At 23.6% G+C, this 121,896-nt stretch overlaps 1 protein-coding gene across 1 annotated transcript; it reads right to left on the bottom strand.

Annotated features, from left to right (window-relative positions):
* Positions 1 to 204: 204 nt before the first annotated feature.
* On the bottom strand, positions 205 to 88,039 carry LOC129614743 (nuclear hormone receptor FTZ-F1-like). Its single transcript, XM_055529592.1, has 8 exons — positions 86,320 to 88,039; positions 20,958 to 21,181; positions 19,936 to 20,165; positions 19,776 to 19,832; positions 19,506 to 19,704; positions 1,681 to 1,939; positions 1,493 to 1,593; positions 205 to 1,176 (listed from the first exon to the last, which is right to left on the bottom strand). The coding sequence occupies exons 1-8, from the start codon at positions 87,653 to 87,655 to the stop codon at positions 1,027 to 1,029; spliced, it is 2,556 nt and encodes an 851-aa protein (XP_055385567.1). The 5' UTR covers positions 87,656 to 88,039; the 3' UTR covers positions 205 to 1,026.
* Positions 88,040 to 121,896: the final 33,857 nt, after the last annotated feature.

Here is a 121,896-nt window from a genome sequence, read left to right as displayed (position 1 = left end):
AAAAATAAAATTAAAAAACACACAAAATTTTTAATGAAATTTTTTTTTAAATACTACTTAATTTAATTTACATAAATTTTTATTTTATACAAATTTTTTTATATTTTATACAATCATTATAAATTATTATATACAGATATATGAATAACTAATTATAAATATTTTATAATAATTATAAAACAGAATTTCTGTTTTATTTAATTTTATTTTTTTAATTTTTAATATTTATAAAAATAAAATATTTATCTTGATTAATTCTTTTTGTTTTTTTTTTTTAATAATTTTAATTTATTTTTAAATACATATATGAACATTAATTACAAATTTATTCTGTTTCTTTTTAATATTATTTAACATTTCTCCACTTAAAATTAAAATTTTTTAATTATTCAAGAAACAAGAAAGAAAAAGAAAAAATAAAATTAAAATTAAAATATATAAGAACTAAATTAATGCGTGCTCTTTCAGCCATAGTTTTTTTTTTATTATTATTTATTTATTTTATTAATGGTAGTTTTGAAGCTTTTCTTTTTCTTTTAATTTATTTTTTTTTATTATACAATAAATTATTTTGTTTTTAATTTCATTTATGTAATATTTTTACATTTTAATTTTTTTTTTGATATTATTTACGTTGGTTTTTTTTTCTTCATCTTTTTCTATAATTTTAATCTATAATTCTATTTCTTTAATTCTTTTGTTGTATATTTTTTTTGTTGTTCTTGTTTCTCTTCTCCTTCATTCATTTTGCATTTTTCTTTAAAAAATGTTTTGCTGTTTCCTTATTATTCTTATATTTTCTTAATTAATATATCACTAAAATTTTATTCTTATTTTATATATAGAACATTTATATAAAAACTTTCTCATCTATATTGTGTTATTGTGGTTTCCTTATGATTTTGATTTGTATTTTCATTTATTTGTTTGCTCTCCATTTATATGTAAATCGGAAACTGGATTTTGATTGAAAATCATGCCTTTGATGTTATATGAGATGTTTGTTTTTTTTTGTAATGCAAATCTTTAAATTTTTCTTTTAGCATGTAACATTTCCATAAGTAACGTTTGCGTTGGTGCACTACCGGCACAATGTTTAGCATATAAATGTTCTTCACCTCTGGTGGCCATTGCATGTATTTCAGGTAAAATGCTTAATAAACGACTAAATTTGTCCTGTATTTTTTTTGTTGATTAGTTGAAATTATATGAAATTATAAAATTCATAAAAAAAATTTTTTATTAGATTTTTTAAATAAAATAATAGAATAAAAATATAATGAAGAAAATAAAATTTCTGAGGCACCATTTTTCTCATTAAAAATCTTTTTTTTTTTTTGTTAATATTTTAATGAGTGAGTAATATTTTTTGAGGGATAAAATTAGTTTAAAAATTTAGAAAAAAAATTATTTCTGGAATCTTCTTTATCAAAGAAATTCAAGCTTTTTTTTCCTTTTCATATTTTTATTCTATATATATTTTAAATATTACCGTTACTGTTGGATAACAAGTAAGTGTATAATCCAAGAGGGCAGCTTGAACATTTTCATGTCCTTCTAATACCGTTCTCTTATTAACAATTCCTCGGACATCTAAAATATAACACATATAAAATTAATTTATGAAAATAATAGTAAGTATATATTATTATTAATTATAGGAAATATATTTATACATACTTGGATTAAGTAATATTAAAAATTTCATGCAAACATAATCTCCCATGTCAAATTTTAATTCTGTTAATTTATTTTGTAATTCATTAAAATAATCAGCTAATTGAGGAACTCCAAGTAATCCCAAACCTAATAAATTAAATACTTGACCATTATTTAATTGTGTTTCATCTGGCAAGCCATTATGTATTCTTTGATGTAAATGATCTAATACTAACATATCAGACCATGAATGTTGAAGTAATTTCATTTGATCATCAACCTAAAATAGAAAATAAATTAATTGAAATAATATTTATAAAAATAAAAATAAAGGAATTTTAGTTTATTTATCTTAAAATATTGAAATTTTTGGAGGTTGTCTAATAATTTATATTATGGCTCCAGTTTAATCCCCTCCTATATATGAGTTTTAAATTTTATAGTAAATGCCTATATTAATTTATTAATATTACAATTTCATAATTTTTTAATTACCTATAATCTAAATGTAATCCTTACGCACTTACAAACAAGAATTATATGAGTGTGCATACAAAATATGCATAATTTATAAAATAACAAGTAAATAGCATTTTCCTACAAAATTCTATAAATATTCTTATGATATAATACCATTAACGCTATTCAAAATTTTTCATATATTTGTATACATACTGACATGCATGCATATTTTTTCCTAAATGCATATTATAAAATTAAAACTTTTAAACGAAGAAATGAAAATAGGTTAAAATTAAAATGGAACTTTTTATTGTAGCATTTTTAAAAAACAAAAACTGCATTAATACATCAATGTATATGCGTATGTATTTATGCATATTGCCTGTATTATTCACGTATACAGAATAATTTTATATACCATTTTTAGTCCTTTATATGTTCTGCTTTTATTCTTTATAGGTAATGTTCTTATTTTTGCTTTTCGAAAAAAAAAAACGGTGTCAACAATTTTGCGTATTCTCCTAAATAATAAAACCGTAGACAAAATAAAAATAATGGAGAAACAAAATAAAAATCAAACACAAGGCAATAGAGATTTAAAAACAAAACAAAAAATTTTTAAACTTTTAAAAGTGTAGCCGTAGCACACTAAGGTATGCGTGTAAACGCTGTGCTATCAATCATTTAATTAGCATTTTAAAAGCAGAACAAAACAAAAACAGCAATAATTTTGCAAGAATAGAAAAAAAAACCAATGAAATTCTGAAGTTTTTCTCATTTTGTTTACATAACATAACTGTACAATAACAAAATATCAAACATATCTATGTATGCACTCATTTATGAATAAAAGCATGTGTGTGTGTATGTATTATATAAAAATTACCTAAAGGCCGGTAGTATAAAAAGTTTTATGACGGAAGAAAGTTAATAATAAACATTTTATTTTTTAGGTTAACAAGAAATTCTAATTTTTTTTTTACATTTCATAATAGGATGCATTTTTTCTGTAGTATTATTTTTATGTATAACTATGAACATGTACCTATACATAGTATTATGTAAATATATTATGTAATACATATTACTATAGATAGATTTTTACTTTCTATTACTTCTAGAGAAGTAAAAATTGGCATTTATTCGAAAATTTCAAATGAAAATGTTCGAATATACAAATTAATGTCTTATTATATGCGATCATACAACTAATTAGGTCACTAAGTTAATATAATATTGATTTTCATAAACGCAATACTGGAAATACAATAACTGCAAAACGCAATACTGCAAAAACAATAACTGCGAAACGCAGTTCTGTAAATATGCAGCATTATGTGTTTTTAACTATATTACTACGGGAGATATATGATGGCAGCGGGTAGTTAGAGTCAATTTAATAAGCATCATATTTTTCCAAATTTTATTGGGAATGTACGTGCTAACCTACAAAACTAAGAATTTTTTCAAACTATTTTATTGCATAATTATTATAATTATTTATATAATTCAAATTTAATCTAAAATAACTCAATTAATGCTGCTGGACAGGGGATCTTATGTTTAAAAATTATTTGTGAAAATATTTTATCATCTCTTCTTGTAATTTTGAAAATTTCAAGCGATGCTTAGATTGTACCATAGTTTTTAATCTATAAAATTAATGTATTATCAGCTGTCATTCGAATAAGTTTGCAGATAATAATGTCATTCGTGGCAGCTTCGTTATTTCCGATGCACATAAGAGTGTAAACAAACATTGGGCTTTTTTCCTATTTATAGTCAAGTAGGAGTAGAAGGCAAATTTATTTTGTAAATGATGCGGTTTCATTTTTGATGTTTTTAATTTTTTAATATTCTTTACTTTGAGTTTATTGATTGCAGAATATTTTTCAGGTTTTTCCTTTATTTTATTTTATGGCTATATATAATAATTATTAAGTTGAAAGAATCAAAAGGAAAGTAGAGAAAAAGAAAACTAATGAAAATCAAATGAACATGCATAAAAAAACCAGAAAGAAAAACAAGAAAAAATAGAAAGAAAGAAAGGAAAACAACAAACGCCATGTGAGCATTTTTTTTTTAATTTTATGTTTTATGTTATCTATGTGTTGTATATGTGTGTGTATATTATGTGTATTATGCATTGTAAATTTGTTGTTATGCATGTACTTGACATAAATCATGGCAAAGACCTAGTTAATTATGTAATCGTGCGATTTTCCTTTCGTTTTTTTTTTACAGTTTTTGCTATCAATTAGTGAAGCAATTTTCTATTTTGCTTTTTTGCTATTTTATATGTTTGTGTGTGTTCATTTTTCATTTATTTTGCAGTTTTTCCTCTTTTTTTTGAAACTATATTATTATTTTTTCTGTTTTAGTTTAAATCTCTTGGATTTAGACATGGTTGGATGATGTTAACGATGCTGATGAAAATATGTATGTAATTGGAAGTTAAGCGGAATAAATATGTGAAATATTTTTCAATTTTGTTTTTCAACTTCATTTTCAATACACCGGTTTTTGAATTCTTCTTTTGAATATTGTTAGTTTTTTATAAAATTGGAAAATAAAAGAAATTATATTTATAAGTATGTATAACTTTAAATGCTAATTATTATGTAAGAAGTAGTTATATTGTGTGTATTATAAATTAAAAGTAGAACAAGTGAACTGATTTTTGTAAACTTATTATACAATAAAATAATTAATATATTTTTGAGGTTTTTGAGCAGGAATAGAAGAAATTAAATAAAACATGATTCCATATTAAAATTAATTAATTAGAAATTAATAATAGAGGAAGAAAAGAGAGGAACAATTAATTAGAAAGCTAAATATACAAACATTGACCAATGTATATCGACAAATTCAATAAAAAATTCTTATTTCGCCTAAAAATATGCTTCGAGTAGAAATAAATTTTTCCAGCTTTCAATTTTATTTTCCAATGTTTTCTTTCTTTCATAAATTAAATTGTTGAATTGGAAACAAATATTTATGCATATAAACTAGTAAATGTCCATACTTATATATAAGTTGTAAATATATATACATACAAATTTATGTTCATAAAGTATTATACATCGCATTGCTAGCTATATTTGTCCTTATTTTCTCATTTTATTTTGGAAAATATTTTTTTTTTCCTTTTCCGTTCTAATTTCTCTAAACATTGTAATGTTTATTAATACGTAAATAAATAAGGATGTGTATATATCCTATATATATATATGAGATATATATGTATATATCCTTAAAATATTGAATAATGTTTCATAATATGTTATGTGGATACTTATATATTATATGATGCATATGTATATAGTAAATACTTTTGATAAGAAATGTGAATATTAGTGTCCTAAATTAAAACATCTAAAGAAAAAAAATTGAGTACAATGCGCGTTATATTTTTCATATAAATTAAAATATTATGAATGCATGTGCAAACATTTACATTATATGTAATCTATGTAATACAATTTTCATGTGCATATATGTATGTATATAGGAAAATCAATTTTATATGCTAATTTGTGAATATACAGAATAAAAATTATTTCATATATAATATTAGTGTAAGAGGATTTAATTGTAATAATTAAAAAATTTAAGTCGCCATTTTATGAATCTAATAATAAAAAACCAAATTCTAGCTTTAAAATGTATATACATAGGAATTATGATATATATGAATCTAAAGTTGTTTATGCTCTGCAAAAAAAATAAACCCAAAATGTTGAAATTATTTGAAAACTAAGGTAGCTATTTAAATTTTTTTTACAATTAAATTGGTGGTCCATAACTCATTCAGATTTCTGCTATATTTTTGTTTTCATTTCTGTTTTTGTTTTTTATTTTTCATGTATTTCGAAAAATTTGTGTCACCTTAAAATTATTGAGATCAGAAAATTTATTATGTCCTAAAGAAAAGTAAAAAGGAAAAAAATAATAATAATTTTATTCATTTATTCAGATCATCTCACTCACAATAATCACTCAAGCCTTTATCTACTCATATCACAAAAACCTACTCTGTATTTTTTTACAATTTTCACTCTTTGAATTTGTTTTTTTCTTTTCTCTTTTTCAATTTTGCATATACAATTATAGATTCTAGAGTTACCATTTTAGCGTAAAATAATATGTTATAACTGCATTATATAAAAATTAAGATTTGCACTTAATATACTCGTATCATCGGTACTCTATTGTATGATTTGAACTCAATGTATGATTGTCACTCAATGTATGATTGATACACAATGTGTGATTGGCACTCAATGTATGATCGGTACTCTTTTTCATGATTGGTACCCAATGTATGATTGGTATACGAAATGTATAGTCGGTACACTATTGTATGATTGGTACTCAATGTATGCAATGATGATTGGTATTTAATGTATGATTGGCACTTTATAAGTACTTGTAATTGATAGTTACAAATATTGTAGAATTCAAATGTTAAAATTGTGAACTTCTATATTCTTACTTCTATATTATACTATAGAAGACAAAGTGGTTTTTCTAAATATATAATAATGTTAAAAACAATATAATGTTAATGTTATAAACAGATAAAGCACACATCAATTTTTTTGTTCAATGAAAAAAGTTTTTCCCAGAATACTGGCAACTCTATGTGTTGTTCTTATACATACCCCATTTTTTCTCTCATTCATTTTCATTAACTTACAATAATAATATACATACATCCTTTTTATGAAATTTTTTTTTCCTATACATAGGCCATAATAGAAAATTCTCTGATACTTAAAAAAGAATTTTTCTTTAAAAAAAAAGGGAGAAAAAATTGTGCCGAAAAAATAATAACAAAAAATAAAAAAAGCGCTAGAAAAATAAACATCTTATACTTCACATCTACATGCACACTGACATGTAAATAACATAACATGTATGTATGTATATATGGGGGATATAAGAATAAGAGATGCATAACGGTGCATATAATAATTAAATTGCTAGTACTCTAGATTAAACCGTTATTTTATAAACAAAAAACATAATAATAATAAAAATTCATATATAACGGTATAGTTTTTGTTATTGTAGATGATTTTTTTTTTGTTTTTTCAATTTTTAATAAGGGATATGTGCATCATAAAAAAAATATAGTTGAATTTTGGTCTCACTCCCACGTTATATAACAAATATTATTTTATTTGAGCGGCGCATATACCGCATTTTCAGTATATGATATTTACATACACACACACACACACAATTTTTCTGCATATATATTCATTCCATTTCTATTTAATATATTTATATATTATGCTTCAAGTTTAGAAAGCGACTACTTGCACTACATTTTAATATTATTATAGAGAAAACTATGAAAAATATATTGTGATATACAGAGTGCTTTTTAGTATTATGTATGCATGTGTGTGTGTATGTAATTTTTTGGATATGAATTTTCCTTTCATTCTAGAATGAGGCTGTGGCCCATTAACCTAGTTTTTTTGTTTTCATTTTTTTGTTTTCATTTTTTTTTCATTTATATTTGTGCATATGGTGCGGTTTTTAAATATTCTTTTACTTTATATATTTTTTTCTCTTTTTTTATTCATGTATGTATTTTAAATTTAACAAAAACAGCAATAACAGTAAAAAGTAGTGCAGTAGCATAGTATTATAAAAAGTAGTAGTTGAGTTCTATTTTTAATTTTGAATCCAAATAAAAATATGTATACAAAAAATTATGATAACAAAAAGTATATAAGAAACGTAAAAACACAAAATGAATAATAAAAAAAAAATTCTTTTCGAAATATGATGATTATGATGATGATGACGACGGTGATGATGATGATGATATTGATGATAATCATCACAATAATATGTTCTTATTTTCTGTTTCTTTTTTTTTTGTTCTTTCTTTTATTTTCAAATATTATTTTCAATATACGATATTGCATAACTGATATGAATAAATAAAGTAAACATACTTACATATGTACACATATACATGAATATATAGGAATGTGTATGCATGTGTATGCATAAATTTGTAATGTGCTTTTTTTTTAATAAATGAATGTACATTGAAAATATTTACAAATACAAATATAATTTTATACGAAATAAAAATTAAAATATTTTGAATTTATTTAGCTATTATTAAATTGAAATTAATCAGCAAGAAATGCTACGGTAATTGTATACAATAAAAAAATTATGCAAAGCAATTTTGTCTTGGAGAGTTTATTGCAGAAATTTTTCTTTTATTTCACTATTTTAGGGGTATGGCATAACCTAAACAAAAAGCTTGTATAATAGAGTACTTAGTAATGCATATTTATTCCGCCAGATGACTAAGAATTTTATATAAAAATTAAACATCAGCTCTCCACTATTTAAAAAGGATCAAAATTCAAGTTGGTTAGCTTTAACTTTTGCAAACAATTTGGAGTTCAACATAATGTTATACCTAAAATTAGACCTAAAGCTTTTAATTGCATATTATTGATGATATTGTCGAATAATTTGTTTGCCTATATGATTAATTTTTATTAATAATTGAATTGTTTTCCTCATTGTCGTTGTTTGTTTTATGTTTTCATATTATTGTAAATTTCATATACATAAGTGTGAAGATATGTATATGCAAAAACGGTATATTTTTATGACAGAATTCTTTAATATTTGCATTTATTTACTTTCATATATGAAAAATTAAGTGAAAATGAGATTTCTTACCTACCTCAATATTTCAAAATTTTTAACTCTATTTTTATATCATATTTTGTTTATTTCTTGTTGCTATTTAATTTGGGTTAAAATTATGCAGTTATATGTTAATATTGTTTAATATGTAGTATGTATACGTATGTATATATCATATAATTATGTATTATGTATGTGAATAATAAATGTGAAATAATCAGAAAAAGAAATAACAATCAAAATTATGATATATTAATGTTAAAGTTTATTGTATTATATGGTATACGGAATGTATGTAGTATAACAGTGGGCAATGAGTACGACAAAATAAAATAATTTATAATAATTTTTATTTATTTGTCTTATATAAAATTATTTTACTCTTTTTTGTTTAATATTTTGTGTTTTGATTTATATATATATGTGACATATTGACAATATCTCCAAATGTCAGAAACTGACATTGTTATTTTGTTGTGTATTGTGTTTGTATGTATATATTATGTGGAGCACATTTATTTTCATAAATCATCTATAAAGTATAATACAATTTAAGTTTTTTCAATATTTTTTGTTTTTGGTTTTTTTACTTGTATCAACATGGAATATCATCATATTGAAAAAAATTTGGGTTACATAAGTATGTACGTACAAAGTGTATGTGTATGTAAAGAAAATTGATTGCTTTATTTTTATGAAAGAAATGAACTCATATATTGTGCTTTTGAATGTATTTGAGTGCATTTGATGAATTATTGATTTTTTTTTATATGTTAGTCACAAATGCCCATGCAAGATGTTGGTTTAATTTTTTTTTCATCCGTAGTCGTAAAAATTAAATTAGTCTTATTTTTGATTTTGATTTTCCTGATTCCTGCCCTCATAATAGAAAACATAGGCTAAAAATTGTTTTAGCTAACTCATATACTTTAAAAGTTGAACACTGAAAAATAAGTCAAAAATCAACAATTGACACAAATTTAAACGGCTAGAGAGAGCCGTTGAATGTGTTATATGTGTACACATAATGTACTTATGCCTATATGTGTATACATAATGCACATACGCCCAACAACCTGGTTAAGTAAAATTTGAAAAGAAATTTCGGCATAAAATTGTGAATTAAACGGCACACTCAAGGTATACTTGCAAACTTTCAAGCTGCGTACAGAATATAAATTTTTTTTATATTAAATTTAACCTTAAAGGCTTAATTTTTTTCGTTATATGCAAACTAAAAATTAAAAATATTTTTATTAATTTTTAAGCAAGGTAATCTATAAATATGTTTTATATTCAACACTAATTTTAATATTTTGTAGAAAACGCGTATTGTGTGTATAACTTTGGATGAATATAAATGTAAAAAAGTAACTTTGACAGAGGCAAAAGTACAATCATAATTTGTATGTTTGTGTAGATTGTGTAAAATTATGAAAATATTTTATAATATAGAAGTACAAGATGTGCGAACGATAAGTTGCTAATGTTTATCTATACATATTTATATATGTAAAACAAGACCCTTGAAAAATACATACCTAAATTGCGCAAGGTCTTTTTACTTTTTAAAATTCGTAAATATTGCGTCATTTTTTTTTTTGGCTTACCAAAATTTTCCACTTTTTTATTCAAGTTTTTATAAAAATAAATTTAAAATATATTTAGGTAAAAATATTTCATATGTATAAGTGTATGTAGGTATTCTCTTTTCTTATATTTTTTAATCCTTCAATTCACCACTTCGTACACCATTGAAATAGTCAAATGTAGAAGGAATTTTTTGAGCAGCGTACCACAATATTTGCGAAAATTGTACTTAATTATTACTTATAATTCACATAAGAGTTTGTGTTCACAACACCTTGAGCTATCCTGAAAGTGGAGAGTAGTTAGGAGCATTTTGTCAATTACACGCTCTTTAATATGAATTTTTAATTTTCAATTAAAAAAATAATAAGTCATCTACCGGAGAAGTGTGTATTAACTACTATGCAAGTCTATTTAAACTTTCGTAAGTTAGGAAATATTATACACCTATAGTGTATTATACAATGTCGTAGATAAATTCATTGTAAAACACGATAATCAAAATTATTTTTAATAGTTTTGTAAGATAAGCTATAGTATTAACTTTTCAAATTTAAATAAAGATTATCATCCAACTTTTATGTGAGTGTCAACATGTTTTAAAATAAAAAAATCTAGATTCCTTCTCATTATATTGGGAATTATAACATTCGGTGCTAAACTTGCTTTATAAAAATTAGAAAGAGTAACAAAACGATAGTTAACACAAAAACTCAAGGAAATTCAAAACCAATGGCATTCTCTTTTTATTATGAGCGACTCTTTTGTACCAAAATAAAATAGGTTTACTAAATCTGATACAAGCCATTCCTTTTTTATTCGTCTATAATAACGACACCCCGTACTTTATTATTTTATATATTTTTTTTGCCTATTCCAATTTACAGCGGTTCATTGTTAATATTGTTTGGAAACATTTTTTAAAAAATTTTATTTTAATTTTTTTGGCTGTTAATCAAAAATCAGAGAAGGAAAAAAATAAAGTGGGTACATACAAAATTATTTCGAAATTACTATAGTGGTATTATGGTTGTGATATCGAATTTAATAGTTAAAAAATAAATTATTTTTGTATTCAAATCATTTACTACAGCTGTAAATTACTAGTATTAAGCTTTTTTTTTATGGTAGGCCTTTTTTTTATAAACGCGTTTTTTAGAAAAAAAATTGCACAATAAACGTTGTTGAAACCAAGGTTAGATTAAAAAAGTTTACTATTGCTTTTGATTTTTTTTTCTGTTTTCTTTATACTGAATAAATTTCTTAATCATCACCATTATCATTAACGCCATAATAAAGTAAAAAAATATAAGTAGGTAATTCTACTACTATACAGGGGGATTTAAAATTGTACACACACACACATGTGTATATATGGAAGTTATATAACACATAATATTCATGTACTAAAATATTTCAAAGCCTTACTTTATGATATGCAAATGTTAAAAGTATTTTCATTAAGGTCAAAATTATTTACGAAAAGTTTTAGCTTTTGACCCGAAATAGTACAACATTATTCATTATGAAGAAGCAGCGCTCCTTAGCTTAGTAATTTAATTTTCATATGAACGGCAACACAAAAAGTGTTGATTTTGTAAAAGATAGATTATCGATTGTAAATTACTGAAGAGAGATGTGTTCGAAGGAATATTGCTCCTTCAACCACTGCAACCAGTCATGGCTCATTGTAACTTATTATATTCCCCCCCCCCCCCCTCATAACCCAGTACATTAGTTCCGAGTTACGTTAGATATCACTCAGTGAGATGAATATGAGCTCCCAAACACTGAGAGAACTCCGCTCAAACCACCTGCGCTTGGCCGTCCAATCATTTTTCCAGCAGAATTTACACAAAAGGTTTATGCAGATGATATTTCAACGAACAGTGTTTAATGAAGAAACCAATAGTGTCACGAACTCCATTTCGATGCATTAATGAGTGTGGTGGGCCAATCTGTGTTAGCCGAGCTTTCCGCGTAATGTAGAGGCACCGGAGGCAGTTCAACGAATGCCTTCAAAACAGCCGTGGGAGCCATCTGCATCGCTCTAGTCACTCCCAGTGAAGCCAGTTTGTGAAGTTGCCCTAGATTAACCTGAGCCCTCGAAGAAGGTAAATTTATAAATTGTGATAAATATTTCTGTATACATGTTTTTACGTATGTACTTTATCTTTTTAATCAGTTCTATTATTACACATAATACTTTTAATCAAAAGGTCAAAATATGAATAAATCGAATTTAAACGATTACTTTTGTACTTTTCAAGTATACTAAAAAATGAGTTGTATTTGTAATTGTAAAAAAACTCAAAACAAAGCTATTTCAAAAATATACACCAAAAAAAAAGAAAAACAGAACAAAAAAAAGAGATAGAAAAGGAAAAAAAAATACAGTCAAAATTGACATGGAATAGAAGTAGAAATCGGCCTATATATTTTTTTTTGTTCGTACTTGCAAATGCAGGCCAAGGACGTTTTAGGCTTTTAAATTATAAACACAATATTTACAACAAAATATATAAGAAAAATAAAAAGCTTAATTGAATATAAGTAAATTCCTTTTATATTCAAGTATTTTGTATTTAAACTAATTTCTTGGCTCCGAATAACTATTTGAAAACCATTATTTCATTTAATGAATTTTATTAAATTAACTTATAACAATTAATTTTCATGCGTATACGCCAGTCAGACGAAAATGACATTTAAGGATAAAAATTATTGCAAATAAAAATTGGGTGCATGTTTAAAAATTTGCATATTAAAAATATTGTGTAAGAAGAAACGTCAAGCTGTTTGAAAGTTGATTGAAAGAGGTTTTTAATAGAATTAAAATGCGTACTTCAAAAGTAAAGAACAAGATCGTCCACCAAGATGCAGATCTTACGTCAACTTGATTTTGTCAGCTGCAAATTAATAAATTTTTTCATAAAATAAATTTTCATAAAAATGTTCGAATAATCAAAAAGCAATTTCTCTGTAACTAAGAGGGTAGCGACTATGGTTGGTATGCTGGGATAAAGCTTGGAAAATGGACAACACATTTTAGTGGAAAATTTGAAAAGCTGCAATATTACATAAAAACGAAGAATACAGTTATTAAATTATATTATATAAAATACACTTATTATGTTATATAAAAGTACAAAGAATGAGAAAAAAATGTTGCCCTTTTAAAGCTTTTACCAGCTGTGAGAAAAACTTTCTGTGAATCAATTTTTTTCCTTACACATGAAGAGGTGGTATATGTCAATCAACTACTGTGTCAAACACCGTGTCCAACATACAAAATTTTATACACAAGCATTTATTTGACAATAATAATAAATTGAATGGTAGAATAAAAGTGACGTTTTTAATTATTTTGAAGTTTAATCGTTTGACGCTTATTCTGTCATAAATTTGTAAAAATTAATTTAATTGCATATAATCAAAAATACACAGTAATGGAAATTAATTTATATGTATTTGATTTCCCAACGAAAAATTCAATTTAGTTTTTTCATTGCTTACGTTCATTAGTTCATAAGTGTGTGTGTGTACATAGACAATACAATTCATACGTACTATAGGTACATGTACTTTTACTTTTCTTTTTTCCTTTTTCAATTTTTAATAATCACTTATAGTTTCAGATTTAATTTTTTTTTTCGTTTTATTAATATTGTATAATAAGAAATAATAAAAAGATCAGAATAATAAAGAAATAAAATTTATAAAAGATACTTTAAAACGACGACGCGCGATTATCGATAGTGTAAGTATTTTTTTTTTCAATTTGATAATGTTGAACGTGTGTTCATTATAAAATAAATAAAATATCTAAGTATGTATATTTATACCACATATAAATACAACGTCATATACACAAACAATACAATAAAATATAAGAAATAAATTAAAAATAACGCTAAACGATGAATTTTGATAAACCAAATAAGCGACCTAAAAAACAATTCATATAAGCATAAATGTTTGTGTGTATGTAAGTGTGTACATTAAAAAAAATATCAAAAAAAATAAATGAAATAAGTAAAGTAAAAATAATAAAAGTAAAAATGAAAAAAAATTTAAAGAAAACTGTGCCAAGGTCGAATACTATATTTAAAAAACGCGTTTCTGAATAATTTTCCATTCGAAACTGTACGAGACTAGTAAGCAAAACGTAAATTCATATATAAAGTACGATGCATATATACACAACACAACGTACAAGCATATAATAAGTTAGTAATAATAATAAATAATAAAAATAAGAATACAAAAATCATAACATTATATGAAAAAAAAGAAAGAGAGAAAGAAATGAACACAAAATAGTTTTTGTTATTGCGTTTATACGACGGGAGCTATGCGATATGCGAAAATGATAACAGCAGTGCGTTAAATATGCACGACGTTTTTTTAATTATTTCGTAAATTATTTTTTTTGCCATTTTTGTTTTTACTTTTTTTATATTTTTTTGCAATTTTCGTAATTTTCTAAAAGAGTTAAGAAGTGAACAAGGTGAGTCAAAATTAAATCGACTCTTCAATTATGAAGGGTGAATGGATATTTTCTGCACCCTTGTTCAATAGATCAAATGGTTCTAATCAGATCTTGTTACCGGCTTATCTTAACAAAGTCATCATGGAAATGACCGAAAAACGTCATCTGTCAGTTTGAGTGTGCTTCATAAGTAAGATGAATGGCTTAAGGAAGAAATTGATAAAGAGTTTTATAAATTTATAAATCAGTAACAAAAATTGAAGAGCGTTGCACGCTAGTTCACTAATTATAAGAAATGTGTCACAAATCAAAAGAAAGAAATCTGATTTTGACAAACTGCAATTTTATTATCATGAATGTTAACTCAAGATAAATTAAAGAAAAAATTAAAATACAAATTCGAAAATAATTTTCGCTTTTTTCCCCAGCTTTTAATTGATTTTGAAATATAATCGATTTAAAATGACCATTCGCTAACAAATACTTCAAGAATAAACCTTGAACATTAATCATTATAAACTTCCACTGCCAATTGTCTCAATTATGCTTTCGTTTCCACTTTGTTTTTTGCTTTAATTTTTAAATAAATTCGCAATTACAACTTATAATAATTGTAATACTACAATGGAATTTTTACAATATAGTAATTTTATACAAGTACAAGAACGCAAATTTTTCAAGTATGAAGCTGCAATCGAACATAGTGCCCGCAGCTGTTTAGCAAATATTCAGCTGTTTTAGGATTCATAAATTTCAAAACGTTGTGATGGTTTTTATTCAAGAGTTTATTTTTTAGAATGTTTCGGTAAGACAATGTTTACGGTAAGACAATGTTTACGGTAAGACAGCCATTTACATACATATGTAATTTTCTTTGTGTTATAAATTCATTAAAAGAAAAATATATAAATACAAATATTTATGTATATAAGTACATGAGTATATCTTTCAAAAATAAAAATAGCTTTGAGATATTTAAGTAAAATTATTATTTATGAAGATTAAATCTAATCAGATTTTTAAATAGAACTTGTCATAAGCTTTTCATAAATAAATTTCTATTTGTATTCGAAAGTTTTTGCAATTTTTTATGTCACTTTTATTTTCGAAAAATCAGTTGGCCTAGTTGAACCATCAGATTCAATCCAACTTTAGAATAAACTTGGCTAGGTCAATTGTATATTGCTCTGTTTAATTTATAATATTTTTTTTTTCGGTATACTTGCATTAAAAATTTTTACAATAATTAAAATAAAAGAAAAAATTTCCTTTTCTATAGCAAAAAATCAGGTCATGAATGCACAAATAAAATATGTACATGCATATGTATAGTTGCATATGCACAGTATGTGTGGGTATGTGTATGCAAAAATAAATTATGTTGCAAGAAAACCGAAGTATATACATTAAAAAAATCCGCAATCAAAATATTGTACAAATTTTAATATACTATATTGTACAGTATAACAATATCAGATAAAGGATTTCTACTCAAATGCATATACCCATATGTATATGTATATGTATATACATATAAAATGCTTAATGCATCGCGTATGTATATTGAACAATTTAATTGCATGCATTCGGGTAACCAACATTACTTTTTTTTCAAAAATTTTCGTAAATAAGAGTATGTTTTTTAGATAAAAGGATCAGTGAAAAATTCTTGCTTTAAAAATTAGACGGAGCTCATAGTATCAAAAAAATTGGAAATCAAAAATATTCAGAAGAAATCGGAATTAAAGACCAAAGGAATTTCGTTTTGGTATTACAAAACATTTATCAGAGTTGCCGTACAGGAGAAAAATTACACCGAAAATAAACAAAAACTGGTTTTGAGATAGCAAATAATTTGGGATAATTTAACAACTTGATTAGTTTGCTTATGTTTATATTTTTGAATTATTTCTGCCAATAAATACTTTACTTTTTGCAGAAAAAAATATAAAATCGACCACTCTATTGCAAATATTATAAGGAGAAATTATTAAGGCGGAAAAACTTATTTTTATGATTTAAATAAAAATTTGAAAATGTTCATTTAATATATGAACTGCAATCAAATACAATGGTTATAATAAAAAAACAAGAATCATGATGATGATAATAACAACCATTAAAATAATGCATAATACCATACATATATTGCTAATATGTATATACATATACAATATTATGTATAAGTTAAGATGATGGTAACGAGATTTAAGAAGTGAAAATGAAATCGACAACAAAATAATTATGTCACAACCATATTCGGGTCAAGGTAAAAATGCATTAAATAAGAATCTGGTTTTGATTCTTATTGGCTGATTAATTTAAATGAATTGAGATTGAATTTAATGCCTATTTAATTTAATGGAACGCAATAAATTGAAAATTTTATTTATATATACATATTATTATTTTATTGAAATAATTCCTTAGTAATATATGTATAAAGTTTAAAGGACGAATATACAAATAATTAATATTCATAATAATGTTAAAATTAAGTATTCATATTAAATAGTCGGTTAATGTTTATACGATGATGACACTAACTGTATAGAAATTTAAGTATGTTGTACCTATATATGCATATGTATAATAAATGGTAATTGCCAAGTTTACCAAGTTAGTAATCAACAATCTAAGTGACAATTGCCAAGTAAACTTCTAAAAAAATATTGTAAGCCGACATATTGAGCAAATATTGAACAAAAATACGTGTAGTAATGAACAAATTTTATGTTTTACATCTTTGCTTTTATCGCCTAGATTATTCATTATGAAACCTCTTTTGAAAATATTGAGCGTCTAGTTTCATCTACTCATAATGAAAATTACTTGTAAATTTGCAGTTCATTTGTGTTTTTCTATGATTGGAAAGACCAAACGCTTGCAACAAAAGTATGTATTGCACATACCAATTTGATAATTAATTTTAAAATCTCTATAAAATGACTAAAAAGATGTCTACTTAAGAGACTCCTGAATTTGTCAAACACACTAAAATTTTTTTTATACACCCTAAAATAAAAACTTAATTACTAAGTCATTTAGGAAATAAAAGCGATTGTTTCAGTTTCAATTTAAATTTTAATTAATTAAACAAATCCCTGCTGCCATGTCCGCAGTTTTTTATTCAATACTTAATTAATTTCTGAAAATAAAGAATTTTTTACTTATTTCATTATTTTTTTTGCTGAGTTTCTTCTTATATTCTAAAATATTTGTTTGATTTCGAAACATTTTGGCACTTTTTGAAATTTTCACATAAATTGTAAAAGATATAGATCTATCCACATACAATTAAAAAAATAAATATTTTATTTCATTCATGTATGTATACGTGTGTTACCATACAAGCCAAGTATAGAGAATGGAGTTTTTGTTTTAAAATTTTAAGTATAAGTGCTAAAAAATGAGTGCATTTTGTATATGTTTTAACGTACGAATGCACGACTAAGATTGATTTTAATTAGAATTCCATTCGATCGAGTAACCAAATTAGGTTACATTATCGAAAACAAATAAATTTTATTGCTGAAAATCAAATAAATTTTCATGACGAAAAAAACAAATACGTTTTTCCCTAATCTTAAGAGATTTTATTTTAACCAAATAATAGTTTGCACTTAAATAAAAGAGTTACCAATTGCATTTGAAGAAAAACAATTCTTTTTCTATAACATAGGAAATGAGAAAATTTTTAAGTCAGAAAAATCGAACTGTAAAAGTGTAAAGTCACTGTATTGGTAACTCAAATTTACATAGAATTTTTAAAACATTTACCTTTGCAGGTTTTGCACTTCATTTAGCAAGCTCTGCAATGAAATTGAAATTTCAAAAGACAAAGGTTTTTAAATTAAAACCACATAATTAGAAGATATTTTTGTTTGGAGTAACGTTACATGGTTTAAAATTTTTTGGGTAAATTTGCTATTTGTTTTAATAATTCGACCATTTGTAGTGTAACATTCATTTTTCGGAGAGCAAAAAAAAATTATACAATGAAATTAAAACACATTTGAGAACAATATGAGAACAAAAAATTTAGAATTAAATTGTTCACTTTTATACCACGTCGCGCTGTTTTTGTATCGCAACACTCAGCATGTTTCATAAAATCAAATGTTGCATGAAACATTGTTTCAGTTTGAATTTTTTTTAATTTGTTGTTATTTATTTTGTTATTATTTGCTCTTTTCTCTCTATGGACACATTATTAATGGTCTCTAGCGGCTATACTATAATATAATTATAACAACGCTATAATACTTATAGTGCTATTAATGTTTTAGAATTATTTGTTTTACTTTTTCTCTTTTGATTTTTATGGGAATTAAAATTTTTTTTGCAGAAAACAAAAAATTGGAAAAAAAGAATTTCAGCATGAATTGAATTTTTTTTAAATTTTGATCAATGAAATTTGCTTTATCATTTTGATCGTAAGTTTTTTTAATATAAACCAAATTAAAGAAATAATTCCGATCTAAACCACTTAAGACAACCCCAAAAACAATGCATATTTTCAAATTTTCATTACTTACTTAAAATTATAAAATTAAGACAAATAAATATAAAATTCAATATAAGTAAATATTAAAAAACAACTTACTTTGAGATCCTTAAAAAATATCGTATTTCTAGCCCAATCAACTTGTGAGAAAAGATTCTGATCTAGTACTTTACACATCAATTCAAAGAGATCTACTTCCACCTGATTATACGACTGTTTTTGTAATAATGCAAATAATTGCGTTTGCCATTCTCTATCATCAATTGATTGGACGAATTCTCTAATCATAGGTGAAACCCTATATAAAGAATTTTAGAAAACAATAATGAATTACTAATAAATTATAAATTTATAGTAAAATAATTATACCTTAATGGCTCTACTGCTGAATCAGCTGTACTTGATGGATTCGTACCAGAATCAAAACTAATATTTTATAAAACAAATGTAAAATGTAAATAAAATATATAATTAATACTATATCGTTATTTAAAAATAAAAAAAAAGAGAAATAAAAACGTATACAGACCATATTTTTGATTCAGATGAATGTTGAAGAGATCCAGAACTTGAATCTTGACCACAACTAGCACTACTTGTACCACCACTATTTGTACCACTAATTGTTGTTGTTGTCGTTGAACCATTACCACCATTACCACTTAATGATGTTGCAATTATTGCTGAAGGATTAACTTGACCAAGAGCAATTGCTATTGGACTCGGTGATGAATCTGGTGATTGCGTTAGTGATGATACCTAAATAATTTCAATTAAAATTTGAAAAAAAAAAATATTTTATTAAATAAATTAAATTTTTGAAAAAATTTTAAATAATATTTATTAAATGTAATTTTCTTTAAAAATTAAATTCAAATAATTACAAATTCTCTTTGGTACATTCTTTCTTATGCTTTCAACAATATCAAATTGACACATTTCATGCTACACACAGACACCTATTGGAAATTAATTACACTACACAAAGGTCATTTTTTTCTTAATGGATTTCTTTAATTTTAATGTTGCCGTTAGTAAAGAACTTCTTATCAAAATTTTTTATATTTTCTTTCATTACAAACAATAATTATTTTTACTAATGTTTTTTTTCATGTTTTTCTCGAATCGTTTTTTAACACCAAAGGTAATAATATATTTTTTGTTAACACTTTTTGAATTTTTAATTTTTTTTGATAATTAATTTTAACTTCTTTGCCTTTATGTTTTTTTTAAATCTATTTAGCAATAAGTGAATTGCATTATCTGGTAAAAATGTGAGTGTCTGTCTTATGAAACTTCATACCTTTATTTTAATGTTAAATTTATTTTTCGATATTATACATATAACCGATTTAATATATAAAAATGATTCGTTTATAATTTCGAAATTTCCATTTGCTTTATAAATAAATGTTTGTTGGTCCCGGTTTCAAAAAAATATGTGCGTACATTTTTTTTGGGACAAATGTTAATTAACGCGGCTTAAGTAATCATATTCATGTTTTTTGGTTACAATTTATTTTAAAATAAGAGTAGTACTCTAAAACTAACCTGTGGTATTTGAATTTCCTGTTTGATACTCATACTTGGATATGATTGTGTATAAGCAGATGGTGATATTTGTCCAGGTTTTATATCCGTTGTACCCATAGATGATCTGATTGCCTGTAATGCCAGTTGTCGTTGTCTCATCATTTGTAATTTTCTCGCTCTATCACGTTTATACATTGGCCCAAATTTATTTCTACCACCGCGCATTCGATCGGCTCTCACAGCTTTAAAAACAAAAGGAAATAGAATTTAGATTTTTTTGTTTGAGATATTTTTGGATAGAATTGTAGGATTTTGCAACAACGATAAGAAAGGGATTATTTTCATTCGATTAGGTTTTTTTTTTTAGAAGTAATTATTCATTCTGTATGTCTGTATTAGCAATAAATTCATAATTGTGCACAATACGTAAACACACATGCATTAAATGACGTACAATGTCAAATTTTACCATATTCAAAATGTATTGGAAGTTTGTAAATGTGAAGTACAAATATTTGTAGACACCAATAACCTTTTACTAATTAATCAGTTAGCGAAATATATCACAAATTAAAAACAACCCCTGGCGTGTATTTATTCAAACTTATTTAAGCAATTCTTAAATAACATATAACAATACTTATTTAATTATTTACAAGTTATGTAGTAATAAAATACTATCCACTTTATACATTTAAATTATAAGCAACGAACTATAATAAAAGTTTCAATTATTCGCCGCCCCTTAATTTAAGTTTTTAAACAATCAAGTAACTTTAAAATTCAGACGAAAAAGACGCGAAACCCCACGTCAAATTACACATAATTATTGTTTTATAAATATGTAGACAGCGCCACACATTGTCCTATATTAATGTTATTACAACAATTGTGTTATGATTTATTATTATGTTGTTATTATAAGTTTAAATCTTAGTAATATTTTCTCACTTTTATAACCTGTAATTTAAGAAAAAAGAAAGAAGGAAAATACTCTACTCGAGTGCACGTTTGTGAAATAGAGAAAAATTTAAAAAGATTTTTCTTACAAAATATTGGGGAACCTTAAAGTTATAACAATTTTTAACATATTATACATATTTCGAATCTAATCTCTTCCGTCATAATTTACTACACAGCCTATGATATATTTGCACTTACATAAATGCTAGTACAATGTATTTTTTGAATCAATGAAAAATAAAAAAAAAAACATTTCCAAATTATGAACACACCTTGTTTCATGCTTTTTTTTCACTTGTTTAGAATAGTGTGATGAAATATAATTACATGCATTTGCCATTTGTTTATAAAATATCATAGATATATTACTGAAATATTTATCTATGTACGTTTTAGCTTTAATAATTTTTTTCTAAAAAATCATAAATTAAGCAGAATTGTGTGCCTTATGTTTATGTACATATGAAATATTATTGATAACATTATCCTATGTTTGCACTGATTTATAAATAATCATACTATTTATAGGGAAAATTTCGGTATATTGTTGTCAAAATAAATTTTATGTCAATCAATTTTTGACATTTTGAATCAGTCTATAACACGTTTCTTAAAACCTCGATTAGAAGACAATATTACGCCATTTTGATTTTAACTTTCAATTTCTCATATAATTAAAAATTTTATTTTCTTTCATTAATACTGAATACTTAAAAATGGGGGTACTTATTTTCTATACTTTTTAAGCATGTTTTGCTGTAGATCTCATTTAGATATCTGTTTGGTTTATTATTTGCTACTGAAACCTAAACGGACCTTCAACTGATTTTACTATTTAATCAATTAAATTTATTTTGAACGATCTTTTAGTGATTTGATTTCACATTTTGGAACTGTTGATTAGCCGTCAATATCATGTGATTCAATGGAGGTACAAGAGTTGCTCAAATTGAACCATCTTAAAAGTAGTTGTGGCTCATAGTTGTGTTTTTCTTTAACTTTTTAACTTTAGTTGTTATTTTCAACATTTGCGTAAAAATTAAAAATACCGAGACGACAAACCCTAAAAAAACTTTAATTTTTTATAATTACAATATTTCATATACATATGCATTCATAATGTTCCCGTATATAATTATGTAATAATTTAACTATATGTAAAATTAAATATGTGTAGGTAATAATCAATTATTAAAGAAATATTAAATCGAAAATAGAACAAAAATCAAATCCAAAACTATCGATATTTCTCAATTTTCAAAGTTTGATTTTTTCTTATTGTCACATTAATAAATTTAATTAATTATTCTTTTGTCAAAAAAGTTGATAAGTGGATTTTTTTTTTATAATTATTCTGTTGACATCGTGGTTTTTGATTTTTGCCTTATTTAATAATCAATCAGTTCAGTTTTTTTTCAAATATTACTATTAACATCAATTAAGTTTGCAATTGTACAAAATTTATTGTTTTTTTTTTTTGTAAAAAGAGTTCAGTTGACGGATAAGTTAAACAACAAATTTTAGCTATGACGTATAAATTTACATATGATTCATACATGCCCATATCTAGGTCAAGATTAAAATAGAATTGCAAATTATTATGTCACAACATAATAATTATTGATTTGAAAAACAATAAAATAAAATTTTCATGTACTTTAATTTTTATATTATTTAAATTAAAAAAAATTTGTATTCCCGTATCATGATAACCTTAACGACATTAAATAAATTAAATAGCTATCCTTTGTTAATTTTTTTTTCTCTTTTGACATATTCTAATTAAAAAATAAAAATATTTGCTATTTTAAATAAATTTAAAAATAAAATTAATCGATTTTTTGTCTCAATTTAAGCATAAAAAATTTTACGGTATAAAACAAACAAAAAAAAACAACTTCCAATTTGTTAAACTCTCCTTTTTTCAATTATTTTCAATTTTTGACACAACATGCAAAGTTGAACAAAAATCATATCAACTCTCAAAATAATATTTCCTAAAAAAAATTACAATAAAACGCAAACTATACAATAAACTAAAAAAAAAGCAAAATGAATTTAACGTATATTTTGTTCAAATAAATTTTAAGGTGTGCAACAGCAGCGATTTCAATAAATAAAACATTAAAATCGAATTACGAAAAATACAGTAAATAGAAGAGAAAAAAGACCAAATTAAAATAAAAAACGGTAAAAAAAAATAATATTACTTTCATTTTATTGAAATACAAGAGTCGCGCTGCGCTGAATAATCGTATGAGGAAAATGCTGATATGTATTTTTTTTTGTAACGCTGCCGCTAAAAAATAATATAACAAAACCACCCATTAGTATGTGAAATTTAACAGTGGCATAATTCCAGTAGTTCATAAAATTCATAAGTTAGACTTGATCCATGTATACAAAGTGTAAATGTATGACTATCCAACTTTGATGTCGTCACACCAATTGTAAAGTCGTACATACATGTTGTATATAGATGTACATACTTATTCACACATAATATCCATGTATATATGCATACAATCAAGAGTATGTATAAGCATAGATTAGTATATTTTGTACAAAAAAAAAATTAAAATACTCATAAAATTTATAAAAAAAAAAAAATTTATAAAAAAAATTATCATAAAAAAAATTAATAAAAAAGCTTTAACTTTAACACCGTTAGACACAATTATTTGATTTATAATAACAAAAAAAGGAAAAAACATAAAACAAACAAAAGTTTTTTTTTAAATGTCTAATGCTTTTATAATTAACGGTTTATTTTGTAATGATTTTATGTTGATAGAGAGAATACAAACTAATATTGCATATAAATGAGGTGATGAGTAACAAATAATATTACCACAATAATTTACATACAAGACATGAAGTATTACCGATATTTAAAGAAATATAAATATGTGCGAGTGTTCAATTTTTGTATTTTATATTTTGATAAAACAAAAAAATCTTGATTGACATTAACACACGAAAGCCTTAGAGTTTCTACAAAAAAGACGGGCACAAAATCTATCTTAGAAAGCTGTCTCCGAAAAATATGCAATATATGGTTCTTAAATTGTGGTATGCTCATTGCATACCACAAGGAAATTATTGTTTCCGTATGAAAATAAATATGACAACCGGACTGAAATACAATTTCTACTGTGTACTCGTATAATAACCACAACAAATAGAAACAATTTCGTTAGGTTTATTGAAGACCGAACTAATACATTTTCTTGCGAAATTGGAACTTAAGAACTAATCTTGAACCAAAGCCGCACTATGAACGATTTTTTTTTTTTGAACTTTTATAAATCAGGTTATACTATGTACTGTTTTTGTCTAATTTTATTTTGGTACAGTTTTTGCATAGTAGTATTGTAATATTGTGTATGCAGATGTCCTCACAAAAAATATTTGTTTTCTCTTCGAGATTTTTCGTTTGTCATCTGTCAATTTGGTTATATTTTTAGTTTAATCGAACGATTAATATTTGTAAACGATTTATTTGACATTTATTTTTCAATATAATATGTATAGATTATTTTTTTTTAATAATGATTTTCGATACACAATCGATTACAAAATTTTTTTATTAAAAATATTGATACATTTTGACTTCTATAATTAATTGATTTTTGTTTAGTTTAATTGTGATAAACTGAATTAATTTTTGCAAAAAACAATAACACAGTTATTTAGTAATCAATCATTTAACGTTTTAAATGAGAAAAAAATAAAAATAAATGCAGTTTTTGATTAAAACTTTTATACTACTAATATTGTGTATTAAATCAAATATTCTTTACAAAATGTCATTCATGTCAAAATGTAACCAATTGCAAGGATTCAGATAAATTAGAATACAATAAAAAAATTATAAAATAAGTAAAATTGAAATGAATAGTTAATAGGAATAAGAAAAGAACACCTATAAAAAATAAAACTCATCATAACTTAATAAAAATTCAAACCATTTTTGGTTTATATGCGATGCCTACTAAACTTTTTATTTTATTTTTTGTTTTTATCCACAATACATTTAGTTTATAATGATAAAGTAGAGTAGGTAGTTTGGCTCTATTAAAAAAAACTATTAGTAAAAAATTTAAGAATGTATAAGAATATTGGAGAAACACTGTGCCAACTTATAGTGTTGGAATTTGAGCACATTGCGCGCTCTGAAATGATATATTGAAAACATAATAATATTCATTGAAATGCCGAATCTGAAATAGTAAAAAAATTTTTTTTCTTTTTTTTTTTATAATTTATATTACATTTTTCTTGTTTATTTTTAAATGAAATAAATTAATCGTGATGTAGGAGTAGGTCAGTGATTATGAAATTTCATTGTTATTATGTTTTGGTTTGTTTGTTTGTATATTTTTGTAGATATTTAGATGGCGGTAGTTGTATGTATGTAGATTGTGTACGTACGATATAAAAATTCAAAAAAAAAATGTCTATTTGCGAGTAGATTTCTTCGTTTTTTTTCCGTTTTTAAATTTTATTTCATTTTTTTTTCACTATCCACAGATATTTCGCGGCTTTCATATTATATAGTTGTTTGTTTATTTGTTTATTATACTTTGCTTGTTAAGTTGTAGATGGATGAAATAGATTTGAAATTGTGTACATTTTTATGGTGTTTTTTTTTACTGAGATTTGTGTAATGCCTTATTATACTGTATTTCGTTGGTATATACTATATATATATATGAAAACCAGGGACATAACTTGACATTTATTTACTTTTTGTCGCTCATAAAGGGGATATAGATGTGATTATATAGATATATTGTGATTTCTTTACCTTAAGAATGTTCTTTAGAAAAATTGTTTAGTTTCTACTTTGATGATAAATATAAATTATAAGGCGACATTTTCTATGCTTTTTGATTTTTATATTTTTATTTTTGACATTTGACGCTTGATCCGTTATACATTTGCCAACGTCAAATTGACTCAGTTAAGTTTCGATTTTGGGTTAAGTGCTATCTCTGGCTTATGTAGATTATCTGGCATGGTTTGCAGTTTCTAAAAGCAATATTAAATTGAGTGTGATATAACTAATGGTGGGAATTTGCCAAAAATTGAGTTTTAATTGGACTCTCGGAATGAACCACCAAAAAGGTAACCGTAGTCGAAATTTTGCATTAAATACACATTTGCTGTTTATGATCCATATATACTTAGAAAAACTTTAAACATAAAACAATACTGAAAATCAGAAATTTTTGATTATTTAACATTATAATCAATTTATTGCATAAAAATTCAGTACTTCCCTGCTCTATTTCAAACATGTATATTATATTCAAAAAAAGTAGTGGTGTTCAGAGTAATAGAAAATAAAAATTAAATTAAAATAAAAATTGAAATTCTGTGCATGATTTTAATAACAATAATAATAGTAATAATGGTAATAAGATTTAGTTTAGCTATTAAGGTTAATTTAGCACAAACGTCAATTTGGTAATATTACATTTTTGTTGTTGTGCTTCTTTTTTTTTTATTGTAATTTTGCGGGTTCTATTTTTAAGCATTGTATGAGTAATTCAAATACTATTATTTGAAAATATGCATTCACATTGTTATTAACATATTGTGTTGTTTATATATACTATTCTATATATATATTAGTAACTTAAAATATTATTAAATCTAAATGTATATAAAGCGAAAATGTAATCATTACCCACTCAAGCAAAAATTAAAAAAAAAAAAATTTTGACATCAAAATTTGCACCCTTATAAGAATGTTAAATGCACACGTTACATAGTGATATATATATATATATTTATTGGTAAGGCAAAAAATGCTCATGATGTCTGGTAAATAGTTTTAATTTTTGTTTTTTTGCTGGTTAATGGAGATATTAAGTAAGGATAAAAATAATGTAATCTTTAAAAAATTATTATCTAAAGATCATAGATAATAAATTCAATGAATTTCATTAAATTTTTTTTCAATGAAGTTAAAAATTTGAAATAAAGATTTTTTTTTTAAATTTTAAGATTTTTGATAAATTGTGTTGTAAAATTGAAATTATAAATGTATTAATAACTTAATGTAATATATATGTATGTATGTATTTCAATATAAATATGGTTACAATAAATTAAAACAAATTCTTCTATTTAATTGATTTCAGGTTTGACATATTAATTAATATAAAATATGGGGATATAAAACTATTGACAGACCTGCTAACAAACAATCTGGATGTTATATGTATAACGTGTGTATATTCATTAAATTTATTAAATAAAATGAGCATTTTTTATGTTAATGTCATATTTTAGGTACAAGAACATGGCAATCGCATTAACGAACAGAGTGCAGTCATATTAACATTATTGATGTATGGCGTATGGTGATATATTGGTGTATGGTGATTGATATTTTGCACAATATACGTAAAAATATGTAAATGAAATTCATATTTCAGCTTGGAAAATTTCCAATTAACAAAGAAATTTTTAAGATTTTTAATATTTAGTAAATGTGACATCTACATGTATGTAAAAAATCGAATCAATTGTAGATGCTTCGAAAAATTGTTAATACTGCTATAATTTCCATTAAATATTGATATTTAAATGATTGAGGTATCTGACAAAAAACAAATCAACAAATTTATGAATGCTTTAATTTGATTTAATTATTTCAATTTGTAATAAAAATTATTAGCAATTTTTTGACATTTTAAGTTATTATTATTTGCAATATTTCATGTTTTGTATATTATACATATATATATAAGGTCTTATATGTTAAAAATAATGCAATACTTTTGTATGTATATATATCATTATTTTTAATAACTTGCGATAATATTATTGCCATAATGTAATTTTTAGTAATTGTAAATAATTAAATATATTTGTAACACAGTAGGAAATAATTATATAAAAAATTTCTTGCGATATACCCTAATAATAATAATTACTATTAGTAAAGTCACGTATCTTGTTCATAGTATGATATTAAACTAAAATTACTTGTAAAATCATGCCGAATGTACTGTAAAATCTAAATCCTGTACATTGTATAGGTATATGCAGAGAAAAACTATTTAAACCAATTTTTATTATTTAAAATTAATTCTTATTACATACTTACAATATTATATACCGAAAAATCGTTTCAAAAGAATGAAATCTACTAAAATAATTAAATTTTGTAAAAATATTTTATTATGCTTAATATATTCACGTCCCTAAATATAGAATGAACATTTTTTTTTTGTAATTCAATTAAATATCAAAATTTTGAAATCTATATAAAAAATAATGTCAAAAAAAAATTTTGTAATTTTATATTCTTAATACAAATTCATACATAAATATGTATATTAATATTTATGTATGCCATCTAATTTTAAAATATAAATTATAGTACATAAAACAACTATGTGTACATAGGTATAAATTCTATCTTACATAATATTATTCTTTTTTCATTCAATTCAATTACAACTTGTACCTCTTTTGCAATATTGTAAATCCTGATTACTATCAAATTTAATTCTCAATAGAATTAAAATAAAAAAACGAGAATAATAAGAAAATAAAATTTAAAATTCAAAATTGAAATAAACTTATAAAATGTATACAAGTAAACTTTCATGACGTTATTTTTTAAGATTAACTTTATAGCAACTCAAAGTTTTTTTCCTTCTAATAAATAATGAGCAATAAATTATGAAGATATTTAAGACTTATTTTTAAATTTAACACAAAAAAAACCTAGTTACTATTAGAAGACTGTGTTTAAAATGCTTTTTTTTATACAATAGAAAATTTATTTTATATTTTATTTACAAGTTCTTTTTTGATTTTCCGTTCTTATTATTATTATTTTTTTTTGCATATAAAGTAAGTATTCAAGAATGACAATTTACATTAAAAATCAACAGGAGACTACTCTTTTTATTTTACTTTATTTGTTAATCTTAGAATCTTAGATTTTTGTCAATTTATTTATAAAAGTAATTTTAACAAAATGTGAATAATAACCAAATATGAACAAGAAAAATTAGACATAAGATTATTTACCTATTGTGAACACGCAATTAAATGTCAACTTTTTGCTTTTTGTTTTGTTTTCTTAATCAGCTTGTTTATGTTATGATTATATGTAAGAGTATTTTATGTGAATATGTATGATTAATGAACGTAATGATTGTAACAGAAAAAAATTATGGAAAATGTTCGATATAATTGTTAATTTGTAATGCATACATATGAGATATAAAATTACAACATGCCCTTACAAAGTACACACCATTAAATTAATTATTTTTTAATATTTAAGAGAAAATGTACGGGTACTTCTAATCTATAAGGACTAGAGACTTGCAACAAAAGACATGAGATATAGAGTATTGTGAATTGGGTTCGAAAAATTGATTTCAGTTTATAATAAACCAAAACTTTCAGTTAAAGTTTTGCTTTTAATTCGGTTAACTTTAATAAGTTTAGATTTTTCAATATATAATTTTCCAATTATATCTTATACGCTTATGTAAAATACTTAAGCTGTGTACATCTAAAAATATAAACTGTCATGTTAATTTTAAAAATTTTAATGTCTTAACTATATAGAAAAACTGACTTAATCGCATATTTTACAACTATAATGAAAATTACTATTACAAATTAAAGTTTAAAGTTAATAATTATACTTAAAAATTTGAACTAAAAGTTAATTTTTAATAGTTTTTATTTAGTTCAGTTGAATTGAATTTTTATTAATAAAATGTGAAGTGAACTCTTGTTTAGTTTTTTATGTGATTTTAAGAAAGTGTTTACAAGTTTAAATTACAACACGAATTTATGCTATCAAACCGTTTATATTTTGGAGCAAAAGACACATTAACAGAGATATGCATGTATGTGTACATTATGCATATTAATTTATACAAATTTCGAATTACAACAAAAATTTTATTGAATTATGTCAAAATCCATGAATTTATGGCTTTTTGTAAAATTTATTTTCAGATTTTTTAAATTGATGCTATTAAAAAAATTAATGGATTGAAATAAAATTCTGAAAAACAAAATTATTAAGTATTGTAATTTTAATTATGAAATTTTTATATTAAAAATTAAAATTATAATAATAGAAAAAAAATCATTACGAGTATAAGTGCACTTGCGGAAAATACAAGTTTTTTTCTACAATTTATTACGAATTTTTTTTTCTTCTTTGTTATTTTAAAAAATTTTACACAAAAAAAAATGAGGAAAATAAAAAAAATATATTTTAAACTAGGTCATGGATAATCTGTAACTATGCCATTGTGATGAACATGCATATACATATTATATATGTGTATAATATATAAAGTGCGTATGTAAGATCAGCAGTCAGCACAATATAGGACTTCATAACTCTTTTTTAATGTAAAAATTTAAATTTTTTCTAGAGTACGCAGTAAATTTGTCGTATTTTAATAGATTTCCAATTAAATTGTATTCCAGATAGATGTTTTCTGGAATATTAACTGTTCAATATTTGAGAAAATATATTTAAATTAGATATATAATATTCAAAAGAAAGCCCTGTATAATATTTTGAATCTCCAATATGGAAACAAAAAATTACAAATGGTCCAAATTTAAATTGGCGATTACAGATCAGTGAGCAAGTTAAGAAATATCGAAGAGTCACAAAATAAGGCCATACAAAATTTATTTCCATATAAATTTAGAACATCAACAACATTAATTCAAAAAACTTATAAGATATTACCGATAAATATTCTTGTCAACAATAATTTAATTATTTTAAGCACATCAAATTAATAATAACAATATTAAGAATAATGTGAGACCTTTAATGTATAGAAACATTCATAATTATTTTACCAGAACATAAGTGTAACATCGTCTAGAAGAAGGTTCAATAATTTAGACGTATATATATAGCACACCTTTTAAGAATTATAATTACAAAATAAATTAAAACAAATTACTAAAGTTAATATGAATTTAAAAAATTAATAAATAAATTTTGTAAATCCTTAGCTTTATAATAATTATTATTAAAATATTGGATTAGTTTTGCGTTCACAAATTTCTTGAATGAAAAAAACTAAAATTAAATTCCGTTCCAGACAGACATATTTTAACATATTTTCTCATTCAGCAAATATTTTTTATTCAGCAAACGAATAACTTTGCGCGACAAAGATATTAATAATTTTCTATGTTAAATTAATTTTAATTTTTCAGCACACATGATTTAATTCTCACTTAATATATGTACATAATGTAATATTGAATATAATTATGTATATGTATGCTAAGTACATATTTCTTCCTTAAATATTACTCTTATATGAAAAAGTTAACATACAATTTGTTCCAATGTAATAACTATTCTTTAATAACAGTAAAAAATAAATAAATAAAAAATGTATAATAAATATCAGAATAATATTTCAACAGAATTTTTTTCACATTAATTTTCATAGAATACCGTTAACTATAATAAAATATTTCATTAAAATTAAACAAAAAAAAAATTCAAATAATTTATAACAAAAAACTATTTGAAATAGTTAAAAAAAAAAATAAAATAATAAACTGAGATTAAATTTTTCTACACATTTTTTTTTCTTTCTACCTCTTTTTTAATTTTATAATAGACATTAATCCCCTTAAATAACCACTTATCAAATTACTAACTCTGATTTATTGCCAAAATAATTGGTTGAACTATGCTGAAATTAATTCAATGAGCAAATTGAGAAAATATACATAGGTGCATTTATTTGTGTGTATGTGCATATATGTATATAAGAAACAAATACTTCTATCTCCATGTTCATGTAATAATTCTCTTTTCAATTATAAGTGTGAATAAAATTATTAAATTGTTTTTTTTTTCAATATTATTAAAATAAATAATTTAAAAGCCAACAAGAAAAATAAAAATTGCCAATTTATTAACAAAATACAAGAAAATTTAAAATTTAATTTTTTGTTATATGCCACACGTATTTTATTGTAAATTTAGAAAAAAAAAGGTAGCAATTTAAAAAGGATTACGCCAACAATGAAAAAATATTTTAGAAAAAATAATAAAAAGGAAAAAATTTATGACAAAAATTACAAAGAAGAAAAAAAAAACAGTAATTTTATATCAAAATAATCAGTATATTGCGTTTGTGTTTCAAAATAAGTTTAAAAAAGCAAATCCCTATACCGTGACGTTTTATGACGTTTTTGTATAGGTACATAACGTAGTGCGCCTATGTACAATAAATTTCAAAATAATTTGTTGTGGTAATGATTGACGTTGTCACACATCACTAATTTTAAAGTCCAATAAACACAATAAGTATTGTTAATCACCAACTGGTTGTAGAATTATTACATTATAAGCAAAATTACTAAATATATTTTTTTAAACTTTAGGCCCATATTCAAATGAAATTGTGTTTCAATGATAATTATGGCAACATTTTATTTTACTTGTTCTTAATTTGTCATTAATACTACATTTTATCGTGTATTCATCCGAGATTAAGTATAGCTACAAAAATTCAGAAAAATAATGCGCTGCCAAAAAACTCAATTAAAAATTTTATCCTCCTAAAATTATGCTAAAAATATCAGTTTCTTTTCATATATAATTCAATATTGTACTGTCAAATTACTCTTACTTAAGCTACCTGTAAACTTGAATTTTTTCGCTTTGAAATAACTTAAAAATTCTTTATTATTGCGAAGGCAAGTAGACAATAATTTTTATATGAAAATATCTTCTAATTTGGTCAGAAAATTTTATGTTTTCTTTTACATAAGACTTTTGACCGAAAAAGTAAATTAACATAGTAGTGCATTTTTTGTAGTTTTAATTAAAAAAAACTCACCTTTATTGGTATGAGTTCATACAAACAATGTTTCCAGTACGAATTATTGTGGTGTTAAATGTAATAGTAATTCTTGTATGTTTATATAGTATTAAAATAAGTGTATCAAACATTTTGTATGTGTCTAACAACTAAAACAAATTAAATTGAAAATATTGCAAATTTTAATTAAAATAAAAAAAATATAAACGAAATTAAAAAAAGAGAATGTTGCTAGTGTGAATTAATTTGTGGGTGTATTTACATTTTATGCGAATTTTACAATTACTGGACTAATTTAAAAAGGTAAAGGTTATTTACGAGATTTATTCTTTTAAATGAACAGATTGCATACACTATTTATTGATTTTTAAAGTCCAGAAAATAATATGGTGCTAATAAGTAAAGGGAAAGCTATTCTACACGTTGCTATTCGGATTTCACGCAGAATATGCCGATATTCAAAAACAATTATAGAGTTTTAATAAAATCCATCAAATGTGTAATATTATTTTCAAAATTAAATGTCACATTTCAATATTTTTAGATTAATTTAATTGCCATCGAACTTATTGAACCATATTTCCAACAATTCCTCTTTATTGAATGCATAGAATGGAATTTACTTTGAAATCCCTGCAAAAAACTCTTATACAGTCTATGTCATAACGCCTAATTTTTATGCAATAAAATAAAAAAAAATTTTTTTTAAAGATTATCAAAACAAATATGTTTTTAAATCGAATAAGAAAATTTTATTTGTTATTTTTCTTCACATTAAAAATCCTTATGGACTGTTATCTCTAATAAGGAGGGGGGCCAAAAAAAAAAAAACAAAATTATTTTAAAATCCCTGAATCCATTCATATAAAAACTCATATCGCATATACACAAGTGATTTCAATTGTAATAAAATATTATATTTTTTTTAAATTAAATTTTATTTCAGGGATATCCTAAAAAAAAAAAAAACATTATAATTCGATTGCCTTAGGTTATGGCAATATTTATAATATTTTAATGGAATACAAATTTAAGACTGGGCGAATATAATAAAAAAAAAAATCTGACGTGAACAGCACATTATTTACTGATTGAATTGTATTTCTTTTCCGAAAAATCGGAAATTTTCCGAATAATCCGATTTTTTTTTGAATTAATTATGGTTAGAATTAGAGATTTAAATTGAAAATGTCAAATTTTTACATAAGCAGTTCATTCCAAATTAAGGTACAGAAGTTCACAGACTGACCAATATCTAGTTAGAAATAGTTTTTTCACATTCCCTTATTGTACAGAACGAAGTGATTACAATACCTCCCCTCGCGGCTGTTAAAAACACTTCACATAAGGGAGGAATCTATGTATTTACTTTGAAAAGATTTAAGGGAGACAATTTTATACTAATTTTATAAAATTTTTAAATTGAATCCTTGTTGTTCCTATACCCGGGGAAATTAGCTTAAAAATTTCCATAACATGATTAACTATTTAACCTTTGTTGGCATTGTTGAGCCAATCAATGTATTTTATAAATTTCATTTGTTTTATTTCATTATACTCATTTTATTTGATAAATGAGTACCTGCAAAATAAAACCTCTTTATGTACCTGAACGCTAACAGGGTATTTTTTACGTCTGTACTTCAGGGTTAAAATATTTTATAATCTTAAAATACAAAAAAAAATACACAAACTGCATTAATATTTTTAAAAAATTATAAAGACAAATACATATATTTTTATTACAATTAGCAATTTAGGCCTAAAGGATCAAATTAATTGGTAATGCAGATATTCACTCCAGAATTTATTATGCAGTGTAAGCTATAAATCTTTATAAAAATAAAAAAAGCAATAAATAGTTAAATGGAGACTTCAAAAACAAATTATAAAATTTATTTTTACATTATAAATTTTTTGACAAATTGAAAAATGGCCCTTAAAACTTATATAGATATACATAAAAACATAACCCTAATGTGTTCAACTCATTCATTTCCAAAATAATTTCTAAGAAGAGTAGTAATATTTTTTTTATACCACACATACTTATATTCTTGTGCATATTTTGTGCATATTCCTAGAATTTTCATATTTTTTCCAGATAATTTAATTTATTTTTTTTGTTCCTTTAAGCAACATTAGGCAGCCATTTAGATATTCCTACTTATTCGTGTAAGTATACTCTCTTTAAAAATCTGTTAGAATTGCATATAACAACTATATTTAGACATTTCATAATTCTAAATTCTAAAATACGCACATGAAAATTTTATTCGTGCATTTAATAACAGTCATTTTGTGTTAAATACCGTTATACAATATGTCATTATTTCAATTAAAATCACTTATATGACAATTTTCTTCAATAAAATGACACGCAAATTAAACAACCACGCTTTCAGTTTTGGCATTTGCTGATCTGATAAGCATCTAATGTTCGGTTTACTATATTATTGCCGGTCAGAGTTTGACGAAATGCGTTATAATTGAATTTTTAAAGTTCTTAAATATTAAAAAATATTAAAGGTACTCATTAATTTTCACTTTATTTTCATTATTAGCTAGCTGCTATTGTTTTCGCATTATATAATAAAAATTGAAAAAATAATTTAAACTAGCGCCAATATTAGTTTATTTTTATTGTCAATAATTAATTTGGTTTCTGTAATACATACTTTCTCACATCTTGATTGCATAAATATAGGATGAATATTTTGAATTAATTTCAGATTTTCTCATTAGATGTACTAGTTGTGTTGAGTGTGTTATAGATGTTAAGGACCCAAATTTATAATGAAAAAATTAATATAGGTACTCCTCTATCATCAGACTGATTAGATGGGAAAAAAAGGGTGTGAATAATTTTAAAAAATTTCATAAATTTTGTTATAAAAGGCATACATAATATGAAGATTATGGAGAGCATTTAATAATACGGCGTATATATCCATAAGTAAGAAAGAGATAAAGAATAAGTACCTCTCCAAACAACAAATACCTCTTTTACTTTACAATATGTGTATGTAGGAGAGATGGTTATGTATAGTTCTATCCATACGAATATGTACTTGCCATGAGGGTCAAAAGAAAGTGTGCATTTCAAATTATTTCCTTTCAAATTGAGTAATTTCGGTTGGAGTTAAGTTAATGAGATTGTAGAAAACTTTTGAAATACTTTTCGCGTTCAATAAAAGACGTCCGAGTACTAAATATGATTTAGTAATATAAGGCCAATATTGATTCCCAACCAAATTTAGTTGCAATTAGCCTGAAGATTATTAAAAATACTTTCTTTTAAAAATAAATTTGAAATATCTACTAAGGGTTATTGTACTCCTCCATAACGTTTCAGTAATATAATCTGTTAAATGTTTGACATTTCATATGCATGACATAATATAAGTATGACTTCGTGTTTTGTTTGAAATTAAATATTTCATCGCTGTGTACATTTTCTTTTGAACCTCACTGTATGCATATTTTATATGACCATAATGATATTTGAATACACATAAAAATTTTATAAGAAACACAAAAACAATTATAATAAATGAACAGAAATTATAAACAGCATGAGAATAAAAAGAGAGAGAGAAAAAAAAGAGAAAATAAAAACGCGTTAAATATCAATAAGCATATTTGGACTCCTTCTAAAAATAAAAACAGAAATTGTAATTCTTTTTTTTTCTGCTCCTGTTTTATGTTTTACTTTTGCCTGTTTTCCTTTTTTTTAACGGTAGACATTTCAAGGATATTTTATGATCTTGAAAGATTTCTTTCCAGTGAGAATAAATTATAATATAATTTTTGCTTTTCCTTCTCTCTATTGAAAAATTTCTCAAAATTTGTTTTTCCTGTTATTCTTTCTTTTTTTTCTTCGTTTCTTTTTTGTTTCATTTAAAGGACGATGTGAATTGAAACGACATGAGTACTTTTGTATATTTTTGTTTTGCTTTGTTTGTTTTTGTTTTTTGTAAATTAAAATATTTAACTGACATTGGTTGATACCTGGATCCAAAATAAATATGGGAACAGGAGAAAATTTCACCTTTTTTGTTTGTTTGTTTTTTTTTTTTATACATTTGTTATTTGTTATTGTTTATTGTGTTTGTTGTCTCTTCATTCTCAACTAAAACAATTTAGAAAGAAAAAAAAATGCTCATTCATCTCTTCTTATATCAAATTGGGAATTTAAGACGATTGAAAAATCTGCTGTAGGGAATAAAAGATAAAAAAGCAAAAAGTACAAAATAAAAGAAAACAAAAACATAAAATAATTTAAAAAAAAAAAAAAACAAAAAGAGAAATTAAAATGAATTTTTCTTTATTTTTTTTTCCTTTTTTTTATTTTCACCCTAAATGATTTTGATGGTGATGACGATTATGCTTAATGCCTACTCAATATCTTGTTATAAAAATATTTTGACAAGACGAGGCATAAATAATTTTGTTTTTCAACTTATTTAACTCTGTTGGTGTTTTTCTTTCTTTTTTTTTCAGAGTCATTTTCTTGCGTGAAATAATTTAATTATTTTTTAAATTGATTTAATTTTAGGGTTTTAAACTGTCTGTTTCTCTCCGTTTTTTGTTTTAGTTTTCATATTTATTTTTAATAATTTAAAAGGCATTTGAAATAGAGGAAACTTGAAGAATATTGAGCTGCCTTTTACGGTTTTCAATGACAGCCTAAATGATGGCAAGTCGGAATTTAGAGTAAAATGGTAGAATTTCAAATAATTTGCAAGAAGAGCTCGGAAACATTCGTTTGCTGTAGCATACTTTAAGTTGCAAATTTTGATTAAATGCAAATTAGCAGAAAATTTTGAAAAAACTGAAAATATATTATAAATTTTTGCATTATTGCGAGTGTAAAATAAAAATTCTTGCTCTATCCCATTACACTCGAAACCTTATAGCTCATTAATATTTATTAATTTAATGTTCGCGCCAGTATATTAAAAACCATGTGAAACATAGCAAAAAATTGCATATTTTTAGGTAAGCAGCCTGTTTGTAAATTTTAATTTCACATCTCTCTATCCAAGCGTTAAAAGAATTTCTTCACAACAAAATAAAATTATTTTTGAGATTTATATAGCGTTTGTAATAAAATGTCTCAAAAATTAAAGGGAATTTTTAACTTTTTTTTACAGAAAAAAAAAAATTCAATCATAAAATTTGATGAAAAAATTCTGTGAACCGTAAATAATTTCAATTTTTGTCAAAGAAAAACTCTTCAGTTCTGACATAAACTTCAATCACATTATTAAAAAAAAAGGACCTACAATATATTTATGTATATATGTATGCACTATTAGCATGAGGAAAATTCAAAATTAATATAGTTTTAAAAATTACAAAAGAAAATTATGTTTTTTTTTTGTTTAAAGAGCAGTTAAAAGTAAATTTATTGGTATGAGTGCGAATTATAACAAACAATTATGAAAATAAATTTTGAATTTGTATTCGGAACACGTATGCAGGCAGCAGAGAACATGATTATTTTATTTTTATGGTAACATTATCAACTTTTTTTTATTTCTGTAAAATAAAAATTTTACTTCAAAATTGGAAATTGTACCAAAAGTAGTAATGAAAACTAAAATAAATTGAAATAAAATTAAATTTTCATTTATTATTTTTGGTTATTTTGCAAAAAAGTAAAGGGTTAATAGAAGTTGAACTACTGTTATTATAGAAACGGTAAGATATTATACCGTTATATTTTCGAATTTTATTTTTATTAAAACCTCACCGTTACCAACAATAATGTCTTCTCTTTAGCTCTTCTTTAGAAAAGAAATGGAAAAGAATTAATTTTATTATTTATAAAATACAAAATTTTGCAATAACAAAATAAATTTAAGAATAAATTTAGAATAAAAAAAAACAAAAATTTATTAATTTTATATTTATAAAAACAAATAGACAGAGAAAACATTATAAACGTATTTTTCACATTATTTTTTGTTTCGATTATCTTTTTTTTTTGTTTTCCTTTAAAGTTTTGAAACAAATGACAAAATAAACATGTAAATTTGAATTGAAAAAAAAAAATTATTTTTATTCAAAAAAAAATTTTTTTGTTTACTGCTGCTCTTTTACTTGACAAATTATTTGGAAAAAATTTAATATTATTGTTAAAATGGGTGATATTCAACATATTTCAACAAATTCCCGAAAATAAATTTATTTTGTTAAGATTAGAAGAGAAATTACGAACAAATTTGATCCCGAATTCCTGTACTCTGTCTGTAGATTTCTTCAGAAAACTTCTTCAGAAAACTTCTTCAGAAACTTCAGAAATTTCCAGATTGTTAAATGAAAATTATGTCAACAACCCTTTAATTATTGAATATTGTATACAATAGATAAATTTGTTCTATTTTCTAAGTTAAGAAAATTTAAGTAAGAGAAAAAATTATAATAACTGAGTAAAAAAGAAATGTTCTAAAATTTAAAATTTTTCTTTATTAATTAGAAATCAAAACACGGGATTTGTACGTAAGGGTAATTCACAATTGAGTAATTTCATATGAATTTTAAATTCTCGCAACTCTCACATTCAATTCTCATTTCTCACACAATGTCGAAAGAAATACTTGAGAATGCAAGTTTGAGATTACCCAATTATAAAACAGTATGTATGTAGTTCGAATTTAAAAAAAAGTTCGAGTAAGAGCAATTTAATTGTAGTTGTTTACTATAAATGTAGTTTTCATGCATAATTAAAATTAAGTGTCTATTTAAAATGTTGTCATTTTCAATTGAAATTCTACAATATGTATACGTGTATGTTTACATTTGAATGGTAGTCGCAAAAGTTGATTTGACTTGTCAATTAGCTCGTTTTCGTGAACGGATCTAAACCTAAAAAATATTATTGCTTATTATTGTAAAGTAAATTGTATTTTTCATTTTCAAAATTATTATTTGCACGTACACACACATACATGGATACTAATCCAATATAAATATATTTTTAAATCGATCATTTGTTTTTGATTGAAGGTAAATTTTGTATAATAAAGGTGAATAGAGAGAAAGAGGAAAAGAGAGTAAAATGAAAGGAAAGTAAAATTATATTTTTACCCCAAGTCTCTTCTACTCTACTCTTCGATTCTCGCACCATCTTCTTTGAAAATTTACAATAAGTGAAAAAGATGAAAAACAAAAAACAAAACAAAAAACAGAAAAACAAATTAATTTTTTTTTTTTTCAAAAAAATATCTGTCAAGAAAATTAAAACATAATGTAAAAAAAAAATAACAAATAAAAGAAAAAATTGTAACAAAATTACGAAAAAGCCCAAGAGATTTGCGATGGACTGAACAGTAAAAACAGGAATAAAAATAAAACAAAATGAAAAAGGTCCTATCTCTGCAAGCGGTATTCCAAAAAAAAAAAACAAAAAATAAGAAAAACAAGAAAAATATTTTAATATTTTCATACTTTTCGTATTTTAAGTACCGCTTCTACCTATACATATGTATGTATGTGCGTGTATATATTGAGTTGTTTTTAATAACAAAATCAAATAAATCGCTTTTCTATTATATTTCAATTTTCTAGTCCTTTAGATTTAAAAAAAAAAAATTATAAAGAGCTATTCAAATTTTAAAATTCTATTAAAATTTTGATTTTATAAGAGTTTTGAGCAAATGTGTTATATTTTCTAAAATTTCGTTACAGAGAGCAAATTAAATTGAGCTATTTATGAATTTACTTGAGAATGTCATTTCTTAATTAAAACGTTGATTAACCTATTGTTACTCACTGTGCTCATAATACCGAAAATTTTTGATTTATATCGTAAATTTGACTTTTTAACTGCTCGCTGAAGCAAGTTTGATTCACACAGTTTTAAAATCATCATTAACACATTTTGTGAACAAATATGAAAGGTAATGTTTATTGATGTTCATAGACTTATAATATGAAACAGAGAGACTGGCCATAAGTTCAAAACTCCGTAAGAGTAACCCATGAAAAATAAAAACTAAAAATATTATTAAATTCACATATGATATTGTTGAGTTTTGTTTGATATAATCGCACTTGTAGACTAAGGAGGAATTAATGAAATTTGAATATGAATGAATAATGAATTCCAGGTGCATAAATAAACTCAAGCAACTCTCCCCGTTCTCAAGTCTGCAATATAGAAAGAGAAACTTTCCATTCTACAATTCTATAACAACGTCATTTAAATATTCTAAAATTTTTTGAGAACCACTGATCTTACTTTTAAAAACATATTCGATGTCCACTGTTTCCATATTTTTTTTTGTAATTTTATAAAAATTTTATTATAAAATTTTTTGTCTATAATTATGTTTGGTTTTTTTTTTATATAATTTAAAGGAAAATGTAATTTTTGAAAGTTAAAAGAGAAGAAGGAGTGTAAAAAAAAATTAAAACAAAATATGTAAATCAGTAAGAGCAAAAGGTGCAAAATTTTTTCTATTTAACATGAACAGGACATTAGAGTTTTTATGAACAAAAAATAACAATAACAATAATAATAAAACCAAATAGAAAAATTTTACGCATTTAATATTCAAGGATGTTATTGAATCTTAAAATATACAGGTGGTTCAGGTATATTTCTTTTTTTTTTCTAAAATATGATGATGTTGATGATGATGATGATGATAATAATGATGATGATTTAATATGAAAAAAATTGAATTTGTATTTGGTTTTTTTTATGTAAAACATAACCAAGTAGATTAATGTAAAAATAGAAAAAATATTTAGAGAAAAAACAACATTAAAGTAATGTAGAAATAAAAATAACAGTAATTTTTCAATTTTTTACGGTAAATTGATTTTTAATTATAATTATTTTATTTGGAAAGAAAAATCTTTAAAATTTTTTTATAAAAAATTTTTTTGAGAACGAGAGAAAAATTTTAATAAAATTCTTAATATTTTAAAGTAATAATGAGAAAAATGAATTTGAAGCCTCATTTGAATTTCAATTCGGAAAAATTTTTACGAATTTACTGAAATACAATAATTGAGACAAAGAGTGAATTCTTTGTAATCTCATATATTCTTAACTCAAATATTAGAGATAAAATTTTCATTATAAAAATAAAGAGATTCTGATTCAATTGATTAAATTTAAATGTCAGTATTTCTCATTTTGTATTATTCGTATAATTAATTATATGTCATTAAATTATATATCGTAATATTATATCGTAAGTTTATTCATATCAGTTTTAATTCAATTTAATTATAATTGAATGAAATTGAGTTGTTCAAAATTATATCAAAGAAATAGAAAATTATAGGTAGAAGACCGTATTTTTATTTCCGCCAAAATCAATACCGTATTTTGGTTCAACATTAATTTAAATACAAAAATTACGTATTGCCTAAATTTCCCATATCTACAACATAATTAAGAAATTCTCCACTTTTAAGCAGGTTTAGTATACAAAATTATAATCTCATTCTCCATCTCATTTTTTCGTGCTCAGTCTTCCTTTTAATTTGGAACTCTTATATCTTCAATCAAATTATGTTATTTTTCCAATAATATTACTTATATTACTCATTTCTCAATTTGAACTTTCTCATTTTGTATCTTTTAAAGATTTCAAATATCGATTAAACTTGTCAACTTCCAAAACAAAATTTGACTAAATGCTACTTCTGACCGAATATAGAAATTGGTTTAAAAAAAGAAACATTTCTCTCAAAAATATACCTTCTCCCGTTTGAAGCGTGAGTGAGCAATCAAATTTTCCTTTCACTTGAAATATGAGTGAACACTCAAACATTCTTCTCGCTTGAAATGTACGAGTGATATTTGCTCACTTTTTCCTCAATTGGTGAGTGTTAGAAGGTGAGATACACAATGAAGCCATTAAAACTCTATTTAAAATTTTGATTATAGATCCTTGTTTTTTTTTGTTTTGTAAGATTAATTTATAAGTATGCCATTTTTTAAAAGGAAAATTTTCAATTTTCAATTTACTTTGCATTTTATATTATACATAGAAGTGTGTAGAGTGTATAAAAGTGTAATGGGTTTGATAAATAATAACTTTAAACTTTTTTTTATTTTTATGTTGAAAAAAGGCAAATTATTAAATATTTTTTAAATTATTAATAAATAAACGATTTAGAAAATTCTTATAATAAAGTTTTCCCTTCTTCTTTTCCTTTTCTTGTTTTTGTATGAAATTCAAGGATTTCTGAAAGGAAATCAAAAATTTTCCGATTTATAAAATTTATTTCTCTTTATTTTTCAAGCTCATTAATAAAACATCAGAGCATATCAATTTTATATATTTTTATCAAAAATGAATAAATTTACTCAAATTTTTTTTTTGATTTTGTATTTGAATAATGTGAGTGAAAATTTCTTATTTAAATATTAAGCTACACCACACCGCGCGCTACTCCATGCGTCTTTTAATATTTCCTTTAGGAATAAATCTAGAGAAAAGGAAATCACTTTTTTTTTAAATTTTTCTGTTTCTCTTGTTTTTTTTTTATTACAAATATTATTAATTCAAAACTGTATTAGAGTTTTTTGTATGTTTTTTTAAATAAATAAAGTATTTATATTTAAAATTTTAATTTCCTTCAATTTTTTTATTTTATTTTATTTTTGACCAAAAATTTTTAAATAACCAAAAATTTTTTTTCTAATGAAGTCTATAAAGATTTGATTGTAGAAACTTCATTATGAAGCTAATTTACAAAGAACAATTAAGTATAGGATGTGTTTTTCACAAGAATAAATTTTTTTATTAATTGTACTCAGAATGAGCGAAGAAAAATCAAATTTTTCTATGAATAAATTTATTGTAATCAATGTTGGCGTTTTGCTTAAAAGAATTAAACTATTATAGTTACACTCTGTAATCTTAAAACTCGTTTGCCTGGTTTCAGCACATTAGAGTCACCGACTGCAATATATATTGTTTAGAAACTGTTATACAAAATTCGTTTTGAACACTTCTTTACAATTTTAAGAAAACAAGTAAGTTCTTAGTTAACATGCTTCGAAAATTGTAAATTTTTCTCCCAGTAGAATTTCGTGTTGTGCCATTCGAATCAACTAAAAAGTTCGCCAGTTAATTTCGGTAACAATCAGACCTCAAATATTAAATTCCAAAAAATTTTTCAAGAAAACAAAAGGATCCCGTTTTCGAGGCCTGCCATAGCCGAAAAGTTGACTAATCTGTGACATAGTCGAAAAAAGCTCACAAAAAACATTCTCATAAAAATCGGCTTGTTGTGGGGAGGCTACAATAAGTCAGGAATGGCTGCAGTGGCTCGGGGGGTTACTCCTACCCCACTCGGTTCCCTTGAAATCTACAAATCTACAATCTATTATTACAAACGCTTTTGCTCTTAATTCATTGCTATCAAATATTTTTTGGGGTAAAATATCGCTACAGTTAACAATAATGTTGCCGTCTTCAAAGAACATTTTATAGTAGAGTTTATAATACCCTATATAATATTCAACAAGTTATGAATAATTAAGATATTTTCAGAATTTTTATATTAAAAAAATGTTTAACAGAGTATCTTCGAAATTCTTAATATTCTATTTCGAATTTCGAATCTTGAGGAAAGAAAACAAGAATTATAATGAAATTCACTATATTTTTATTACAAAATGCATAAAATATTCGTACTTTACTCTATAAACATACATTTTTTTATATACATAATATTTGAATTTATATGTACACAAAATATTTATAAAAGTATGTATGTATGTATAACAAAATTAATGCTTATTTATAATATTATAAAACTTTTATATTAAAGTATCACTTACAATAAGTCATCATTATCATTTCATTTAATACACCGTTGGAGGCAAAAAATATTTTTAATAACATATACACAAAAATGTAATGTAATATTAATAAATGTATGTATACTATATTTCAGAAAAAAAAATAATATAAAAATAAATATAAATTATTATTTGTTCTACATATTTATTGCTACATACATGTTATGTAAATATTTATGTATAACTATTTATTAAATAATATACATAATAGTGAGTGAGAATATAAAATTTAATTCAAATGTTCTCATTAGAATTATTTTGATTATGTTTTGTTTCTATTTTAATAATAATAATATAAATATGTATGTAAGTATTTTTCATTGTGATATAAATAGGCATATGGGCTTGTACACTTGTTATACAAGTATTTATATAAGAATATGTATACATTATAATTATCGTTCGTTAAGTATAATGTTTTAGAATTACTCTCTCTATTCATTGTTCTCACGTTCTAATTAAAAGTTTTGTTCTTCTTTTTTTCTGTTACCGTTTTTTCTCTTCTGTGAGCTTTGTGTTCCCTTTAATTTAAAGTTTTATAACAGCTGATGCAAAAAAAAAATTATTTTCGTAAGCATTCTTCATTCTTGAATTTCTTAATATTGTGTTCTATAATTGAAATTTAAACTTGTATAAGAGATTTTATTTTTTGAAAGAAAAGCTTTTTTCAATATTATGCTTTCATATTTTGGTAATAATTACTTATTTGATATTTTGGAGTTTTAATTTTGAGAAAAAGAGAAATTTTAATGGGAAATTTTTGTTTCTTCCTATATTCATCATAACCTAACTGATAATGATATTAGAATGGTGAATTAATATATGTTTGTGTATGTGAAAAAGTATGCAAGAAAGAATTTATTATATTTGAAGAATGTATGTATGTATGTATATATGGAGCAGAAGAACACTTAACTAAACTTAAAGTTACTCTCTTTCTCTGATTAATTTTTTGCATTTTTTGAAATTCTCTATAAGTATGAGAATATTTTTATATTAATTCAAATGGATCGTGAACATTAACATACATACAAACAGACAAACACATAATCGACCGGCATAAAGAAAGAATTTTTTAGTTTTCTTTTTTTTTATGTCAAAAAAAGCTTCTCTTCTTTTATTTTTTAATGATTATTTTTTTCTTTTTTCCTTATGTAATGAAATTTTTTAAAATGCGCTTTTCTTTACCAATAAAATTGCTTTTTGTTAGAAGAAAGATTTTTTTTGTTTTTTTTTTTTCATTTATTTCACAATATTATTGAAGGTTCTCTCTTGAATCTTGATGATATATTTTTTTCTCTCTCTCTCTCTCCTCTTTCATATGATTTTAATACTCTCCAAATAATATAAAATTTTTTTTTTTTGAGATTTATTTTTTTTCGTGCTTTACACATGCCTTCTTTTATTTTCTCGTTTCGCTTTGTTTTTATTATTATGAAAATTAGAAATGGGACAAATTTTTTCAACATAATTTGCATGCGAGTGTATTTGTATAAATGTATGTGAATTGTGTATATTTTGAATCTATTAATAATATTATGTATACCTAAGTAAAGTTTTGTATAAAAAAAATGTACATATATAAAACATATACAAAACTATGTTCTATATTTTTATGTAGGTACTGTAGGTACATAATAATATTGTACATACATAAGTATTGAGAATTTATTATTATGATGAGATGTTCTCAAAAAAGAAAACAAACAAGAAAAAAAAATAGAAATGGAACAACAATAATAAAACAAAATATAAGAACAAAAACAAGAAGCAGAAGAGACACGAAAAAAAATTTTTTTAACTATTTGAAATAGTGGAGTAGGTCAAGGACAATTTGTACAAAAATGGAATATCGAAAACTAGGACAAAAAAGCTTTTTGTAATTGATTTTGTTTTTTGTTGTTGTTCTTTAAATATTTTTTGCTTTTTTGTTCTTTATTTTTTTAATTTTGTTCTGTTTTCTTTTTATTTTTTTTTTTGGTATTTCTTACTTTCGATATTTTTTTCAGTTCGAATTTCAATATTTCGAATAGATTTTATAAAATTTATTTTTTTGGGATTGGGAAATTTTTATTATAGAAAAAAATTACTAATTTTTTAAAAAAAATTAATTTTATTCTAAATGCAAGTGTATGCGTGTGTACATAGAATGTAACCATAGTAATATATGTATATATAAATAATGTACATGAAATTTTATATAATTTTTTTTTTTTGGTTCTTCTTTCCTTCTCATATGTTTAAATTTTTAGAAATTCGTATTTTGTCAATAAAATATAGATAAAATTACCTGAGAGAATTTAATTTAAATAGTACTTGAGTATATTATATACATATACTGAATATGTGTTATACTTATGTGTTATACTTATGTATTATGTATATGATATTTCAACTGGCTCATATTATGTATAAGTACCTATGTATTATATATTAGGAATATCATTTAAATATAAAAAGCCTAATTAAATATTATGTATACGTAAATATAAAATTTCATATAAAATATGTACGTAAGTATAGAAATAGAAACTATAAAATCTAATAATTATGCTACGCTTAAGTATATTTTTTTAAAAACTGTTATAAAAACTATATATAAATTGCATATATATAGGCAAATACATGCATGTAAAAAAAAAGTAGAACGGGGATAAAAGACTAACTTCACAATCAAATATTTATGTTATACAATAAGTATTTCATATATATTTGTATTGTATGTATGAATGTTTATGCATACATAAAATATATATATGAATATATATGCATATGTAAAGTTTAAAGTTGCTTTAAATTTTATATACACATATGATTATTATTGTATAACTTATATATAGGAAATTATATACATGAATACATACACAAACGAGTATATGTATATGATTCCAAAGAAGTACATTATAATAAATACGTATATATACGTATATATATATATATATGTATATATATATATATTTATATATATATATGTATATATATATATATTTATATATACACAATGAGATATTGTATATATATTACATTACACTTATAAAACACAACAATATGTTTGTATTTCCCTTAAATAATTTTATGTATATACCTACATATATAGATAAATAGATGAATGGGTATAAAATATGTATAATACAATTTATATCTATACAATTGTATGCATTCATTTTATATACATAAAAGAAATTTCCGATTCCTTATTATATTTATGGAGATATACCAAAGAAAAATGGCGTGAGGTAGGTTGCTGCTGCTATCTCAGTTTTTTGTAAATGATATACAAATAATATTAGTATACATATTATATAAATATGTATAGCAGCGTATAATAGAATATAAAATTTGTACAAATAATAAAAATAATGTTTTAAATACACACATACACAAAGTATATATATAATATTGAAAAACATAATTTCATTTACGTCTAGAGCACAAGTATATTAAATATGTAAACTTTATATTATGTAAAAAAAATTGATTTTTTTTTTGCTTTTTCAATTATTTTACATAGTATAATGTAAATTAGTAAATATAGAATGTACGTACATACATACATACCCTATTAAGAATAACTATGTATTTATTTTTATATATGATAAGAAAATTTAATATAAATTTATGCATGTATAATTAAAGTGAAATAAAAAATTTTTTGAGTGTAAGTTGAAATTTCAAAAAAAAAAATTAATATTTTGCTGAAAATACTTAATTATATTTTAAATTTTTGAGTCCAATTTCGGAAATATAATATCCTATTCAAAGAAACCATTTCAATCGCCAATATTTCAAATTAATTATTTTTTTTTATGATGAGTGAGTGAAAATAAATTTTTACTCAAAATTTCATGTATTTTATCATATCAAATTTACTATCAAAATTTTAGTATCACTCATTTGACTCGATAAGCTCTCCGAAAGTAAAAAATCCAAAAATTTCGAAATTAATTTTTGAGCAAGGAATCTGAAATTTTTGTGTTCCGTTCCGATCTCAATATTATCGAAACTCAACTATTCATCCTTAACAAATTTAAGTTTAAAATAATAATATAATCGAATTTTTTTAATTGAAATTAAATTTTCTCAATAATTATTTTCAAAATATTTTGTATTGTTTAAAATTCGTATTTTCAATTATTCGGAATTTTGGAAATGAAATCAAATTGAATTCGCAAGTGAAATTCAATTGAGTTTTAATCGATTTCCGTTTTATTTATTTTCAGGAGCATTGGAGAAGATCTCAAATTTCTTTTAAATTTTTTTAGTTTCAATAATATTTTAGTTAATAATTGAGTGAAATAAAATGTCATTTTCGAATTTCTTTTTAATGAAACGTTCTAAAGCCGTAATTGCTGCAATTTATAATTTACAATTAAAAATTAAATTAATTTGGAATTTATAATATTAAAATTCGAAATTTTAATTTTACACAAATTTTCAAAATTCTTTTCTTTATTTTCTCTTTTCCATTTCGAATATTTATTTTTGGGCGTAGGCTTTTTTAGATTATTTTTAGTTTCCAAAATAAAAATTTCTCTCTATATACCTATATTTATACATATATACATATATTTATATTATATTTATTTATATATTAATTCAATATGTATATATATATATATATGTGAGTAGTAAGACTTGTAATAAGAATTTATGCGAGATTGTTTCAAATTCTTATCAAAACCAGAAGATCCTTTTTTCCTTTTTTTTATTTTCTTGTTTGTTTTCAATCTTTTTTCTTCATCTGTCCCTGTTGTTGTTTTTGTTCATTTTTTACAATGTGGTCCTTTTCATAAAAATATCTTTGAAAAATATAGTTTATACATGTGTTTGTTTTATGTATTTACATATTTTATAGGTATGGAATTAATAGGTATACACAATATCGTACATAAGTAAGGTACATAATATATAAAATATACGAGTATATAGATGCAATAAAATTGGTTTTGCTTTTATTATAATAAAATATAATAAAGAAAAGGATCCATATATCAATAAAACTTTTTAAAAAATGATTAAAGCGGATAAAAATGATAATAAAAATATACATTTTTTTATATACATATAAATAGTTGCCGTAGATCGGAACCTCATAAATCGTATTTCGAAAAATTTTCGGAGAGTGATTTTGACAAATTTTGTTACTCTTACAAACAAAATGATTTCACCCAGTCCATAACATACCATTAGGAAAACACAGTGTGTGTATATTTTATAGTGATAAACAGCAGACAAAAAATGGTGGTAGTGAGTAATAAATTTTGATTTAGAATAGTGCCACTCCAAAAAATTGGTTGATTTGTGTAACTGCAAAAATTGTCTTCTTCATATCATTATATATCGTAAAATATAATTAATATCGTAAAATAAAATTAATATCGTAAAATATAGTTAATATCGTAAAATATATTTAATATCGTAGAATATAATTAAATCATGAAATATAATTAGTAAGACTGTTTTAATTTTTAATTCCATTTATTGTACTCAAACATCGAATTTTGAAATATATTTTTCTTAAAAAGTTTTTATAACTTGGCAAAAGATCTCTGAATATCTTTAAAATTTTCCATTAGGCAAACATTCCAAAATAGCAAATATAATAAAATAGAACCAGAAATTTTTTAAAAAATTTTTAACTGAAGTATACGTTTAGGGATAAGTTTTACATATCTTCCAGCATTTGTCCATTACACACTTATTAAAAAGTGCGACTATAATTAGAAAAAAAAAATCAAAAAAAAATTTTTTTTCTTTTTGCACCGGCATTGTATGACAATTTGTAATATTTTGTCTCTTTTTTCTTGCTGTTTTTTTTTGTTTTTTAAGGAATTTTCCAGACTTTAAATAACATTTATCATATTTGTTACATATATATGTATGTATGTATGTATATATTATATTTGTATCATATATTTTGTATATGGTATACGTATAAGGAATGCCAAAATGTGACCTTGTTCTTTTCGTGCTCTTTTTAATTTTTCTTATTTATTTCTGCTTAAGAACAAAAAAAAACAAAATCCGTTTATTCTTTGTATGTGTGTGTTTTTTTTTTTGTGTCTTCCTTCGAAGAAAAATATTATGGAATAGAAGGAATAAAAAGGACCTTGGAAAATCAATAATATTACTTTGGTAATGACAAACAAAGTGAGTATATGTAAGTGAGAAAGGACCAAAAGAGCAAGAAAAAAAAGGAAAAATGTAAAGCATAAGTACAGGATATTGAAAAATAAGAAAAAAAAATTTAAAAGAAAAACAAACATTTTTTCTCACTGATTTTTATTTTTTTTTTTATTTTTTTTCAACTCATTTTTTTGATTTTGTCAAATCAATTGTACAAATAGTTTTAAAATTATTTCGAACGTTTGTTCTTTGTTTGTTTTTTATTTAAAATTTTATTTGAATAATTTTAAAAATTTTTCTCAGTTGAAATTTATTAAAACAAAAATCTAGTAGAAACTATTTATAGCATCGCGTTATGACTAAATTTTTTTAACAAAATTCAGGAGAGTATCAGAGACCTGGCTAGAATTCTGTTTTAAAATCACTTCAGTATGCGAAGTGATTTGTAAAATAACACGTTCTAAATTTGTTCATATTTCTACCAAAATACGAGGTCTACCCTTAGGACAATAAGTATAATGAAACCCATAAACTACAACCTCAAATCGCAGGTAGAATAAATTTAAATAATCTGTTCTACTTTTTATGGGTAAGCCCTTTATCTTCTAAATATTCGAAATTGTGAGAAAAAAATTTTTTATATTTATAGCCAATTTTTAATTACAACAAAAAGAAATACTTGCATTTAATATAAATTTTAATGACCATTGGTGTTCTTAACACATTATTCAGATAAAATATTAGATTATCAAAAACCTTACGCCGTATTGTATGCAATTTTCAAAATTAGATAAAATTATTCTTTAAAACAATAAATTTTTCTTTAAGAATGAAAAATGAGAATAAAGGAATAAAAAATTCATGAAATTTTTCCCCCGTCTTTCCCATATCACGTTCTCCACCCCACAATTTCTTCTTTCATTGTTTGTTTTGTAAAGCAACAACTTAAAAAGTATAAACATGAGAAAATATTTGTTAAACATTAATTTTATTTTTCGCACAACAAAAAGTAAAATGAACAAAAAAATTATTAGAAATGAGAAAATGAGAAAAAAAATATATTTTCTCTTTATCTATAAGTAATAAATTATTGAATCCCGCACATCCATATTCATTTATTCCAAAAAAAAACAAAAAACAGAAAAGAAAAACAATGAGAGAAAGAGAAGCGAAAAAAAAACAGAAATAATAACATGAAGCACCCGTCAAAAAGTTCGCCTTAACAAATTGAATCAAATTATAAGAGTTTCTTATTTTTTTTTCTTTTTTTTTATAACCATAAGGAAGGTATGATAGATTTCTTCAATGTGTTATACACAAAGTAATGCTGCGGCATGTACCGTTTTTTATTATTTATTTATTTATTAGAGTAAATAATTTACTTATACATTTATATATATGTATGTGTACAATATATTTTAAGGATATAAGCAAAAAAATACCGGATATTACAAGAGAACATATAGAAACAAAAAATTTACTAACTGATTGGGAAATTAGAAAAAACAGAAAAAAAAAAAATAATAAAATATTTTTAATTTTCTCCTTAATTTTAATGGCCTAGCAACTGCTAACATTATTTTATTCCGTATAGAGGCTACAATTTTTTTTTTTAAATAAATTTTCAACGTAGGTACTTTTATTTATACTGTATACCATTTTAAATACAAAATATAGCTATATATACAATAATTTTGGGTATATATAACAGTATTTCGTGTTATATATAGAACAGTATTTCGTTCGTATTAAATTTATATAATACACAAGTATGTCGAAGTATATAAATATACATAAAATTCTTGTTATATATTTTTTTTTTGTAATATAATAATCTGTTAATTCGTTTGTAACTAAATATGATTTTTGTATACTCGTATCTATATAAAAATTTTATATTTATAGATTGCATATAATAAGGGGTGATTCATATATCAAGCGTCTAATTTTTGGAATTTAAAAAAAAATTACGAAAAAATTGGAAAAATAATAAAATTTTAAATATTAGTCAGGTCAGGATTACGCTTTGGGGATCGTATTCGAAAGGTTCAATTTTCAAACACTTGCACGTAGAGTTCTACTAGAGCATCACTTAATATACACTTAATTTTAGTTTTGAAAGCTACGATCAATAATCGTCAATAAAAATATTACACATATTCCAAGAAACTAAACTAGTTTCCAAAAATCGCCTAATTTCAGCGACTAATTTCCAAGTGTAAGACATGAGATTTATTGCGCATCCATGATATCATATGAAATAAAAATTAAATATTAATAATGTTCGGGCGTCATTAAATATTCTCCAGTCTCCTAAATTAATGAATTTTACATTAATAATTAAAACAAATCAAAAAATTACACCCTGTACACTTATTCTAATTATATATCATGCATACATACTCATATAGTATATAAACTTTCTTTTGTACATAAATATTTCGAAAATTAGGATATATATATATGTATATATACATATATGGACTATTATTTTATTGTAAATTTTATATTAATAATTATAAAGATCTAATTTAGTATCCTTGTTTTAATATATTTTACCTTTTACAAGAGTATAACAGAAAATATAATAAAAAATAAACCATCAAAAATAAGAAAAAACAAGAAAGCAAATTACATTTTTACTTTCTGTTTTTTTTTTTATGTATACATACAAAGTTAAAGCCGGGTATCAAAATAAATTTTATTGAGTATATAAAAAATTCTTATACATGTACATATATAAAATATATTAATAAAACTAGTATATATACACATATATACAAACAAAGTATGTATGCGTATAACAAATAAATTGAATTATTTTGAATTTGTATCAATTTGAATTCATTTGAAAGAAAGAGATAGAAAATTTCAATATCTATATACATTATGAAAGAATGTGCATATTATACAAATTCTTCCATCGATCATCTTTTAAATAAATTTATACGGTATGTATGTATGTATATAAAAATTCGAAAATAAACGTAGTTATGTAAAATTTGTGAAAAAGAAAGTGAAAAAATAAATTTAAGTCCTATGTGATTTCAATAAATTATCAGTGTTAATAAAAATTTTTCCAAATTACCTTATAGAACATATATATACATATAGGTGCTTATACATACATATATTATGTAATGAACTTACAAATCTAATTCCAGGCTTAAGGAGTACATACATGTTTGTAGACTAATTTGTGGTCCAATTTTTTATAATCAAGTCCAATTTATTTTTTTGTAAATTTTTCTCTAAGACAACACTTATGATAAATTTCGGAAGTCAATTGAAGCCAAAATTAAGTTTGAAACGTATGTAAGTTCATAGTATATGTACAAATTTTAAACGAGCATTAATTGTGGTTACCAGCGATCCAATAGTTGTGTTTAATTCAATTAACAATAATTAGAATAACTGTAATCTTGAACCGTTTTTTTTTCGATATTCTTTCACTTCCAAAAATTATTAAATTTTTGGCTATTACAACCTTTAAAACTATAGCAGTTTTTCCAAATTTCTACAAAAGTATTTCTACAAAATTTCTACAAAATTTCTTTCAGAAAACATAGTTAACACCACTTATATTTTTGTTCTCATCCTAAGCATATGCAATACAACTTGGTCAAAATTTGATATATATACATACTTAATACGCTGATGCACACATATTTTAAACATTTCCGGAAAAAAATGAAAAAAGAAAAAATAAATCACCTCAACAATTAAAATTTGCGAATTTTTTTAGGTTTTAAAACCATAAATTTGTGTTCTTCGGATATCTTAGCATTTAAAAAAAAATATTTTGAAAAATTGCATATTTTACGGCGTACAATAAAAAATGATGTAAAATTAACCTTACACTCCACTCCAATAAGTGAAATTAAAATGGTACTCTTATGTTTTATTAAATAAATTTAAAATTGTTAAGTTTTGGCATAGGTGCTCAAGTTGTGTTTCGAAAATTTCATTATTAAATTAAGTAGCTAATTCCTAAATTTTGAAATTTATTAAATGAATAAAATTTGCTTAATATTTCTAAAAATCCATTTAATGTTAACAAAATCATTAAAAAAATTCTGCCAATTATCTACTTATATGAAGTTAACATGATCTTTCATAATTCATTTCGGCTATACATAGGAAAAGGAAAAATTATACAAAAACTTTTGAGGAATTATTTTGGTACCCACTACAAAAAATCTTATGTAATTTTTATGTATAGTTCCTTCAAAATCCTTCCCTCTTATCAAATAATACAAAATTTATTACTTGTATACAAAATAAAAAAAAAAAAAAAAAATTATTTTTTACCAAACTAATCTTGAGCACGAAATTTGAAGAAGCGGTTTTAACTCTTAGGCAATTGCAATTGAATATTTCTCATCATACAATTCAGTTCCATATACATATACATACATTTATATTGCATACATGTATACATAATTTATATAGAACATAAAATATATCCTGAATTATACCTTTCTCTTTTACTAAATTATTATTGACTAGGTATATTTTTGTTTTAGAAAAAAAAAATTTAATATAAATAAATAAATTCAGGTCGAATATTTGATTTTCTTTCTTCTTCTAACATTATCTATTATACATACATGCTCTTTTGTTTTCTTATATACATAAATACAATTTATATACACAATATATATACCTACATTAATATCCTTTATTTATTTTTTTTTTCACTTTCGCTCTTTTATCTATTTAAACGTACATATGTACATAATAATATGTATAACAGTTCTTTAGGTTACCGTGTTGACAGAAATATTAACAAAACAAAACCAAGGAAAACATACGGTTTTATACGGATATATTACATTATATAAATATATTATATAACCTATTTTATATATAAACCCTACTTTATGTAAATATATCATAAATTATGTATACTAAGTACATATATGTATATATATATACACTCAAACATTAGACATCAAAAATAGGATAACATGAGAAAAATAAAAATGAAATAAAAGCTTGTACTAAAAAAAAATATACTAAATATTTATGTTGACGGGGAAGAGAATATTATACTGAGGTAAAGGAGAAATTAAGAGAGATGAGACAACCCAAAAAAATAACAGATATTATCGCTAATAGATACAATGGTGGTGTCAAAATAAAAACAAGAGCAAGAAAATTGACAAGAGAAAATTATGGAATAAAAAAGTAGGCTTAAAAAAATATATATAAAATGATAACGAAAACAGAAAGAGAGAAGAGAGAGAATTGTGTATAATATGTATTATGCATATTATACATTTAGGTATACGAAAAAAAATTACAAGAGATAAAAAAGGAGAAGAGGAGAAAAATATCAAAATTGAGATATTTAATTTTTTTGTAAGGATATTTTGTAGTAGATACGAAAATGAAAATGTAAATTTCGTGTGCATACTTTTAGGAACTGAAGTATATTGGTTTGGGGGTTGAGTTTTACACGAGAATAAAACTTTTCGTGAAATTTCAAATTGAGGTAGGCTTTTACTTTCTCTCTTCCTTTATTTTTGTCAGTATTTTGTGGTATAACAATGATGAAAAATTATTTAAATAATTTGCCGGTTTATATAGAAATTTATGGAGAGTAAATATAATATAATAACGGTTTTTAATACATGAATATATATACATATTACATATATACAAATATAATATGAATATTTAATATTATTATAAATAAAACAAGAAAAACAAAGAGGAAAAGGAAAAGAAAATATAGTGAGAGAGAGAAAGAGTTAGCATAAATAATAAAATAAGAAAGGAGAAAGAGAAATAATTTTGAAAACTAAACCAACATAAATTTGAGTTAAGCAGGTCATGATACAAAAATGTTTGTGGTGCATATATATACATATAAACATATATGTATAAATATAATATGTATATATATATAAAATTTTTTATAAAATTATACGTTTTGACCTGCTTAACAGTAATTTTTCTGTTCTGATTTTCTAATATGGTTTTGTTGTTAGTTTATTTCTCTTTCTTTTTGTTTCATCTACTCTAATTTTATCTATATATATAAAAACATAAATTCCATTAACTAAGCATGATGTTGCATAACTCAGGGCATATTATTAAATTCATGTAAACCTACATATACATATGTATATGTATATGCATATAATATTAACAATATATTTAATTACAAAAGAAAGGTATTAGAAGAAAATAATAAAAAAATAATAAACTCTGATAGCGTAATAACGAATCGAAAATAAAAATAACACAAACACAAACAAATATCAAAATTATTTTATGTAATATAAAACAATAAAAGATATAAATAAGGATATTTAGTGCATAAAAATAAAATTTATGTACGCCATATCTATATGGAATATGCACATTTTTACGGAAATATTATACAGTAATAATTGAAATCTCTAGAGAAAACAATGACAATTTATACATGTTCCTAATAAAGTATATAAAGTATATAAACTGTTATACTTTCAGTTTTATTTTAATCAGCGTAAGAAATATGACATGTGTAGGTCATTTGAAAAATAAACTTTCAGTCTCATGCATTTCGGCCATTTCATTCTCTTAATGAGTGTTAATTGCAACAAATGCAATTGTTCTCACCTCTTTATAATAAAATTCCAGAAGAAACTCGGCAAATTCACAAGGACTTAAGTATTGTATGGAAAATTTTTCTTAGAAGCAATTTGAAAATATTTCCTATTAATATTTTATTGATTCCTATTAATACTGTAATATTTTATTGAGCTAAGAATGAAAATAAACTGGGGTCTTCATAAATAAATACTCTTTCTACGTTAAAATATTTTAATGTATATTAATTTTGTTTCTGATATACAACATGAAATTTTTACAGAATATTATAAATAATGACCACAAATCATAAAAATTAATTAATTTTATACTTTAGAGCATAATTATTTGTTTTCAATTCTCATTTCATATATTAAATACCTTGAACTATTAACCCAGAAAAAAAAGACAAAATACTTTTAAAATATAAGTTGAAAATCAGTTTACTATATAGTTTTCCTTTTCTTTCTTCAATATTTTTTTAAAATATACACATCTGTACTTCTTATAGGCTTTTTTACTGTTATGTTCTCATTTCTCTCAAAATATTCATTTCTTTTTAATTAATAAGTTTTTATCTCTCTATGTTGGTATATTTTCATCTGATTATGCTTTCAGAGTATGCAGAATACTTACAAATATAGTTATACGTACATGTTTAATATACAATAATGTTGTAAAAAATCTAGGCTTACCAAATACTCAAAAATAATCGAAGTATAGATACAATATTTAATTTAATTATACAGCGGAAATGAATTCGAATTAATAGAGAAAATCCTATAGAATTTTTTTGCCTCTTTTTAATGAATTAAAAATTTTTAAATATACTTTAATTTTTAATCCTTAATTTTAATATTCATTAATAAAAAAAATATTATAACAAATTTAAAAGGTTTAATTTGGAAACAAACAAAAATAAAATAAAATTATTGAAAAATTCATTTGCGGTAACACTTCATCTTTGACATTAGTGAAATTTAAACATGTTCGAATTTCTCATAATTAAAGAATAAAAAATCGTCGTAATTACTTTGATATTTAAATTTTAACGTAAAATAATGTTATTACTCAATTAACTGACAAATACTTCGAATTTCGTCGGAAAAATATTTCCTTAAAAAAATTCAAAAATGTTAGCACTTAATTGCTTTCTCATACAAACATTTTACGAATAACAAAAACAAACAATGAATTCCGGGATTTCTAGTGAATTTTTTAAAATAATTTCCCAATTTTATTTTTATTTTTACTAAAATAACAAAATTGTTCATAAATAATCCGAAAGTTTCCTAAAACATCTATACTTTCATAACGAATGAATTAAAGAATGGAAAAGATTAAGAGTAACTACAGATGAGAGTGACTATATAGGCGTTAAAAAATAAAAGGATAAATTTACAGAAAAAAAAAGACAAGAAAATCTAATTTAAGAAAAAATATTCTAAAATTTCTTAGAACTATAAAACCAAGAATTTAGGAATAAAAAAATATTCAAATAATATTTGTAGGGATAGGAGTAAGTAAGGATGGAAAAGAAAATATGTTGGAGAAAGAAACCAATGTCGAAAAAGAAGCACATTTTTTTTATTGAAAAACTTTTGAAAACTGTTATACAAAATTATCACATAAACCAACACTGAACAGAAAATGAGAGGAGTGGGGAGAGAAAACATTCATACACATTATGACACACAAAAACGTCAGTAACGACAGTGAAAGACGTTTAAAATTTTAATTAAATATTTTCGCAGATTTCAATTTTCGAATTCTAGATTACAAAAGTATCATGCGAAAATGGACGAACAAATGTTTAGTATAAAATTAATGAGCAAATTTTTCAAGCATTTTTCAAATTATCAAAAAAAAAAGAAAAAAAAATTTAAGATTCAACACTTTCTGAACTTCAAAAGACTTGATTTCTTATTACCGACCGTATTGTGTAAACAATAGGTAGGTTATGTGATGGCAACAAATTTTGCATATCGAGTTTTCGATGGGAACGTACTTCTCCATAGTAGGGAAGTGTAAATAAACTATTTTTAGCAACCTGTCGGTCTGTCGGTCTGTCGGTCTGTCGGTCTGTCGGTCTGTCGGTCTGTCGGTCTGTCGGTCTGTCGGTCTGTCGGTCTGTCCGTCTGTCGGTCTGTGTGTGCACGCGTGTATCTCAAGTTCGGCTGAACCGATTTTGATGAAATTTTATATGTAAGTTTGTTTCCACCATGGCACGGATCGATCAACTTTTGGTATATATCAGGCCTCGGGAACTGCACTTTTCAGCGGGCCTGTTTTACATTTTTGAACATTTTGAAGAAAATATTCAACCGATTTACTTGAAATTTTATATATAAGCTCAGCTCGACCGTCCGCAAAAATTCGTATGTTTTGGAAGAAATCAGGCATCGGCAACTAGACGTTTACTACGGGCCAAATATACATTTTTGTGTATATAAAGAGAAATAATAAACCAATTTCATTGAAATTTAATATATGAACTCCTTGTATTAAAACAATGAACATATAAATTTTTTGGAAAGATCAGGGCTCGAAAACGGATTTGCGGGCCGATTTTACATATTTCACCATTTTGAAGAAAGTATTCAACAGATTTACTTGAAATTTCATATATAAGCTTTGCTCGATCATACGCAAAAATTCCTAATTTTTGGAAGAAATCAGGCATCAGCAACTGGGCGTTTACTACGGGCCAAATATACATTTTTGTGTATATAAAGAGAAATAATCAACCGATTTCATTGAAATTTAATATATGAATTCCCCGTATTAAAACAATGAACATGTAAATTTTTTGGAAAGATCAGGCATCGGCAACTAGACGTTTACTACGGGCCAAACATACACTTTTGTGTGTATAAAGAGAAATAATCAACCAATTTCATTGAAATTTAATATAAGAATTCCTCATATTAAAGCAATAAACATATAACTTTTTTGGAAAGATCAGGACTCGAGAACTGATTTGCGGGCCGATTTTACATTTTTCACCATATCCACAGAACAAATTGATGGAATTTCTTGAAATTTGATATTTGAGTTCTGGTTGTTACCGAAACTAACTGGCGAGCATTTCAGGGAATTCGGGTAGCACAAAGCGAAACTCTAATAAGAGCCAAATTTACATTTTTCTAAGTATGTTAACTATAAGCTTACTAATGTCCTAAAAATTGGAAAGAAGTATTTAACAGACAATTTTATAATATTCTGTAACACTTTCATTTAACTAGACATTACACAATGCGGTCGGTTATGTGCTGACCACATCAGATTTTTTTTTTTTTATAATATAGAATTTTAATTTTCCTCAATTTTCCTTATATAACACAATTTTTGTTCTATTTTAAAGGAGAGAAATTATTAAACGAAATTTCATTTAAGAGTTTTCCCGTTATTCGAAAAATTCAAATGAAATAATATTAAATTACCGAAATTTTTATAAGGATCTCATAAATAGAATTAAAATTAATAAATTCTAATAGTAACAAAAATTCAGTATTTTAGAATCCGGTCTTAAGATGATGAAGCTCAGCTTAGAATGTTATTTAAAATTTATTCAAAAATGTTTTAGTACAAAAAGTGCTATCAAGATCTATCAGCTAAAACTGGAATTTCCTCAAAAGTAAGAGGAATTATAATTACATGGAGGTATCCAGAATCGAGAGTCTCAAGAGAATAAAATATTTATTTAAATATTACGTATCAGAATCCAATAGTTTATTTTTAAATATGAAAATTATTTAACTATAAAAAATTTTTTGCTAAAACACACTCACAATATGTTCAATATTTATATTAGCAACACACTTACACATTTGCATTGTATATGAAAAAAAATCTTACAAAAAATTCTACTTCATAATTTTAAAATTAATTATTTCAAAAATTTTCGTTCTTCAATAGATGAAAATATAAGAAATTAGATTTTAAAATTTTTTTCATAAAAACAACAAAAATTTTTTGCTCCCATGGTATAAAAAATGAAATTATTCAAGTATTTTTTGAATAAGAAAATGTAAAACAAGAAAAAAAAAATTTTAAACAAATAAGAAGAAAAGGTCCTTTGTTATAAAATTTCCACAATATTGAATAAAATGATGACAAAAAACAAAGAAACAAAAAAAATTAAAACCCGAAAAACATCAAAAAGTAATGCTTTTTCTTAAACAGGTCGCCATTATGCAGGAATATGGAAGGTATTGTTTTGGAACCAATTTTTAACTTTAACCTTTTAACCCACGAAGTGAAACTTTTTAAAATATTCGTCGAGGTGGTAGTATAATTTGTACACCTCCCTCATTATTTCTCTGGAAGTATTTTACGCCCAATAACAAAATTTTCACACTGAGTAAGGGTGCATAAAACAGTATGAATATGAGGGTACAGAGAATATTGTAGTCTGAGAGAGTAATAAAAGGGAGAAATTATAAAAGAGTAAAATTTACTACCACCATGTCGGCTAGCGGTTATTAAATTTATTAATAAAATCATGGAAAACCATTTGTTCGTTCTCATACCGGCAGCAATAATGGTCCGTATTGATTTAAATGTTGAATTCGGTTATTAATCATGTAATACTAAAGGTATGCAATAATGAAACAAATCGCTCTCATTTGCATATACGTATTTTATCTCTGTATTATAGCGTTAAACAGTTGAAACTAATTTCAAAATGTGATCCTAACAAATTTGACAACTATATTCGAAATTAGGAATTTTCACCGTTTAATCGATTATGTGCTGTTCGTATCAGATTCCCTTCTTAATGCAACAATAAAACAAAAAAAAAAATAGAAAAACACAAACAACAAAATCAAAAAGAAAACGGAAGTTTCTTTCTTTTTCCGAGTCCCTTCCAAAAAAAAAAAAAGGAGAGCTTAAACGAAAACATTATTATCATTTTCTTTTCAACAATAATAATATGCTCGTTCCCCTTTTACATACATAATAAATTTTATACATTCATCAATTTTACGGTAGTAGTTGTACTCAAAAAGAACAAAAGAAAATTCACATGCAAAGAAAATTTTTTTCTACTTGTTCGTTTTTGTTGTTTTTATAATATTTCTCAAGTAAATCCATTTTCATCATACTTTAATTCTTTGTTCTATTCTTGTTGTTCTTGATTCTATATCTGTTTGCTATGTTTGGTCTGTTTTCTTATTCTTTTTAGTGTTATTGTTACCAGCTTTAAGAAAAGAATTTAAGTTATAGAAATCTGTTTGTATTTCGTGTCGGTCTATAAAATCTATATGTAATTATAGATTCTATATATTTATATTAAATATATATGTATGTACATATTAGTTGCCGTATGTATTGTAAATCCAAGAATTTTACGAATTTAATGAAAAAAATATAATTTTTGTATTTTTTTTATGAATAAGAATGCTAAAATATTTTTATGAGACTTTTAAGTTTTATATTTAGAGCTGCAATTAACTTCTATTTTTAATTTATTTGCTATATATACATGCACAATTCATACATATACAATTTCTGACTCAAAACTATAAAATAATTTTTGTATATTTTTATTTATATTGAATATTGTCGTAAATGTTTTGTGTAATAAATTTTTAAAATTATCTTTTAATTTCTTCTTAAAAATATCTAAAAGAAAAATTGATTTAACTATAAAATTGCATATTGTATTGACTTTCAAATGATACCAAAAATTAATTTTTGAAAATATACCCTAGTTTCATGTATGTCAGGCCTTTATCCTAGAATATTAATTAACATTATGCATAAATAATTTGAAACAGAATCTTAATTTTAGTTCGAAATACCAAACAATTTTCATTGTTTCAAACTCAAAATTTGTTAGTTTTCACAATAACATTCAAGTATTAAGTAACTAATATTTTCCAATCCAATTTGTTTTTCAGGAAATACAAAGGGAAATCATAAAAGCACCCAAATTAATTTAAAAATTCACAATAAATAACACAAAATTTAAACAAGGTAATCGATAAAAGGAAAACTAGCATTGGAAAATAAGCATTGCATATTTTACTAGTCCCCGAAAAACAAGCAAAAAAATATTACAGAAAAAAAAATCGTAAAAGACCAGAGTATGTAAAATTGTAATTGGACAACAATAAAAAAGCAAGTCCAATTTATTTAGGTAATTCAATTTATTTTATTGCATTCTCCTAATTTATCTCAAAAATAAGCGTTATACTCAAACTCATTAGAGATCAAATTCATAAAAAACACAAAAAAAAAAAATTAAAAGATATATTTAAATTTTTAAAATATCAAGGGAGTTCCTTATGATTTGTGTGATTCACAAATTCAAAAAAAATAAAAAATAAAACAAATTGTGTCCAATAAATTTTGCAAATAAAACAAAAAAAAGCAAAAAAAAATCATTTAATCACCATTGTTGTTTCACCATTTTTTTTTGTCAATAAAAAATGAAAACAGCAACACACAAAGGAACTCAATTTATCGACACTGCATGGAACCAAAAAAAAAAAACACCAATATGAAAATTGTTACGTACAAAATTTTTTGTAGTTTCGTTATTTTTTTTTTTATTATTTTTTATTGCTATTATTTTTATTAACACAACAAAAACTATTTATTATGCATAATAAATGTTTCTACACACATTTTTCTCTACATACTTACATACAAATTTGAAATAAATATTACATAAAAAAAAGAAGCAATATGTGTATGGGGGAATGTGTATTTCTTGTGCATATATGCATGTATGTATACATAAATATGTACATACATATAAGTATACATACGGACATATGAAAATATTATAAAATTTAAATGAAAAAAAAGCTTAAAAAATAAAAACTACTGAAATAAAAAAAAACGAAAATTGTGCCATGTTCAACATTCACATTTAATACATCGTGTCTCTATAGATATACATACATATGTATGTACATACATTTATGTATATAAAATATTCATGTTTAAATGGATGTTTACATATATTCATAATATGTATATGAATTACAATAAAAACGTATAATAAAAACTTATATATTATTTATAATTTTATATATAGGATTGGTGCCATCGAATGTAGATTATAATCATATACATATATTCATTCACGTACTTACATACATTAAATTTATAATAATTTTTGCTTAAAACAAAGTAATTAGCATTGCCATAGTAAGACAATTGCCACTGTCTCAAATTCTAAGATAAATTTCTTTAAACCCAATGCGCCAATTTCACAGTCTTCGTAAAATAAAATTAACTAAAAATTTGCAAACAGAAATTGTTTTAAAACATAAATACAATTTTATATTTGATGTTAGTGGCATAACATTTGCAAACACAATTTTAAAATATTAAAAAAACAATTGGTTCGTTTGTGCCTAAAATGTGTAAGAATTACTTCAAATGAGTCAGTCAAACTTTCAAAAATATAATTTAATATTAGATAATTTAAATGGAACTGCTCAGAACAAAGCTGAATTACCGTCATGAATATAACCGGAAGTGGTTGTTTTTTGACATAATCTGTTTCCATGTTTGTGTAACATTATGTACGGAAATACTGTACAGTTGATTTTGTCATTCTAAATCGTTCTCCGTGCACCTCTTTTCACAATTACTATTTGTTAGTATAATAAAGAATAAAGAAATTTTTTCGAGTGCCCAAGCAAACATTTCCACTATCAAAAATTTATCACGAATTTTCTTTAAATTCACACATATTATATAATTCTTAATAATCTGGCAATACCTTAAATTATCTACCAAATTAAACTATTCATACATATACATATACATACATAAATACATTATTTTAAGCTTTTGGTATAGTTTTCTTTAATTTTTCTTTTTTTTTAATTTTTTCTTGTGTTTATATACATTCCACCATCATCATCATTATTATTATCAATATTATCATCATCATTTCATCATTCCTTTACATTTTCGTCAACCATCATCATCATCATCATAATATTTTTTTAAAAATCGTCGCAATATTTTCGTTATTGTACCATCATGCACAATACTGTATAATATGCTTTAAGATCCATACATATCCCCACAAACATTTATAACTATACATTTTAACAATAATACAATATACTAATAATAAATAGCAACAACGCAACAAACTATCAACTATACACCATATAATAATAATATTTTATACATATTATCATCAAAATTTGCTTGACTTTGTATATACATACATGAATACACACATTTCGGTATAAATTTGGTGTATACATTACATACATACATTTACATTATAAAAATGATGTACAAACTTTTAGTTTGTAATATTTTTATTTATTTATAAGTTTATAGCTACATGTTGCACATCGATTAAAAATAAGAAAAAAAAACCTAAGCAACGAGCAACAAAAATTTACATTCAAGCTTAAATATACACACATTCTCACACGTAGAATATTTATGAAAAAAAAATAATATGAAAAAATAATAACGTACACATTAAAACATGTAAAGTAGGTCATGAATGTAGGAGATAGAAATATCTGAATTTTAGGAAGGAACAAACGAGATAATATATAAAATAGCTATACACAATACAACACTGTTATACACCATAAGTTGTTATAATAAAATAAAATAAAATAAAAATGAAATGGAAAATAAGAGGAAAATAAAAAAAAAAAAAATTAAGTACGATATTTATTCATATAAAATGTTATATTTCAAGTATGTATGTATGTAGGTATGTGGGTATGTATAAAAATATACAATAATTTTATAATTTTTATAAATATTCACAAAAATTGGAAAAAAATTTTTTTTTTTTGGTGTGTTCCTTTTAATAACCCAAGTAAATTTTTAATTTTTACATGAAATATTTTTTCTTTTATATATGCACATACATACATACTTACATATGTATGTAGAATGAAAGCGACGAAAACATTCATTGATTGTTGTGTATTGTATATATGGTATGTATGTACATATAAGATAATTTATGTGATAACATCTATCAAACTGTGAGCACATTATTACCAAATAATAGCGAGTTTTTGTCATATTCAAAAACACATACTTATGTTGGTATAACTATGTGAGTATGTATAAATAGCATGTATTTTTAATTTATCAATATAAAATGATCTTTAATGATTCAAAATTTCCAATTAAAATATCAAGAAAATTTATTAAAAAAAATATTGATTTTATGATAGAAACTAAAAGAAAAATTTAAAAATTATTCTTAAGAATGAAAATTGGTATGGAATAAGGAATCAAAAAACTAATTACTTATTATACATACCCCGTACACTACATAAATGCACGTGTATTGTGCGGGTGGGTATTCACGTATTCTAATTTACGATAATAAAATTTAAAAACAAAACGCGTTGGTTACGCAGTAATGATTATGTAAGTATACAAAATCATATTTCAATACAAAATTATTTAGAGCACCTACATATAATACGTATGTATATGTATAGTGTGTATGTAACTTTAAATTGCCCAATTCTACCATATAATGATTTTATTGTAAAACTATCATTCATGCTTACATAATTGGTAGTATGTTATGCATATGTATGTATGTATGTGTGTTGGTCTTGCATAAAATAATATACTTTAATTTTTGTAACAAAGTAATATTATTTTTCTGGACAATTACAGTTTCTGTAAAAATATTTAAAATGGGTAAAATACCTATTGACAAATATGGTATGTATGTACATACATATATGTATATGTGTATTTTGATCAGATGATTAATACAAGTGAGCCTGGGTTACAATTAACAATGCCAGTTTGAAAAATTCATTTATAAAATTTTAGTAGGCCTATTCGACCTTGTTCCTTGAGTTTAGCATACTTGTTATGTAAGTATCTATGTATCACATTTTATATACCTAAATACATATTATATAGTTTAATTTTTATTCTATCGAAATTTGAACAATGTCCGAGTACTTAAAAAAATATTTTAGTTAAAACGAAAATTTACGTTAAATTTTAATTTTTATAAATTGATGGCCAATTTTCCTAATTAACAAAATAATATTTGTTAATAACTATTTCCAAAAAAAATTGGTTGAAAAAATATTTGTCGATCAAATCCTCCGCACTCCCGCCAATGGTTTTACAAAATTATACATGAGAAGAAAAATATTCTTCCATACCATTCTTATTGTTATCATATTTTACTGCATTACTGTTTAGGAGGGACTTTTATGCAGTATTCTGTTAAGACCATACCGGTGCAGTCGAAACATAGAACATTTCTGATAACGTTCATCTTAGACTGGTAACTAAATAGAAATTATTCCGCTCAAAACAAATTTATCACCAAACAAAATATATATGAAGAAGCAAAAATATACCGGCAGAGCCCCACATTTACCCTCCTCTTTCCCTCTAACATATTAATTTAAATAATCCTTTTACTATTACAAAGACAATAAGTACAAACATGCATAATTATAAAAATTAAATTACAAATAAAATGTTGCCTTGTTTGTAATACTTATGTATAACAGTTTGTTTATAGTAAACTCAATTACAAAAAAAACAAAATTTATACGAGTATTATTTTTATTATTATTAAATAATTCAACAATCCGAAAAAAAATTAAAACAACAAAAATCAAAAACAAAAAAATAAAATATAAAAAAAAGCTGAAACTAGGTCACAGTTACAACATCTGGCCATACCAAATTCAGAAAACCACTTTAAAAATTAAATAATATTATAGTGCATATGTAACTATGTATGTATGTAAGTATAAAACAGAAACATAATATAAGTACATACAAACATACGGTATAAAAGCGCATAATTTTAACTTACATTGACAATAACATTTAAAAATTAAAATAATAACAGTATAAGAAAAAAAATAACTAGTTACAGTATTTAAAAAAAGAAAAAAATAAGAAGAAGAAGAAGAAAAAGTAAAACAAAAAATAACTATGAAAAGCTCACTTTTAAGTACAAAATTAAATTGGAAAAAAACTAAAAACAAAAATAAAAAAAAAATTGAATCATAACTTTTATTTTTTATTTTTTTTTTCTCTTTCTTTGCTTTTTTGATATTTATGAGTTAAAAAGTTTTCCTTTTGAATTTTATTTTTTTATTTTTTATAATAACATTATGTTTTTGTTACTTTGCAATTCATATTTTTCACATACACACATGCATTCATACACAAAATATAATTTTGTATGGTTATTTTTAAGATTTTTATTATTTTTAACTTGCTATGAAGGTAACATTATAATCGCATCCCAGAAATTGAAATTTTTTTTCCGAAAACGAAAAAAAAAAAGAGTTATGAAAATTTTTAGCATAAGAAATGTAAAGTGTAGGTATTACGGGATTGGCGACTAGTAGTAGTAATGAAAAACTGAACTACAGAAGTAGATTGATAATCAAAATGTAAAGCAGTACGGCGGGGCGGGACTCGTGAAGGACATTCAAAAAAAATAACTATGTTATAATTGTGTAATAAGAGAACGCGTCAGAATAGTAGAAAAGCTCGTATTTATTGACAATTCAAATTTGATATTTTAAAATACCAAATGCGTACATTGAAACATACTTATGTTACATGACAGCTTGACATCAGTATGACAAATTTATATATAATATGGTAGTACTGTATATAATCACGGCAGTACCATCACGGCAGTACTAAATCAGATTAAGATTTACAAACGAAAAGAGTTTTTGGTGTTTTTGTGCTTATAGAATAAGTTTAAGTTGATAGTGGAAGATGGTAGCTGCGATAGTTTGACACTAATCTCTGCAGAAAATAAATTTTACTATGCCGATTTGTCAAATGAAAATTTGATGATTTTGAGATGATTGTGAATGGGTAAAAATTTGAAGTACACACTGGGCACAGCACTGAGTTGAGCACAGAAAATAAAATATTTTCTTAATTTTTTCTTCTTCTTCTTCTTTGTTATTTTATTTTTAATGTTGTAAACTGTGAGCTTAACTGGTTGATATGAGTGTTTTTTTTTTGGTTTTGTTTTTTCTGTTTATAATGCAGTTGGCATGTAAGTATTTTTTGTTGCCGATAAAATTTACTGTTGTTGTTTTTGTTGTTGTTACTGCTGCTGCAACTGCTGTTGTCACAATTTTCATTTTCATTTTCGTTTGTGTTGTTAAGAACCTGCAAAACAAGTTTAACTTCAAAATTATTTTTGTTTTTTTTTTGTTTCTTTTTATTATTACAAATTTATTTATTTTTTTTTCTCTTATTTCTTCTTGTTGTTGTTGCTGGTTTTACATTGCTTTGCTTTGCTGCTTGTGTTTAATGTTATTTGAATGAAGTTATTGTTGTTTTTGTGCTTTTCAGTAATTTTTTTTTCGATTCTTGGTTTTTATAAACTTTTTTTTTGTATATTTTGCTGCTGCGGTTTTTTTTTCTCTCTTTCTTTGCTGTTTTTTTTCTATTCTTGTTTTTTTTTTATTAAATCATTGTAATGAAAGTGAATTTTGAGGTTTAAAATTTTTGTTTTGTTCTTTTTCTCTGTTGTTTTTACTATACATATTGTAATGGGTTTGTAATCCGCTGTTGTTTTTGTATTATAAATAACCTACACAAGCAGGTACAGAAAGAGGTAGGTAATATGATTATTTCGTAATAATTTGTGATCATCTCTGTTAATTTTTTTTTTTTTGCTTTTTCTTTTAATTTTCATATTACATTATATTTTAATTTCTTTTTTTATGTGTTTAAAGAGAGAAAAATTATACGTCACTCTTGTGAGCTAAATAGCAGCAGTTTTCATTTTTTTTATTTATTTTGTCACTTCTTCAAAAAACAAGTTTTCAATTACAATTTTAAATTTGTGTTTTTAATAAATTTTTTTTCCGCTTTAATACATGCAGTAATTTTGTAACTTTTGGTATTAATTGGAAAACAGGTTAATTTTTTTTTAAATTTAGGTACCTATGTATAAACTTGCAGTGTGTATAATTGTTTGTGTTTATTTGAATATATGTAAGTATGTATGCAAGTAAATATAAGCTAATAATGTACATTTTTAGAAATTTAGGTTACAATAGGAATATTGTTAATTTGTAAAAAAAGGTTTTTATTTTTTTAAAGAGTTAAGCATTAAAATATCACTTTTAAATTGTTGATAATTCTAATAACTTCCTCTTAAGTGTGTTACAAAAACAATGTAGGTGTTATTATTTTAAAAGCAAATACTAATTCTATGCCAGTATAGCTGGTTAGACGGTCATGGCTATTAAAAAATGTGTAGTAATAGGTATGTGTTGTATAAAAATGCCTGCAATTGAAAGCAATGACTTCTTCGTATTCTACGAGAGCGTGTGCCAAAGTTTTCAGTAGGGTATCATTCTTAAAACTTTACATTATTAAATCATTCGTGCGTTTCATAAAGTACTTTTTTTAATTTATAGACCATTAGATCAAGAAATATATTACGCAATACGGTCGTAGTTCATAATGAAAGCAAATTTAATGGCGAAATTTTTGCAAATATTCCACTTGAGGGGAAAGAATAATTTTTTATGCATTGCGTATTTGATTAATAGTTTGCAGATCTCAAAAGATCTCAAGTGAATGTTATTTAAAAATTTAATATATCAATGCGACATCTATTGTATTGTAGACTCGATGCAATTAATATTGAACAAAATTTGGAAAAAACTCATTTAAACATAAAAAACAACATTTATGAATTAAAATTGTAACAAAAATTCGTAAGAAAAATATTAAAATTAAAATTAAATTTAAATCAATAATAAAAAAAAGGTTTCCCATCATTAACGAAACAGAAATACAAAAAATGTACTTAAAAATTAAAAGAAGTGAACGGTTGTGTTTTTTCAATTTATTTCACCTTTTTTCTGGAAAAAAAAACACTTTTTTTTTAATTTCTTTTGAATTTTTTAAAAAGTAAAAAATCTGTTTCTTAAGAACATTAAAAACCTTTTTCAAATACTTTTTGTTTTTTACCATAATAATTGCATAATTGCATACTCTTTAAGGGAATTTTTTCTTTTATGGCCAAATTGTTGAAAATTATCGAAAAATAAAAAAAAAAGGATTACGATCTGAAAAAGTGTTGAGAAAAAGGATATTTTTTGGTTTCCTTATAATTAAAATTCAATTGAAAACTTTTCGTGATCTTTTTTAAACATAAAAAAGGGCATTTTCTGGACTGCTGAAATAAAAAAGGTATAAAAGAATTTTCGCAAAATTTGATGGAAAAATTTACAAGAGAATGATTTTTTTTTATTATTTTCAAGAATTTTATTATTAAATCTTTTATTTTTATTTTGTTATTTTAAAAATATGGTGCTTCAAGAATTATGGTTAAATAAGTAACCCGAATCTGTCAAAGTACAAGAACTTCAAAACCATGTCTCATCTAAAAATGGACACACGACTGCCAAATTTCATTCAGCTAACTTTATTATTTTTTCAACTATTTAATTTTAGCCTTTAGGGTTATATGGCAGCTAGCCGAATCAGCCCAGCCATTCCATCAAAATTTTAAAAATACAATATGCAAATTGTAAATGAACCTAAGTTTAAATAAAGTTGGGTCAAACCAATGGTTTGTATTGTAGCACTTTTCCCTTAAACAAGTGAAAATACTGCTTTTAAAAACAGTCTATGTATATCCACCACACTATTAAAATTATTTTCATTTATAAACGAAACTATTTCTAGGATTGCATATATTTAGGATGAACCATTTATGCAGTCTTTGAAATAAAGCAAAATTTAATATAAACAGGGGTTAACATAATGCTCGATTTTAAGGGTTAATTGTGTGAGTTAAGAAAAATAATTATATTTTTTAATTTCATGGAATTTACCGTTAGCTTTTTGTGTTTATAGAAATTTGAAAAAGCTTGCGGTTTCAGAAATATAAGGTGTCAAAAATGCATATTTCACAAATTTCAAGAGGCCATAACTTGAGAGGGGGTGGAGATGGAAAAAAATTTTCTTCTAACGAAATGAACTACTTGTTAATGTCTAAAAGCTCTTAAAATTTCAAGCTTCTACAGGCTGGGGTCTAGAAGAAAAACGACATGAAAAATTTGGAAAAAAAGGACTTTAGATAACGGTAAATTTCAACGGCCATTTTGTTTTTCTAAAGTTTAACTATAGTATACCGCGGTAGGGGAAGCAAGTCACTGCCCTTTTGCGTTTGCAAAATTTCAAAAATGCTTATGGTTTCATTGCAACAAATAGTTAAAATAGGCCATTTTTACTGCTTTGGGGGGGTATAACTTCTAGAGGGGGGGAGATAGGTAAAAATTTTGTTCTACGAAAATAAGTTTCTAGTAAAGATCTATGTACGTATTAAATTTCAGCTTTCTATCTTTAAGAATGTAGAAGTTTTGTAAACAGACACACGGACAGACGGACGGACGGACGGACGGACGGACGGACAGACGGACGGACGGACGGACGGACGGACGGACGGACGGACGGACGGACGGACGGACGGACAGAGTGAAACTAATAAGCACTTTTTTCAAAAAATTTTTGGAAAAGTGCTAAAAATTTCATATACTAAAATATTTTTTGAAAATTTTTAGAATAATCTCTCTGAATTGTATGGCAACTACCCAAACCTGTTATCCGAATTGATCCAATTACAATTAGACCCGTCTTTGGCGTTAAGAAATATTTTGCGAAAGTTTGTTGGAATTTGTTTTCTTGGTAATTGAGTAATCCTGAGATTGGACGGGAGAGTTCTTTTTAAATCAAAGCATAGTTTTATGTTGAAAAAGAATGTATAATTATTTTCATGTCGGAGACGGCTCCTTCAAGTGGTTATAAATCTCCATACGAAAATTTTTTTTTAATATCATCAATTAAAGAATTGCTAAGTCAAGATAACCAAAACTTATTTAATATTTTCAAAACTATTTAACAAATTGTTTATGTGTATGTTTTCCCGATATAAATCTAAATGTACAAGTAAAAACTATTGTTAGACCTTTAAAATGTTAAATGTTGCAAAATATGTTAATCTATGTTTAATCTAAATAGTAGCAGCAACATTTGGTTTCTATTGCTTAAAATTATGTATGTATGTGTGTATTGTACACTTACTTATTTACAAATAATTTTTCTAAGTGTATATTAACAATATTGAATACTCTGCTATGCCTACTCGTTTTCACTTAAAATATTTTTTAAATTGTCGTTGTTATTAAAAATAAGAACTTATACATACGTACCTACTTAATATATATGTATGGATGTACATGCATATCAGGATCTATTAAATACTAATTAACTTTCAATAATTAAAATACACTCAAAAGTAACCAGATACAAAAATAAGTGTAAGTTTATTTTTAGTTAAAATTTAACTTAAAATCAAATTAATTTCGAAAACCACATCCAAACTATATTACAATAAAAGTAAGAGTATTCAAAATACATGGTTTTTTTTTAGAAAGTAATTTTAAATTCCCCTTAAACAAACTGTGTATACTGGGTGTTTCAGTGCCAAGTTAACTGTTAAGTACCGTTGCATAGATCTTATTATCGACGAAAATGTTGCATTTTCGAGCATACCAAAAATTTGCATAAATGACCAGTGTTTACACATACACTGAGTATCAAAAATACGAACAGCAAGGCTACTGAAGAAAGAAGTGGTATTTACTGAAGGGAGATTAATTGGCGCATTACGCCATCTACGAATTTGTAGAAATGAAAAAATTCAAAATTTTAAAAAAATTTCACTTTTTCATTTCAATTCGATAGAGTTTTGAGTTGCTCCTCTACTGTACATACTACATATACATAGAATAAAAAATACATATAAGAATTTTATGTTTTCAACCTGTTTAAACGATTTCGAATACAAAGTGCTGTTAATAATGAAAAAAATATAGAACAAAATAACAAAAAAAAAGAGGAAAAATCAATTTTCTATAAATAATTTGAAAAAAAAAAAAATTTTAATTTTTTGTTTGTTTCTTTTATTTTTCAATGTCAAACAATATGTAGAGTAGTGATTAAATCCTGTTGGATGATCAAAATGATTATCACCATTAGATGATATTGATGATAATCATATAATAATAGTATTGTTAATTTAGAATTAGAAAAATAATTTATAAAAACACAAAAAAGGAAAAGACCAAAAAAAGGATAATTGTAATACGAAAATAATAGAAGTGAACACACACTCACAATACGCATATATACAAATGCATGAACACAATGAACAAAGTACAACTATTAAAGATCCTTAAGGCATTTTATAGTGCTAATTGTCAGTAATCTAAGCTAAACGTTATTGAAGGACCCATATACAAAATATTTCATTTAGTTTTCTGAACAGAACATTTTATAACTTTTTTTTTCTTTATATTAGAGAGAATTCAATAATTCCCGACCTATGAGGTAAAAAATATAATAAATTATAAATAGAAGGTACAACCCGTTTTTAAAATAATCTCTGTACCGCATAAAACCAAATTGCTATGCTAAGATATGAATACTTATGTAATTACTAAAAATTATGTACAATTTCTACGTCAACTACAATTTTTAAATTTGATAACCTTAAGTCGTCACCTATGTATTATTGTACAAAGAATTTTTAATTCATAAAATTTAAATCGAATTGAACTATAATGAATTTTATTTTAAAAACCAAATATTTTATGAAAACAAAATTATTTGTTAAAATTCACGCCATCTACTGTAATTATTTTAAATGAATGTCTGTCAGATTTCATACTACATATATGTTAAATAAAAAATATACGATGACTTTCATTTACTTGTAAGTGACAATATTCTTGTAATTGAATGTGTGTATGTGTAGGTAAAACGAGTTAGAATATTAATTTGGAACTTTTATAAGTAAACACTACAATATTCTGTTTGTTCTTCAACAACCATACAAAAACATTAAATATATACAAATTTAAATACATATATACATAAGCGTACATATACGTATTTTATTTAATTGTACATAATATAGTTTTACTTTTTTATGAGATTATAATAATAATTAGGAGAAAATTAGTTTTCCAGAAAGGAAATATACTTATTCTAAGTATGTGTATGTAATTGTACATAATGCATGTGCCTGTGTGACTGTGTGCATTTACTACTTAAAGGAAATTAGTTTATATACGAAAAATATTGATTTTACTTTTTTTTCTTTCTTATTAATTTTGTTTTATCAATTATTTTTTGGTAAGAATATAGATCCATGTAAAGGATTCACTCATATAAAATAAGGAAGTGTTATATAACATTTTTGTTTTGAAAAATTTTTAACTTGAATTAAAAAAACAAATTTTATACCACATAATGTGGGTTTTATACCCTATAATAAAAATATTTATTTTAGACGATCTTTGGTTCGTACATCGTACTTTATTTTTTTAAAGGAGATGACATTTTCAGCCACGCTACTCAAATCTCAATTATAATTTTTATATAAATTTTTCAGAAGCCGACCGAGATCCTGAATATTTGCATTTCCTAGATCAGTAACCCGCTGAAAGAAGGGTGGCCCAAAAACCCTACACCTAATGAGTACAATAGGTGGAACATTGTTTCCCCCTTCTTTTCATTATAGCAGCCTCTACAGGTATCGTTTATGGGACAGACTATTCAGAATCCCTATTACCGTGGCGATATCCACTCGTCGAAGAGATATCAGATTCCTTGTGCGACGCGTTTTTAGTATTGGCCACAAATTCCTTGTTGCGTTGTATGATGCTCCAATTTGCCCTTAAGAGGTTTGTCTTTATGAACTCACCACGATGTGAATTGTGAAAAACATCGGAATTACATTTATATTCCATATAAACACGGGTTTCTGTTATCAACTATTTTTTGGAATTCAAATCAGTACGAATTTAGTTATTTATCATTTTGACGTAGTTTAGTTTTTAAGTATAAATGTCATTTAAAGCAGTTGAAAAGTATTTTTTTTTTCAACCATTAAAATAAATAAATAAAATATAAAAATATTTTTGTGACTGCATTTTTAAAATCACGTGCAAATCTATCTTCTAAATGTTATGTGCAATATGGGCGCTTATATTAGATATAGGAACACGTACACACACTCATACTCATTCTCTATTTTCTACTTTAGTTATTTTAAGGACAAAACTTTATAGTAGAGAAAATTTTTCATTTTATTTGTATTTCATTTTATAAAACAAAATTAGATTTGCGTGTTGCTGTCATTTTCTCTCTATGTTAGAATTTTTTTTTAAATAGCAAGAGAAAACAATGAAAAAAGGTAAAAATTTCTGACAGTTTTAAAAAAAAATTATTTTTTTTGTTTTGTTTTTTTAACATTTTCTCTATACTCTTTTATACATTACCTACAACAGAGTTTAAAAATAGGATTAAAATAAAAAGAAAACAAATACTAAATTTAATAAAAAAAAGTTTTCGAATCCTTTTTTAATTTGTTATTTTTTCTCTTTCTCACCTTTTGTAGCTAAATTGATCGCCAACAAAAAAAAAAAGAATTTTATTGAGTGCTTGTTATATACTCAAGATCTAAAGTTACCTACTTAAATAATATCAAAACCGAAATTATTCTGGTTCTGGAGTAATACAAAAGGATAATAAAAGGTATAAAAAAGTTCCTTTTTCACTTAATCATTCCAATATTTTTAAATTCCTTTGAGAATTTTATATGAAAAATTTCCAGAAGAAAAAAAAAATCCAGGTTTGCGATTTCTCATCTTGAATGTGTGTATAAAAAGTATAGCTATGTGTTCTCATGGACCGACCATGTAAAGTCCAATTCTTTCAAATTTTTTTTTCTCTTTATATAAATGTCAAAATCAATTTATATTAAATATGTTATTCATTTTTACAATATTTTTCAAAATTATAATTTTAAATTTTTTCAGTATAATGAATTTATTTTTTATATTTTACTGTTATACTAGAATTTGATGTGAGAAATAGCTGTATAATAAATAGTAATCTTTATAATCTTTATACTTGAATTTAAATATATATGTCCGTTTTTAATGTGAATGTGATAATAAAAACGACGTGACTGAACAAAATTGAAATGTTCATGCAGCTAGATTGCTGTAAAACTGCAAATATACAAAATCTGTAAGATTTCATAGGTTTCCACTTTCATATGAATAGCGTTTTAATCAGAAAATTAAAAAACTAAATTTTTGAATGGCTAAAGTTTCACATCAAATGTAAATTTTCATTAGAACAAAATTACACAAATTTATACATATGTGTATGCTAAATAATATATTAATTAAAATCTCCAAATCTTAATTGATAATTCAGATTTAGTTCCTAGTACGACGTCTTTTCAATCCGCTCGTAAAACAATTAGATGTAAATTGCTTTCATTGAGAGATTAAGTATTTGAAATCCCGTTTTTTCACTAAAAATTTAGTAAATTTATTAAAAATTCTGTATTCGTAAGTTTAAAAAAAAATTCATAAATTTTATTAGCATTTCGGCCTATGTTTTGTTTCTTTTACAAGTTCTACTTAAGTAATGTTATTCCTACAGCACGAATAGCGTCCAAATCTTACCTTATACTTGGCAAAATAAACAGAAACGGAATGCATTAAACGGTTAACAATTTTAAATACCCATAAATGCTGTACATACCTACACCTATGTGTGTACAATACATATGCACATTAGTATAACAGTAATATTAACAAATTCATGTATCTTCAATCAAAAACTTCATCCGAATTCCCCAAAAAATAGTGAACAAAAAATAAAATAAAAAAAAAATATAAAAAAAAAAACAAAAAATATTTTACCTATAATTTTGTAACTCTTATAATAATTTTTAATTTTTTAACAAAAAAAAAAACCTTTCTAAAAATTACAAAAAAAAAATTTGCATAAAAATTTTTTTTATGTGTACGTTTGTGTTTGTAGTGTTTGTATTAAATGATTGTGTTATGTTTGCAAAGAGCAAAAAAAAAACATTTAAAATTATCAAAATGAAGGGAACAAAGAAACAGCAAGAAACAAAAAAAAAACAAAATGATGAGATTAAAAAAAATTAAATTAAAATTTCGCATTTTAATTACAATAGCCGCCAGCATTTGAAATTTAACAGTAAATTAATTGCAAATATTTTTTTTCTTTTTATTCTTCTTCTTCTTTGCTTAAAGCCTAACAGACACCGCCGCCCTATACACAACTTACTCACCTATATAATATTTAAAATGTGTGCTTTTCGAAATTTTTATATTGATTTAGAAGAATTTTTGACTTCTCATTTTATTTGAAAAAAATAAAAATTAATCAATAAAATGGTGTGCAAGTATGCATGAATGTAACTGAATATGGAAGTATGAATAAGTATAATATACGAACAACATAAAAGTATGCACACGTACGAGTTATGTAACATTGGAAAAAACAAAAGCAAAACAAATAAAGTTGGGTCAAACCAATGGTTTGTATTGTAGCACTTTTCCCTTCAACAAGTGAAAATTCTGCTTTTAAATACAGTCTATGTATACCTATCACACTATAAAAATTATTTTCATTCATATACAAAACTATTACTAGGATTGCATATATTTAGGATGACGCATATATGCAGTCTTTGAAATAAAGCAAAAATTAACATAAAAAGGGGTTAACATTATGCTCGATTTTAAGGGTTAATTGTGTGGTTAAGAAAAATAATTATATTTTTTAGTGTCACGAAATTTACCGTTAGCTTTTTGCGTTTATAAAAAATTGGAAAAGCTTGCGGTTTCGGAAATATAGGGTGTCAAAAATTCAAATTTTACGATTTTCAAGAGGTGATAACTTGAGAGGGGGTGGAGATGGAAAAAAAATTTCTTCTAACGAAATGAACTATTTGTTAATGTCTAAAAGCCCCTAAAATTTCAAAGTTCTAGAATATAGGATCTAGAAGAAAAACGACATCAAAAATTTGGAAAAAAAGGACTTTAGATAACGGTAAATTTCAACGGCCATTTTGTTTTTCTAAAGTTTAACTATAGTATACCGCGGTAGGGGAAGCAAGCCGCTGCCTTTCTGCGTTTGCAAAATTTCAAAAATACTTATGGTTTCATTGCAACAAATATTTAAAAAAGGCCATTTTTAGGGTTTTGGGGGGGTATAACTTCTAGAGGGGGGGAGATAGGTAAAAATTTTGTTCTACGAAAATAAGTTTCTAGTAAAGATCTATGTATATATAAAATTTCAGCTTTCTATCTTCAAGGGTGTAGAAGTTTTGTAAACAGACACACGGACAGACGGACGGACGGACGGACGGACGGACAGAGTGAAACTAATAAGCACTTTTTTCAAAAAATTTTTTGGAAAAGTGCTAAAAATAAATAAAATTCAACACAACAAAGTAGGTACCTACTCACTCTTTTTAAATGTTGTAATTTTCTCTTTTTATTTTTGCTCTCAAAATATAAAAATGATATTTTGTTTTAAATTTTATAAAATTTTGTTTTCTGTGTTTTCTTACACATATTTGAATCAAATTCTTGAATAATGAAGCACTAAATGTAGGCACAAGATAAAATTTAAGTTCGAAAGTGCCATAAAAACGAATTGTAAAAAGAAAAAATTTTATTGAGTTTCGTTTTCGAATGAAAAATTTGGTAGCTCTCAAACTCCGTTAAAACAAATTCATTTCCGAATTTTTATCTATGAACAAACGATCACAACTACAAAAAAAGAAAAACATTTTTAAATAAAAAAATTTCTAAAACTAATTTTTTAAATTCGGAGTCAAGACGGAAAACTTGGCTAGTTTAAATGATTTTATTTTCACATTCAGCCAACTTTATTTCATAAAATTTCCGTTTACGTTTTGATTCAACTCAGTCATATATAGTGATGTAATCGTCTTGTCTATTTCCAATTACTACAAATACAATAACATAAGAATCAATTTCCTTCGAATTTCCTTCGAAAATAAAATTATTCGAAATTAAGTATCAAATGACTTAAATCTCATTATTCTTCATAATCATAACATATACTAAGTTTACTATTTAATTAAAAAGCCCGAAAATTCCTACAACAAAAAATGACAATAGTAATACAAAAATTCGCCGCATACGCAATTCCATTTTGTATTTTTCGATTACCAAATTACGTAATTAATATTACATTACTAATTAAGTGAAAATTTAACTTTAATGAACGGATTCTGATTATTTAAATTTTTCATAAATATTATAAAAGTAACTTTAATACCCACATATAATGTGTATAACATTATTACAATATTTATTTATAACACAATTTAAAATTTTATATGTTTGTAAAATAAGCGCAAATGGGAAATTTTTACATTCACAAAATGACCATAAAATATTCATTTTACAATTTAAGTTTTTCCACATTATTTTAAAAAAAAAAACTAAAGACCTAAAAGAAAATTATAAAAAAAAAATTGTGCTAAAATAAAAAAAAATCAATACAATAGTTTTCATTAAAAAAGCTTATTTGTATGTATTGGAAATTTTTGTTTCTTTTTAGAGTAATTGGGTCAAGTTCGTATAGAGTGTATTCGTTTTATTCATTTGCTTTTTCATTGTTTCTTTGTTATTTTGTTCTTTTCGTTTTTATGAAATTTTGTAATATTGCTTTTAAAATTATATGTTAAACATGTATGTATGTATGTATATTGTATGTAAGTTTATAAAAATAAATTTTGTGTACTTTTTAAAGCTTTATTAAAGTTTTTATACTTTTTCTCTTTTCCTCGTTTTTATACATGAAGTTTTTTTTTTCTTTCCTTCTGTCATACTTTGTTATTATATTATTATCTATAGGTTTTAGCCTTAAAGTATGTAAAGAAAAATTTCAATGATTTTTATGTGGTACATTAGTGAATATAATCAAAAGTATTGTGTATAAAAAAGTAGGTAGTATAGAAGAGTATTTGGTTTTTTTATAATATTGTAGGTAAGTAGGTAGTTTTTATGCATAAGTATAATGTGAAAACAAAAATAGTTCATTAACTATAACTGTAATTATTATTATATTCCCTTTTCGACCGCAATGTTTACATATTTTATAGTATAAATTTTTATATTTCCTTACGTATATTTCAATTTACATAAGTATAACAGTTATGTATAAGTATAACACATTTGTAAAGTGTTATACATGTTATAAATATTACGTGAGGCTTATAAAATAAATGAAAAATTAGTTCTGGAATTCCATGGTCCATCCTCTGAAGTTACGTTATAAAATTCAATTACGTTATAAAATAAATTTGAAAAGTTTGAAGCAAGAATCTTGGATCTACCTAATTACAGAGTTTTTTTTCATTTATTATCAGAATTAACAGTAATCTCGCCTTAGCCGATTTGACATAAAAAAGATGTGTTAATTTAAACTTAATTATTTCTTTATTAACTCATTTTGACCAAAAATTAGGTTATCGTGTTTTGACAATATTTTGTACAATAAAATCAACTCTAATTATAAACAATTTTATTAAATTAAAAGTTATACTTAACTGAAATTTTTAAATTCTCATTAAAAATTTTGAAATTTTAAATTTTAATTAAATTTATTGATAATTTGATATTAATATATCACAATATAACAATATTATTGTACAGTAATAATAGATCAATAATAAATTCTACTCCTCTCTAAACTTTTCTATATAAATTTTAAAATTAATTTATTATTTTTTTGCTTTTTTTTTATATTTATTAAATTTTCGCATTATTTGCATTAATATAATGAATGTATATGAATATATATATTTAATATCTATATTACATAAATATGTAGGAATGAATAATATGCGGCACGCTGAGTAAATACATAACAGTAAAATCATTTTATAAATCATTGTTTGCATATTAGTTCCAGTAAAATTTAAAGAGTTATTCATAGACTTGACAATACCCGGTGCATTTAGAAATGATAATTACATTAATTTCAATGTTACTAAAATATTAGTAATTCAATTTGTTTATGCATTTGCCATTGCTTATGCAGCAATTACTCAGCTTATGAACTTTAATTGCTGTATACGTTTTAAAGTCACAGTGCGTTATAAAAATATTTTACTGTTACTCATACAACATTTCGTATTTTTTTTAAATTTTGGAGACATTTTAATAAATTTGATATTTTGGAAACACCATCAATAAAAAAAAAAGACAGAAAACAAAAAATGAATAAATTGTTGATGCTTTCGGATCTTCTGAACAATTTTCTACACAATGTGTATGAAGGTATGTGTGTATATAAGATAAAAATGATGATTATTGCCATAGCGGCACATAGTATCATCATCTTCACATCACACACACATTAGTTTTTATAACATAATCGGAAATATTTATAATTTTATATCGATGCGATTTTGTATATACGTTATGTATATGAGTATATTTGGGAGATGTTATAATGATAATAACTGCGAGAGAATGTTGCAATACACATTTTTGTTTTTTTTTTTTTCTTTAATTTTTAATATTTATATAAGTTAAAGTGTTTTGAAATGAAATATTTATTTTATTATTATTTTATCTACCATTTTTTTTCTTGTTGCTCATTTCATTGTATGTTTATGTATGTATATGTAAATAATATTATCGAATAAATAAAAAACAGTAATTTCGATATATTATTATATTTGTACATAAAATCCATAATAAATAAAATAATATTATTTAAATAAATTTTATTTGGTCTTACGTATATACCTGAATATAATGTATGCACGTATGTGTATTTAAATGTGTACATAATTATTTGTGTACCTACATAAAATGTCTATAAATGTCTATAATATCCGAAAACAAAAATACAGTTATGTATAAGCTGCCTATTTACAATATGTGATGTGAGAGCGAAGTGCGTTTGAATGATTGAAATTTGTAATTTCTTATTCATTTTTATGTATGTATAAAGGTATAGAATGTGTACAAGTCGTAAATGGAAGAAATCAAATAATATTGAGTTGGAGTTAGAGTTTATACTTATTTGGCAATGCAACATAACTCAATAATTTTGCCAAAAACAAGTTAAAAAATCAAATTAAAAAAAAAAATCCCAAAAATTATTAAAAATTGTGTTGTGTTGCGTTTTTTGTTCTACTCTTCTTTTTTTGGTTTTAATTAATTTCCCTTCAAACAAAAAATTATTTTGAAAATTAAAAGACAATAGAATTGGAAGAAGAAATGTTACTCTTAAAAATTGCAGGAAATTTCTCTCATATATGGGTTTTTTTTTTCTTTTTGTGTATTTCTCTTCTGGGTTATTCAAATTCTGAGAAGGTTATTGGTACCTACACACTTTGTAATTTGTATTATGTACATTTATTATAATGGATCAGCACAGCACAGTAGAAGCTCAGGTATAACAATAATAATAATAAAAAAATATTATTTATGTTTTTAATTTTTATAAAGAATCGTAAAGCCATAAAGCCTCTGATGTAATAAAAAGTTAGAGAAAAAAAAAGTAACATTACAATTTTAAAGGCGGATTGTTTTTACTTTTTCTTCTTTTTTTTTCTGTTATATTTTTTTTTGTGTTTTCTGTTATACATAATTTGTGATTTTTTTTTATTATCTTAAAAATATTTAAATTTATATGCCATTTTTTTCTTAAATGAATTGTTTATATTTTTGTTTTCTTGTTGTATTATTGTTGTTTTTCAAAGTTTGTAAGCATATATGCACACATATGTATGTATGTATGATAAGAAATTTGTGCCACTACAATAAAATATTTTATAATTATCATAAGTTCAGAAACTTTTGTATATTACATACACACATGTTTGTTATACGATTATGCAATTTTTTATTTTAAATTCTTTTCGTATATTGTTATTGTACATTGTATGTATGTATAATATTTATAGGTACATATATGACATACATGTATACTTTTAATAATCAGTAACATACTATTTTACAATTTCATATAGAATTTACGAAATCTTAGAATTATTTAATTAAATTTACATATACAGTCAGTCGTGAGACGTAAGTTCATACGCGTACATAATGAGTATATCAAATATGTATGTGTACTCGTATACGATATAAATATTATGATATTTTATGAAGCTTTTAATTTATGAAAATTAGAAAGAAAATTAATTTTCATACATAAAGATACATATGTATGTATGTATATATATATCACAATATTGCAGTCAATATGTTCTTATAGTATAACAGTTTTCATATTACGTTATTATAGTTATATACCATTTGATTAACTAGTATTAAATTGTTATTCATAGATAATCATAGACAAAAGTTCGAAACCAGCACTAAAAATTTAAATATCATGAAATTTCTACTCAAATTTCAATGCCCTGAAATGAATGAGAATTTAAGACTTCATGTAGACTTGCCGTCTATAAGAATTATAAGTTGAATAATTTTATTTACTCCGAATAATTTAAATTACAAATTTTTAAAATCAACACACAAATAGTGTTGCAATAACTATTTTGCGTTCGTAATTTTAAAGCTGTTTACGATTGAATTTTTATGACTTGTGTCACTTTGATTTATTTGGTGTATTAAAAAAAAAGAAATTATTAAATTGCACTAAAAAAAAAAATTGTACCTTTAAACAGATTTTTTTTTATTATTCGCAACTTTTCAAACGCACGTTCTTTAAAAACGCGATCTAGGTAGAGAGATTTAAGTAAACTAACCGTAATTACAACAGGTAAACGAACGAAAGCCTGCCAATTTTAAAAATCGAAATAAAAAACATTCACACCCCCCAACTTTTATAATTTAAGGATGTTACGGTGTTTTCCTTTCTTTTTTCTTATTTAACATTCGCGAATGTGTTTTGAAATTTTATAGTAATTTTATTATTTTATTACTAAAGTCCTTTTTTGCGAGAAATTTGAAAACAAATCCTTTCTTATCGATAATTTTATTTATGTTATATATATATATATATATATATAAGGTATATAATAGTATATAAGTAGTAGTTTTTTTTTAAATAAAAATATTTGAAATTCACTTACCTTCTAATTTCATTCCAACTTCTAAACATTTTTGAAAACGACAATATGGGCAACGTTTACGTTGTGTTTTATCAATATGACATGAACGTTCGGCAACACATGTATAAACTTTTTTATTTTGTACTGTACGTTTAAAAAATCCTTTACATGATTCACATGTTAATAAACCATAATGATAACCGCTAACTTTATCACCACATACTGGGCATAATTCTTCAAATAAATATTTAAAATCCAATGGATCATTTGTAATATTCCCGTGACTACTACTGTTACCACCACCATGACCATGGCCATGATGATGTCCAGCACCAGTAACATGACCATGATTAATATTACCGCTAACACCACCGATATTACCACTTTGTATTGTATTACCGTTATGACCGCCAGGACCAACACCAACTGATATACCAATAGCACCACCAATTGAATTAACAACTGGTGGTGGTAATAATGAATTATAACTAGTTGATCCTGTTGTATTATTATTATTACCATTTCCTAATATATTTTGTTGACCAGATCCAGATAAATTATTATTTGTACCTGGACCATTATTACTATTACCACCATTTCCTCCGCCGCCGCCACCACCACCACCACCACCGCCACCCCCACCACCTGGTATACCATTACTACCAGATCCACCACCATTTATACTACTACCACCACCAGCACTATGCTGGGAATTTGATGATGTATTATCTTGATAACCTGTTGAAAAAATATACGGTGAATCAATATTATAAATGTATGAATATGAAAAATTCGGATTTGTTGGAATTTGATATTGATTGTAATTATTATATGATTGTTGTTGTTGTTGCTGCTGCTGCTGTTGTTGTTGCTGCTGCTGTTGTTGAATATGTGCAGTAGAAACAATATGTTGATGTTGTTGTTGTTGATGATGATGATGTTGTGGCTGTTGTTGTCCACTACTATGATTATTATTATTATTTGTTGTTGTATTGTTATTATTATTATTTGTATTATTATTATTGTTATTATTACTGTTCATATGTAAAGCAGTGTTACCAATTGCATATACATAATCTGGTGGTGATATATTATGATCACCAGTATTACCAGATGTATTTAATCCATCTGATGATTGTGTATTATTATTATTATTTGTAATATTATTATTATTGTTGTTATTTGTATTATTATTATTGTTATTATTATTATTATTATTTGGATTTGTTGTGGAAGATGTTGTACCATGTACTGGTGATGATGGTGATTGATCAACTAAATTCATTGAAAATGGTGATATGTTAAGCGACGACATAAACGACGCTGCAGTTTGTTGAGGCTCCATATCTAATAACATTTTTTGTTTTTGCAAATATTTTCAAAATATTCTTTGCTTTTTTGTTTGTTTGTTTATTGTTCCTTTTTGTTTTTTAATTTGTATTTAAGTTTTTTTTAACTTTTTTATTATTATAAATTTTTGCATTTATTTTTAAATAGTTTTTTTTTTTTTATAATTAATTAAAATCAAAATTATTTTTGGGGTCTATGATTGGGGTGAAAATTGGATTTTCTTGTTTTTCTATATTAAATTTTGTTTATTAGAAAATTATTAAAAAATAAATTTTTTTTTTTTTTAAAATCGAAAAGAGTAATATGCGTGTGTATGTTTTGTGTGTGGACGGAAATTTAAAATTAAAAAATTTCAAGCGAAAAAAAATTTTGATAATTTTTTTTTTTATTTTTTTCAAAAGGTTCTCATATGAGAGTTTCAATTTGTTTCTTTAACAAAAAGTTTTTAAATTTTTTTTAAATTTTGTTTTTTTTTTATTATTATTATAATTTTTAATTTTTTTTGTATAAAATATATAAAATGGTATAAAAATGGTATATATAATCCGTTGTCTTATTCTTTGATGGTTCTTTGATTATATAATTGTTATACTTTAAAAAAAAAATAAAATGTTTTTTTTTTTCTAATTCGATGTAACCGAGAAATAAGCTGATTTTTTTTTAGTAATAAAGCTAAAGGGAAGTTGGCTATTATTTTTGTTTTTAATCCTAAAATTTTAAAAAGTATATTTGGAAAAATTTAAAAGAAATTTTTTTTTTCAAAGCCGTGTTTTTATACAAGCAACATAAAGTGTATAAGAATTTTTTTTTTAATATTTTTTTTTTTTAATTTTCAGTTTAACTGTTGGGTTTTCTTTCACTAATAAAAGTCCAGGATTTGTGATTTAATAGTTTTGTTTTAAATATTAATGATGAAAATAAATACATGTTGAATTTTCAAAGCGAAAATTGTAAAAATACAAAACAAACTGAAAATTAATTAAATAATTAATTTTTAATAAAATTTTTATTGAAAGTCTGCAGAATTTTTTGATTTTTTTTAAATTTAAAAATTTTATTCAAAATGTTTTTTTTTTTATTATTTTTTCCAATTGAATTTTTTCGTTTTAATTTTCAAAATGCTTTCCTAATTTTTTTTTGGTCGTTTTGAACTTTTTTATTTTTTGTATAATTTAATTTAATTTTTTTTTTATTAAATTTTAAATTTTATTTTAATATTTAAAATTGTTATGATTTTTAATTTTATTATAATAATTAATGCACTGTAATCCTTGTATAATAAATTTTTTTTTTAATTTAATTTAATTTAATTAATTAATTAATTTTTTTGTATATTAAAAACTCTCTGCGCACTCAATCTAATTAAATTATAATTTTTCGAAAGAGTATTTTCCTTATTTTTTTTCTAATTTAATTAAATTTATAATTTTGTTTTTTATTTTCGTTATTTATTTTGTGAATTTTCTCTTTTTTCTAGATTTTTTAATAATTTTTCATCAAATATTTTAAATGTACTGATGATGATTTTTTTTTTCATTTCTAACAATTTTTAAATTTGTTTTTTTTTTTTGTTATACATATAGTTTATGTATATAGAATATAATAATATATAACTGGTATAACTGTTATACAAATTAATAACATTTGAGTTTTTGTTGTTTTTGTTTCTTCTCTTTTTTCTTGTTTATTTATTTGTGTGTTTGTTTGTTCCCTTCTTTTAAAATAAATAACATTTAAAATTTTATTATACTTATTTTTTTCTTGTTTTAATTGTTATATATATACACAAATTTTTTTTAACTTTGTTTTTGATTTTATTTTTAATTTAGATAATTTTTAAAAATTTGATTCGAATAAAAATTTTTAATTATTAATTAATGTTATTAATAATTAATTAATTAATAATGCAGGTAAATGAGAAAATTTTTTAATTTATTTTTAATATTTTATATACAAAATTTTTAATTTTTAAAGTTCCTATTGGATTTTTAAGTAAATATTTTTTTTATTTTAATTAATTTATTTATTTATTAATTGGCATTCCAGATTTTATGTACAATTTTTTTGTTTTGCTTGTATTAAAGAAATCTTATAAATAAAATTGTTATATTTTTAATTATAATGTTTAATTTGTTATAATTTTAAACTCATTAATTATAATTTTTTTTGTTGAAATATATATATTTATATGTATGTGTATAATATATAATTTACTCTTTGCTTAAGAAAATTGTTAATTATTATTACTGTTATATATATACCGTTGAATGTTATATTTTATTTATAATAATTATGAAAAATATAATAATTTTTTTTTTTTTGCAAATTTTTCACATTTATAATAATAATAATAAATTTTATACTTTTATATAATATGAATTACCAAAAAATATCACATTTATAACAAATTCTATTTAATTTTTCGCTTCCATCCACAATTTTTTTTTTTTTAATTTCTCTTTTTAATTTTTATATTTTTATTATAATTTTTTTTCTGTTTCAAATAAATTAATAATTTAATATATTAGATTTTGGGTTTTTTTTTTATTCTTTTGGTATTTATATAAATTTATAATATTCATGTATAATTAATAGAATTTTTAATATTTAATATTCCTGAGCAATATATATATATATTTAATGTGTATGTATATGGTTTGTTTTTAACTATAACTAATGTTTTTTTCTTGTTATATATATATAATAATTATATTAATAAAATTTAATTAATATTAATTTCCTTTTTTACTTATTTAATATATTTAACAGGCAAATTAAGAAAACCATTGATTACTTTTTCGAATTTTTCAAATTTTTTCAAAAATTTTTTTTTTTTATTTTATTTTATTTAAATTTTATATATGTATATTCATTGTTATTTTGAAGAAACATTGAAGATTTCTTTTTATTTTTATTATATTTTGTAAACATATTTTATATATTTATATATATATATATATATATCAATTGATATTTTATCCGTTTTTTATCTATATATAAGTGTATGTAATATCCAAAAGAAAGTAGAAACAGAAATGAAAGGAAATTTTTAAGAAACGGAAATTTTCGCAAATATTTAAAGAAAAATTCCCCTTTTAATTATTTTTTTTCATTAATTTTCAATTAATTTTTTTTTTATTTTTAATAAATTTTATTTATATATACATATATATTTTAATTTTAATCACAATAGTTTTCACAGGTAATTTAAAAAATTTTATTTAAATAATTTTTGTATATATATATATATATGTATTCATATATTTCGTTTTAATTTTTAATTTTAATTCTTTCTTTTCTCTTGTTTTATTGTGTACTTATTTTCATTTATAATTTTTAATTTATTTATATTTTTCGTTTTGAATTTAATTTTATATATATATATATAGGCAACCACAGTATTAAATATAAAATACTAAATATATATATATGTAAATATTATTTTTTAATTTGTTTTAATATTTAATAATTGTAATAAAATAGAAAAAAAAAATTTTTTTTTTGAAATTTTTTGAAAAACTTTTGAAACTTTTTTTATTAATTTTATTTTAAATTTTGTAATTAATTTTTCAAATATAATTTAATATATTAATTAATTAATAAATAAATTTATATACAATATTCATAATCCATGGCTGAGATATTGTATATAGAATTTTATATTATTAATTGATTGTTTTAATATTATTTTTATTGTATTTAATGAAGGTATGGTAAGGTTTTGTTATTTTTTTTTTTAATTTCAACTAGTTTTGTGTATAAAAATCACTATTTATATTTTATTTTTGTATATTTCAAAATAACATAATTATTTTTTTTTATTATTGAAAATAATTATTGTGTATGTATATATTTCTTGCTTCTAAATTGTATAAGTAAGTATGTACAATGCGTATAGTAAAAACAATGATATTTTGATTTTTATTTTATATTTTTATTTTAATATATGAATTTTTTATATTTTTTTTACACATATGTTTTGTTTTATATATATATTTTTTTTGCTATATGAGTATTTACATGTATATTAATAATATTATACACTTAATATAAAAACGAAGAATAATAAGTGACCCAATTTCAAAATAGAATGATGAATATAAAATTATATTGGTTTTATTTTTATTTTTTGATTTTTATTTTTTATATGCCTATATAACAATTTTGTTTTTTTTTTTTTTTGAAATTTTATATTAAATTATTTTTGTTTTATACTAGGTATTTAATTCCAAGTTAAAAAAATTTTCTTTCTATATTTTAAAATTTTCAGAAGTTTTCCAAAAATTTTCAAAAAACATTCCAAGATTTATTTTTTTTGTAATAGAAAATTTTGAGATTTTGTAATTATACAAATTTTTCGTTATATTTAATATTAAATTTTTAATTCTTATAAATGTAAATATTTTGTATTACAAAAATAACTAAATTTTTTTTTTAATTGTTTTAAAAATTTTTTTTTCTTTTTGTTTTAATTTAATTTTAATAATATTTTTTTCTTTTTTAATTTTATTTTATTTGAATTCATCGAGAGAAGAGAAAAAACACGAGTAACGGCTAACACGGACCACGATTGACTAACTTGGGCAAGTAAATACTAGGATACCCTTACTACTTGTACCGTATTGTCGTTGAATATGAAAAAAAAAACAAAACAATAAAAAGATAAATGAAAAGAAAAAATCGGAAAAATATAAAAACAAAAGAAACAGAGAAGAAGAAAAAAAAAATACCAAAACACACTACACCGAAAAAAAAAAATTTTTTTTTACCACCAAAAAATATAATGACATACATTTTATATATATGTATATACAGTGTATATTCTACTATTTATGTACATGCAGTGTGCATTGTATATAATATATTTTAACTTCAATAACGTATGTATCTTGAATTCTCAATTAAGTATACCGAAAAAAAAAAAATAAAAAATTGAGTATACCGTATACTGACTGAGTATAACCGAGCACAATAATAATGAAACATATGGAAGAGGGACACGTCACAGACGCCTTACTCAATAGGAAAATTATAAAAAGTACATAATATAATAAAAATTTTTTAAAGTTTTCCAACTTTTAACAATACACATAAATATTTTTTTTTTTGAAAAAAAATATTAATTTTTATTCGTTTCTTTTTCAACTTATTATTACATTAAAAATACAGTGAGAGAAGAAAAAAAAGGAAACTAAAAGGAGAATTGCAAATATGTATACAAAGTACCGACATACTAAAATATAAACGAAACTGAGAGTAGATATTTTTTTTTTTTGTAACCATATTGTTATACTTTAATCAATGCATAAATAATAATAACAAAAAAAATATATACAACAACCTACCGTAATAAAAAATTTCTGAGTTTTTACACAAAAACAAAAAAAAAAAATTATATGAAAAGTGAGAGTGAGAAAATTATAACGAAAATGAAAACGAAAAAACAAAACAACAAAAATAGTACAAAAATATTGAAGAAAATAATAAAAATAAGAGAGAAACAAAAACAAAATTGAGAGAAGAAGAAAAAAAAAGCTTACATAGAGTTTTACAATTTAAATTTTTTTACGGTAATATTCGTAATTTGATTTCTCATATTATCTCTCTTTCATGTTTTATAATATCGTTATTTATGTATGAATGGATGTAATAATATTTGGGTTTCGTTTTCGGCGAACTTAAATATGCTTTTAGTTAGCTTTTAAAATTTTGTACTTATTTTATTTATGTAAAATAATAAAATAATATTTAATACATTGAAAAAAAATTGTTTGTCTCTCTAAAGTTTATGAAATAAATAAAACCACACACAAACACATGCATTCGTCTATAAATTCTCCGAAAACGGAAAAATTCTCTCAATTCAATTCAGTTTGAATTCAATAAAATGCAAAAAATTAAAAATATGTAGAATGAAAATGAAAGCTTTTTTAGTTTTAATTTATTCTCTCAATTTTATGTAATATATGACGAAAAGCTTCCATATAATTCAACTTCAATAATAATAATGAAATCTAATTTAACGAGAAGTTTTTTTATACGTACTCTTTACAGTCATATTACATACATACAAATTTGAATTGTTTGGTTTTGTACTCATTATAGCCCCAATAATTTTTAATATAATATTGCACTTGGGACCTAAATAGTTTTTATATATGTATGATAATAATTTAAATATAAATATGTATATAGTGTATACATTTATATATATGTATGTAGATAAGTGTATGGGATATTAAGTAAATGTGATATAAATGTAGGTGTTCGATAAATAGGGTTACCATAGTTATAAAAATAAAAAAAAAATATATTTTTGTTATTTTGATTATAAAAGAATTTAATTGATTTTTATTATTGTATAGAAGAATAGAAATAAGGAAAATTTTAATAACCTTTTTATAATTTTATTAAAATTAAATATAAAATTTTTGTAAATGTTATGTAGTATTTAGAAAATTCACGATATACTTTTGTTGAAATCATTTAATTAAAATAAATTTAATTATTATTATCAATTAAGCACATATGTATACACATACATTTTAAGTATAGATTCATAATACTTATACATAAACGAATATGACAGATAATGAGAGAAATTGACAGACACTGACAGAAATTTATTGAACGACGAAAAAATCAAAGAAATAATTTGATTTTTTTTTATTATAATCAAAAAAAAAACAAAAAAATTAATATTTTTCGATTACCCTAAAAAGCTATTAAAATTGCATTTCTGAACAATGTAATCCATTTTTGTGGCCTCATTTTATTTGTTGTTTGTTTGTCAGTATTTTTTTTTATGTTTTATCAATACATATACACATAATATGTATGTTTATTGATGTACATTGTACGTTCGTACATTAATGTAATATTATTAAGGTAGGTTCTCATTTTTATAATAAAAAGTGACCTCCTTGTTAGTTGCGCATGCCGTAATATTTTTTTTTATTTTCATTTTTATTATTCTTATTATTTTTCTGTAATATAAACGCAACTAAAATTAATACACAAAAAAAAAAAAAATCTTTTATAATTTTTTTTTTGTGTGTAGGTCACAGAATTATAAAAATAGTCAAAGTTAGCTTTTTCTGTAAAGTTTTCGCTTTTACATATTTTGTATAATAATTTTGTATTAATAAGTGTTTGTATGGCATGTATTATGAACATAAATCAACGTATACAATTTTGTTAGAGAAAAAATATTTTGTGTATACTTATGTATACACTGTAAGAAAAAAAATATATTCAATAATAATTTATGACATTGTAGATTTTTATATACAAAAAAAAAAAATGTAAATATCTAAAAATATACTTAAGTATATACTAGAAGAGAATATATGTAAATGTACATACATATATTAGTGCATCTAATAATTTTTAAATAAAATATATTATTCTATATTTATTATATGTACGTATATAAAATGTAATCTATGTACTCTAAGGTTAGTTAAAAAATTTTAAATGAAATTTGTTTTTACATTCAATTTTCTATTATTAAAATTGAGAAAGCTATGTAGCTATATAAAATAGGTCTAGAGAGCTTTTAATAGTATCTTGTATATAAGTATGTAGGTATGTACATCATTTGTATGTATGGATTAATAAAATTAAATATAATCAGTAATATTAACTAATTTATATTGGTTTTTCGGCACTTTTTGAAAAAATTCTCAATTTGAAAAGGTGGAAACAGAAACTGGTATACAATATTTTGTGTATAATAGATGACATGTAAATTATTTGTAATCCTAAGTTTTTATGCATGTATATTTCTAGTGCATATTATACTTATATGTATACTAATTTTTTTTAATATATTAAAAAAAAAAATCATATTAAAATTTTGAATTTTTTCTTGTTAAATGAGAATGAGAGTGAAAATATTAAAATACGTAGATACATATATACATACAATATAATAGTTCACCTTATGTGCCATATAAAGACAAAAAGCTTATACGATATACTAAATTATATGCATTTCATGTTACATACATACACATATGTATGTAATTATATTTAACTTTATATATTATTTTTTATTATAGAAATAAAGCACCACAAAATACCATTGAAATTGAGAGTGTTCTGCGTGAAAAATTTCATATATGTGCGTATGTCCATATGTATGTAGGTATATACATAAAATTTTTATTTAAAATTGTGTCACATGCATATTACATGTATGTATAAATGCACGTTTGTTATATTTAAGCATCAATATGGAAAATAATATGTAGGTAGGTATATTTAATTAAATATCGTACATACACTATTATACTAGTATGTAAATATTAAGAAAATGTATAACAAAAAAAAAAAAAATAAATATAAAAATAAAAAATTGTCTCGCCATAAAAGCTAAACTTTATCTTTACATATGGAAACTCCAAAAAAAAAAAAATGAAAAAAAAGAGAGAGATATAAAGTAAATATGTACAGAATTATGTAAAATTAATAATAAGTAATTTCATTATTATATTATTAAAATTAAAATATTTGACTTAATCTAAAAGTAACATTAAGTTTATCGTAATTTAAAGATAATACGATAATATATTACCGTATATATGATCGTATTTTTATATACATACATATTATGAAATTGTAATAAATATATTGCATAAGCAATCAATTTATACCATCCGCAGCTCCACTCCTTATCTATATTACTCTTTTTGAGTAAATTTTCTCAAAATTATAATATAAGATGAGCGTGAATATAAAACTCAAAAGATGTCGCTTGTATATGCATAAAAAATATCAACAATCATGTATAATTTATGCATGTACATACACATATACATATATAATATGTAGATCGCAACACTTATTTAATATCTGCGTATATACAAACATAATATTATAATGTATGTCAATATCAAATGATCCAATTTTTATGGAACTGTGAAGAAAAAAATAATAACAAAAAATATTTTGTATGTATGTATGTATGTATATTTATGCATTTTTTTTCAGATGAATGCATTTTTAGTGTTCATACTACATTATATGTATGTACACATAAAAAAAATATGTAAAGAAGACCTAATTTTTTAAGGTATACAATATAAAAATAAAACAAAAAAAAAAAATAAATGTTACAATTACAATATTATTCTTGAATAAACAAAAGAATAAAAATTTTATAATAAAATGTTTATATTTTGTATGTATGTATGTATGTATGTGCGTATGAAAATACTATTGATTTCATCGGATTATGCACTTTTAATGAGAAGATTTTTATGTTTTTCATTTTTTCTTTTCTATAAAGAGAATTTTTTATTTTAGTGAAATCTATACACTTTTATTTTTACCTACCCACCCCACCCTCCTACCACTTACCTATACCTACCCAGTGTGCATTAATATTTTTGTTTTGTATAATTATTATTTGTAAAATGTAATTAGATTTTTATGTCAAGTGCATAATTTATTAAAATTACCTTCTTCTATATGAATATAGTACAAGCGTATACACATATGTTGCTTGTATGTATATTTATTATGTAATATAGAAGATGTTAATTTACGCAATATATACAAAAAAATATTAAAAACAATTCACTAAATGCTTGTTATTTTTATTATTATTAATATTAGCATTCTAACCTACTTTTAAATATTTCAAATTTATTTCTAAAAAAAAAAATAAAAAAAATCTTATAAATAAACATTAGGAATTAAAAAATGCAACCCATATTAAAATATGAAATCGTACAGTGCGTAATTTTTGGTGTTAATATTAAGAAATACTCACAGGAGTAATTATTAACAATTTGTGTAAGAGTGTACGTACTATGTAAGTATTTAAGCACTATATGTGTGTGTATAGTTTGTAATATTATAACGAAAATAAATCTTCACTTAAATTCTCTAAAACTCATACATTCTCTAAGAGAGTTTTGGAGGAGATATTCCCTTAGGTATCCTTAAGAGATTACTCTTAGGTGTTCTATATAAGAATGTTAATTTAAAACTATTTTCGTTTTAGTGCTCATCTATTATGAAGAACCCTATTTTTCCAGGCTTAATAATCAAGAAAGCTACAAATTAGGCATAATTAGATACCAATTGGTCATAATATTCCAATTGTTACTGTTTCTGTTATATCATCCTCATAATAATCGCATACATGTGAATAATACGTACAAACAAATAAAAAAGCATATAAAATTGAAAAAATAAAAGCGCCTAAAAGTTTACAATTTTATTAAATTTTGATACTCAAAATATTTATATATTATTTTTATAATAGCTAAGAAATTATTTGTATTTATTAAATAATTTTTAATATTTAGAAATTATTTTCCTCTACTTAAATATCACATTTAATAAGAATTAAACAGTCAGATCTGACATTTTTGAAATTTGAATTGATATTTTACTTACAATTATAAATCATATACCATAAGTATGCAATTTGGTTGTGAGTACCATACCAAGAGTATGGTAGTCACATCAAAATTTAACATTTCAAATTCTCAACGCAAATTCACTTGTTTTTTGCTAGAGCGAAATAACTAACCTATTTTTATCAAAATTTTATCGAGTTTATTATAGAATTTATATCATTTGATCAATTTTGGGGCATTTCACATTTATCAATTTCAACCTGTAAACCAAAAAACTGTTATACAAGTCATGTTATACTAATTGTGCATTAACTAAAATATTAATTAGAAATTTAGTATACTTTTCCTAAAATATCGCAAAAAATTCTAGTATGTTTTAACTACATAATTTTTTATTTTTTGGTATTACATTATAGTATTAACCAAATCCCTAACGTCCAAATTTAATTCATAAAATAGTCACATAAAACAGTGGTAATTCCCTTTAGAGTACATTTAGATCAAAGAGCTCGAACGACTTGAAACATTTTTCTTTTCTTGTGGGGAACCAAAGACTCTATGACGCTTTTCACCTCGACCCGTAGGATTTTTTGTTGTTGGTAGTTCACTTACATGTCTCTGACGAGTCTCGGTATTGCGTCCGCTGGAAGCCGTGAGATCTCTAAAAGGGTAATAAAACCCCGCCGTTGATATACAAATTCGTGTATATGTGATATACAATTATTGTTCAGATCTATTCAAAAATCTACTTAATGATACCGCCCCAAACAATAGTCACTAAACTATATACCCATATCTACTTATACAAAATACATATGTATATATACAAATAATACTCGTATAATAACAATAATCATAACAATAAATAATAACAATAATATAAGCCAAAAAAAAAAAACAAAAAATAAATAAATATAAATTTTCATTTATACCGAGAAGAAAAAAAATGCACAATAATTACATTTAAAATATAAAAAAACGCAAAAAAAAAAAAAATAAAAACAGAAAAAAATCAAAACTAGGTCAACCAAATTAATCTGATTCTTTTTTAATACAAAATAAAAACAAATACATTCATTCATATATAAAAATAATATGCATATACACAAATATTTCTACATAAATACGAACATATTATTTTCTCGAATTCGTACAAATGTAGATTGAAATGTATGTATGTATGATTGAATGTTCATAAGTAATTTTAAGGTAAATTAAATTTAATTTTATTATAATTTTTTTTTTGTATCAAAAAATATAGAAGAAGAAGAAGAATAAGAAGAAAATAACAGAAACGCTCCCACCACCATCATCGTTATTTATGTCATTTCATTCCTACAATATTCGGTTGCCACAATTTCAAAAAATTATCAAAATGAAAAAAAAATTTTAATAATTGTAAAAATGCCTAATAAATTTTTACACATACGCATTAACACACTCATATTGTTCAACCTATATAGAAATATATAGACAATTGTATGTATGCATGTAATTTAAAAAATATATTTTTATATTTTATTCATTTATTCTTTGAATATTATATTTTAATTTAATTTAAAATTAAAAATAACAAATAAGTATAAGAAGGTATAAAACTCGATATTATTAGAAAAATTTACAATCTAACAAACATATTCATAAAATAGACCTTCAATGTTAAGTACCTACATACGTATACATACGAAACTACACAATATCACAGTGCATTAACAATAACAATAAAAATGATCATAGGTACAACATAGCATATATAAAAAATCTCATTTGTCTGTATTTCAAATATTATAGTTAATTTAAAATCTTGACATTGCACACTGCCAAGATTACTTTATAATAGAAAAGGAGAGAAACAAGAGTGACAGAGAAAGAGAATAATCGTATAGATAAAAAGAGTAGCAAAGCAAAAGCAACATTGAACAAATCACCACTATCAACTACTTAATAAAATATTATTGTAAGAAATTAAACAATAAGAATAAGAAGAAGTAGAAAGAAAACGAAGAAGAAGTAAAAATGTTTTATAGATAGACAGAGAAAAAACAAAACTATGACACAAAAATAACAATAAAAAATGCACATACTTATTACCCTGCTTAAATCAAATCATTTTTTCTTTTTCAATTTTTTTCTAATTTGAAACTCATTTAAAAATTATAATGAAATTAACAAAAAACAAGGTGAAATAAAAAAAAAAGAGGGCGCGTTTTTCTCGTTTTTGCAGTCATACTGACTTTTATAAACTCGCTATAATCAATCTATCAAAATTTTAATCTATCAAAAACCTACCTTCCTACCCACTTCATTTATGTATGTACATATATTTGTCTTATTCAAAAATGCAATACGGTAACACTAATACGTTAGAATTAGACAAAAAACGATTTAAAATTTTTTATTAAAAAGAAAAAATAATAAAAACAAAATCAATTAGAGAACTAATCGGGCTTCTTCGCAAAATAAAATACCCTAAATTCGAAAATTTTGCACTACGCTACTTTTTTTGTGTGTTTACGAACTGTAAACACACAAAAAAAAAACAAAAGTACAAAATCCAATAAGCCTTAAATATTTTCTTTTATGTTGGCCTTCTCTTTTTAATTTTTGTTTGTATGTATATGTGCCTTTACACGTAGGAAAAGCATCTAAACATTAAAAAAAAACACAGAACCTAAGCAGAGACCCTCTTACAATGTTAATCACCAAAAAAATGTACGCATACACTGCAAACATTAAAAAGAAAACTATAAAAAATAATAAATAAAATCATAAAATATGAAGGCATACAAACAAAATTTACATACCCACAAAATAAATAAAACTAAAAATTTGTACAAACTATAAAAATCCCATTGTCAGCGTTTTCATCAAAGCAGAAATCCCCAAAAAATTCAACCAACCATCATATAAAATTCATTGTAATTTTTTTAAATATAATTTGACAAAAACTAAAAATAAAATATTGAAAACAAAAAACACAAAACAAAGAAAAAACGAAACGAAAAAAAAACAACAACGGTAACATTTTCAATATTACATAAAAATTTTTCTATAGCCCCCTTTTTTTTCTTTTTAATTATTTACACATGTATTCGCATCTTACATACAAGCATACATACACACTTTTGCATATTACACAGAAATAAAAATTTCAATAAAATTTCCACAATTTTATTTTACACGAAAAAAAAAACGCTTTCGATTTCATCTAAATAAAAAAGAAAAACAAACAGAAAAACATTAAGTAATTCAAAGCGATGCCATAATAAAAATATTCATTTAAAATTTATGCACAACTATACATATGTATATTAACATATACATGGCTACACACTACACAAAACAATATGTAAGTTTGTATATAAATTTGTCTGTTTTTCTGCTTCCCTCCTTCTCCTACTCCTCTTCTATTAATTTTGATTAATGTTTAAATTAAAAAAAAAATTAAATTTTTAATTTTAAATAAAAAAATATTTTAGAAATTTTGCAAATAATTTTTGTTTTTAGTTTACGACTTAGTGATACGACAATGGAATTTATGGTATATGAAAGCTGGAAAGGAAGAAGTTGTAAAGAACTGTAAATATTTTTTGATTATTCTATGAAAAAAACTAAAAAACTATCGAATATCAAGCTGCTCTTTCATTATATTCAAAGAAATTTTTCTCGAGATTATTGAAGATGGTAAATAGTACACTGGCAATCGGATGGTTGTTACACACATTTTTTATGACACTATTTACCAACTATTCACCGGCAAAATTTGCTTATTATATTTCCGAAAAAAATATCGTTAGGCTTGGAACGGGTTCATTATGAGCAAAAGATGTCAAGGGGGGACAATAATTTACAAATGGCTGCTTTCATCAAGAGGGTTCTTTTGTCACCTATTCATCACCCGTAATTCACAATAACGAACGACTGAAAAGCAAATCCACTAAATGAATTGATAAATTTTGAACATGGGGTTGTAACTGTTCTTAGCCTTTAAAAAAAAAATAAATTGGAACAAGTTGTCAAAGAGCTATCGTCCTTAGATGTAATGCATACATATATATACATATATATATATAAAAGTAAATAAAAATACAGATCCGACTGGTTGGCTTGCGATATCGAGTTAATTAGGAGTTAAATATTGAATAATTGTCAAATTTCTGCTATCATTTCTCTAAATTATGAAAATTAAAAAAGTCATTTGAAAGAAAAATGACATTTTATAAAATTTGATCTTTTGCCGTAAACTGCAGCGTGCACTTGTTCGATGTATAGCATATCAATTTCTAGTTGATTCATTCAATATTGATTTGCAAAAATAAAAAAAAAATTTGGGAAAACTTTGAAATCTCTTACCATTACCATAAAATATAGTTTCTTACTTCTTGAGTGAAAAACAAAATTCATTCAACATCAAGAAAAGAAGAAAAAAATTTTACGATGTTTTACGAATTTCATTTGTAAATTACCGTAAAACATGAATATTAATTTTTTTTTCAGTGTTTTGGTAACAAAAACTTAATTTCTGTTTAATTAAATACTACATTATTTAATATTATTAATTCATAAGGCTCTTAAATTTTATTAAAAATGTCAATTATGAAAATTAACAGTTATACCTCTACTTGTTATACCTCTCTCAAGTCTCAACTACCTATACGCGATTACAATAGTAAATTGAGCATTAAAGAAAAACGAGTTTGTAAAATCACAATTTAGTTTTTGTAAAAATGTCATTAATGATTTGTAAATTTGCTATCATTGGTAATGTGAAGATTTTCTTATTGATATTTGAAAAATTGGATTAACAGTAAGACTTTAGAAAAATTTACAAAAAAATATTTAGTTAGTTAGTTTTGAAAGGCTATAAATTCAACTGACATTTTTACTCGTATTCTTTCTGTTTTTCTTATCTTCATAGAATCTGTCATTGTTTTCAAAAGTAATTTACTAATTTTTAAATTTAAATGCGAGTAACGCAAACACAACATATAATTATAATCAAATTAAAGAGATGATGTGCAACTTTTTTGTTCATTTCAAAATTTTTTCGAAGAGATTATTTCCCAATAAAGTAGTTAAATTAAAGAAGGAAATTAATTATTTTGAAACTTTCTAGTTTTGAAATAAAAAAACAACATTATGTTTATGAAGAGAAATTTTATGCTATAAGTACTTAAAAAATATTTTCTTGTTTGAAATTCTTAAATTTAATCAGGTATTTATTTTTTTATTTAAGAACATGTTCCGATTTTCGTATGGATTAATGTAAATTTAGATCACTTAATAATTATTTAATGAGAATAGTAAACAAATTCTCATTAATTACTTTTCTGAATAAATTGTGCTATTAAGAAAGTACATACATATATACACAATATTCAAAATCACGGTTATACATATGTAGGTATAAATTTTAAAATTATTGAATACCTTCGTTTTAAAGCAATAAGACCATTTCGGTATAGTTTGTTGTGTGAACAGGGGTGTTTAGTATACTGGAAACACAGATAACCTTTGAAATCAATTATTGACTATTTGCAATTTAAGAAACTGTTATACAATAAAAGTGTTATACGATCATAGTTTTATATGCTCAAAGTGTTATACACTCAAAGTGTTATACGCGCAAAGTGTTATACACTCAAAGTGTTATACAAACACTTAAAATGTTTTACTTTTACAATATAATGAAACGAAAAAGTTGACATAATCTTTTACACACATATTTCATATGTGTGTATGTATAAAATAGATGTTAAAATTCAATGTCCAATTTAAATCTAAATTAAATGTCATAATATTGAAAATATGCAATTACATACATCATACCAATTAAATTATAATTTGATAAATTTGAAAGAAACCTTATGTATACATAAATTTATACACACAAAAATGAACTAATTAAAGTATAACTTTAAATATTTAATTAGACAAACATGTAAATGAAATTAATAGAGTATAATGGGTATAGTTATAACTGTATAATACATAAAATAATTATATGACAATATACTTGATTATATAATATTATTTTTTAGTTGAAAAAAAAATTTTAAATGATTTTTTTTTTTATTATTACGAAAATTTTATGTTAAATAATTAAAATTTAAAATTATGTCTCAATTGACAGTCCTAATTAAATTTGTTCTACATATTATGTTTATTGGGTGTGTATGTGCATTTAAATACTTATGTAAGTATGTATGATTGCTTTGCTGTTATAAATTAAAATTATATAAAAAAAAATAATTTAGAATTTCATTACAATTTATGAGTCACAATAATTTTAAATAATTTAAACAACCAAACTTATATACATACACACATACATACATACAAATTTCTGGCATTATTCAGAATAATTTTTTTTCAAGTAATTTCAGTAGCACTGAGTTTATTTTTTTAATTTTGCTTTTTTTTTACAATTTTGACTCACTCATAACTTTATTCGCCTACTTTACAAAAAAAAAAACATTTAAAATGAAAGCTTCTGTCTATTTTTCTAAAGTAAATAAAATTAAATCCATTTTTGTAATAATAATCAAAAAATTAAAAATAAGAGTAGAAAAAAAAAATAAAATATAAAAAAAAAAAAAATTTTTTTAAATTGTGTCAAGGTGTCGTTCAAACCTCAAAAGCTAAATAAAGAAAAAAAATCAGCAGAAAATAAGAGAAAAACACAAAAAAAAACTTGTAAACTTGTGTGCACGTTTAAATTTCATTAGTGCAGCATAGTATTAAATTATGAAGTCTTGGTAAAAAAACGAAAACAAAAACAAAAACTAATTTTTATTTTTAATTTAATTTCAATAGCAAAACTAAAAAAAAATAACAACAACAATAAGAATAAAAAATAATAATAACAGTAATAACAGAAAATAAATAACTATTATTATTATTATTACTCGTACTAGTGTCTTACTAAGTCGTCCCTATCTCATAAAATACACAATATTTTAATTTGATAAAGGTTAATAGATAGAAATAGTGTTGCCGTTTTAGTTCAACATTAAACAATAAGATTTTACTGCAATCTTCTCCAAAGTAAAATTTCAGAAATTAGAGTATGGTAAACGATTCCTAATCGTATTTGTATTCACAATTAAAATTATTATAAAAATAATTCTTTATAGCACTAAAAAGGCAAAATTTTAAAACTATGAGCTACATATACCAAAAAACGTAAAGGAAAAAGCTGTCAAAATTGGTCAGAGTTGCAATATAAAAAATTTAATCTTTGGTCCTTTTCATTAAAATTTCACCCCTTATTTCGTAGAAGAAGTGATCTTTGATGTTCTTAAACAAAAAATAATAAAGTTGTTATATAAATTCAACACTATTAACGTAAATAGCGTATAATCAGTCAGCTTTTACACTATCCAACATTTTTAAACTGAAATTGTTTTGACTGAATAACTACGAAAGTGAATATTGTTTTATATGGAGAAAATGGAACGTCATTGATATCTCGTTGAACAAGACTCATAATAAATGCTGCATATTCAAACTTTTACACAAATATTGGAATAATTTTATACACTAAGGGCTCAGGCAAACATGTTACTTTTAGTTTTAATTTCTGCTTGAGTAAACTATTGCGTCAATTCAAATCGATTCCGTTATCTTTGCAATCAGCTTCTAAAAAATTATAAACTGTTGGATTGCTTAATTGCACGCAATCATACAGAGTTATGAGGTATTATACAGAGTATGAGGTTGAGTGTGGTCCAGGATTTTAATCTAATTGTAAAATTTTCTCTTGCGTAATGCAGGTGCTTCAAAATTTTCTTAATTAGATCCGAATACTATTATGGATACACAAGTTTGAAATAAGTTCGACAGTGTATAGGTTTGTTGAGGTACATGATAAATTTTAAAAGGCTTACAATTTAAGTAATCTGGCACTAGAGCATCATTGTAAAATTTAATTATGCTTCTCTCTATATAATATCAAATTTTTTCTAATTTTTTGTTTTTGATAGAAATTTGTTTGGTTTTATTTTGTGCACCTGAATAAATTTTTTATTAATTATTTCGATTTTTAGTTAAGGTTGAATTTTGTGTTTGTTTTAAGACAAAATTTTTTTCTTTTTACTTTTTAGGTTTCTAAAAAATTTTGTTTCTCATTTTTTTTTAATTTTGTATTTTTCATAAAAATTGAAAGCTGATGCAGTCTTTTTTCTTTGTAATTTTATTTTTTAAATTAGTAAAAGAGCATTTTTTTAAAAAATTTTTTTCTTCATTTTTGATAGAAAACATATTCGACCTCTTTTTTTAAGAACTTGACCTTGTTTTTTTTTGGGTTTTTTTTTTTAATGTCGGTTTTATTTATTGTTAAATATTTATTAAAAAATACAACATTTGGTTTGCTGTATAAATATTAAATATGGTATTGTAATAAATAAATAAATAACGCAGATATAGAAAAATTCATTTCTTAAACTTCATGACTTCGTTTGGGGTCCAAAACAGTTGATTTATATAAGTACATACATAGATAACAATTAAATTCAAGATCTTTTTCAAAGTTTTTTAATTAAATTTTTCTATATTTATGGATTTTTGATAATAATTTATTAGAAATGGGGGCAAATTATATAAGATTACATTGTAATTACATAATAGGCGTTAGACTTCTTTTCATATCGCAATTTGTTCAGATATACAGAATGTAATTGCAAAGTAAATTTTAAGCATGAATTTTAATTTTTTAAATATGAAAGTTAGCATTGCATACGTTCTTTTTAAAGGGTTATATACAGCACTCAATAAACTTTTGCCGAATAGGTTAGAGTAATTCAAAAACTCAGTCAAAAATTTTTCTACATATGGGATTTAAAACGAACCTACAAAATTAAAAATCAAGAATTTGCCAATTTAACTTCTATTTATGATAGTACGGCGTAAGTTTTACTTTCAGCCAGCAGCCGCACAGCCCTGTAACATAAGCACTGCCACGAAGCAGAGAGAACGACCTTAGGAACGACAACACAAGAGCATATCGCTGAAATAATCTCAGAGAATTAGGATAAATGGAATTTGGAAGCTTAGTGTTATGTATTCGTACAAGAACAGTGCTATATACTCAGGGTACATGAGTTTAAAATATTTAAATAGTCATTCAGTCGACGGAAGAGACAAATGGTTGAACGTATGACAATGGCAGTTTATTTGATAGATCCCTAGACAGTAAAGAAATAACAGAGAATCTGGTAGTATTGATGAATGGCATTCCACCTCACTTTACATAAAGGGTCCCATACCTATAAGAGTAAAATAAAGACTGAAGCAATTTGAAGTGTTATACGCGACTAGAGCGTCATCAGTTTGAAATATACTTAAATGAAGTGGATTTAAAAAAGAGTTCAGTTAATTCTAGTTCACGAAAATCACCTATTTGGGGTAATGTGAGATAAAATATTTTTTTTTAATTTTTTCGGTAGCGTATAACACTTTTTTGAATTTTCTTTATTCTCTACTAATACTTTCATTATAAAATCCGCTTTTAATTACCGATTTCTTTTTATTATGCATCATTTTAAAATGTTCATATAAAAATAAAAAACGAATGTAATTAAACAAAATGAGAGGAAAAAAAGTCCACAGAAGTGACAAAATTATAAAGAAAAAAAAAATTTAAATTGACCCCAACCCAAATTATACATTCAATTAGCGAGCACATAATTCAGAAATGTGTGCATGTGTGTTCCTTTTCTACCGACATGCTAAATTATTTTTCTTTATTTTCTGTTCCTTTTCTTTATACTTTAAGTTTTAATTCAATATGAAAACCTCAAAATTATTTCTGATTGTAAATGAGATTACGAGTACCTTTAATTTGTTTTGGATATCAAAATTTTCTTGAATTTGGTACCAAAATTGTTTCCTATACACGCAAAAACACACACACAAAACTCAAATACAGAGCTCGACCCACTTATCTGCACACAATGATACTTTAAAATAAAACCCTAGTCCTGCAATTAAGTAAGATATAAAAAACACAGTGTATGTGTATATGTTTATAAATGTGTTCATAATTAACACACCTACTAGGGTATAACAATAAAATATTGGTATCGAATAACCAATAATTAACTTACTATCCCTAGAAGCAACAAAATAAGTGAAAGAGACGCACAGTGTAAAAGCGTTGTTCTTCATTTCATTGTTAATCACATACAAAAGCTATCAGCATCATTTTTTATTAAGACCTATTTCATACCTACATGAAATTTAATTTAGAAAAGTAATAAAATGATAGTCAAGATAGTCAAGATTATTGTTGATGCTTTAAAGTTTTAACCCTTTCTTTGTTGTTGCCAAATTGTATATTGATTGGTAAATTTCATATACATAACAAAAAGCATGAGTGCTTTATTGTAGACCTTAATGATGAAAAAATTTTAAGAAAAATTTTTGACCAAACCAAAAAGCTTCAACGAAACGACGAAATAAAACAAAAAGTAGGCCGCCGCCACACTTTCACTTATTACATGAGTTTTGGTCAATATATGAAAAAAAAGAAAAACAAAAACGAAAAATCGAAAAAGTAACGAAAATGGAAGTTTTTCGTTTCTTTTTTTTTTCGGTATTAAATTCTTGAATTTTATTGAATTTTAAAATAGTAGTATGCGATTTTTAAAAGCACATAATTGTTAAAATGGAAAAATACATACACATACATATGTAAACAAATTAATGAAGATGACAATGTGTGTATATAAAGTTTAAACATGATACTATAGGGTAATTTTTCGAAATTGAAAAAGAAAATATAAGTTTAATTTTAATTTTACATACGTTAAGCATCAAATAGCGAGTTTGAAATAATTACATTTGAACTAATTGAATATGGCCCTGCCGGTGTTATGACTCCTTTGAAGCACGAATCCTGAAATTCATAAAATAGAACACAACATTCTGTATTCGTAAGCGAACTGGCATTTTCTCTTGAATATTACTAAAATAATACTCGTAAATTCTATTATAAACTTCAATATTTCAAAATATGTGTAATATATTTGGGACTCAATAATAGTTACTTAAAATTATCGAAAATTTTTCCAAAATTATATGTCTGTATAAATTCATGCCATCATATCAAAGCATACATAATGATCATCCTACCTTAATAAGTGTTATACAAAATTGCATTGATGTTATATGTGCATATACATACACTTATTTTAGAGGGTGTTTTTTTTTTTGTTTAGAAATTTTATATTGACCTTAAAAGTCTCATTTGTACATGTAAAAAATTCGTAAATTTTGGAATGCGCTTCAGTTCTCTCTTATTGTTCGTACTCATTTTAAATGCGCTTCGTAAGAGTAGTCTTCACATATTACAATATTCATATTCGATTTCAATTTCATTCGATTTACGAATTTGGTGTTCTGTATTTCACGCGATTTCAAAAATTTTCGAAATAACATATTTAAATGTCAAAATGTCAGAGTTTTATATTAATTTGGAAGGAACTAGAACAAATAAAAAAAAATGATGGATCCAGCTGTAATTTCTTTATTGAGCCACGTTCCCAAAAACTTTGTGTAGTTTTTTGATAGTTTCAGAGGGAATTATAGACTAAGCAAGCTTTTATATACAAATCCTGAATTTCAGAACACCATGGATTAATAGGACTATTATATACGTCACCATCCTTCGGATGATCGCATTACACTTCTTTTCAGGGAAACAGACTCAAATCCAATGATTAATTTCAAACCAATCGGAAATGATTTTCAACATTGAAAAGTTTCAAAAGTTTCACTTTCAAAATTTAACATGTCTCTTTTTCCTAAAATGTCATGAAACTATTTGGCAAATTAATGAAATTTTTTACGTACAAGTTAAAAAAACACCCTATATATTTAATATAAATAAAAACTTTTGATTGTGTGTAAATTTAAAATTTATAACTGTTGCTGCTTTTGAAGATTAAATAAAATGATACAAAAAAAAAGATAAAAGGAAAAGTAAGTATTGCCATAAGCAAATGATAACAGAAACAAGAAAAAATACAAAAACAAAAACAAAAAACAAACCCGAAAATATTGAAAGCAAAAGTGAATTTTTTTTTTGTGAATCGTGAGTTGTGACTTGCGAGTTTTGCGTGCCTTTTTTTGGGTACAAATTACGTGGTATTTTTACTTTGCCTTTTTTTTTCTTTTGCTTTAATTGTATTGAAAGCAAAAGTGATTTTAAATGAGTTAAGAAAAAAAGAAATAAAAAAGCATTTTACTGCCATTACCCATTTTGCATTTTACACACATACTCGTAGTTTATTGGGTATTTTTGGCATTTAAGTAAAAATTATTTTGGAATTGGAACTTGAAATTAAAAAAAAAATTAAAAAATTTCATGGTTATTTTAAGCGTTAAAATCTTTGATTTTTTATTTTTGTGCTTATTTTTTTTTTGGTTTCCAATACAAAGTGGAAATAATTTTTTTCCTTTTGGGTTAAGTTCTTGTATTTGGTGCTCTTTTGAAGTTCAAATTTTCACATTTCAATTAACAAACAAGAATTTCAAATTTTCCTTATGTATGTAGGTGCTCGAAAATTTCTTTATTATATAAAAAAAACCATTTTTATGGTTTTATTTTTTTTTTAATTGAAAAATTTTTGAATATTTTGAATTTAATTTTTTTAAATGTAATTATTAAATTGTTTGTAATTTAAAATTAATTTTGAAAAATATTTCCCAAGATTTCATTTTTAATTTTATATTTGATATTTTTGAATTTTAAACACTTGAGTAGAATTTTTTATTTCCAAAGCAAATTTTTTGTTTTATAGGGCGCCATTATTTTTCATTTAAATTCAGTCGGATCTAATCAAGAACACAAATTCTCTAAATTATAATTAAAATTTATTAGATTTGTAGATTTATACGATAGGAGTAACAGTGCGTCGCAACCACATATAAGGATGTATTGAGGATCATCTCTGAAAGCGGGGCGTGCCTTGCAACATACGCCCGAAACCCTTTCTCGGAATGAACTAAAGCATCTTGTGAGCTGCAGAAGAACGAAACTCCATGGCCATGACAGCAAAGCCCTCCAGTATTTCAATTCTGCTATGATTGAGAGCATCACTGTCCCCAAAAAGGTATATTTTTCAAATTTCAAAATTTACTTGAATCATAACTATTTAATCAAAATTGTCATTTGTTCATATGGTTACTGTTATTATTTAAATATTCTAGAAGTGATTGAATAAAGGTACAAATCAAGATCTTCTTTCAATACTATAAGATTTTTCAATTACTGCAAAATTTTTGTAAAAATTTAATCTTAACAAGCCACAATAAACAACGTTAATTTTGTCCAAATTAATATGAAATTCATTTCTTTAATTACAATTTCTTTAAAAATGCAAGACTGTGTTAACAAACCGTCAAAACTTGTAATTACACTTTTATTACAATTTAATGACTCAACAAGATTTATTTATTTTTTTTTTAAATTACAAATTTCTAATAACCTTTACTTAAAAATTTTTTTTTTTAACTTAAAACCTTGGCCTGTTTTTCTTTAATTTTTGCTATGTGAAGCATCTTCATTTAAAAAAAATTTACTACCTAAGTAGATTTTAACTTAAAAATGGAATTAAAAAAAAAAATAAAAAAATCTTAGCTTTCAAATTTTCTACATTAATTTTTGTCTTTAAAACTAAAATTTGTGTTAAGATTTTTTGATATTGTAAAATTTTTATGCAAAATAATTTAAGAGAATTTGAATACGAAGTAGATTTGAATGACGTACTAACTAAAGTTCTCGAAAATAATCTCATATACATATAGTAATTATCGCTATTTGTAAGGTAGGAATCCAACTCGTGATTTTTTGATTTGGAACGAAAAATGTAAATTAGTTCTGAGACACGATCTTAGTTTTGAACTGAGGAGCTTTACATGGGTGCAATACGTGTTAAATTACTAAATATTTAAGTTACTTATTATTCCAAAAATTTGTTCAAGTTTGTATTGAATCTTATTTATCTAGTATCATTAATTATGGCAGTGTTACCGTTTCTAAGTATAATTGTTTCACTACTTATATCAAATTAAAAAATTACAATCGATTGCGATTACGATCGACTACGATTTTTATCTTCTAATTTACGATATTAAAATCAAATGCATGTATTTATTAATTTAAAACTTAAGTACTTCGAACTAAATAATATTTTCGGCTTACAAATTTCAAAAAGTGCAAAAAATTCTTTACAACTAAATGTCACATTAATTTCTTAATGAAAATATTTGAAATTCCAAAAAAACAATAAATGACAGCCTGGAATTTTAAATCGTATTCAAATCATTATTCTCTCTCCAAATTTGATCATCTCTCATTATGACATATTGTCAAAAACCAACAATTTTGAATAATATAATGAAATAACTGTACTATTAAAAATTTTAATTTAGTTGACTTCAAAATATAGAAATTGAAATTCGAATGGAAAAAAAAATGATTTGTAATGAAAATTTTTTCATTTATGATTTTTTTCTCCATTTTATATAACAGTTTTTTCGTCTTTTTTGTATTTTCCAAATTAAACGATACATACATGTACATGTGTTTATATATAATCGTGTATATATGTGAAGATATATTGTGTAGAGTTATGTAAGTTGCATAATAAAACAAAAATTTATAGACATGAAAATTTTCTATATAATTTCGATATGGAAAAGTTTGTTCATTATTATTTTTAATTTTAAATTTTTTTTTTTTGTGTTTTTAAATGAGTGATTCTGACTGGCGGACGTTCGGCTGGATGCAATCATATAAAAGATTAGCAGAAAAATAAAAATTAAAATAAGCCGACTTTTCACAAACAAAAAAAAAAAGAAAAATTTCAGAATAATTACTATATAAGATGGTGTTTACACTGGTATTAAGTAATGACAGTGGTAATTAATATAAAGCGCTTTCATGTAAAATGACATTTATGACAAAAAAACTTCAATAATATAGTTGTAATTTAATTTTTATGATAAAGAGTATCTGTATTCATCAGAGCCAGCTTGTATATATTTGTAAGCTAATCAACGTAATAAATTTTCATTTAAATTGTAAATGACATTATGTGTGATACACGTTCTTCATATAACAAATTAGTCAAATTAATAATTGTGTCAAAGAAGAATAGTACGCTGAAAGACGGAAGCCAATATTTCATGTATTTTGTATACATTTTTAAAAAAGAATGAATTTCTCACTCCAAAATTACGTTATATAAATATATAACAGTCACTGTCTTTCTTCTCACTTGGCGAGTAAAATAGTGAGATACACGATTACGAACTATATTTAATTTAATTACTAATATTTTGCACTTTAGCTGTTCCAATGTCATTTTATAACCTTATTCAACTCCTACGGACTGTAATAATATCTGGTGTAACCCTTATGATAGAAAAAAATACAAAAACTTTTAATTTTTTTCTCAGCATTTTTGATTTTTTTTCTCTTTATTTTTAACTTATAATCAAAAACTAAAACAGCACCAGAGCTTTTTTTCTCTGTTTTCATTTAACTTTTCATTATTATTTTTTTTTTTGAAAAAGTAGGTTAGTGGGTCGACACGGTTATAATGTTTACCTATCTGGTTTATAAAAAAAATTCATTTTTACCCCATTTTCTGGCTCTCGCGCCCCCTTTTCTTCTATCATAATAATCATTTTCACTTTTAGTTTTTTTCTTAAATGAAAAAAAGCCCTAAAAGCTGTTAACTTTGCTGTAATAATTGCTTCGCTGTATGGAAAAAAAACGCAATTATAGAAATGTTTAAATTTTTGTATTTTATTGCATCGTTAAGAGAAAAAAAAGAAAGAAAAGAACAAAAAAAATATTTTTTGTTTTTTGTGTAGCAGCAAGCACACAATGATGATCGAAAAATAATACGTAAAAAAAAAAAATAATATTCGAAAAAAGAAAAATTAAAAACTTAGTAATTCGCAAAATAAAAAAAAATTGCAATTTTTCACAAAAAAAAAAATTGAAAGAAAATTTCACAGTAAATCAAAATTAAAAAATTCCAAATTAGCACGGCAATACTGTTAATTTAGGTGTCAACTCTTAATTTTGTTAACAGTTTTCTTCTTTCTTTTTGCTGTCTCTTACGGAAGCATATTGCTAAAACTACCGGGAAAGAATGCAGCTGTAAACAAACATAAATTTTCATGAATTTTGCATTTAATTAATTATCCATTGACTTTGTGTGTATATTTTTTTTAGAGTAGAATTAGTTCTCACAAGTTATATACAATCTGCGATAGACAAGGCTAAAAAGATAACTACCGTCTTCTTTAATGTATAAAATGCCTTTGATAGCGTGAACAGAAAAATCTTGCAGAGTCTTATTTGAGTATGGCATAAAGGGTAAAGAATACGAATGATTTCAGAACTATTTCAGTAACGGAAAACAGTTCGCAGAATATGATAGGCTGAAGAGTTATTGCTAGGAAAATGAATTTAGTCTGATACAAGAAAGTTGACTTGGACCCACGTTGTTTTCCTCGTATACATGTAAGTAATATGTTTCTTGATTTCAATAAGGAGATCGCGGACAATAATAACTGAATGAATTAAGGCAATGAACAAATCATGACCAATGGCAGCAAAATTTCTTTTCAAACGATTTAGTTATTTCTTTTTTTCCAACACACTTTTAAAATTATTAGGCTGGTTCAAAACTTCAATTAAATTACTCTTAGTTACAAATTGCCCCATTTTTATAAATGCAAAAATTTTTTTTAAAAAAAACTATTTCACTTCGCAACAATTTAATTTTTTCGAGACTAGTTCCCCCTTTACAAGTGAATTATGTTAAAATAAATTATTGAAACGGGAAATTTCTCTCAAAACTCTCATATCCACATTATTTGTATTTCACCTCTTTGCGTACTTCCTCGTATAAATAATTTTCAAGAAAGAAGAAAAATTTATCATTATGAACTTATAAGTGAGAGAGAGGACCACTGTGAGTATAAGAAAAAATTAAATAATAATAAATTTGAAATAAATATAATAAAAAAATAACAATAAAATAAATTACAATTTAAATTTGTAACATTTATATAAAATATTCACTCCTTTCTTCTCACAATTTTAACATTTTAATTCCGAATATCATTATTTTATCTTTTATACCTACATATAGGGAAAGGAGCACAAAGAGAGGAAAAAAAATTAAAATAAAAATAATATTTATTATAAATATTTAAATAAATAAAAGAACCTTGAAATTTTTTAGTTAATTTTATGAGGAAAATAATAACAAAAAAAAATTAAGAGAAAAAAAAAAAAGAAAAAAAAAATCTTCTCTTATCCTTAAATTTTTTCCTATACAAATGCTTTCCACAAAATAATAACAATAAATATAAGAATAGGAAAATTTAAGGACCAAAAAAGATGAAAAAGGCAGGAATCCAAGGAACTATTGTGTTTATTTTAAGTCAAGCAAATTAAAAAACAATTTTTCTCCAAAAAGAAAAGAAAAAACAAGAAAAAAAATAATTTTTTTATTTGTTATTTTTTATTGTTCTTTTTATTTCATTAGAAAAATACCGGGCCTAATTAAATACAAAATATTAAATAAATAGAAATAAATAAAATTTATATAAAAACTAAGAACACAAAAAGTTTACGAAAAACAACAAAAAAAGAAGAATAAAAAGTGAAAATATTTTTCCTTTTACATTTATTTTTTCTTATTTTTTTTTTAATATAACACATTACCGAAAATGAAATACCTTAAATTCTAAAAATATAAAATTTTATTATATCCTCATTTCAGATACCTATTTTAGGTATATCTATATGTATAACACTCTTGTATATGAGAAATCCTTATACGTGTATATCAAATCGATCTATGTATAATACAAAAAAATATCCTATTCTTTATATAAAAGAAAACTCTTATACATATTATATATGTATGTAAACGTTCAGCATATGTACATGTAATATAAAATTAAATTAATTCTTAAGAATTTTTTATATACAAAAAAAAAAATTCAAGGAGAATATTCGCAACAAGTGAATATTGTTATATATATATATATATAATATATGTCTTAAGCTTATACGCTCATTTATATATTAAATTTTCTGTTATACATTATTGTATAATATATAAAATTTAGATTTAAGTGTATAAGAATATTTTATATATTATATTTAAGCATATATAAATATAATAATTTAGACTTTATATTATTTATTTAATTTATTACATGAAAAAGGGAATATGCGTATATATATTATATTTATATAGTTGTATAACAGTATATAAGATTATACGTATGTATGTATATGTATATACAAATATATAAAGGTCTTATATAAAATATTACACCTAATTGAATGAAATTCTCATTAATTTTTAAACCGATATACTAGTAAATACTCTTATATACATATAACAGAAATGTATACATAAATGTATTCTCTTGTTATACTTACATTATGTGTACACATAAGAATATATATAAAGGATATACCGGCAGTATTCCGGTTAATTTATTTATTTTTTTTTTTTATATTTCATTTTAATAATAAATAATGTATACCTATATAGAATATACATATATATGTATATATACATAATGTGTGTATAAAATTTTAAAGGGAAAAAGTTTACCCGGTAATCATTTTAGATTATGATATAGAAAACGATTTCATAGCTTTCGGTGGATTGGATGAATATTGAAAAAAAGGAGAAAACAAGACTACTTCAAAAAAAAAAGGTGATTTTTTTATATCCTTTTTGTATCCTTAATAAATTAAATAATAATTTTCTTATAATTTTTAGTAATTTTAAGTAATTTTAAGTATAATGTTTTTTTATACATAATTATAAGAAAAAAAGGTATCATTAGAAATAAAAATAATAAAAAAAAATTAAAATTGAAATTAATTTGAATTATTTATAAATTATATAATGTTAAAAATTTTTTTTTAATAAAAAATAATTAAAGAGAATATTAAATAATTCGAATTTAAAAAAGTGACTATTTATTAGCACTATACTTAAATTAATAGAAAGAAATTGATTACAACAGCAGCCTGGATTAGGCTACTTTTGATATTTAATTAGGAGGAGTTGATTATCATTAATGTTAGCTGCTGATATTACTGTTCGTTTCGGGAAAAAATGTAAAATTCTAATTTAAAATTAGTTGTGACTAATTACCATACTGTAAATTATAAATGCTAACAATAATTATCGTTTATTGGTAAATTTCGACTTCGTTATAGAGTTGCCAATTTGAAGCAAATTTTAATATTGCAGAGATAACGTATTGTAGGCCATTTTGGTCTCCCGACTTCAAAATTGAATATGTCAAATACACAATCAAAAATACAATGGATATAAAATTTTATATACGTTTACTAAAATTATCTCTTGATTGTATTTAGTTAGACTAGTAATTTGGGAATTTGTTATAACAAGCAACTAAATTAATAGTAATTAAATTAATTAAATTTGATTTTAAATATCGAATTTTTATAATCATAATAAAATACACCTACATATTAATAAAATATTGAAAAACAATTTTTAAACTTGTTAAAGAAATAAAAAAATTTACCAATAAAAATTTTCAAAAAAAATTTTCTCTTTAATTTTTCTCAATAAAATAAATCTAATAAAAATTTTTTATGAGACTCGAATATCAAAGAAAATCCAATGAAGCATCTATCTCTCTTTCATAAAATGTAATTTTTTACATACATGCATATAGATACCGTACATTTATACAAACATGTCAAATTAATTTACATAATATTCGTCATGTAAAATATATGAAATATACACCAATTTTTTAAGTATACACAATGATAAAAAAAAAAAGTATAAAAGAAAAGAAAAAAAAAATTTCGAAATTTTCTATAAGTGCACCTCTGCACGGTATACGCATATTAGGAGAAAAAAAAAGAGACAAGAAAAAAAAGAAGATACAAAATTACAAGTAATTTTTGTAAGTAGGTAAAATTCAAATGCAAAGCTCTATAGTAATATACCGGTAATCTAGGTATTTCTTCTCTAAATATTGCGCATCTAGAAATTGTGAGTTTTTTTCAACCAAATATATTTATAGGCATAAGTAAAATAAGCACATATCAATAAAAAAAATTTCCTAAATGAGACACAAATTGAAAATTTTTGGTATACATAAGTAGTTAAAAATATAAGAAAATCAACTCATCTTTAATTCCAAAATTATTGGAAAAATAAATGTTATGTAATTTTGGAAAAAAATCGTAAATTTTTTCGTTTTAAAATTTTATTTGGAAATTATAAAATTCAACAAGTTTTACAAATTTATTATTTACGATATATGAAAATTAATATTTTTTTACACGTAGTACACTTAAATCCTGTATAGAAATTGTCATTTCTCAAAAAAGTAATTTTAAAGAACAAGTGTAAGATATGCAACTTTTACTAACAACCGCTTCGTATTTACCTAGCGTTCATTATAATAACTAGACATTAATAACCAAGTATACAATATCGTAGAATTACTATGTCGTATATGTAGCTCTTCTAATAATACTCTTTAATCAAATTTAAATATCATAAATAGATTCTCTCTCTGCTGATGCCATGTTATTTGCCTCTTAATGGTTAAAGGAAATAATTAATTATATGAATTCTTATTATTAAAGTTTATAACAACTTTAGAATACAATTTATTAATTAAGTAAATATAATTTATTTTTATAATTTCGTTTTCGTGAGAACAAAGTTTCCAGAGCGAAAATACACTAAGATCTGCTCACCCTCCTCACAGAATCTACAAGTTCACACACTTTTCACCCTACTGAGATAGTGTCTCAGTTTGCAGTGCCCCAACAACACGTTGGTGAAAATACTCAGCTGATTCTTCTACATTTTTCTGCTCATAATTTTCTAGAAGCTCCTTGGTCTCGCAGGCCCAAGTTCAATTCCCGGTATAGGAATTTTACAAGTTACATGACAGCGATGATTCTCTTTTTTGCAATAATTTTATAAATTTTCCAGGCTTTAATAGATTCCAGGGATGCTTAATTAACATACGTATGTATAAAAATATGTACGTAAATTTTGTTATGTAAAAATTAGTGCATATTTTAAGCCTATACTTATATTTTATGCTTGTGTTGTATGTGTACAGTGTCTATAATAAATAAAATGACAATAAGTAAAGAAAAACCAAACAATAAAAAAAACAAGAAAATTAAATTTTTGCCCAAAAAAAAAATTTTTTTTTTTAAAGTTTAAGATAAAATTTTCAATAATTTTGTTGCTTTCTTACGTAGGTTCACAATTTCGCTTATCAACACTAAAACAAGACTTTTGTTATACTTCACTATTTACTTAAGTATTTCTGTATGATTGTGTGTATGTACAGAATCGAGTTTATATAGAAAAAACATAAATCATAATACGATACACAAAAAAAATTTATTACTTTGATAAAAAAAAAAATAAATTTTCGTCTCTTTCTCTTTCTTCAAATTATTAAAGGAACACAAGAAAAAAAGGGCCAAAATATTTTAAGTGTTTTTCATATAACGAGAGCATATTCTGTACACGTGTATGTTTTAAAATCTATAGTTTATACATACATATGTTATAGGAACTTGCAAGTACATAACACAAAATTACGAGATTGATAAATAATAAAAAAAAAGAAAATTTATTTTTTTTTTGATACCGAATGGCTAAACAATTTTATCGAAAATTCGAATCTGTTATATAGTGGCAGAATTAATTTATTTTTTTCTCTCTTTTCTTTTTCTGATTTTACTTTATGGTTAAAACAAAAAAAGTGAAAAAAAAAAATCTATCAATCAAGATATCGTATAAGACAGGAAAGTCAAGGATCAAAGTCAAATCAACAGTGGCATATTACCAAAGAAAGTTAACAAATTTATTAAATAATAGTTTTTTTAGTCGTGTATAACAATTGCCATGACAAAGTAGACATGAAATTGAAAAAAAGAAAAAAAAACATTGTAGTTATTGTTATACAAATAATTTATGTTATACAAAAAGGTTTAATAATAAAATATTTAATAGATTTTAAATTTGAGCGAATATTATAATTTATAAGTATAAGAGTGCATAAAATATTTTTAAAATTAAATTGATTATTGAGAAATTTAGTATTAAATTAATTCGAAGAGCAGAGAGCGCCGAAGTCAAGATTTTCTCATTTATTATAAATGTAAGTTAAGTACAATCCAATGTTATTCTAATTAAAAATTACACCCGCAGTGTGGTCGAAAATTTAAGTTCAACATAATTACACTAATGTTTTTTCTAAAAATTTTTTTGAAGAATCACCGCAACATTATGATTTTTATTTGTAATGGACATTTTGTAATGGACAGTGTCCATTTAGACTGAATGTTTGTTCTAACCAAAACACAAACATTTATAAAATTGAATATGAAGAAATAGATAAGCTTCTACCATAACATGTAAGAGTTCGTATAACTTGCATGATAGTACGTATCGTGTACGTGTTCAGCTGTTCCAACAGTCATATGATAAAATGTCATATTGCAGAGTAATTATTCAATGTTCTTCATATTTTTTATAATTTTAAAACTCTCAATTTCTGACTTCTGTAATTCTGACGAATCTTTTATGAAAACTCACTGCAATAAACCCCTGGTTAAAGAGAATAAGATTTCATAAAAATTGCATACTTTTAGGTGTTCTATACATTTTTTTCTTCTCTTTTCAGTTTTTTGGATAATTTTCTGAAAATTATAAACTCTAGGCTTCACCAACTCAAATTAGAAAGCAAAAAAAAAATTTAAATAACTTTAAGATAAGCGATTTCAAGAGTTTTTTTTAGAGTGATTAGGAAAGTAGACAACTAGTTTGAAATTTATTGTTTGTAATAAGTAATTCTCGTATCTACCTAGCGCTCCATGTAGAATTACTTCACGTTAAGTTTCCGAAATTTCAATATGCTCAATTTGAGCAAGTAAGTAATTAAAAAACATATAAAAAAATTTATAAAAATTGGTTTTGGTTCCTAAAAATAACGAAAGGAATTATACAAAGCACAGTTTCTCAGGTGATACACAGACAAAGAGAACAAAGTACATACAAATTGAGAAAAAATCTTTTATTTTACTGTTTGTTTTTCTCTCTTTTTCTTCCCTCTTTATATTTTGTTTTGTTACTAACCTAGTATATCCATCATACTAGTGACACTTTTCTCAATTATATTATACAATGGACCTGCCCCAACATGAATATGCGCACAAAATTTAATCTTCAATAATATTTCATTTTTAAAACTTTTGCATATGAACATATGTATGTACATATATGTACATATACATATATTTGTAGAAATTTGTGTATAATTTCCAATAATGTAAATATGTTTGCATCCATTTTTTTTTATTTTAAATATACGCACACCTTTCAATATTTACATGATACAACTATAAACATACATACATAATATTATTTATATAAAAATCTTCATATAGGCACAAATAACCTTAATTTTTTCAGTTCCATATACAAATATAACATACAAATAATTTGTATCTCTATTTTAAAGTAAAGGAGGGAAAATCCCATGCTAACTGATACAATTACATACAGACATATTTTGAGATACCAAAATAACTATTAATAATTTTATGAAATCTACATGAGTGTGTTTACAACATACTATAATGTATGTATGTATATGTATTTGTATGCATATTGTTTTCAAAACAAAAAAAAATTTTACATATCGAGCTGTAATAACAAAAGAGGACCATTTAGAAGAATTTCTATAAAAAAATTTCATGACAATAAAAAAGAATAAGCAAAAAAAATATTTTTTT

This window comes from Condylostylus longicornis, unplaced genomic scaffold (assembly GCF_029603195.1).
Source record: "Condylostylus longicornis isolate FDR11 unplaced genomic scaffold, ASM2960319v2 ptg000119l, whole genome shotgun sequence".
Lineage (NCBI taxonomy): Eukaryota > Metazoa > Arthropoda > Insecta > Diptera > Dolichopodidae > Condylostylus > Condylostylus longicornis.
Note: the sequence above shows the minus strand (reverse complement) of the source record. Positions and strands in the feature narration are given on the sequence as shown.

Coding starts and splice junctions, on each gene's coding strand:
- LOC129614743 (XM_055529592.1), bottom strand. CDS start 87,655: ATGTTATTAGATATGGAGCCTCAACAAACTGCAGCGTCGTTTATGTCG. Junction 1,940..19,505: donor TATTTTTTAAGGATCTCAAA/GTAAGTTGTTTT, acceptor TTTCTATTTTAG/GTTGATGATCAAATGAAATT. Junction 1,594..1,680: donor TTTAATATTACTTAATCCAA/GTATGTATAAAT, acceptor GTTATATTTTAG/ATGTCCGAGGAATTGTTAAT.